Raw genomic sequence first — 144,179 nt, forward strand, 5'->3', positions numbered from 1 at the left:
TAATAAATAAAAAAATTAGGTATCCATAAATTTGAGAAAAATATTTTTTTCAATAATTAGAAGCATGTAATTACATATTTGATCTTAGTTTTTAATTCCAAACAACTTTTCATAATAAGAATTTTCGATATTGAGAGAAATAAAGGTACTTTACTCTTGAACGAAGTTTACATTTTTTGACATACCTCGTATAATATTGATAAAATTTGATATCTGATGATTGAATCGTAAGTTCTAGAGTATGCAGAACTTTTTATGAAGAATAACTTTTTTTCGTCAAATTAATAATAAAAAAGTTTCCCATATGTTTCCAACTTAAGTAGACACGCTGTATAAGGTAAGTAGATACTACTTATTGTAACCTTCCTCTAAATGACGGATTTTTCATTTCGGTAAAGTTATTTCACTGTTTTGAAATCAATATACGGCCTAGATTTTAGATATCTCTAGATTGTAGTTAACAGTAAAATTAATATCAGACACTTATGGCCAAACCGACCGCTGTAGTTGAACAACCCATATCCAATATTTCTATAGCAACCGGCCATTGAAAGTTATATACAAACATGTCATTCCTGCATTGCAGTTTTTGAAAGATACCATTTTTATATAATTTTTATATACAAAGGAACTTTTGTTATTTTAAATAGATCTGTTTCAATATTATGACCAGTTATAGCAGTTCGGTTTCAGTGACTGTTAACAAATCTCCTAATTCCGATGCATCTCGGTAAGTCTATTTATCTGTTATGTTTAGTTGAAAGAAATTCTTTACTATTACTTACCCTTTTCATAAAACAATAAAAGCTTAATTTAATTTGAGCTATTATTATTTAGTGGTCATAGATGAATCGGTTTTAAATATATTTTAAGCACGTTTATTGTTTGATATAATATATAAATATTATATTTTTCAGGGTTGTTTCTCATGGCATATTTTTCAGGGTTGTTTCTCTATCTTTATTTTGTTGTATATAGTTCAAATAGAGGTTATCGTTCCACATAACTGTTAAAATCTGAAATTCAGAAAAAGAGGACATAAACTATTCGTTAAATAAAAATTTGAAATTAAAAGTATATAAATATATTTTTCAAAAGAGGTATTTGATAAAGAAAGGACTCATGAGAAACTAGATAATAGTAAAACTGACAAACAAAATTACTAATAGGTACTACTTTTTTTTATTTAATTTGATGGCTTTGATGAAAACCAATTAGCCAGACAATCTTTTTATTTAACTATGATATTTTTTTTATTGAAAGCTTAGCTCTGTAAAATATCTGGGAATGCACTTGGACAGGGGATTAACCTGGAAAACCCATATATGGAACAAACGTAAACAACTGGGCATAAAATTTAGTAAGCATTATTGGCTTCTAGGGCGTAAGTCTAAGCTCACGACAAGAAATAAGGTAAACTGCTAGTCTACAACACAATATTCAAATCAGTCTGGGCATATGGTCTGCAGCTCTGGGGAACAGCATCCAAGTCGAATGTATCCATAAATGAGAGATTCCAGTCCAAGGTGTTACGTTCAATCATCGATGCTCCATGGTTTGTTACTAACAGGGATATTTACAATGATCTGGAAACGAAAACCGTCAGTGAAATGATAGTGGAGTTAGGTGTAAAATACATCGTACGTCTTGAAAGCCACGAGAATGTGCTTGCAATTAATTTGGTAGACAACAGTCAGGAAACAAAACGGTTAAAGAGACAGACACCATTAGATTTACCGCACAGACATTAATATTGTTACAGTAGCTAAGTTAATGTGTGTACATACAGTAATTTAATATTGTCTCTATAGATATGTGTGGAGCTGGTCACAATCTCTTCATGTCATTTTTTCCCAGATAAAATGTGCCTATTGTATGTTGTAACAGATTTCCTAAAAAACATAAAAAAATTAAAGCTCATCCTTCCTCACGATTACAAGGCTAATAGGCGAGCGGCAGCAACCCCTAAAATTACCTTATACCGACCACGAAAATCAACTTTAAGGTGAATGAGCAATTTTGGTGATTCTTTATGTTTTCGAGGTTGCTGAATCTGAATATGTATTAAGTTTATTTGTATCTAGAGTTGGAGGAATATGTTCAAAAATTAAATTTTATGCCAAAATGCGAAAAATAAATTTTGATGATTTTTCAATTTTACCTCGCTGTATCTTTGGTGGCTGTAAATATTTTCTTTTGAAAATGTTACTGTGTCATATTTGAAGCATTTAGATAACATTGAGCTTTGTCCCAAATGTTTAAATATATTATAAGAGGAGTTGTTAAATTTTGTCGTCAGATTACGTTAGTTTTTTAAAAAAGGTGAGTGTCAAACTTTTTAGTTTATAATTTTAACCAACACAGCAATAAAATATAATTCATGAAGAAGTTTTCTGGAAAATTTTAAGTTAAAATATGCAATAGGAAAGAAGTTATGTGACTTTATAGACGAGCGGCACACCCCAAAAACTGCTTTTTTCTCGACATAGTGTGTACTGTGATGACCACGGTGTGGTGAATGGCTAATTTTGGTCATACTGTATGTTTTTGATGGCACTGAAAACGAAAATTAGGTTTATTTTGAATTTTACGTGGGGGAACATTGGCAAAATCGCAATTTTCCCTAATAGTCCAGAAAGCCACTGCGCATCCGCTAGGAAAAATATTCTGATTCGAATTTTTGGAACAATCTTACTCAAAAAGGACCCCTTTTAACAAATTTGCATGTTGCCAGGTCCAAAAGTGGGTCAAAAATTTTTTAAACGTTCTTTTTTCCTAAAATTATTTTTTTGCATCGAACAAAGTTTTTTAGGTTTTTTGGATCATTCCAAACAGAAAATGTCTTTAGTGACTTTTCTCTAATGTTGATAGTTTTTGACATATAACCGATTAACAATTAAAAAATTGCAAAATCGGCCGTTTTTAACCCTCAAAAACTATGTGAAAAACTGAAAATTTCAATGTTGGCAAGGTAGGTAGATATTCTTTAAACATCGATTGATGAAATTACGAAGAGCTCTTTGCAATACCATATCGAGAACCCCTTTGTTTTTTAATTGCTAATAATGTTGCGACACTATTTTCAACCATTGCATGTATATTATAAATGTAATTTGCGTAAATATATGATGTGCAGAAAAATATTCTGATTCAATTTTTTTTCACCCTCTTTCTTAAAAAGGTCCCCTTTTAACAAATTTGCATGTTGCCAGAATCAAAAAGCAATCAAAAATTTTTTTAAACGTTTTTTTTGTTTTTTCCTAAAACTAATTTTTTTGTATCGGACAATTTTTTTTTACAAATAGACATTTGTAAAAATGTCTATTCTCACCGACGGCGGCACCGGCGCTGGGATTTCAACCCCGGCCTACCTGCATGGAAGTCAGACATACTACCGCCTGCGCTACTCCGGCCCCTTAGTTTTACAATATCACTAACTTCTTCTTCCTTTGGCAACATAACCCTGGATGGGTCTTTGCATGTCTGGCTATGTCCTTCCATTCAGATCTCTCGTGGGCCCTTCTCCTCCATTGTCTTATTTTCATGGTTTTCAGGTCGTCTTTCACGTCATCCAACCATCTCGTCCTGGGCCTTCCTTTTTTCCGCCTTCCTATTCCACTGTAACATATTCTTTGTCCTTTTAGTGTCTTCTTGTCGCTGAATATATCCCAGCCATGACAGTCTTTGACTTTTCACAAATCTTACAATGTCATACCCTTCATTCAGTTCATTAACCTCGTCGTTTCTCCTGATTCTCCATGTGCCGTCTTTCTCTTGCACCGGGACATATACTTTTCTCAGTATCTTTCTGTCGAATGTCCTGAGTTGGGTTTCATCTTTTTTCATCATTACCCAGGTTTCACAACCATAGGTTACTACGGGTCTAATCAAAGTTCTGTAGATAGTCATTTTGGTTCCCTTGTCTAATAATCTCGATGCCATCAATCTTTTATTAGCATATTGTAACTAACTTAATATTGTCCTTTTCATGAGCATTTTTCAGTGCGTAACAAATGATAGAAAAAAAGGTTAGTCCGTGATAATACACATTTATGACATTTATTCTAACATGACATTTTAGTTAAATCTGACAGTTGTCACATTTTATTTTCAATTTGGAATAAAAACAAATCAAATGTGTTTCTTGCATTTATAAAATGGTATTTTCTTTGATTTGTATAGTCTTATAAATTATACAGATTATATTTGTAATATTATTATCTAATTAAAAATTATTTTTTTTATTATGGCGCCATCTATCGACAACTAGAATAACTAGAATAAATGTTGTAAATGTCTGTAATCACGGACGTGCCTTTTTTCTGTCACATACAGTTTAATGCGTTAGAAAGAAATCGAAAAACTGTGACGCACTGAAAGATGACCATGAGAAAAGAATAGTAATAAATTATGAAAATTGCATAAATTCCATTATGAAAAACTGAAAACATTAATCGAAAATACGGTAATGAGACTAGCATAGATGATCAGAATCTGGGACCAGATAGTGGAAATCAGTATTAAATATACCAAACAATGATGCGTACCTACTATCTCCATTTGTGCAAAAACACAAATTGAATACTCTTCTTTTTTCTTCTTTTGTATAGACATGGCTCATGACTCTGTCTGTTCCTTCAATGAGCCTCTAGTAAGTTGTCGTTCCATCGTTTTCGTGGTCTTCCTACTGATCGTATTCCTATTGAGGAACCGTCTCTCGCCGTCCTTACTACTCTATTTGTGGTCATTCGGCTTATGTGGTCATTCCATTCTATTATGTTTCTTACTCAGTTATTAATGTTGTCCACCTTGCATCTCCGTCGTATATCTGTACGTCTAGCTCTGTCCCATCCCATAGAGTCTTACCATCGATTTCCTTACCTCCGCTGTTTCGAGCAATCATTCTGTCCTCTCTGTGTCGGGTCGTGTTCCTGCCCCGTATGTCATTACTGGTCTGATGACTGTTTTTGTACATTCTGCCTTTCATTTCTTTTCCGATATTTTTATTTCTTCATATTGTGTCATTCAGGCAACCTGCGGTTCTGTTTGCTCGATTCACTTGATCTTCCTCTTCTGTTTCGAGACTTCCTTAGCTAGATAGTGTGATGCCTAGATATTTAAACTCCATTACTTGTTTTATTATCTGACCCTCCAGCTCCAATTTACATCTTATTGGATTTGATTTTATTTATAACATAACAATGCATTTTGTCTTTTTTTGGGGAAATTAACAATTAACATATGGTATAACTAGACCCAAACCCAGACATCCAAAGTGAAAGTTATCCTCCAACACCAAATTGTTCTTGATGGTCCACATAATGTCCAGAAAAAAGTCACACCATTTTGAGCGTCATGTTTGAGCGGGAGAGGGGGGAGAAATCGGTAAATTAGTAGTTTTCTATGATTTTCGTTAATATTTCTAAAACTATGCGGTTTAGCATGAACAACCTTCTATACAAAAATGTTCTACATTAAATTTGAAATAAAAAAGGGTCTATGCATAATCCTTCTAAAATGAACAGTTCCAAAGTTACGGAGGTAGTATAGTATAATTGGTCCAAAAAATAGCCTAACCCAAACATCCAAAGTAAAAGTTTTCCTCCAACACCAAATTATTCTATATAGTCCACAAATTGTTCAGTAAAAAGTTACATCATTTTGAGCGTCCGGTTTGGAGGGGAGATGGGGAAGAAGTCGGTAAATTAGTAGTTTTATTATGTTTTTGGTAAATATTTCTAAAACTATGCTTTAGCGTAAACAATGTTCTATACAAAAATGTTCTACATAAAACAAAAAAGGTCCTATACATCATTGTTACAAAATCAACGGTTCCAGAGTTACGGAGGGTGAAAAGTCGAGGTTTTTAATGTAACCGGGGGTAGTAAATAAATATCAGTATGGCTCTGGATTTCTATTAAACACTTTATTTCATTTTAGTAAAAACAAAAGTTTACTTCTAACTAAAAAACTAAGGTTATGTCACTTTTTGCGGGAACCAGTGTGTCGACCGTTGTCACATGCGTTAAGCCAAGTCTACATTGTTTCTCACGATACTACAATACCTCCCCTCTAAAGATCCAAACGATCGGGAGCTTTAATCACCCTTCTGGACCGCACTGGCAAAACATTCGTCTTATCTATAATTTTTTCCTCTACGCTTTCACTCACTTTATCACTACTATCCGGTTCCTCGTTACGCGCACTGTTATCTCCTATACTCATCATTGATGAACTAATGCCACCAATACTATCTGATACAATTAATTCAGGTGTCTTATCATAAAGAGGCATCATAGGATCAGATCCTTCAAAATCATCTAAACTTAATTTAAACCTAACGTTTGCTAACGGCAAACTTTTAAACTCTCCAAATAATGTTATTAACGGTTTGTGGTCTGTTAAAATTTCAAAATGTCTTCCTGCTAAATATTCGTATAACTTGTGCGTAGCCCAATAAATGCATAATGCTTCCTTCTGTACCATACTATAACCTAACTCTGCTTTCGTTAGTAGCCTTGAAATATAATTAATTGGTCTTTCAGTACCATCGGGCATCACGTGCAAAAGCACTGCTCCTAATCCGTATTCACTACTATCACAAACTAGTCTTAATTTTTTTAATGGATCAAAATGAATCAGAATTCTATCAGACACTAAATGTCCCTTTGCAGCCTCGAATGCCTCATCGCATTCTTTTGTCCACTTAAAGTTTGTATCCTTTTTGGTTAACTCATATAAAGGTTTTAAAATTTGTGACAAATTTGGAATAAACCTTGAATAATAATTCGTCATTCCTGCAAAGGCTCTTACCTCTGTAATATTTTTAGGTACTGGAATATTTAATATTGCTTTCACCTTCTCTTCACTTTTCTTTAACCCTTCTGCTGATATGATATGCCCTAAATATTTGATACTACTTTGAAAAAAACTACACTTACTCCTATTTAATCTAAAACCTGCCTCATCCAATCTTTTTAAAACTTCATATAAATTTGCAACATGTTCAGCATCATCTCTCCCTGTTACCACTACATCATCCAAGTAATTCACCGTCCCTGCACAACCCTGTAACACCTTCTCTACTGTCCGCTGGAAAATTGCACAAGCTGGCTTGGTACCGTAAGGTAAACGGTTAACTTTAAATATACCATATGGTGTGCTCCATGCAAGAAGTTCTGCTGTCTCTGGTTCTACCTGCAATTGGTTGTATGCATTTAAAAAATCTAGTTTGCTGAACTGTTTTCCTCCTTGTAACGCTGCAAATAGATCCTCAATTCTGGGAATGGGGTGGTTAACATTTTGCAAATATTTATTTATTGTGACTTTGTAATTAGCACAAACTCTGACATCTATTCCATTAGCCTTGTACACTGGTACTAACGGTGTTCCCCAGTTTGCATTGGGTACTAGCTCTATCACTTTACTTTCTTTTAATTTCTTGATCTCTTCAACTACTTTTTCCCTAAATGCAAATGGTATCGGAACTGGTTTCCGAAAAATAGGTGTAACCCCTTCTTCAATTTCTAATTTAATATTTTCATATTTAAACGTCCCTAACTCATTCTTAAACAAATTTGCAAACTTACTTATAATATCTTCTGCAGTTGGTTTTTGACAAACCGTATACAATACTGAGCTAACTCTACTTACTTTACTGTCATCTAAATATACATCTGGACCCTTCAAACTTAAACCAAAATCATACCAAATATCACGGCCTAATAAACATTTTGTAGCCCCCTCAACAATCAAAAAAATGCATTCTTTTTCTCTATTGTTTATCCTAAAAAGTAATCTAATTTGCCCTTTTGGAGTAACCACCGAGCCATGATAAACTTTTAACATAATTGTAGGTAGTTGGTTCCAGATTTACATGAGAAAACTTTTCTTTATAAATGTTATATGGTAAACAAGACAGTCCTGCTCCCGTATCAACCTCAAACGTTATGGGTACATTATTAAGTAATACCTGCATTTTGATTGGCTCTAATAAGTCATTCTCTAAACTAAAAATATCAATATTAAAGAAATCCAATGTCTGGACCTCTGGCTCTTCGTCTGCCTGAATACTAAAATTTTTGTCAATTTTTGTTTTACAAGCCCTAAAAATGTGCCCCTTCTTTTTACAGTTTTTACAAGTGTAACTCTTAAATTTACAATTTTTAAAATCATGATTGGCTTTATTACAATGAAAACATAGTACATGATTAGCATTTACCTTAATATCTGTCTTTTGGTCATTTTCCGAACTTGCCTTAAAGTGTCCTTGCTTCACTTCAGTGTGCCTTTGTGCACTTGCCTTACTCTCACCATAGTTGATATCCACCTCTCTAGCTTCCCTCATCGAAGCTTCTTTTGACACAGCAATTTCTAGCAGCTCTTTCAACTCTTTCTTATTGGGGTCTTCTTCACACAACCTATCTAAAATTGGGCCTGGTCTCATCTCTACAACAAATTTTTCCTGGACTCTATATAGTAGATTCGTTTTAAAATCGCACTCTGCTGCCACATTTTTTACTTTAATAAACCAATCATTGATGGACTCCTGACCTTGTTTCAATGAATCAAACTTTATTCTTTGTCTATATAAAGAAACTCTAGGTTTAAATTGACTAGCCAACAATCTAATAATTTCCTCGTAGCTCTTATCTTTTGGCTTAGCCGGTGAACATAAATTTTTCAAAATTTTATAAATATCTTCACTTAATAGTGTCAACAATACAGCTACCTTTCGATCAGCTTCAATTAAATTCGCCAACAAATACTGCTCCAATCTTTCTTCGAACACTTCGAAGTCACCACCTTGCTGAAAACCTGCTAGGGCTGAAATATTCCCAGCATTTACTATCGTCAGATTCGCTGTGGTTTGATTTGGGGCCGTTCCCTCGTGGTCTACCATGTTGAGACTCAAAATACTTAAATAATAATTGGGAATCTACCTAGTTTATCTCGTCGCCAATTAATGTAACCAGGGGTAGTAAATAAATATCAGTATGGCTCTGGATTTCTATTAAACACTTTATTTCATTTTAGTAAAAACAAAAGTTTACTTCTAACTAAAAAACTAAGCTTATGTCACTTTTTGCGGGAACCAGTGTGTCGACCGCTGTCACATGCGTTAAGCCAAGTCTACATTGTTTCTCACGATACTACAGTTTTCGATACTTTTTATATTTTTTGGGCAATTTATAATATTATTACTGATGAAAGAAATTTTCTTTAACAGGATTGTGTTTTGTAAATAAAATTTGCTACTTCAGTGGCCGATGGTATGTTAGTGATAAGCCCTTGAAGAAACGTCAACCTCACCACCCAAAATCATCATCAATTGCCCAAAAAATATAAATGTATTGAAAACCTCCACTTTTCACCATCCTTAATTCTGGAACGGTTGATTTTATAAGAATTATGGATACCTAGGACCTTTTTTGTTTTAAATTTTATGTAGAACATTTTTGTATAGAACATTGTTTACGCTAAAGCATAGTTTTAGAAATATTGACGAAAAACGTAAAAAAATTACTAATTTACTGACTTCTCCCCTATCTTCCCCCCAAACCGGACGCTCAAAATGGTGTAACTTTTTACTGAACAATATGTGGACCATATAGAACAATTTGGTGTTGGAGGAAAAATTTTACTTTGGAAGTCTGGATTAGGCCTTTTTTTGGACCAATTATACTATACTACCTCCGTAACTTTGGAACCGCTCATTTTAGAAGGATTATGCATACGGCCTTTTTTATTTCAAATTTAATGTAGAACATTTTTGTATAGAATGTGACTGTAGAATGTGATATTTGTAGTGTGACTTTTCCTGAACATTATATAGTCCTGTCGCCAGGGGGGGTACAACGGCCTCCTTAATTCAGATGGACTTACCCAAGTTTTTTTTATATATTTTGACCCGCAGAATAAGAATTTTTTGGGTAACAGTTGATCCGGATGTCGATAAGATTGTTATAGACAAAGAACTTGATAAATTACATAACAGCGATTTCTCGCAAAACGAAATATCTTTTTGTATTTTTTGGGTCATTTTAAGCAAAAAATATTCCTACAAGTTTTTTCGTAGAATGCATAGTTTTCGAGATAACCGCGGTTGAACTTTCAAAAAATCGAAAAATTGTAATTTTTGAACCCGAATAACTTTTGATTAAAAAATAAAGTAGCAATCCTGCTTACCGCATTTGAAAGTTTAAGTCAAATTATATCGGTTTTGATTATTTGCATTGCTAAAAATTTATTATTTTATTGTTAAACAAAGTTATAAACACCTAGTATGTGAGTGATGTTTTCAATGATTTCTCATTTAAAATCGAACGAGTAGGTAGAGTAGCTACAAGTGCAAGCGAGGCAATTTCTACGTAGCATGCGTTAAAACGCATGTATTAGGTACGGGAAACACATGTGTTTATAGATTTCTTTAACAATAAAAAAATTAATTTTTAGCAATTCAACTAATCAAAACCGATATAATTTGACTTAAACTTTCAAATGCGGTAAGCAGAATTGCTACTTCATTTTTTAATCAAAAGTTTTTCGGGTTCAAAAATTGCAATTTTTCGATTTTTTGAAAGTTCAACCGCGGTTATCTCGAAAACTATACATTCTACGAAAAAACTTGTAGGAATATTTTTTGCTTAAAATGACCCAAAAAATACAAAAAAATGTTTTGTTTTGCGAGAAATCGCTGTTATGTAATTCCTCAAGTTCTTTGTCTATAACAATCTTATCGACATCCGGATCAACTGTTACCCAAAAAATTCGTATTCTACGGGTCAAAATATATAAAAAAAACTTGGGTAAGTCCATCTGAATTAAGGAGGCCGTTGTACCCCCCCTGGCGACAGGACTAATATGGACCATATAGAACAATTTGGTGTTGGAGGTAACTTTCACTTTGGATGTTTGGGTTATGCCATCTTTTGAATCAATTGTATCATACTAATTAATGTTAAATTTTCTGGCGGATATGTTAAATTGGTGCAGCATACGTTGTAAATCATCTTCACTTTTTTAACAAAAGAGATTTTAAAAAATTACTAAAATCGTTTATAAAAGGTTTATTTTATTCAAAATACCTCAAATTTATCTGTGCTTGCACTATTTAATGAACAACCAAGTACAACGTGTGTTAATTCCCCTAGTTCACCACATAAGCATGAGGAATTATCAATTAAACTAATTTTGCATTTGTAGCTCGGTGACATTGCATAATTTACACTTATTCTATTTATATTATATAATAATAAAGTTCCTGTTGTTTTGGTTGTGGAACCATCTTAGACTTGGGATTTGAACTTAACATGATTCAAAATTTAATAAGGTTTTTTAAGTATGGCATTCAAATCTGTATATACAGGGTGATTGATTAGTGGGGTAAAGCTCCGTATATCCGTTATAGTAATAGATAGCGATAAAAGTTAATACCAAAAATTGTAGCCAACTTTAAACATTACAAAATTAGTTAGAATGTTACAGGTTGTTCGATAAAATAGTGGCAGACCAAACTTTTGTTCTTTTAAAAGGAACACCCTGTAATTTATTTTATATTCGAAATCTCCTTAACTTTTCCATTACAAAAATATAAAGGGTTGGTATGTTATACAGGGTATTTACAAAGTTATACCAATTTTATATGAAAATCGTAACAAGTTCAACTCCCTGTATAAATAAAAATAAGCACAACGGCAATGGCTTATTGATGCCATATTTTTTTTATTTATTGTCAAAATTTTCATAAATGCTTGATATTGCTAATTTTCTTTATATTGAATACATGGTGAGTCAAAACACAAGTACATTATTTTCTCAGTAATTTTAAATGGAATACCCTGTATTTTGTATCACTATCGAAAAGTACCCTTACCGTACTTTAATTTGTATACAACATTTTCTATGTCTAAATTTATTAGTTTTCGAGATATTTTCATTTTTCCATGGGCCAGTAGCGTGGCCACCCAGATTACCAGAATTTAATAAACTGGACCGATTTTTTTTGGGTTACTTTAAGAATGAACGTTATAAAATGTATCCAACAACAAGATATGAGATGAAAAATAGAACACAAAGTGTATTTTGAAGTGTTAATTTACAAATGCTTCGTAGTGTAAGTAACTCATTCAATGACTGTTTTTAGGCATGCATAAATGTGCTAGGAGGTCATTTTTAACATCTTATGTAATTAAATATTTAAAATATTTTATTAAAAGTAGCTTTTAATTTTTTCAAAAATGTTGTAGGTATTTTGTGTTCATGTCTTTTTTGTAAAATTTTTTACTGATAAATTATTTTTCTTTCTTTATTTGTTACTTACATTGTTACATTTACATACAAAAGTAGTTTTTAATTGTTTTCACAAAATGCTGCATTTTGTGTTTGTGTTTTTTTTTTTGTAAAATTAATAACTAATAAATTATTTTTCTTTCTTTATTTATTACTATTACACTTACATACAATAGTTATTTATGAAACAATCCGTGAAGTATGCTTTTTGGGAATGCACGCGATGTTTAGAGCACGAGCGACAGCCGAGCGAGTGCTATACGTCGCGTAAGTTAGCAAAAAGTACTTCACGCACAGTTTCATACAATATTTTATCTACGATAAACAAATAAAAAAAACTGTAACACTTCGTCACTGGAATTCATTTCTATTCTACAATGTTTAGAACTTTGATATTTAAAAATTCTAACTTCTTTCAAACCACAAAACTGTCAAAACTTTTGTTGTAATTTATTGCTCATTATGTCATCACCATGACAACGCGAACGTTAAGGATATTTGATAATATGAAAGTGTGCCAAAAAACAGTGCGAACAAGTAAATCTCACTTAAAATACAGTGTTACTTCACGCACACTTTAAACCCTTCACGCACTGCTATCTATAATGACAGTTTTCACAAACTAAAAACTTAGGTGAGACCGGGGTTGGTTGTTACAGATTTGGCTAAAAGAATAATATAACAAAAACTATTTTTAAGAAATGTATTTTAAATAAATTAAACAAAAGTTTGACACTTCTTTTACTTATTAAAGAACTGAAATAAAACTTAAACACTATTGAGTTAGACAAAAAGTGTAAAATATATGCTGACGACAAACGTAACAACCAACCCCGTTATGGGGCTGGTTGTTACAACCAACCCCAAAAGCATGGTTTGTGAAAAATGCTGAATAACTTTAACAAAACTATATTTATTGAGCAACTATATAATAAAAAAAGAAACATAATATTCTGATGCATTTACACGTCACAAGAATATTTAATATCATTATGTATTAGGTACCAAGATATTAATACTTACTTTGGCACATTAAATTTTATTCGGAGGCATGAAAACACATAACCACACTCTACGGGATTATACGATGGACTGGCGCTGTGTCGTTTGGATATATTATAGGTAACAGACATGCGCGAAATTTATCAGACTTGTTATGGAGTCAACGACTAAGCGTCTGTAATAACTAATAACCTGCCCCTGTAACAACCAACCCCAGTCTGCCCTATACATAATATTATGACATAGAGTATATAAAAGTAGTTTTTAATTGTTTCAAAAATGTTGTATGTTGTGGTTGTGTTTTTGTTTGTAAAATTTATTACTAATAAATGATTTCTGTCTTTATTTGCTACATTATTACATTTATTATCAGATTGATAATCAGTAATCGTAAATTGTCAGTTTTAGACATTTCAGTCATGGCTTCCTTAAAATTTGGAAAGATTTAGACCCGTAATTAATAATTTGTTCTGAAAAATGAAAATATTCCGAAAACTAATAAATGTAGACATAGGGAATGTTAAAAAAAAATTAAAGTACGGTAATGGTACTTTTCGAAAGTGATATAAAATACAGGGTGTTGCATTTAAAATTATTGAGAAAATATTGTACTTGCGTTTTGACTCACCCTGTATTCAATATAAAGAAAATTAGCAATATCAATCATTTATGAGAAAATCTTGACAATAAATAAAAACATACGGCATCAATATAAACCATTGCCATTGTGCTTATTTTTATTTATACAGGGAGTTGAACTTGTTACGATTTTCATATAAAATTGGTTATAACTTTGTAAATACCCAGTATAACATACCAAACCTTTATATTTTTGTAATGGAAAAGTTAAGGAGATTTCGAATATCAAATAAAATACAGGGTGTGTTCCATTTATAAAAACAAAAGTTTGGTCTGCCACTATGTTATCGAACACCCCATAAAATTCCAATTCATTTTGAAATGTGAAGCTTAAAGTTGGCTACAATTTTTGTTATTAATTTTTATTGGTATCTATTACTATAACGGATATACGGAGCTTTACCCCACTAATCAATCACCCTGTACTCTTTAGAGTACACTGTTAAATAGAATCCATCTAACGCTTTGTCCACATGAGGGCGGTTTGCCAACGTCGACTGCGCGGTTTACCTGTTTTTTTTGAAAACTTCAAAGGCGGCATTAGGGTGGGATCAAGTAAAACAGGTAAACCGCGCAGTCGACGTTAGCAAACCGCCCTTATGTGGACAAAGCGTAAGCTTGTCCATATGTGGGCGGTTTAGCAGCGTTTGACGCCGTGGTCAGCCTACGTTTGTATCGTACACATGAGAGCGGTTGACTGAGGATTAGAGCAGCATTTTCAATCCAGCTGAATTTTTGCAAGATTGGCCTAAATCCAGCTGGATCCAGCAAAATGTGGAATCAAAATAAAAACATGATTTAAATGGTTTTTTTTTCTACAACCGTGTTAAAAATGCAATTTTTAGCACTCCATACGAGCGTTAAAAATTCTACTTTAAGGCACTAGTGCTTTAAAATTTTTAAGGCACTGCAGTTCGTATTGACCGTATAGACAATTTTGATGTAATGTCAAAAAAATATAAAAATGGAATGTCATTCAAGTTCAAGTAAAAGTTTTTGTAGATATTGTCCTGTAATTACGTTTGTAGAAAAAATATTGTATGATATGCGTGTTAAAAAGTACATTTTTAATGCACTCATGTGAAAACTTTCACATGCGTGCCTTAAACGTGTACTTTTAACACTTATATCATAAATAACTATTTTATCTGTATTATAATTTCCTAAATAGAAACATGAATTATTTAGTTTTTTGGAAGTGAGACCTTAAAAACATATTTTATCTATCACACTATTCGCACCTACTTCGCACAGAACTGTCACATATAGCCGGTTACGAAGAAAGCCCTTTCGGCCTGTATGCTGGTCGGTTTTAAGGTCATCAAATAGTCATAGACCGTGGACAAATAATCGCCTTTCACTCCTTCTATTTCATAAACGGCGATTTCCTTTTCCAAAATCTTTTCGTAATCTTTAAGAGAACCAGTTTTTTTTGGTTATAAAAGTTTTCTCTTTCTCGTTTCAATTCAATCTCAAGTTCTTGTTCCAAATTCACGGGCTCCGGATTAGTTGGGCCATCTTCTTCCATTATATCCTCTTGCACTGGTTTCACAATCACTTCTTTATTTATACGACTCAAAAAATTCTTCATCTCTTGTCGCATTGCGTTCTTTTTCGGCATGGGGAAATAACCAGGATTGTTTAGTATTGTTTAGTCCTTCGTCATACTTTTTTGGACTTTGTAAGTACACTAATGTACCTGTAACTTCACAAAGACGCCGTTCCACGATTCTGTTGCGTAATGCTTCATATGGATCGGCACTAAGGCTAGAGTTCTGGCTATTTAGTTTGTCTACGGCAAAATTCATGGTTTCGTCGGCCGTTATCAAAGTGGACTCTCTTCTGCAAAGAGCTTCTATAGCCAGTTTAACCGGCTAAAGAATGGCGATCAACTCATTGATTATTGACCACTAGCAGAGAATATTATCGCAGAATCAATGTCTATCAAAGCTTTATCAATGCAAACTTTTAGGCTGTAGAAATTTTTCCAGCCTACTGAGCTACTGCTAGCGCTATAGAATAGCAAGTTACCGACTCAAGGCTTTGAATAAAGAGGCTAATGAAGACATTAAGTAACTTATTTCGAATTTGACACGTTTGCAGATCCGCGATGCTGCATCCAGCAATTAAAATCTCTACTGGGGATCCCATTATTACCCTAGTAAACTTACAACCGCTGCGGTTTGACGACGGAGTGGTTGCATATGTACGATTCCATTTGTTCCTTGGCAACATGAACCGCGGCGGTTGGGTAGTTCAGGTAAACCGCAACGTCGACATTGGCAAACCGCCCTCATCTGGACAAGCTGTAAGTCTGAGGCAGATTTTGGAAAATTATCGGCAATTTCATTTCCTTAAATACTCTAATGACATTTGATCCAAACTATTATCATCTTTCGTTGCGAGCTAAGTATTTCGTAATTGGCCTGTGGTATTTTTACTTCTAGATGATTTAAGTTCTCGGCGCCACTTTTGCAATCTGTAAATATAATACTTTTGGGTCTTTGAGCCCCAAGTATATAGGGTGAGGCAGATAAAGGGCCTATTAGAAATATCTCGAGAACTAAAGACAATTGAATTATGAAAATTGGAATAAGAGGGTTTTGAAGACAGATCTATTTATTGAAAATATTTTCATCTATTACACCGGAAGTTGCTTATAACTTCGTTTTTTTAAATGAGACACCCTGTATATTTTTACATTTTTGGATTCTCTTCGATTTCTTCTTTCTTAAAATATAAGGTTTTGTAATAATATACAGGGTAGGTTAAAAGATAACTACGTTTTGTTATTAATTTCGTAGCAATATTCCCACCCTGTAGGATTGTAGTAGTTTGACATAATAAACTCTATTTATGTTTAAATGATTTTTAATATAGTCTACTATTGTTAACAGTTATTAGTGTAACTAAATTTTTAGTTTTAGTATACAGGGTGGGTCGAAACTCGGAATGAGTATTTTCTGAGTTTTCTTAAATGGAACATCCTGTATTTTAGTATTATAATGAAATGATATTTTATGGTACTTTTTTATTTCTTAAGCATTCCCTATACCTAACTGCTTTAGTTTGTGCTTAATTGTTAATCGCACCAACAATCTTAACTTCGATGGTATTTTGATACCTCAACCATTATTGGCAATTTTAAGTATCAGTATAGATTAATATGTATTTATTTCTAAAAAATTATTTGTGACTGAATATTTTCACGGCCAACCTAATACAATTTCACCTATTTTGTGTTGCAATTATCGTTTGGTTTAATCACCAATAACTCACAAATTAAAGAAGTTAGGTATAGGGAATGCTTAAGAAATTAAAAAGTACCATAAAATAGAATTTTGTTACAATACTAAAATACAGGCTGTTCCATTTAAGAAAACTCAGAAAATACTCATTCCGAGTTTCGACCAACCCTGTATACTAAAATGAAAAGTTTAACTATACCAATAACTCTTAACAATAGTAGACTATATTAAAAATCATTTGAACATTAATAGAGTTTATTATACCAATCTACTACAATCCTACAGGGTGTTAAATATTGCTACGAAATTAATAAGAAAACGTAATTATCTTTTAACCTACCCTGTATAATACTACAAAACCTTATATTTTAAGAAACAAGAAATCGAGGAGAATCAAAAAATGTAAAAATATACAGGGTGTCTCATTTAAAAAAACGAAGTTACAATCAACTTCCGGTATAACCGGAAGTAGCAAAGAGAAGAAAATATTTTCATTAAATAGTTCATACTTCAAAACCCCTGTATTCCAATTTTCAAGATTTTCTTAGCTTTAGTTCTCGAGATATTTCTAATAGGCCCTTTATCTGCCTCACCCTGTATATTTCAGAGCTTCACTTATTGCAAACATTTCTACTGTATATTTTACCGGCCAAACCCAATTTACGCGATAGCATACACTAGCTTGTCCCAAACGCTATAGGATAAACTAGTTTAGCCTAGACCAAACTACATAGTTTATCCTGATATTAATTCGGACACTGCCGAGCAAACTAGTACGGCCTAGTGTAAACAATATATAGTACACCTACAAAGCCAAAATAAATAGAAAACTTAATAAAATACTTTGTAATTCGAAATTAATCATTTTTAATAAAACTATAATGATTCGTTGTTAAATCTAATGGACAATTGGTAATACAATCATATTAAAAAAAAAGAATTAGTGTTTTTTTGTACAATCAATAATTATACCTCAATGGAGTGCTTGGGTGACATTAGAATTATGAAGCATCATTATCTTCTTGTACTTGCATCTGTGTATGAAACAGTTTTTGTTGCAGCTGCATTTGATAAAATCTTGTCCTAATCCAACTGAATCCCTCGTAGCTGCAACGTTTAACGATATAGTAGAGCCTCAGTTTACATCTGCTACCTCTAAAAAAGTTTGATGACAAATGTTGAATTCTGATCTGAAAAAATAATTAAAACATATTTGAGACCTAATACCCCAAAAAGTTAGATAAATTATTAAGTAAACAAATTAAAATCTAGAATATAGTTTGCTTCTGAAGTAGTACACCAAGTTTGGTGCCAATTTTTTTGTGTAGGTAGGTACCTCAGAAACTATACCTATTGTTGGTTTTATTTTGTCATACTTAATCATTTATCTAACTTTTTGGGTATTACTTAATGGTCCTAATGTATCTAAAAGGTTTTTAATATTTTTTTTTCAGATCAGAAATCGACATTTGCTATCAAATTTTTTTAGAGGTAGCAGATATATACCAAAGCTCTGAAATAGCGTTAAGGGTTGCAGCTACGAGAGATTCAGTTGGACCAGGACAACATTTTGTCAACAAAACTTCCACAAACAGATGCAAGTGCAAGAAGGTACCTAATGATACTCGGCAAGTGTCCCCAAAGAACTCCATGAAAAAATAAATAATAATTTTTATAATTGAGGTGTAATTATTGCTTTTATAAAAAAACACTGATTATGTTTTATAATATGATTGTTTGTAGGTACAGTAGGAAAAATGAAAGAATACCCATGAACGAACATATAAAACACGCTGTATTTTCCTGTCACCGTGTCACACAAAAAAATTGGCCAGCGCAAGTACATGTAATAATTATTGTTACATGTTTTGCACTGGACAATTTTCTTTGTGACACGGCGACAGGAAAATACAGGGTGTTTTATATGTTCGTTCATGGGTATTCTTTAATTTTTCCGACTGTATTACCAATTGTCCATTATTTTGAACGCCGAATTATTATCGTTTTAATAAAATGGTTATTTTCCAAATACAGAGTATGTATTTTATTCAGTCTATCTATTTATTTTGGCTTTGTAGGAAGGTATAATATAATGTTTATACTAGGCCGTGAAATGTCCGGATTAATATCAGGATAAACTAGTTTGGCCTAGGTTATCCTATCGCGCATAAAACAAACTAGTTTATCCTGAAATCGGGTTTGGCCGGTAACACGGTAACATATCTCTGAATCCTGTGAATAAGCACATAAGTCAACTTTAGTAAATTTTTCAGGAGAGCCGAAACAATGTTTACGGGTTCGTGCAAAATCGCATAATAACGTTGAAACATTTAAAAGCATTTTTTTGACGATAACAAGAGGCTATTATTGAATAAAAATATTATTACTTACATTAAATTAAATTTTAGAAGATATAGAATGACTTATCCGGATATTCACGGTTGTACTTTAGGTGCGAATTTGACATAACTCAAGATATCTTAAATAGTGATATGTATTACGCACATTTTGCGATGATTTATTTGCTTATATCTAAAATAATTCCACAAAATTTTAATCAAAATTGGAAAGAAATGCTTTTTAAAAGGTATAATTTTTTTTTATTAAAATCACTTAAAAGGCCTACATCACAACAAAACGTTTTCGATTTTTATAAAAAATCATCTTCAGTGTTCGATCTAAAAATAAGTATAGCCGATTTAATGAATATAAAATATTTTAATAAAAAATTTTTATACCTTTTACAAAGGATTTCTTTCCAATTTTGTGATTGACGGTATACAGCCAACTACAGGAAAAACATTTTCTTTTCCTTGTGGATTTTTTAATCAAAATATTTTATTATAAACCAAAGGAGCACAAAAAATATCTAAATATCATCAGGATCGACCTCCACTAAATCGGGATCGAGGTCAGGAACATCAGCTAGCAAAAACTATTGATAAAATGGCCAAAATTGTTTATCTATGAAAGGAAAAAGCTCCATAAGGTTTTTCTTCTTCTCTTTGCTTATCGGAACTGGCCCATCATACAGCTTTAGTAGTTGAAGCTGGGCTGATTGTTTTTCCCTTCTTCTGTAGTTGACAAACTTAAATTATTCTTCATTATTAAGTGACGACTTGAAATACAGAGTTGTAAAATTATCTGCAGAATAACGTGCCCCCTGCAGATCTTTCCAAAGAAACTTTTCGCCACTCTCTTTTCTTTTTAACTTTTTTTTGTATCAAATCAGTTTTCAATAATGCTGCAAAATTATGAAAATCGTTGGATTCCATTACTTTTACTATAAAAGAATTCTTTTGTTTACAGCTTCTTATAAGCTATACCCAATCATACGGATGGTTAATTTTCATCGTAGTTTTCTTCTTCTCCTTTTCAATAACAGAATGATCTGCATCACATTCCATATTTCCATATGTGTATGACCACTTACAAGAAACTTGTGATCAATATACTCTATTCTACTTTTGTTTTGCAAAACGCGCATAAACATTGCTGACACGTGACTATTTTTATTCTGACCCTGGCATGTATCCGAATATAAACATACTCTTTTTATGGTCGATAAAAGATCCATAAGATGTTGGTACAAACATGAGGCAATTTAATTTCCTCCTCTGGCTGAAACAGACTCATTTCAAATATAGCAAGTAGCAATACCAGTAACTAAATTGTGGACAGTTAGATTGTAGGTCCAGAGTTGCCGTTTGTAAAATGAAATGGATGTTTTCAAATAAGGGGTTGGCAAACATTGTTGCAAATCGAAAGCAAATACTGCAGTTGTCGCATCATTTATGGCTAAAGTTTTATCACTTGACTTTGCGTTATACGCTTCTTGAGCTGCTACGTGATGATTTTTCTGCTCTAAGCTTAAATTTTCCTTTTCAGTTTCTTCTGCATATAATATTTTAATTGCTAAACTATCGCATTTAGAACACGTATCTTTTGGGGCTTTTCAGTTCCATATTTTTCGCTGTAAGTTCCATATTTTTTATGGCTTATGGCGTCATAAACATCTAGTTGACGATGGCGTGAGAAAAGAATGACAAAGAATATCATTTAAGTATAACATGGGTAAAATGCCTACTATAGAAGTTTCAAGTGAACCCAGTCCGATAAATCACGTGGTGAATAAGCAAATAACTGTACTTATCGGTTTGTTTCCAATTCGCAAAAATTAATTGAAACCGTATAAGACTAGTTATTCCGTTATGTTTCATAATTTTCGAGATGTTTGAATATTCACATGCTCATTATTCTCTAAATTTAAAAATATTGGACTTATTTGTTTAGGCATAGGCCGGGGAATTACATTTTAACGTTAAGCACATAATATCTCAGTTTTGATAATTTGTTGACTTATGTACTTATTCACAGGAGCCAGAGATATATCATATCGTTGCATCATCAGCTAATCTGAACTCTTCATGATATTTTGTGGTAAATAATAATAATATCTACTAATACTACTTAATTGATTGTAAATAAATACAAGTAAAGTTGGTGTTTTTAGGAGCAAAAGTTGTGAATCAGTATGTACGACAAATTCTAGTTGTTATCTGCAAAGGAGGAAAGCAAAGAATCCGTTAATGTATCCACTTCGATCGAATTATACGAAGATGACAACAAACATTACAAATTCAGTGAGACAAAGGGTGCTTTCAGCAAAATTACTGAAACTTAGGTCGATCCAGAGTCAACTTAACGATGCCAATTATCATTTATCGGTGAGTTTCTATAAAAAAATTCTGTTTGTTTTAGATTATTAAGGATCATTTAAAGTAGAAGGAAAGACAAATTCAACGAACGCGCATTAAATACCATAAAGTAACGCATAAATTCAATATTAGCTAAATAAACAACAATATTAGAAAATAGGGGTCGTGTGCTAGCTCATTTGAAAGGTAGTTCAATTATCTATTTAGTAATATCAACATTAACATAATATTTATACAGGATGTCAAAAAAAATTTAATTAAATTAATTGACACAAAATGAAGAATGTGCGTAATTTATTTAATTCAAAATACATTTTACTGCTATCAGAAAATAGAAAAAAAAATGTTTATTTCACAAATAAACATTGCTTCTCGCTTAAATTAAATGTTAAAACGTCCAAGAGACAGGTGGGTGGCAGCTTTAACATTGGACTTAAGTGAAAAGTAATGTTTATTTGTCAAATAAACATTTCATTTCTGTTTTCTGACAGCAGTAAAATGTATTTTGAATTAAATAAATTTCGCAAATTCTTCTTTTTGTGTCAATTAATTTAATTTAAAAAAATTCTTTTTGGACACCCTGTATAAATAATTATGTTAATGTTTAGAATACTGGATAGAGAATTGAATTACCCTTCAAATATTGAGCTAGCACACGACCCCTATTCTCATTTAAAAAAAATTATCGATTACGTCATCACGTCCAGACGGATGATGTCACTAGTGTGATATCTATGACAGAAAATCAAATTAAAATCAAAAATCGACCGGTTTGGGGAATTTCTGATAAAGTTAATGGGTTACTTTATGGACGCACTGTATAAAATTAATGAATACCTATATTATTTTTTTTAGGAACTCAGTAAAGAAAATCAAATTCTGAAAAATCTCCAAAAACGACAAGATAAAGCACTTTCAAAGTAAGTTATTTCTCATGTTATTGTTTTATTAAAATTTGCAGTTTTGTATTTGTTAGTTCGATGCACATTTGCGTGTTTTCTAGGTGCGTGTCCTCTGCGGGCAAGCTGCGGGCGATCGCTGGCCTGGCGGTTCAGCAGTACATGAGTTTAATTTATTTACTGCACACTCGAGCTGATCCGCGGCGTGCACGGGAGGGTGCAGTGAATAACATCAACTCATGTACTGCTAAACCGCCAGCGATCGCCCGCAGCTTGTCCGCAGCGGGTACGCAGCTTGAAAACACACAAATGTGCATCGAGCCTAAGAGGCACTTTTTTGATGTCCTAAATAAGTAAAAGTATCTATAAATATATTGATATCTAAAGTCGACTTTACATTACATGATTTATCATGTGATTTGTCACCATGATTTGGTCATGGAGTGAAATTTACATGTTTACACTGTGTGATTTGTGTGTGAATGCTGATCTTCCCAGTCTAATTCGCTCTCACGAAGATTATAATAAATATTTGTACTTAGAGCTAAGCAGATTCATGACTTGGTTTATAATGTTCCTCCGTTTTCGTTTGTTCTTCGCTTTTTCTTTCTAATTGCTTACATTGGGATAGCTCAGGTTGTCATTAACTTAACGATTCCATCTGGTCCTTTTCTCTTTTTTTTCTATTGTAGAGTTTAACAAGATTTTTAACATTCTAACTTGTGTCATTCTCTGGACATGTCCTAATCATCTAAGTCTTTGTGACTCACTACTTATCATTTTCCCCCAAATATCTTTCGAAGTATTTTTCTTTTCCCTACGTGTAATCTCTCAGTTTTTGTCATAGTCCAGGTGTCTGAGGCATACGTAACTATTGGTATTAATAGAGCTCTATAAGTTCTTAATTTAGCTACTTTACATCAATTTTTGCTTCTAAGTATTCTATTAAGTGCATACATGCAACGATACCCCTTCATTCGTCTATTGTGTATTTTCTTCCAGATACTTGGTTTACTCAAGGTATTCAAATCTCTCTACCTGTTCAAATCTATACATTTTTCCTTCATCCGTTGTTATCATTAAATTTTGTCCTTGTTCAAATTCCTTGTCCGTCCATACCAACTACTTAGTTTTTGTTTCGTTTATATAGATTCCTTTTCCTCGAGCTACCTTTTCAAGTTGTTTCACTATCTTTTTTAATTCTTTCTTCCTTCTGCAAAGAATTACTAGGCAGATATTGATGTTTTTTATTATACAGTATAGTGCTAATGAAAGGAATTTTGTTATTTCTTAAATGCTGAAACAGGTCGATTTTTATTTTTAAATTATGATTTTTTAGCGTCTCATGCTAGGTCGTGTGCTAGCTCACTTGAAAGTTTATTCAGTTCTCTATTCAGTAATAAAGACATTAACACAATAATTTATTAAGAGATTCCGCCGCTGTACTTGCTTTTAAGGTTTGTTGTCGTACTTCCTCTTCAACATCTCCGTAACTGGTTGTATCTATTCCCAGATATCTAAACCTTGCTTCCTGCTTTATTATTTTCCCATCAATTTTGACTTTACTTACAGCTAAGTGGGTATTTAGATGTTGTCATACATTTGGTTTTTTCGCTGATATTATCATATTTTATTTCTTGGCTGTTGTATTGAAGATGTGTGTTAATATTTGGAGATGTTTTTTATTATACCGTATAGTGCTAATGAAAGGAATAAATTTGTTATTTCTTAAATTCTGAAACAGGTCGATTTTTATTTTTAAATTATGATTTTTTAGCATCGTGCTAGGTCGTGTGCTAGCTCACTTGAAAGTTTATTCAATTCTCTATTCAGTAATTTAAACATTAACACAATAATTTATACAGAATGTCCAAAAGAAATTTTTTTGAATTAAATTATTCGACACAAAAAGAAGAATGTATGTCTTCTTCTTCTTTTTCCTTTTTGTATGTAGGCTTTAAGCCTGTTTCTTCTTTATCATTAGCCTCCTAAATTGTTTAAGTTATCGCACCATCTTTTTCCTGATCTGCCAATACTTCTTCGTCCATTTGGTGACTTATCTCGTGCTATTCGTACTATCCTATCCTTTGCCATTCTACTAATGTGTTCGTTCCACTCCTGTTTACGTTTTGTCGCCCATCCATTTATGTCTTCTACATTGCATGATCTTCTTATGTTTTCGCTTCTCTCCCTATCCAACAGACTTTTCCCTGATATTCGTCGGAGTATTTTCATCTCTGTTGTTTCTAGTAGTCGTCTCGTTTTAGATGTGTCAGGTCTTGTCTCCGCCGTGTATGTCAATATAGGTCTAATTGCTGCTTTATAGATTCTTGCTTTTGTATCTTGTCTTAGGTGTTTGTTCTTCCAGATTGTGTCATTAACCCTTAAACGCCCAACCTTTTTTAGGTTCCATGTACGCCCAAGGGTGGGTAAAAAATGTCCACCTCGAAAATAGCTAATATATTTATTGAGAGTTGTTGGAAAGGGATTAAACTTAAGAATATTATGCTTAATAAACACAACATCTTCTAAAATATTAATATAAACAATTTACAAACCTTACAACAAAATTACAATGTACATCAAAATTAACATATCAGTAAAAGCCAGTAATTCAGATTTGTCGATTTTCTCCACATTCTTCCTTTCAGCCTCCGCATTGGCGGATAATTATGTCGATTATGTAATTATACGTCGATCATTATATGGATTATGTTCCTACCAACGAGAAATTATATAGAAACCTTTAGTAACAAGTTTTACCAAGGGTGTACTTTTTATGCCCACCCATATTTAACTCAAGATATTACTTTTATTTTCAAAAATATCGGTAGAACCAATTTAACATTCGATAAAAGACTGTCTTTTTAACAATAAATAATTTTTATAAAATTTTCAAACACGTAATAAATATGTTACAAGGGAACACGCATTAGGTGGACATTTTTTACCCACCCTTGGGCGTTCAAGGGTTAAGAGATACCTCTGCTTTACTTGCTTTTAAGGTTTGTTGTCGTACTTCTTCTTCAACATCTCCGTAACTGGTTGTCTGTATTCCCAGATATCTAAACCTTGCTTTCTGCTTTATTATTTTCCCATCAATCTCGATTTACATCATAGTGGGTATTTAGATGTCATACATTTGGTTTTTTCTGCTGATATTATTATATTTTATTTCTTGGCTGTTGTATTGAAGATGTGTATTAATCTTTGGAGATCGTCTTCTGTTTCGGCGATTAATGCGGCGTCGTCTGCATAAAATAATACCTGGATTTCTTTGTTCACCATACTGTAACAATGACCTTTTCGTACTGCTTCTATTATTTCGTCCATTACTATATTAAAGAGCAGTGGGCTTAACGAGTCACCTTGTCTGACTCCGCTTTGTACTGGTATAAACTGTGTTAGTTTTCCATTTATCTTTGCCTGTATTCGATTATTAAGAGAAGACCAAAAATCATATGCAATGGAAATGAAAAAGTTAAAAGAAGAGAACGAGGATTCAGAAAAGAAAATGAAGATATAAAAGCAGAATTAACACAAATAAAACAATATGGAATGGATAGATAAGAAAAAAGGAAAAATAATATTGTTGTAAGCGGCCTGAATATTGATACAAAAAATCAAACAGACCTCAAAATAGCCGTGGAGAACTTTTTAAAAACCAATCTACAGCTAGGAATAAACATTAGAACTGTAATAAAAATAGGAGAATCCCACTATCTTATCCAACTATATAATGTTGAAGACAAGCAAACAGTCATGGAAAACAAATATAAACTAAAAAACATAAGAAATCAAAAAATCTTCCTCAACAACGACATGACGAAACAAGAGAGGAAAATACAAAAACAGCTCCGAGAACTAGCTAAAGACGAAAAAGAAAAGGGAAAAGAAGTAAAAATAGGTTACAATAAATAGGGAGGAGTGGAGATGGAATAGAGTAAACGAAAAAATAGAGAAATCTGTTCCAAAAAACTAAGGAAACAACAAACGAGGGATAGTAAAGATGATGACGACAACGCAAAGACAACGGAATGGAATTTGGATAAAGAAAAACATATAAAAGGAAAGGAAAATCAACAAGAAAATGGACAAAAGAAAAAGGACATTGAAAAAAACAGCTAGCACGATTGACATGGAAATGAAACAAGGACAAGACGCAAAAACTAGAATAAACGAAAATAACTTGAAAATTGGTACATGGAATTTAACATCACTTTTAGAGGAAAAGAATGCGAATTAGTGCAAGAAATGGAAGAATTTAAAATGCAAATAATAGGTATAAGCGAAACAAAGAAATGTGGAAGAGGAAAAGAAAATATATCAGAAAATTGCACGATGTATTACTCCGGGGTAGACAAAGAACTTAGAGCAAAAGAAGGAGTAGGCATAGTAGTCACAGAGACAATAGAAAAAAGAATATCAGATTTCAAACCTATATCGTCGAGAATAATGTACATAAAAATATACAGGGTGTCCAGAAACTCTACCGACAAACGAAGACAGAAGATTCCTACGATAATTTTAAGACAATTTAACCCAATTCACCTAGTCCGAAAATGCTTCCTAAGGGAGCTAGAGCTCTTTGAAGATGGCGCCATGTAATTAGTTTTTCTTAAATACCTCCAGAACGCTTCTATTTAGAAAAACGAAAATTTGTAAACATGTTTACTTTCCAGTAATGAATCGATTCCATCCATTACGAATTTCTAGTACCGGTCATAGGCGTCCGTTTTGGGTAGGGCAACGGTTATTTTATCGCATAACTTTTTTTTCTTTAACTTTTAAGCATTTTTGATACAGGATTATTAAATTGTGATGTATTCTAGTACTAAAAGCTACTCTTACTTTAAGTCGGTAGGACACACCGTTTTCTAGAAAAATCGATTTGAAATGAAAGTTTTTAGTTTTGGGAATTTGAAAAAAAAATTGAAAAAAAAAATAAAAAAAACGATGTATTTTACCAACCTAAAGCAAGAGTAACTTTTAGTACTCGAATATCTCATAATTGAATAATCTAGTGTCAAATATACTTAAAAATTAATGACAATAAAATTATGCTATAAAATAACTGTTGACCTACCCAAAACGGACGCCTATGACCGGTACTAGAAATTCGCCATTAATTAAATCGATTAGTCTCTGGAAAATAAATAAATGTACCAGTTTTCATCTTTCTAAATAGTGTTTTTTTGAATAATTTCTTTTGACATTCAAAGAACGAAAAATTTTCAAATCGATTTTTCTAGAAAACGGTGTATCCTATCGACTTAAAGTAAGAGTACCTTTTAGTATTAGAATACCTTACAATTTAATAATCCAGTATCAAAAATGCTTAAAAATTAAAGACAAAAAAGTTAGGCGATAAAATAACCGTTGCCCTACCCAAAACGGACGCCTATGACTGGTACTAGAAATTCGCAATGGATGGAATCGATTCATTTCTGTAAAGTAAATTCGCATACCAATTTTCGTTTTTCTAAATAAAAGCGTTCTGGAGGTATTTAAGAAAAACTAATTACATGACGCCATCTTCAAAGAGCTCTAGCTCCCTTAGGAAGCATTTTCGGACTAGGTGAATTGGGTTAAATTATCTTAAAATTATCTGAGGAATCTCCTGTCTTCGTTTGTCGGTAGAGTTTCTGGACACCCTGTAAATGCAAGAGGAATGGTACATAGTGCAAATATATGCACCAACAGAAGGAACAGAAGAAGAAAAAATGGAAGATTTCTACAATGAACTACAGAATACCCTAGATTAGATAAGAGAAAAATGTGAAAGAATAGTAATAATGGGTGATTGGAACGCAAGGCTAGGGAAAGATGAAAACAAAGGACTTGGTTGCATGGGAAGACATGGTGAAGAGATGCTAAACAGAAATGGAATTAAAATAATCAGATTCTGCCAGACAAATGACCTATTAATAGGAAACTCGTTTACACAGCAAGTACTACAAGATAAGTATACATTTGTAGCAGAAGACAGAGATGCAAAAAAGCATAATAGATTACGTAGTCTACACGCAAGAAATGAAACAAAATATAAAACAAGTCTGGACAAAACAGAGAGCAGAGATCGGAACTCTTCACAGACTGGTAATGGCAGAGATGACATGTCAAAAAACCGGTACACCAAGAACAGATAGAATACAGCAGAATAGCAATAAAAAAGCTAAAAGATGAACAAAAGAAAAGGAGCTATCGAGAAGAAACTGATAAGGAGTTCAAAATGGAGGAGAGAAAGAAAATAGAAATGGATATGGAGGAAAAATAGGGAAAATTTGAAGAAGTAATAATGAAGAAGGCACAAGAGATATGCGGAAATCTAACAGTCAGAAAATTAAACAAAAAAACGTAATGGTAGAATGCAGATATGATATACAGGAAGAAGTGAGGAAAAAGAAAAAGACATGGAAAAAATACAATAGTACAAGAGAGGAACAAGATAAAAAAGAATAGCAAAAACACAGAAACATAGTGAAAGAACTAGCAAGAAAAGGAAAAACAGAGAGTTGGAAGAAGTTCGGTGAATCACTAAACCAAAATTACAGAGATAACAACAGATGCTTCTGGAATAAAGTAAGGGGTCTAAGAGGAAAGAAAAGAAAAGAACTCCGAGGAGTAAAAGACAAACACAACAAACTAAAGACAAATACAACAGAGATACTAGAGGTGTGGAGAAAGTATTATGAAGAGAAATATATGGGCGAGGAAAGTGAAGAAATAGAGACAGAGGGAACCATAGAACAGACAGCAGGAGACGAAAACCAAATGGAAGAAATAAGTACAGAAGAAATGGAAGAAGCGATAAGTAGAATAAAAATAGGAACGGCGAGCGGAGCAGATAAAACTGATCCCGAAATGATAAAATGGATAGGGAAAGAATGAAAGAAGTGGTTGCTGGAAATAATGAGAGAAGCATGGAGAACAAAAAAATGCCGAGAGAGTGGGAAGAAAACTTACTGATCCCAATTCACAAGAAAGGAGAAGAATTTACCTGTGAAAACTATAGAGATATATGCCTCTCATCAGTAGTGTTCAAGCTCTATACGAGACTAATAGAAAGAAGATTAAAAACAGAGGTAGAAGAAAAACTGGAAGACGAACAAACAGCATTCAGAGCCAGAAGGCAAACAGTTGACAACATAAGCATATTACGAAATATAATAGAAAAAATAATGATCGGGGAACAAACATACATATGACCTTCATAGACCTTAAAGCAGCGTTCGACTCAGTAGACCGGAAAGTATTGTGGAATACTGTAGAGGAGCTGGGAATACCGAGGAAACTATTAGAGATAATTAAAAGCACGTACAGCAGAATGGTGGAAAAAGTGCAAATGGGAGGTAGCAGATCACTAGAATTTAGGATGAACAAGAAGATAAAACAGGGAGATAGCCTAAGCCCACTCCTATTCGTCATAATTATGGACAAATTATTTAAAAATGTAAAAAGAAGAACAAACCACTTCAAAACAATAATAGGCTACACGCACCTAACACCAGTTATGAGAGAAGGATTACTGTATGCTGACGACGTCGTTCTCTTAGCAGACAACCCGAGAAAGATGCAGCGACTAATTGATGTATGGACTGAGGAAATAGAGAAAATGAAATTAGAAATAAACATCAGCACATGCAAGATGATGAAAATAGGTCAACAGGAGCAGGAAATTGAGGGCGAAACACGAGTGCTCTGTAAAGGACATGAATTGGAGAGGGTGACGGCTTACGAGTACCTGGGCACGATAATATCGAATGACGGAAAACTAGACCTAGAAATTGCAAATAGGACAAAGAAAGCTTCGAAAATATACTATGCGATTAATAATACGATACTGGGAAAAAGGAAATTCAGCCAGAAAACAAAAATACATGTATATAATACAATCACAGTACCCACTCTTCTATATGCAAGCGAGACATGGGTCACAAATAAAAGACATGAAAGTGCCATAAATGCAGCAGAAATGAAGCAGCTGAGAAAAATAGCTGGAAAGACGAAGATGGATAGGGAAAGGAACGAAAACATCAGAAACGAGCTAAGTCAGGAACCAATAGAGAAAAAAATTAAAAAAAGAAAACTGAATTGGTTTGGACATATAACTAGGATGAACGAGAACAGACTAGTAAAGAAGGTGGCAGATGCCAAAAGACAGGGGAAAAGAAGAAGGGGCAGACCTAGAAAGGGGTGGATGGAACAAATCGAGGAAATCGGGACAAATAGAGGGAAAACAGTGCAACAGATGAAGGAAATGGCAGGAGACCGGAAGGCGTGGAAGAAATGGGTAAAAGATGGATAGGTGATACCAAAGTCATTTAGGACATGATAGGACAACGAGAAGAAGAAGAAGAAGTATTCGATTATGAAAGTAGATGTTTTCGATAACTTGTATAATATTGATTGGTATGTTTCTTCTTTACAGTAAATGTAAGACGTCTTCGACTTGGATGCGATCGAAAGCCTTTGTCAGGTCTATAAAACATATATATGAGATATGCTGGTTTATTATACTCAATGGCCTTTTCTGTGATTTGTCTCAGTACAAATACGGCGTCTACGCAGCATCTTCCGAGAATGTATGTAACTAATTTAATTCAAAATAGATTTTACTGCCGTCAGAAAACAGAAAAAATGTTTATTTCATAAACAAACATTGCTTTTCGCCTAAATTCGAAGTTCAAGTGCCCACCTGCCTTTTGGTAGTTAGAACATTGAATTTAAGGGAAAAGCAATTCTTATTTGTCAAATAAACGTTTTTTCTGTTTTATGTCAGCAGCAAAGTGTATTTTGAATTAAATCAATTACATACATTCTTTTTTTTTGTTCAAATAATTTAATTCAATATTTCTTTGGCCACCCTGTATAAATAATTATGTTAATGTTATAATTGAATAGAGAATTGAATAGCCTTTCAAATGAGCTAACACACGACCCCTATTCTTATTTTAAAAAAATCATCGATTAGATCATCACGCCCAGATGGATAACGTCACTAGTAGGTATAATATATAATTATATATGACATATTATGTCAAAAAATAATAATTTAAAAATCAAAATCGACTTGTTTTAGGATTTATCGCCAGATTGAAAATTTTCTGTGAGTTTGTTATTTTTTTTTTCTGTTCTAAACAAGTAAAAATATGTATATACATATATATTGATATCTAACAATTTTGTTCTAGATACGAGAATACCAATGCTGATCTTCCCCGTCTAATTCGCTCTCACGAAGAACAACTCCGAATTATCACAGAAAAAAATAAAGCACAACGATTAAAAATCAAAGAACTAAGCGACCTCCTAAAAATACGCGACGAAGAGCTTCTGCGAACACAAGAAAAATTAATCCATTTGGAAAAACTCAACAAAGATAAACGGCTCATTGACAGGGAAAAAATGTTGGACCAAATCGAGGATTTGCAGGTTAAACTAAAAAACACAGATGACGTTAATAGTATACTCAATAGAAAATTAACATTGGAAACGAAAACAGCAAAACAGAGATTGAACAATGAGTCAATGAAATATCGACTAGCGCAGAAGGATCTGGCACAGGCTTTGGCAGAAATTGACCGTTTAACTTCACTTTTGGAGGTTACTTTTTTTATTAATCATTATAATCATTATACGAATATTTAGTCCAGAAAGCCACAGCGCATCCGCTAGGAAAAATATTCCGATTCGGATTTTTTGCGCACAATCTTACTCAAAAAGTACCCCTTTTAACAAATTTGCATGTTGCCAGGACCAAAAGTGGGTAAAAAATGTTTTAAACGTTTCTTTTTGTTTTTTTCCAAAAATTATTCTTTTCTACGAGCGTGCAAAATATCTACTTTCGCGCACGCATTTTAGTTTCGAAAGTTTCACTTTTCCGCACGCGTGATACTTTTCCGCACGCGGTTTTTACTTTTCCGCACGCGTGTTAATTTAGATATGTTAATATGGCCTTAAAGTAATTAAAATACATGCAATAAACTAATATTTAGATATTATTTACTAATTTATTTCAAATATATCTTATTGTGTTCCTGTTTTAATGAAATTAACGCGACAATTCGATGAAATAAAATAATTTTTTCTACAAGCACTATTCAAAGTGCACTTTTCTGCACGGTTTTATGTTAGCAAACTTGATATTTTCTCACAGTATGAGATATTTGACATTAGTGTGCAGAAAAGTGACGTTTCTGTGCCGCAAAGTGACGTTTCTGTGCCGCAAAGTTCTTTTCTGCACAGTTGACTACCTCATTCTGAGTAACGTTATATTCTGTTTACATCCGTGGACTACCGCATTCTGAGTAACGTTATATTCTGTTTACATCCGTGGTTAAACTTTAGACAAATATATAACCTATAAGACAATTATATTTAACTATAGCATAGAAACTAAATTATGGATGTTACAACTGTTTTATTTTACAATTTTATTCTTATTAAACATTTTATAATTATCAAATAACCAATAAGGATTTAGCAACCTGTGCAAGATACGTCGAATGAAGTAGGTTTTGTGTAAATCCGTGACTGCATAAATATAATGTCAAAAATGTGTAATAATTGTTTAAATTTAAACAAATTAAGGCAGTGCATTAATTTTTTAACTGATTTCTGTGCAATTTATTTAGGTATAAGGAATTTAAATTGATTAGTAGGTATTAATTAAATACAGTTTAAAATTTATCACATAGGTACCTATTATAATTAATCGTCGTTTGGAAATTGTGATTTTTATTTTTAGGAAAAACTGTGCTTATAGAAAAAGTATAGTGTGAAACACGTGCAGAAAGGTAATTTCTCACTCGTTTGAATTGCGGCACTCGCTTGCGCTCGTACCGCAACTTTTCAAACTCGTGAGAAATTAGTACCTTTCTGCACTTGTTGCACAATATACTATTAACATAATATTCGAAAGTCAAATCGGTAGACAATAACAGTCATTTTTAATCATCGTCATGGAAACCAAGATCGTCGTCATGCTAACTGATTATATTGAAAGTTTGGTTTTGACAACCTTGTCAAAGAATTAATTTGTGTATGTATTTTCATATTAATTAAATTAATTGATTAAGATTTGGTAATTTTTTAAAGACTCTTAGAAAAAATATTGTTCCTAACAACCCCCTAAATATTGTTCTGAACTCCCGCTTCGCGTCGTTCGGCAAACTGCAGTCGCGTGCGGAAAAGAATGACTTTCTGCACTTGTTAGGAAAATAACTATTTTTGCATGGAACAAAGTTTTTTTTAGGTTTTTTGGATCATTTCAAACAGAAAAGGTCTTTAGTGACATTTCTCTAAAATTGATAGTTTTTGACATATAAGCGATTAAAAATTGAAAAATTGCTAAATTGGCCATTTTTAACCCTCAAAAACTACGTGAAAAACTGAAAATTTGAATGTTACCAAGGTAGGTAGATATTCTTTAAACATCGATTGATGAAATCCCGAAGAGTTTTTTGCAATACAATATTCCAAACTCCTTTGTTTTTTAATTGCTAATCAAGCGTGCGCGACACTATTTTCCACCGACAGTGTAGTGCAAATGAAAGGAATAAATTCGTTATTTCGTAAACCGGCGACTTTAAGGAAAAATCCCGAAACAGGTCGATATTTATTTTTAGGTTATGATATTGTGGCAGATATGGTATACTAGTGACGTCATCCATCTGGGCGTGATGACGTAATCGATGATTTTTTTAATGAGAATATGGGTCGTGTGCTAGCTCATTTGAAAGGTTATTTAATTCTCTATTCAGCAATATAAACATTTATATAATTATTTACACAGGGTGTCCTTCTACTTCTTTTCTTGTCAAATAATTTAATTTAATAAAAATTTTTTGGACACCCTGTATAAATAATTATGTAAATGTTTACATTACTGAATAGAGAATTGAAGAATCTTTCAAATGAGCTACCACACGACCCCTATTCTTATTTAAAAAATCATCGATTACGTCATCACGCCCAGACGGATGACGTCACTAGTATACCATATATGCCACAATATCACAACTTAAAAATAAAAATCGACCTGTTTCGGGTTTTTTCCTTAAAGTCGCCGATTTACGAAATAACGAATTTATTCCTTTCATTTGCACTACTCTGTCAGTGGAAAATAGTGTCGCGCACGCTTGATTAGCAATTAAAAAACAAAGGAGTTTTGAATACTGTATTGCAAAAAACTCTTCGGGATTTCATCAGTCGATGTTTAAAGAATATCTACCTACCTTGGTAACATTCAAATTTTCAGTTTTTCACATAGTTTTTGAGGGTTAAAAATGGCCAATTTCGCAATTTTTCAATTTTTAATCGCTTATAAAATATTTCAAAAACTATCAACTTTAGAGAAATGTCACTAAAGACCTTTTCTGTTTGAAATATTGAAATGATCCAAAAAACCTAAAAAAAACTTTGTTCTATGCAAAAAAAAATAAGTTTAGGAAAAAACAAAAAAAAAAACGTTTAAAAAATTTTTGACCCACTTTTGGTCCTGGCAACATGCAAATTTGTTAAAAGGGGTCCTTTTTCAGTAAGATTGTGCACAAAATCCGAATCGGACTATTTTTCCTAGCGGATGCGCAGTGGCTTTCTGGACTAATTATCAATGATACATTTAGATATTATTAATTTTTGACATTTTTTCACATTTTCTTAATTTCTGTAAGTGCCTTGTTAGTCGAGGCATTGAAGGATTGAAGTGTCGATTTTTTTGCAGTAAGACGGATTTTAATGCGGATTGGTGCGTTGGATTCGTGAGAATGTCAGGAAATTTTGTGAACTAATGTAATGAATAAGAAATCTCAAATTGCATTTGTGCATAAGAAAAATGCATTTCAAAAAGGCATTTCGGTAAATAGTGGGAAAAATTGACTCAATTTTCTTACTCAGGAGATTTTGGGGTCGCTGAAAACGAATATGAGGTCGGCGAGAGTGTGCAATCTACCTGGTGCCTGCAGCGGGTGTAATAAACGTCTTCCTCTGGAGTATTGTGGTAATTTATCATATAATTGGCTTAAACTCATTACTCGGGGTTTTTTGCGGTCGCTGAAAATGAATATGAGGTCGGCGAGAGTGTGCAAAGTACCTGGTGCCTGCAGCGGGTGTAATAAACGTCTTCCTCTGGAGTATTATGGTAATTTATCATATAATTGGCTTAAACTCATTACTCGGGGGTTTTTGGGGTAATCTATTTTCTTCGATGTAACTATAGTGATCGAAAAGGGTGGTATTTTTATTATAAATAAACATAAATTTTTATTATTATAATATATTTATGATTAAAAAAGTTCATTATACAAGATTTATCGTAATTTATCTTTAAAATTCATTTTCTTCATCATTATCATCTTCTTCTTCATTATTGCCTCCTCTCTCGAGTCAAATGCAATATTTGTGCAATCAGAGCCTGCATAATTTTTGCAGGCTAAATTACAAACTAACCCATGCTTCCTGCACCCGCATATGTTGCCGCAGTCTGACTTACAACTACAAAATATTAAATTTAAAATGTATGGAGCACCAGGTGGCTGAGTCATTCTAACTGGCGTTAGTACATTATTTTGTATTTCCTATCCCCAATCGGTTGGGTTCATGTTACTGTCCTCTCCATGCAGCCAAATTTGTGTTTGTAAATATACCCTTTTTAAATGCTGACAATCCAAAAAAGAATTTTTTCAACTACAATCTTTTTATTTTTGGCAATAGCCATTAAGTACATTATGTATCTAGTAATTTTCTCTCAAGGCAAAACCACATCATTCACTTGCGCCTTAATTTAAACTGCTTTAAATGATATGAAATTAGAATTTAGTCGTTGCGATATTTAAAGACTCCCGAGTAACAAGTTTGGGCCAATTATTTAACAAATTACCATAATAGTCCAGAGGAAGACGTTTATTACACCTGCTGCAGGCACCAGGTAGTTTGCACACTCTCGCCGACCTCATATTCATTTTCAGTGACCCCAAGAACCCCCGAGTAATAAGTTTAAGCCAATTATAGGATAAATTACCACAATACTCCAGAAGAAGACGTTTATTACACCCGCTGCAGGCATCAGGTCGTTTGCACACTCTCGCCGACCTTATGTTCATTTTCAGCGACCCCAAAAACCACAGAGTAATGAGTTTAAGCCAATTATATGATAAATTACCACAATACTCCAGAGGAAGACGTTTATTACACCCGCTGTAGGCACCAGGTAGTTTGTACACTCTCGCCGACCTCATATTTGTTTTCAGCGACCCCAAAAACCCCCGAGTAAGAAAATTGAGTCAATTTTTCCCACTATTTACCGAAATGCATTTTTGAAATGCATTTTTCTTATGCACAAATGCAATTTGAGATTTCTTATTCATTACATTAGTTCACAAAGTTTCCTGACATTCTCAATTCTCACGAATCCAACGCACCAAACTGCATTAAAATCCGTCTTACTGCGCTAAAAATCGACAGTAAGGCCTATTTTTGTGCTTCAATGCCTCGACTATGTCCTCCCAGAACATTGGAGATCAGTGGCATGATTTTTACTTTGTCCACAGCTGACCTAAATAGTGTCATGGTGCTCACTCCATATAGGGGAGTGCATATAGATTTTAAATTCGGAAAAAATCAAACAAGATAGAACTTTTTGTAATTTTTTAATAAACAACATATCAACAAGTTCTACTCGAGAAGTGGGTGCTTCATTTCTTATTAAACAAATGAACTGCGAAATTAGATGTTCTTTTAAATAGGTAACTCCGAAAATATAAATTTTAGAAAAAACTTACTTAACCATTGAAAAATTCAGAAAATTTTACAACAAAAAAAACCTTATATAAAGATTTTTCTAAAATTAAATCTGTAGCTTCTATATTTTTTTATTTATAACGCTAAAGTCACCCTTCTCACAAACATTGGTGCACTGTAAACTAGCGTTCGGCGAAGTGAAAGGTTTTTTAATGTAATTATTTAACTAATGGATCAAATGAAATTTTAAAAATTGGTCGTGAAAGCAGAACTATTAAGCTATCTTACGGTTATAATAAAAAGAAATAAAATGTATAGGCGTAAGTACGATGTGGGCGGAAAGTGAGACTTACATGAATTTTATTTAAAAATCATTTAAAAATGTGTAACTAATATAATTTTACTTATAAAACTCTCAAATTTGCACAACTTACCATTAAAACATCTTGCTAAACGAGGTTTCATTCAAAAAAATCTCAAAAATTTAATTCAAATGATACGGCGTCTCAAAAAATGTAATTTTTGGAAACTTCGTAGTTTTACAGAATTACTACCATTTTAAGACGATATTACTCAAGTTTGAACAGATTTATTACAATTTTATAGGTGTTTTTTAAAGCTTCGGATGTAATATTTGAAATTCACTAAATTATTTTACTTTACAAAATGAAATAAATAATTTCTTTTGGAGAAAACTAAGAAAGATAAAAAAATGTAATAGACCACTCATCAGCGGTAAAAAACTGTAAAACCGTGGAATTGTGAAAACCAAGGTCGATTTCCTTGAAAATTTGGATTTAGGTAGTAATTATAACCTTTGTCAAAATCTACCCTATGCCGAACTGCCCTTTTGCCCCGGTTGTGAAAATAACCCCATCAAGGGGATGAAAATTTTTTAATTAAAATATTAACTATGGAAATCGATAGAGTGACCAATTCTGAGTAAATTTTGTTCCATAAAATTTTTTTGCAAAATTGACACTTTTCAAGTTATGTACGATTGAAAACTTAAGAAACATCTTTTAAAATCTCTTAAAAAATCTTTCTAGTAAGCTCTGACAAAAGTTTTTTTGCATAAGAACTGACTGAGTTATGACGAAAATAATGTCGCTCTCTGCTTTTTTCTTTTTGAAATGTAAAAAATTAAACCCTCGTCGTTGCAATCCTAATAGAAATGAATAGCTTCCCACTTGAAATTAACTTTATTTAGGTATAATTGATACGATTCATGTGATTCGACCGGTCTGGAATGCTTAGTTTGGAAAAAATAGTTAATTAAATCGAAAATGACATTGTTATAATTTAAAAAAAGTGTATTTTTCTTAAATAAGCCTAAAAGTATTCGTGATACAAAAACAAAAAAAATCAACATTTTCAGTAAAGAAATTTTACAATTAATACTTAAAACATTTTTTCATATTATGAATACTTCTAGATTTATTTAAGAAAAATGCACTTTTTTTTAATTTTAAAAATGTAATTTTCGATTTAATCAACTATTTTTTCTAAACTAAGCATTCCAAAGCGATCAAATCACATGGATCGTATCAATTATACCTAAATAAAGTTCATTTCAAGCGGGAAGCTATTCATTTCTATTAGTATTGCAACGACGAGGGTATAATTTTTACATTTTAAAAAGAAAAAAGCAGAGATATTTTCATCATGTCAGTCAGTTCTTATGTAAAAAACTTTTGTAAGAGCTTATTTGAAAGGTATTTTAATGAGCTTTAAAATATATCTTTTAAGTTTTCCCAAAAAATTGCACTAAATTCTAGTTATTTGAGATTAAATGTTCTCCATTTCGATGTTTTTCGAAAATAACCATCGTTTTAAGAGCAATAACTCAGTAGTTATTGAGATTACGTAGGTCTTTTAGACGCAAATCTCTTTGCTTTTAATTAGCTACAATTTTGTTCTTAATGATTTTTTTCTATAAAATTAAATTTTTTTAAGTTATTCATGAAAAACAGTTATAAAACGTGAGATTTTTCAATTAAAAATGGTTTCAATGGCAATCAACTTGGAAAGTGTCAATTTTGCAAAAAAAATTATAGAACAAAATTTACTCAGAATTGGTCACTATATCGATTTCCATAGTAATTTTGATTAAAAATTTTCATCTCCAAGATGGGGTTGTTTTCACCCCCCAGGGCAAAAGCGCAGTTCGACATAGGATAGATTTTGACAAAGGATATAATTATTACCTAAATCCAAATTTTCAAGGAAATCGACCTTGGTTCTCAAAATTCCACGAGAAAATGGCTTTTGATTGGACTATAATACAAAAATCCAAAATTACATACCTCCAAAAAAATGTTTATACAAAGTGATCAAAACTTTTTCCTGTAAAACTTACCTAAGTATAGAATCTAAGATGCAACCATGAGATATCAAATTTTCTTAATTTTATACGAGGTATGTCAAAAAATATGAATTTCACTCAAGAGTAAAGTACCTTTAAATTTCACAATATCGAAAATTGGTATTAAAAAAAAGTTGTTGGGAATTAAAAACTAAGTTTTAATGTTTAATTACATTCTTCTAATTAAAATATTGTGCACTATAAGGGAACTTAACAGTTAAGCGAAATTCATATTTTTTTACATACCTCGTATAAAATCGAAAAAGTTTAATATCTGATGGCTATATCTTAGATTTTACACCAGTTAGAGCATTTTATGAAGAATATCATAATAATAATAATAAAATGATGAGGGTATCGCGTAATTTGAGAAAAAATTGAAAAAATTTAGAATGATGAAAAATTAGAATGATGTAATTGTATATTAAAACAGAGTTTTTAATTCCAAATAACTTTTCATAGTAACAATTTTTAATATTCTGGAATATAAAGGTACTTTACTCTTTAACGAAATTCATATTTTTGACATAACTCGTATACAATGGATATAATTTCATATCTGTTGGTCGAGTTTTAGATTTTAGACTATTCAGAGCATTTTATGGAGAATAACTTTTTTTCGTTAAATTGATAATAAAAAAAATCCCATATGGTTCCTATCTACGCAGACTTACTGCATAAGAGCTTCTGTATAAGAATTTTCAAATTGTAATGCCATATTCGGGCTCAGCATAATCAAAAACAAAATAGAAACATATTCGATCAAAGTAAAATGATGAAGTCAACGATATTTTTAAAATTATTTATACAAAATAATTGTTATTGTTTAAACAATTAATAAACAATTAGCGGCAAAATCTGTGAGTAGAACTTTTTACTTTACCATGTATATAAACTAACAAAAAAAGTTTTAGAAAAATATAAGCTTGTTTGAGTTATTCCGAAACAATGCATGTTTTCGTTCTATCTTGACTCCCCTAATACCACTGGCGGAGGTTCGAAGCCAGGATGTTTTTATGCGTCCGCACTTTCCCTCTATCTTTCCATTATTAAGTACATGTAGCATTTCACATTTCGGATTTCTCATCTCGAGGACAAAGTACTCTAGTTTTCTTCTTTTTATTATATTCAGTACTTCACTTTCTTTGTTTAGCCGCTGCACTACCGCTTGATTTGTTACTCTTTTCATCCACGATATCCTCAATATTCTGCGGTAAGCCCATATTTTAAAAGCCTCAATCCTCTTGCACATTTTGTCCGTGAGGGTCCATGCTCCCATTCCATAGAACAACATTCTGAATACATAGCAGCGTAATAAGCGCATTTCACATTTTGACTTTGTTAATTGAATTTTTTAACAGTTTCAGGAGATACAGCGAACAATATCCTGAGATTTCTGGGTCGAAAGTTCTTTTCTTTCTTTTTATTTTTCTTGCATACCTCATAAGTCTGATATATACTAATATAATTCGTATTTCACATTAATCTGAACAGGGTATGACAGCCTAGTCTAAAGTTATTCTAATATATAATAAAGGTAATACACGTCTATAATTTTTAAGAAACGCAAATTCTTTATTAACTTTATTAACTGCATCATATCGCCGCCTACGAAAAGTATAACTCCGAAAATTACCGTTAAGAGTAGAACTTTCAATGAACGCCGCGAAAAATATTATTTTCGGTCATATGATTGTAAAAATTATAATCCCTAATAAAGTGTTAGCGAAAAAATTTATTTTTTCAGCAGTATCAGCAAAAAACATCATTTCTGTTTGTGGGTCCACGAAAATTATAATTACTAAAAAGTTCTCAGAAATAATTGTTTTCGTCGGCAGAAACATAAAGAGAAAGGGAAATAATTGTTTTCGTCGGCATTTATTATGAGCTAAATCTTTTCGTTATAAATATTTTGGGAGTTATAATCTTCGCGGACACGCATATAAAAAAAATTGTATTGCCAACACTTATCAAAGACTTATTATTTTCACTGTAAATGTATTAGGAATCACATTAATCATAGGTACCAGCGAAATAAATCTTGATACTTATGTTGTTTTGATTTCAACGCCATTTCTTTCATAAATAGGTATATAAATACAATGTTACCTACTAACTAAATAGAATAGAATATTTTATTTCTATTCATTCTTTTAAGAATTGTTTCACACAGAATATTCAGTAAATAAATGAACAACAGTTTAATATATCTTTTATTGCTGCCAGCCAGACGTTCGGTACAAAAGTGCTATATGGTAACATTATGACTGTGACTGATAAAAAGGAAATATGAAACGCAATGAAAAGTATGCGATAAAAGTAATATAAATTCTTGTTTATTCTAAAATAGGGTATAATTATATTCGTGAACCTTTTGTTTAAATTAAATTAAATTTAAATATACCAAACATAGTCCAAGTAATGAAGCTTGAAATAGAACAAAACCTCGCAATTTTTACAGAATGGATCGATTTGCTTGAAAATTTGAAAATAAGTAGTGGATAGTCCAAGGATCAAAATCTATATGATGCCGAAAGGCGCTTTTACCATGGGGGTGGTTCCCACCCCCTGTTGGGGGTGGAAATTTTTAATTATATTTTGACCGCAAAAGTTGATAAAAACGTTCATTCTAAGCAAAACATGTCCTATACATTTTTTTGATAAAATTAATAGTTTTCGATTTATTTGATATCGAAAGTGTTAGTATTATATCGAAAAATCAATGTTTTTAATAAGTTTTCTGCTAATAACTCCAAAAGTTTTCGTTTTATCAAAACAACCTTACTTAACAAAAATGTACTATTTGAAAAAATAAACAAAATCGTCTTTTTTAATTTTCTTTAAGACCAACAGTAATCAAGGTATACTTTATTATATGTAAGCTCTCCTTTGTCAAATGTTAAATATTGTAGTTTCAAAGTCAAAAGACGGGAAAAATATGCATTTTTCGAGAATAACTTATAAAAACTAATTTAAATAATTTAAAAATATCTATCTATAGAAATAAAAAAGAAGTCTCTAGCTCAAAAATTAAGTGACTTATAATGAAAAGAATGTCAGTCCCTATTTTTTTCAGCGCAAAAGTGGTCGGAAGCAACCCCGTAACCACCACCCTAATTAAAACTAGTCATTGACCTTATTTGGTCTTATTTATTTATGTATTATTAATAAGTTCGAGAAGTTTGACCGACTTAGAATGATTCGTTTTAAAAAAAATGAAGTTAACAGCGATTAACGAATTTTTGTAGTTTGGAAAAAATGGCCTTTTCTTCTGAATAGAAAGATTAGCATCAGAGATGTGAAAAAATATGCAAATATTAAATTGTAGCTAATTTAGTTCCCAAGAATTTGGTATGAAAAAATTTTTCTATGACAAAAATTAAGTGAGCTATTGACAATTAAAACTTGTAATAGCATGCAAAAGCCACCTTTACCAACCCTTTCAAAGTCACCTCTTTTTGTGACTAAGCATTTTAATAATATCTAATATTAATAGTCTTGTAGATCTTGTAAAAACCTACAAAATTCTTTTATACCAAACTTTTTAAGATACAAAATAAAAAAGTTACGGTTAAAAATCAACATATTTTTTTGAGAAAAAAAAGGAGAAATTCAATTGTAAGCATAATAATGCAAGTTAGCGGTGTTTTTAGGCGTTGGCCTTATTCACTCTTCTTTATTTGTGTATTATTAATAGATTCTGGAAGTTTGGCTGGCTTAGAATGATTAGTTTTAAAAAAACTGAAGTTTAAAGCGAATAACGAATGTTTGCAATTTGGTAAAAAATGCCATTTTCTTCAGAATAGAAAGATTAGCATCAAAGATAAGAAGAAATGTTTAAAATTAAATTGTAGGTTATTTAATTCTTAAGAACTTGGTGTAAAAATTTTTTTTCTACGACAAACATTGAGTGAATAGTAAATGAGTATACTATAGAAGAACATTGATTTTTTCTATACAAAACTAAACACTTTCGATAGCGAATAAATCGAAAACTATTAGTTTTATCAAAAAAATGTATACAACATTTTTTGCTTAGAATGAATGTTTTTATCAACTTTTCTATCAACTTAGAAGAACATTGATTTTTTCCACACAAAACTAACACTTTCGATAGCGAATAAATCGAAAACTATTAGTTTTATCAAAAAAATGTATACAACATTTTTTGCTTAGAATGAATGTTTTTATACCCTATTCCACGAACATACGCCTGTTTTGGATTACTTCGACAACGAATATTTTACTGTGCAAAATAAGAAGAACGAAAGTAAATTGCAAATTACATTTTTGTTTATTGGAATAATTATTAGCGCTATTTACTTTCGAACTTTTTATGTTGCACAGTAAAATATTCGTTGTCGAAGTAATCCAAAACAGGCGTATGTTCGTGGAATGGCCCATATCAACTTTTGCTGTCAAAATATAATAAAAAATTTCCACCCCCGAGATGGGGTGGCAACCACCCCCATAATAAAAGCGCCTTTCGGCATCATATAGATTTTGATCCTTGGACTATCCACTACTTATTCTCAAATTGTCAAGCAAATCGATCAATTCTGTAAAAATTGCGGGGTGAAAAGCTTCGGTTCCTGGACTAACAATACCACAAATAATAAAAATATACGACGTACACAGTCGTAATAACCAAAGTCCCCCTCACCCTTTTTCCAGTTTATGGATGTTCCCTTAGTACTAGATACATATTATATTTATCTATTATTAGTTCAAAGTTTGATTGATTAATTGAAAATGTGGCAATTTTATTGTACTTATACAGTGCGCTGGAATAAGTGTTACCCTCCATACTAACTTATTTATTTTCAGCACATAAACAAAACGCTCGGACAGGTCGGTTTTTAAAATAATCATAGAATATTTTAACATCAATGTTTCGAACTTTACGCGATTCTTCTTCAGGTGACAGTCATAACTTTGATTTTTTAAATAGGAAAGTACATTATGTGACACCTCGTTTAAAAGCTTTTGAAATACTGATTACAAAAATGTATAATAATATATTTGAAATTAAAAATTACATTAAATTTTCTCTTCGTTTTCATCTCTGTAACTTATTAAAATAAACGTTATAGAAGTTGTTAAGGACTTTCGGCCCTCGGTAATAATGCAATCTTTCATTCTGCGTTTAATTTTTTCATAAATTCTTATTAGTTTTCTCAGGATTCAAAAAAATGGATGCATTTAAAAAGCATTGGACCTAAATTTTGCCGAATTGGATTTCGTTTTTGTAATTCATTGCACGCTAAGGCAATCATAACATCTTCTTCAGAATCTGATGAACTATTAGAACTCATTTTTAAAATGACTGAAGTCTATATCACACTGTTGCTGACACGAAACTACAGTCGCGTCGCGGTGCGAAACTGCCGATGTGCTAATGTGCCGATGCCGAGGACGCCAACGTGACCGAGTCAGTGCGCGGGTACACTTTGCCGATCATACCGTTCCGAGCCGACCGGTCCGAGATGACCGCTCTATGCCGATTCTAAACCTGACCAAAACAATACCTAATCAGACTCTACTAAAGAACATAAAGATTTCAGCAAAATTAGCTACGCAGGAAATAGAAAATTTAATCACGAGGACAGTTTCTAAGCTTTTTGCTGAATACACTTCTCACAGCAGGCTACGATAGGATCCACGCATAACCAACATTTGCAAAGTGTGCAAAATATCTGTATTTGCAAAGTGTTTTCCTTTTCTGGGGATAAGAAATTATCCCCAACGAAAGGGACACCATCCTATGTATCGGCATTGTTTATCTACACTGGTCTAGTTATACAATGGTATCGGTCTGCTGTTATTTGCAATGCTTTTTTACCTGGTGGTGGATTAGGTCGGTTTTGTATAGGCATTCCAGAGTATTTCAGAACAGCTTATCTAATATGAGAAATTAATTCTGAGGATGCAGCCCTAATTTGCATATATAAAAAGTTATAACTTTTTACTAGGTCTATTCCAAATTATTTAATAAATTGTCTTCGTTGTTTAGTATATTCCCTATTAGGGTTATTATCTATGATTGGTAAGCGTTTACCTATACTGATGACATTTAGGACCTCATAAAAAAATTAGAAGTAGCCATCGTTTAATATTTCTAGACACATTGTAAGGTGACGCCATTTTATGTACACTATCTACTCCACATTTACCGGAGAGTATTAATTTACCTACTATTTTTAGGCAAGAGAAAATGTGGTGCATCCACGCAAAAACAGATTTAATAGGTTAACCAATCAATCCATATCTATGACCACATTGAGTTCAATTCCTCAACCATTAAAATCGAAAAACTCGGATAATAAAAGAGAGAGACTGTCAACGATAGCAGATAATGAGGATACAAAATTACCAGTTACAAATATAAAGTTAGAACCAATAAAGTATATTAAAACTGAAGAGTCGTCTAGAAAATCTAACGATATGCTTAGTATACCATCGGAAGTTATTAAAAACAGACTGTCAAGCGGGTCCAAATCAAGAGAAAGTGGTGAATCGGAAAATTGTTCAGAACTATCCTTCGGCTTTTTCGAATCTTACAGCGAAGAAAAAGGCAGTTTTGATGATGTTAGAACTAGCTCTACAGAGAAGAGTGAAAGAGATGTTAGAACAAGATCGGCAGACATGAGTTCGTCAGATAACAATAATAAATCTTCAGATGGAACTCAGTCGGATACAAGTGAAGAGAGACTGGAAAATATAAGTTCAAATGTGAATGATGCTATTAAAAACGCTGCACAAAATATTGAGTCTGAGTTTCAGAATAAACTAGGTAAGTATGATTTTTTTAATCGCTTTTTTATCATAAACTTAATATAGGTAATATATAATATAAACGAAAATAAAAAAAACCGCTAAACGCGGTAAAAAATGAGTGGCGCACACAATATTACAGCTACAAAAGAGCTAATATGAATATTGAGTGGCGCAAAATTATATTTTCATTTTGATGGAAAATAAAACGATAGTTTTATTTTGAAAGATTTTTCCATAATATTTGTTAAATTTGAACTAAAACGCGCCACAAAAGGGTCTCAAACTGCAAACTTGATCAAAGGTATTCTTTTTTGGCGCATTTTACTTCAAAGTTAGCAAATACTATGGAAAAATCTTTCAAAATAAAACGAGAATTTTATTTTCCATCAAAATGAAAATACATTTTTGCACTACGTAATATTCATATCAGCTTATTTGTAGCTAGAATTTTGTGTGCGCCACTCATTTTTACCGCCTTTAGTGGTTTTTTAATCTTGTATCAGTAGTTATCCCAAGTTTTTTATAAATTAAAATTTAATTTAATATATTTAATTTACATTTAATGTATGAACTTGCTTGTTTCTCGATCACACGTTAAGCGTTATAAATCGTCGCATTATCGCACAGTTGGTCTAGTGGTTACGACTTACGACCCTAGGGAATACGAGTTCATATCCCAGTCATCCCAATATTTTTTTTTCAATATAATTCTTTGTACTAGATTTTTTTTATTCGAAATAGCTTGAAAAAAATATGGCTATGGCTGGCAAATGAACTCGGATGGCCCGATCAAGTTAAGCGTCGTAACCACTAGACCATTTCGGCGATAATGTATGTGTGTGTGTGTGTGTGTGTGTGTGTGTGTGTGTGTGTGTGTGTGTGTGTGTGTGTGTGTGTGTGTGTGTGTGTGTGTGTGTGTGTGTGTGTGTGTGTGTGTGTGTGTGTGTGTGTGTGTGTGTGTGTGTGTGTGTGTGTGTGTGTGTGTGTGTGTGTGTGTGTGTGTGTGTGTGTGTGTGTGTGTGTGTGTGTGTGTGTGTGTGTGTGTGTGTGTGTGTGTGTGTGTGTGTGTGTGTGTGTGTGTGTGTGTGTGTGTGTGTGTGTGTGTGTGTGTGTGTGTGTGTGTGTGTGTGTGTGTGTGTGTGTGTGTGTGTGTGTGTGTGTGTGTGTGTGTGTGTGTGTGTGTGTGTGTGTGTGTGTGTGTGTGTGTGTGTGTGTGTGTGTGTGTGTGTGTGTGTGTGTGTGTGTGTGTGTGTGTGTGTGTGTGTGTGTGTGTGTGTGTGTGTGTGTGTGTGTGTGTGTGTGTGTGTGTGTGTGTGTGTGTGTGTGTGTGTGTGTGTGTGTGTGTGTGTGTGTGTGTGTGTGTGTGTGTGTGTGTGTGTGTGTGTGTGTGTGTGTGTGTGTGTGTGTGTGTGTGTGTGTGTGTGTGTGTGTGTGTGTGTGTGTGTGTGTGTGTGTGTGTGTGTGTGTGTGTGTGTGTGTGTGTGTGTGTGTGTGTGTGTGTGTGTGTGTGTGTGTGTGTGTGTGTGTGTGTGTGTGTGTGTGTGTGTGTGTGTGTGTGTGTGTGTGTGTGTGTGTGTGTGTGTGTGTGTGTGTGTGTGTGTGTGTGTGTGTGTGTGTGTGTGTGTGTGTGTGTGTGTGTGTGTGTGTGTGTGTGTGTGTGTGTGTGTGTGTGTGTGTGTGTGTGTGTGTGTGTGTGTGTGTGTGTGTGTGTGTGTGTGTGTGTGTGTGTGTGTGCGCGCGCGCGCGCGCAGGTCTGGGTGAGAATGAAAGAGAGCTTTCTACGACCAATTAGGAGACGTCCTGAGTGATATTCCTTCAGAGGAGAAAGTTATAATAAGAGGTCACTTCAATGCACATGTGGGCCAAGCCAAGGCAGGATACGAAGCAATACATGGGGGATTAGGCTTTGGAACTACAAATGAAGCTGGAGATGATATGCTTGAATTAGCAACAGCACTAGATATGGCGATTGTTAACACGTTCTTTAAAAAGAGAAAAACTCAACTTATTACCTACAAAAGTGGACAACATCAATCCCAAATAGACTACTTCATTATTCGCGGTGTGCAAGTACTTGGAAGGGAAACGAGAAACGACCGTGCGCGAGTCGCGGAGAAATATTGCAACTATCTTAAATAATTCATATTGTCAATTGAAATTGTCAAATTGACGTATATTTCATACATTCTGTCATTGAAGCAGAAAAATTATATATTGCTCGACAATATCGATATGATATGCAATTATTATATAAAGGTAAATTTAATTAATTGTATTTTGCTTGCATTACTGCATTTTAATAACTAATTTTATTTACTACATACAATTGTTTACGTTTGCATAACATAACCTGCATCTTATTTTTTCTTCTTATTATTTTTTTGGACTATGGCCTTGACAATTATCCAGTAACCAGGACTAATATAATTGGCCAATATAATTAAAAGTGCGAATAAAAGTACAGAGCGTAGAAATAGGGGTCGCTTTGCCGAACTTGCACGGTCCCAATAAGGAAAGAAGACATACGTGAATGCAAGGACTGCAAGGTAATAGTTATTGAGACAGTCAGCCAACAACATAAGCTGCTTGTTCTGGACATCGAAGTAAAAAGTGAAGCTAAACCAAAATATCGGAGAGGACCACAAAAAATCAAGTGGTGGATGCTTAAAGATGAGAAAGAAGGTCTATTCGTGGAAAGAATAGTAGACAAAATATGTTGGAACATGAAAGAAAGCCCTAATACAATTTTGAGAAAAATGGCCAGTATTATTAGAGAGACTGCTATTGAAATACTTTCGTCTGGAAAACGTCAGGAAAAAAGTTTGAGGATAAAAAGACTTGGTGGTGGTCAAACGAAGTACAAGGAAAAATAAAAGAGAAGGGAAAATTATATAAAGTGGCAAAAAACCAGATCCGACACAGATCTTCAAAACTATATGGTGGCGAAAAAGGAAACGAAAGTAGCAGTAGCAAAAGTTAAAGCAGACGCTTATTCAAACCTATACGATCAACTTGACACCAGGGAAGGTGAAACGAAAATATATAAAATAGCCACACAGAGAGCAAATAAAGCAAAAATTTAATGAGATTAGATGTATCCGAGATGAAAATAATAAAATATTAGTTCACGAAAAGGATGTCAAAAAGAGATAGAGAAAGTACTTTGACAGCTTACTAAATGAAGAATTTGACAGACAGCCTGTAGAGTTAACGGAGACAATAGCAGAAATGGTCACCAAAATAAAAAACGAGAAAGTGGCTCAAGCGCTTAAAAAAAATAAAGAAAAGAGAAGCGGTAGGACTAGATGATATTCCTGGGGAAGTATGGAGAGCATTGGGAGAGACAGGAACAAGGTGGCTAGCAGGTTTATTTAATAGAATTATGGAAGTTGGACAAATGCCAGACGAATGGAGAAGCAGTATACTAATACCTGTCTACAAAAACAAGGGAGATATACAACAATGTACAAAGTACAGGGCTATAAAACTGCTTAGCCACACCATGAAAATATGGGAAAGAGTAACTATTGATAGACGGATATGTGAAGAGACCAAAATATCCGAGAATCAATTTGGTTTTATGCAGGGCAGATCAACAACAGATGCAATTTTCATTATAAGTCAGTTGATGGAAAAATACAGGAATAAAGAAACAAACGCTTATATGGTATTCATTGATCTTGAGAAATCATATGAAAGAGTTCCTCGAGAGATTCTGTGGTGGCCACTCAATAAGAAAGGAGTCCCTGGTGAATATGTAAAGATTGTGAGGGATATGTATGAGGAAGTAACGATTAGTGTTAGGACAGGTGTGGGAGAGACTGAAAAATTTCATGTGAAAGTAGGATTTCACCAAGGCTCGGTGCTTAGTCCGTATTTATTCTCATTAGTTTTGGACCAGATAACAGCGAAACTACAGAGTAACATTCCATGGTGCTTAATGTATGCTGATGATGTCGTGTTAGTAGGAAATAGTGAAAGAGACTTATAACAAAAACTGGAACAGTGGAGACAAGCTCTGGAGGAAAAAGGTTTAAAACTTAGTAGGACAAAGACAGAGTATTTGCAATGTTCATTTAAAGATGGAGTTAATACAAATAAAATGGTATCTTTGGATGGTGAACTGATTGTAAAAAGCAATAGTTTTAAGTGCCTGGGATCGGTATTACAGAGTAATGGAGAAATAGATGGAAATGCATGCAATAGAATTACGGCTGGATAGGTGAAGTGGAAGGAAGCGAGTGGTATGCTGTGTGACAGGAAAATTTCAATGAAGTTAAAATTGAAAATGAGAATATTTGGGGAAGTCTAGGTGTGGCACCAATTGATGCCAAAATGAGAGAGCATAGGTTGAGATAGTTTGGTCATGTTCAACGTCGAGACGCTAATTACCCAATACGAAGAATTGCTGAAGTGCAGATTCCTGGAAGGAGTAGGAGACGAAGACCAAAGAAGACGTGGGGGGAAACGATTACGCAGGACATGTTGGTAAAGGGGACTAATATTGATATGACCCAAGATAGAATTGTATGGAGAAATGCAATAAGGGAAGCCGACCCCGCATAGGGATAAGGCAAAGAGAATGATGATGATGTTGTTTATATTTCCAAAGATTTTTCCCATTTTTCTACAGATGGGATTAAGTTAATGTTGCGATTTACTGAGTCAATTATATTGTTTACATTTTTTTATTGCAAGTTTGTCTATGTTTTACATTTCATTTAGTTCTTTTACGCACAACTTTAGTTAATTCATTGTAACTTTTAACTAACATAATAGCCCCGTTAAATTATGTCTTTCATCATCCAGCCTCAAAAGTCCACTGCTGAACATAGGCCTTATTTAGCCTTCTTAAATCGTCAGTCCATCTTGTAGATGGTCAACAGACGCTTCTCTTGTCTTCCCTTGGTCTATTCTCCAATAAATTCTTTCTCCATCGCCCATCTATCATTTGTCGTCTATCTGTCATTTTCTCTATGTGTTCTTCCCATCTCCATTTTAGTCTGGCTATCCTTTCGATAACGTCAGTCTCCTTGGTTCTCCTTCTGATCTCTTCACTTTATTATCTCTCAAAGAGTTGTTCGTAACATGAAACGCTCCATCCTTCTTTTTGTGACTCTCTGGTAGCCGAGGCTTTTGTTAAGACAAGTGTTTCTGCTCCGTATGCCAAGAATGGGAGGACGCACTGATCAAATACCTTTTTCTTCAGTCATGTGGGCAGTTCAGTTTTAAAAGATTCTCTTAGTTTTCCATATGCTGCCCACCAAAGACCGATTCTTCTCTTCAGTTTATGGGTCTGATTATCCATGCTAATAATAATTTCATGTCTCAGGTTTTTATATCTATCAACGTGTTTTATTTCTTTCCCACCAATACTGATGTTCTGGTTGGGTACCAAAATTTACAATACAATCAAACTACATTTTCTGTAGCCACGAGTTCCTGTACCATTTCTCTTACCATTCCTAGATCATCAGTTCATTCCCCTTGTCAGCCAATTCAAATCCTTAAAAGTATGTTCTAGCACCGTATTAAAAAGTTTAGGTGACATTGGTTCTCCTTGTCTAACCCCCTGTTCTATTTTTATGAGATTATTGCTAGTATGTAATTTGACAGTAGTTGTTGCCTTTAGGTATATTTTGTGTAATAATTTTGTATACCTATAATCTAGTCTGCATTTTTTAAGAGCCTTTAATATTTTGCTTAGCTCAATTGTGTCAAAGGCTTTGTGAAAATCAATAAATATTAGCACTATAGGTTTATTGTATTCCACTACTTTCTCCATTAATTAGGGTTTTTATACTTTGTATATGGTCATTAGTTCCCTAACTTTTTTGGAATCCTGCCTGTTCTCTTGGTTGATTTAGTTTCTAATATTCTTTACATTCTCTTAACTATTATTCACGTAAACAACTTACATATGGCTGAGTAGGCTAATCGGTCTGTAATTCTCTAAATTTGCTTTGTCTCCTGCTTTGTGTAGTAGAATCAAAGTAGCGTTGTTCCAGTCTGTTGGATATGGTCTTTGTGAAGGCAGATATTGAAAAGCAGTTTATTTTTTCAAGTAATATAAAAATTATGTCTTTATTCCTAATTAATATACTTTTTTTCAGGTACTTATTGTTCCGACGTAGTGGCCAATGTCAGAAAGTGCTCGGAACGACTGGAGTGCCAGAAGAAAAGTCTAAAGCTATACAAAAAGGATACAGACATTCTGTTAGACACTTTCGAAAAAACAACAAAATTTGAGGATAATCTCAAAGATTCTTTTAATTTCGATCCTCTTAACGACGATTTTCTAAAGGACATTCTTTCAGATAATTACATAATCAAAAGCAAAAAGGATAGAAACGGCAACGTGAAAAAGCAGGACAAATTTAGTGTTTGTGATAGAAAAAAGTTATTAAACACGTTGAAGGCAATAGATGCAGGTGATAGTATTGAAATTATTGACGAGATACCTACTCACAAGTTTAAGGAAATGGATCAGATAATCGGCTGATAAATGAGTTCAAATATATTTGGTTGTTTAAGACATTTACGTACAATAATCGGATAAATAAAGTATTTATTTATTTAATGTGAATATTTTAAAATAAATTTCCAATCAAACTTGATATTTGTTATTATTGTTGGTAGAAATAAAATGGAAGACTTGTTCAACAAAAATGAAGGAAGATGAACAATAAATTAGGATGGCAATCTTACTACCATTTAGAGCGTAAGAAGCAATGTAATAAATTACAATCCGAAGGACCACCCAATATCGTGGGAAATAAAGAATACAAGCATTAACAAATATGCAATTTAAATAATATTTAACTTTGTTACTATAATAGTGCAGTCACTGAAGGTTTTCACCTCCGATTTCGTTGAACCTCCCTCGATTTTCATGAAAAATGGTTAGTAGTTAGATACCTCAAGCAACAAAGGTGACATGATGCCAACTTGCGATTTTATCCTGGGGGTGGATGCACCCCTTCTCGGGGTGAAAATGATTTTATTAAAAATAATTTATTATAAATCGATAGTGGGACAAATTCTAAGCAAAATTTGTTATATAAAGTTATTAACATAAATCGATACTTTTTGAGTTTTTAAAGATCAAAGATTTTATTTTTTCGTAAAAATGCATGTTTTAAAACTGTTGCACGTATAACTCAATAACTATAAACTTTTACGAAAAACTTTCCAAAGTTAATATTACCAAAATTGAAGACAATAAAAAATTGAATACACTCCTCACTTAAAGAACTAAACTAATGTTAATTCAAAGTGAGTTATGGGTAATTGAATGTATATTTTTTTCGACGAGTATTCAAATCTAAGTATTCAAGCTTAAATAACGGGAAAACGATGCATTTTATAAAATATACCTGCTAAACACTTATCAAAGTACGAAAGTACTTCGGAATACCTATCAAATGAGCTCCAGAAGTTAATAGCATCAAAATAATTAAGCAAGTTATGGTGAAAATAAGAGAACCGTTTTGAATTTTTTTTTTTTGGAGAAAGTGAAAAATAAAACATACCCTATTTCCACAAAAATAAAAATTTATAGTAATCCTTACAAGAATTTCTTTATATCTGTTCCGACGTGTGTTCGGGAACGATTAACTTCAATTAAAATAAGTGTAAAAACAACAACTCGTCAATAATATATTTATTTGTGTCGGTAAAATAGCGTGAATATTGATCGAAAGAGGGTTTGTTATTCTTTGCGAGTGTGGTGGTGTGTCCGCGCCGGGTGGTTGCTGTGACTATACATACTGAAAAAAAATACATGTCTGTGGTTTTACGTTGAAGATTAATTTATCGACATAAAGAGGCTGGTCCTTTATCTGATGTTTTAAAAGCTGAAAACATTTCTGTCAAGAAGCGTCCTCGAATGCATTCAAAAAGTGATTCATTGACATAAGGTCTGATAAGGTTTACTATTTAATGGGGAATTTTTAAACTGAGACTGAACAGGCCATTACCATTTACCATCTGGTTTCGTATAGAAACAATTGTGAATTTTAAATGACCCATATTATTTTCGTTTAGAAAAGAAAGTTAATATTTAAAATTAGCAATAAAAAAAATAATAAATGAAGCGTGTCGCTATACACCCCCGTTCGAGACTATAAGACGATAGATAATACATAATATCTATGCTTCTTTTCATGAGCATTTTTCAGTGCGTCACAAATGATAGAAAAAAAGGTAAGTCCGTGATAATATACATTTTAGTGACATGACATTTTAGTTGAATCTGACAGTTGTCAAATTTTATTTGCAATTTGACATAAAAACAAATCAATTGTGTTTATTGCATTTATAAAATGGTATTTTTTATTTGTATATTCTTTTAAATTGTTCAGATTATATTCGTAGGTATGTTATATAATTCGCAAATTATTTTATGTTCTATTATAGCGCCATCTATTGACAACTAGAATAAATGTTATAAATGTCACCGACGAAATGTAATCACCGACGTGCGTTTTTTTCTGTCACATCCAATTTAATGCGTTAGAAAGAAATCGAAAAACTGTGACGCACTGAAAGATCCTCATGAGAAAAAGCATACCTATGATGAAAATTGAAAATAACAGAGAAAAAAAAAACAACGCAGTGTTTATACGAGGGGAAAAAATCACTGAATTCACTGAAAAATGTTTTAACCGACACTTGCTTGGTATCTTCCAGTGAATCTTGTTTTTCTCTTCTGGGGTCATTGTCTGGGTTCGTTTTGCTGGACACTGTCATTTTTCCTGGCTAGTAATGGATATTTTCGTGAAACTCGTACGCCAGTTTCAATCTGTCTCTGGAAATTGTTATTTCTTTTCCATTTACACGGACGACAAAAGTCTTGTCTCCCCGTTTGACTACAGGAAAAAGACCGTGATATTTGTTTTCTAGGCTGCTTTTGTTTGTATCACGGCGGACGAAAACGTGAGAGGTGGTTTTCATGTCTTTGAATATAAAGGTGCTTTTGGATCCATGTTGCGACGGTTGCTTAGGACGGAGATTTTCGAAATGGTTTTTAAGTATTTTTAATTAAATGTGAGCACTTTCGTCGGTGTTTCTTTGCGACGAAAACAATAGTTCCCTGGCAAACACAATGGTTCTCCATAAACGAGTTCGGCGGCTGAAGTACCTAAATCTTCTCTCCACGCTGCTCGTATGCCCAGTAAAACTGAAGGTATGCTTTCGGTCTATCGGATATTTTCATGACATCGAATTGCTGCTTTTAACTGTCGATGAATCCTTTCTACCATACCATTTGCTTGAGGATGATAGGCGGTTGTCATTAAATGGGTAGTTCCAGTTAATTTGCAGATTGATTTGAAGAGATGCGATTCGAATTGTCGGCCTTAATCTGTTATGATGCGTTTAGGAGTGCCAAAACGAGCTATCCAACCAGACAAAAATGTTCTGGCTACTAATGTGTCTGCTTCTTGATTAGGCATTGGGAAGGCTTCTGGCCAACGTGTGAAACAATCGACGCATGTTAGAAAGTATCTGTTTCCTTCTGAGCTCGGCATCACTATAATGTGGACGTGTTCGAATCGGCTGGAAGGTGGTAGAAAACTTCCTACCAATGTGGCGCGATATTTTTGATTTTTGGCACTGTAGACACGCTCGAGTCCATTTCCTCACATCTGATTTAATGGGAGGCCAAACATATCGCTTTGTGATCATCTTCACAGAACTGTTCATTCCGGGATGTGCTATGTTATGCATGGTGCGAAAAATTGCCATTCAGAGTGGTTTCGGTACAAATGGTCTGGCTGTAGATGTTGATATGTCACAGTAAAAACTTACGTTTTGTTCAGAAAAGCGTATTTTCTTTATTTGCAGTGATGTTATCTCTCTTAAGAAAGTTTGCAGTTCTGGATCTGTTTCTTGTGCGAGAGCTAAGTCCATGATGTCGATATCTTTCTTGATGCTATCGACTCGAGATAGTGCGTCTGCCACAATATTCGTTAATCCAGAAATGTGCTGATTAGTGCAAAACTGTCCTATACAAGGTGTTTCATTAATAATTGTCCATATAATAACTGAAGAAACCTTAGCACAAAATACGAAGATTTAACCTAAAATACTTAAATAAAATGTGGTTTCTTACTGAGTTACAGGGTGTTTTATCTAAAAAATTAAAAATAATTTTTGTTCAGCATTTTAAAACTAATAATAATTATTTTGTATTTTGACAACGACACCCGACTTGGGCTTCGAAACGTTAATAAATTCATTTTTTTTGGTAAAATTCTGGCTTATTTCCCATTTAAAATAGTTCATTTTAAAACTATTCGACGTATTCTTTTCATACTTGGCAGGTAGTATAGGTACTGTACAAACTACTAAATTATGTTAAACAAAAGTTTCTGGCTGTTACCAGAGGCGTACGACGGGGAAAAGTGAATGGTTGACCCTCTCCAAATTCTACGCCACTGGCGAAATTGCTATTTTAGTTCAATTTTTGGATTCTCCAATACGTTCTATGAAAATAATATATTCTTCATTAGTAACGATAAAGTCATTAGTTTTCGAGATCTTTGAAGTTAAAAATGAAACGACACGGTTATTTTGATTAATGTATTGTGTCGCTTCATTTTTAATTTTAAATATCTAGAAAACTAATCATTTTATCGTTACGAATGAAGAGTATAACGTTTACATAAAAAGTATTGCAAAATCAAAAAATTACACTAAAATAGCAATTTCGTAAGTGGCGTAGAATTTGGGAAGGGTCAATCATCCACTATCCCATGTCGTACGCCTCTGGTAGTAGCTAGAAACGTTAATTTATCTTAACTTAGTAGGGTGTACAGTACCTACACTTTCTGCCAAGTATGATAAGGATACGCCAAATAGTTTTAAAGTACTGGGTACAAAAATAATTTTTAAATTTTAATCATATTATGAATCATATAATAAATTAATCAAAATAACTGTGCCGTTTCATATTTAACTTCAAATATCTCGAAAACTAATGACTTCCTCGTTACCAATAAAGAGTATATTATTTACGTAGAAAGTATTGGAGAATCTAAAAATGGCACTAAAATAGTAATTCCTCCAGTGGCGTAGAATTTGTGAAGGGTCAACCATTCAGCATCGTACGCCTCTGGTAATAGCTAGAAACGTTTGTTTATCATAATTTAGTAGGGTGTCTAGTAGTCACACTTTCTGACAAGTATGAAAAGGATACGTCGAATAGTTTTAAAATGCGGAGCAAAAATAGTTTTTAAATTTTTAGATAAAACACCCTGTAGGCACCCAAGGAACCACATTTTATTTCAGTATAGAAAAACCCTCAGTATAGAAAAAACGGGTGGGCCTGGTGTTGTATCGATGTGGTGCTTGGTTTGATGCTGAATGTCTTTCACGATACCGGCGGGTCGCGTGATTTCCGGAAATCGTATCAACAGTTCATGGTAACGCGACACTTCCGCGATAGACTTTACGCTACTATCTAAGCAATCTTTAACGAGTCCCTTAGTTCGAAGGGCTGTCGTACTGTCTATTAAGCACTGGTTAGCAATGTCCACTAGGAGAGCGAAATGAGAAAGAAAATCAGCTCCGATAATAGGCTTTGAAATGTCCGCCACTACGAATCGCCACGTAAAATCACGCCGTAGTCCGATATTTAAGGTCAAGTTCACATAACCGTATGTCGCGATTTTAGTGTCATTGGCCGCGTATAGTTCGTATGTAGTCTTCTCGCGTGCACCCCGTACATATTTTCGCGGGAAAACGCACAGATCGTCACCGGTGTCGATTAAAAATTGTTTTTTGGTATCATAGTCTGTTACGAAAAGGCGGCGAGACTTTGGGCTTGGATCGGATGCCGCACCCACCGACTGCCCGCGATGTTTTCCTGATGCTTGCACGGAGGTGTACATTTTTGAGCCCGGTCACCAAAACGGTAGTGATACCAACAAATGTCACTATTACGTTCCCTGCTGTAGCTCCTGTCTCTAGGATAAGGTCTGCCTCTTGAGTTGCTGCGGTTACGACGGTATGTATTCGTTTGTGCTTGAGCATTTGACAAGCTAGCTAGCTGAATTTTCATTTCAGCTAATTCGGCTGTCAATTTCCCGATGGTACTTTCTAGCGCGTTAGAAGTTTCTGAGATTTGGGCCCTAGGAGCTATAGCTTCAGAGACTGTGTCAGCTAGCTCGGCAACTGCGTCCAAGTTAGCGGTTGATTGAGTAGCTGAAATAGCCTGTGTAGACGATGGCAGTCTACCTAACCACAGAGATCTTATTATATTGTTATGAATCACCTTAGCTGAAACTCTCTTTTCCAAGGTAATACAAACAAATTACATAGATTCAAACCTTCCAGGAAGTATTATCAACAAAATAATTAAAGACAGGTGGCCTATGTTTCAATATATTTTTACTGACGGCTCCAAAATTCAAAATAAAACGGGAAGTGCAATATATCACTGGAATTCTGAATACAAAGAATCATGCCGATTGCCTAATGAAGCTTCAATATATACTGCCGAATTATCAGCTTTATTACTTGCGTTAAAATATATAGCCTCTGTTGGTATGGACAATTATATCATTTTCACCGATTGTAGAAGTATTGTGGACAAACTCACTTCTATCCAATCGACAAAAAATCTAAACCACATTGAGATAGAAATTAAGAGTCTATATTATGATATTACTTCCTCGGGCAGTTCAATTATTATTTGTTGGGTTAGGGGACATTCTGGAATATTTGGAAATGAAGAAGTCGACAAATTAGCTAAATCTGCAGCTTTAACCAAACGAAACAAACAACATACTTCTACCAGTAACCGATATAGATAATATCAGTAAAACCAATGCAAACAAAATTGGCAACGTGTATATAACCAAAGTACAACGGGAATAAATTTTAGAAATTGCCAACCACTAATTCCCAATGAGAGATGGTTTAAACAAGAATCAAATAGGCTATTTATAAAAACAATAAACAGAATGAGGTCAAATCACGCACTAACCCCAGCATACAAACACAGCATAGGTATCAGTGATAACCCATATTGCGCCTGTGGTGGAATAGGAGATCTACAGCACCTCATATTGGAGTGTGGACAGCACAGACAAAATATTAAAGTAATGTATGAAAAAATAATTGATCTAAATTGTCCTTTACCTGTCAATTTAAACGAAATTCTTTTTCCAAAAAATAAACAGACGTTACAATGTCCTTACGAATATGTAACATCCTGTAAATTTAAATTTTAAATAGGCTTAGATAATAAAATTAAAAATTGTAAAAATATCACACAAAATTGAAAAATGTATCCATTAATTTATTATAACACCCTGTAAATTTAGATAATAAGTAGGCTTAGATATTAACTTAAAATTGTTATTGTAATACCATACAAAAAAAAACAAATAGTCTGGCTAATTGGCTATGTCAAAGCCATTAATAAAAAAAAATCACCTTAGCATAGGCGTAAGTTAGTAAGTCAGAATACTAATGGATCTGACAGTTAAGTATTTTTGTCAATTAGAAGTTTTGTCATTATTTTTGTCACGTTGGTTTTTAAGATTCAATTTAATATTGTCAAATAAACGTCAAATTGAAAGGCAGTTTATTTAGAAGTCCTCCTAAAAATTATTAATTTTTAAGGTTTTTTCTTAACTTTTTGAGTATTGCTAGTTGTATAAAGAAGTACTAAACTAGTGCTCTGTAAGAAAGTGTGAAATTTCGCGACTAGAAGTTAAATTTCAGAAAATAAGTAATATGGAAGGTATACCACCCGAACCTCCAGATAAAGAGAAATTTTATGTATTTATAGAAATGGAAGGAGATGGGATGATGGAATATGAGGAATTAAATAAAAATAGGCTAAATAATAAGGTAACAAACAAACAAAACCAAACAAGTAACACTATTGAGGTAAGTAACAAATTTAGTTCCAATGACGATGAAACTTTGACAAATTTAAATCAAACAGATAAGTCAGGTAAGCAAAATTTAAATAAAGTAATAAATTTAAGATTAAAACATAGATATCAATTTGGAGATAATGCACCTTATATAGTACATATAGAAAATAAAAACGGTAACATTGGTCGATTACACAGGATCAGCACGGCTAGATTGATTTTAAGTTCAGTACCTGAAATTGAAAATAATATCACACAAATTACAATAGTTGGTAGAAATAAAATCAAGGTAGAACTAAATAATTTTGCTAGTGCTAATAAATTAATTGATTCTGAAATTCTAAAAAGCAAACAGTACGAGGCATATATTCCAACGTTTTTTACTCAAAAGAAAGGTGTTATAAAATTGGTAGATAAAGAGATAGAAGATAATGATTTATTATCATTAATTAAACCTAGATTTGGAATTAAGTTCGAAGTATTACATGTAAAAAGAATTATGCGGAAAGTGATTCAAGATAATGGTAATACTATTTATGTAAAAACAGGAACCGTAATTGTCACTTTTAAAGGTCAGTCTATACCAAAAAATGTAATAATAGAAAAAATGATATACGAGGTGGAAAATTATACACCCAGAATAATCCAATGTTTAAAGTGTTTGAGATTTGGGCATATAAGTGCTCAATGTAGAGGAAAAGATAGGTGTGAAAGATGTGGCGAGGAACAAAACGAATCTAATTGTTCCAATCCGAATAATTTACTTTGTGTATTGTACAAAGGAAACCACAGCGCTACTGACAAGGGAGCAGATTGTACAGAAAGACAAAAACAGGAATATATTAAAAAAAGTTATGAATAATGAAAATATAACATATTATGAAGCTAATAATAAATATAAAAAATATTATTCAACAGTAAGCAAAGAACAAGAAAATACTTCAAATAGATATACAATATATAAACGAAAACGATCAAGTAGTATTGATTCTAGTAGTGTAGATAAAGAAACAATGGAAGCACGCAGAAAAATTTTGCAAACACCAAAAGTACAAAGTCAGCCTTGTTATATTCTTAATAATCCCATTTATTCTAACAAAACACAAACACAAAACGATAATCAAAATAATATAGGAGAAATAATAGTAAATTTTATTTCAGCAACATTAAATCAAATTAATCACAATTTAGATAAAAAAACGTTGGAATTATTAAAAAACAATATTTCACAATTATTATTACCTCGTGATGGCTAACGTTTCATTTCTTCAATGGAATGCGAGATTATTTAAAACAAATAAGGGTTATTTAGAAAAATTCTTGTATGACAATAAAATAGATATAGGATTAATATCAGAAACTTGGTTAAAAAAAAGTAATTTTATTAACTTTACTGGTTATAATGTCTTTAGGAATGATAGAGATGACGGATATGGTGGAGTAGCCATAATTTTAAAAAAATTAATTAAATTTTACAACAGTCCTACTTTTCACCAAATCAATGACATAATGTGCAATAGCATATCAATTAAAATTCAATCCGGCAAAAAGATAAACATTTATTCAATATACGTAAAACCCAATCTTAAAATCACAGTAAATGAATGGAAAAAGTTTTTTAATAGTCTAGAGAAGCCTTTTATCATTTGTGGTGATTTTAATAGCCACAATTATGTTTGGGGTTGTAGTACTGTAGACACTATAGGAAAAAATCTCTTAGAAGCTATTGAGGACTGTAATCTTGTAATTTTAAATAATGGTAAAGAAACTTTGATGCGTAGACCGAATAGCAATAATAAATCTGCAATAGATCTTACAATATTCTCAGCAAATATTAGTCATTTTTTCGATTGGGATGTTGTGGACGAGACATTAGGATCAAACCATTTTGCTATTGTTATTAAGTCAAATATTAATGTTAATAAAGCGGAATGTGTAAATACAAAATTCCAGTGGAACATAAATAAAGCGGATTGGTCTCTTTTCTCTTCTATCACTGATAATTTCATGGAAATTGATAATAATATAAGTTACCAACAATTTTTAAATAAATTAAACGAATATTGTAAGATATGTATACCGGAGAAGAGAACAGGGACTAATCCACGATTTAGAAGAACTTGGTGGAATGACAATTGTAAAAAGGTAATACAAGAACAAAAACTAGCTTTACGCAAGTTTAAACTACAGTCTAATATACAAAATTATATAAATTATAATAAATGTGTAGCAAAAACCAAAAAAGTTGTATTAGAGAGTAAGTGTAATGCATGGAGAAATTTTTGTAAAACTTTAAACAAAAATACACCAATTAAAGATATGTGGAATCAAGCCAAACGATTACAAAACATTTTTAAATCACAAGTAAATCCTGTGACGGAAGGAGAATGGGTTGAGGAGTTTTTAAGAAAATTATGTCCAGATAATATATTTTCAAAAATTAATGTAATGGAAAGGAAAAATTCTAACCATCCACTTTCAGTTCCATTTAGTTTCTGTGAATTAGAAATAAGCCTTAAGAATAAGAAAAATACTTCTCCAGGTATAGATAATGTACATTATATTATGTTGGCCAATTTACATCAAAAAGGAAAAGAAACACTATTAAAATTTTTTAATCAAATATGGCTATCAGAAGATATTCCAGATAACTGGAGAGAGTACCGGGTGATTCCTATTCTCAAAACAAATCGGAATCCTGATTCAGCAGAATCTTATAGAGGTATTTCATTGAGCTCCTGCATAACAAAAACACTGGAAAGAATGATAAAACTTAGGCTCGAAAGTTGGCTAGAAAAAAACAATAAATTATCACAAACACAATTTGGATTTCGAAAAAATCATTCTACTGTGGAAGCAGTGAGCCATTTGGTAACAGATGTCAATTTAGCGTTTACGAAAAATTCTTCAGTAATAGCTCTTTTATTAGATGTCGAAGCAGCATACGACAACGTTAATTTAAATATACTATATAACAAAATGATACAAATAGGTCTGCCAAAATGTTTCTGTCAAAAAATAATAAAATTGTATGACTGTAGACGAATTTATATATCGGTAAATAATAACACATTTGGTCCAAGAATAGCGATGGGTGGTTTACCTCAAGGAGGAATATTAAGCCCTTTGTTATATTTAATTTACACTTCTGATATAGAAAAAAATTTAAACTCAACAAAAATTTTACAATTTGCAGATGATATAGTTATTTATCAAGAAAACATTAAAATAGAAAATGCAGTCAAATCCATTGAAGAAGGAGACAAACATATTAAAATATGGAGTGAATTACATGGACTCAATATATCTGATTCCAAAACCAAATTATGTATTTTTACAAGAAAACGAAAAGAAATACCCAATCACATCTTAATAAACAATATATCCTATCCTGTACAAAGTTATGTTAAATATTTGGGTATTACTCTGAATAGACAGCTTCTCTGGAAAGAACATATAGACCATATAGTTAAAAAAACAGAAAAAGGAATAAACCTTCTTCGATTCGTATCACACTTACGTTGGGGAGCAGATCCAAATATTTCTTTGTTGTTATTTAAAAATAATATAAGAGCTATATTCGACTACGGATCAATATTATACAGTGACGCATCACAGTGTTATTTAAATAAAATAGACAAAATCAATAATAAATCCCTTAGATTGTGTATAGGAGCCCTAAGAAGTACACCGATAAATAATCCACAAGTTGAATGCTGTGAAATACCGATGGATATAAGACGAAAAAAACTTGGCATCAGCCTTTTAGTTAGATTGTATGAAAAAAGGCAAGTTTAATTTCCAAAATACATCAACTGTTTTTAGCAGACTTGACAGAAAAATATTGGATAAAAAAGAAAACTCTAAATATAGTAGATTTATATTCAAAAATAATATATGATAAACAACTTTATAAATATGACATACACCCAAATTATAATATCGACTTTAATACTATGGAACAAGTTCAGGTATGCTTTTTAAGGGACTATAGCAATTTGCCTCTATCTTTAAGAAAATTAGTGTTTATCTCCGACAGTTCATAAATGTTCAAAGATTATTGTATGCTATATACAGGGTGTAACAAAAATAGAGGTCATAAATTTAATCACATATTCTGGGACCAAAAATAGTTCGATTAAACCTAACTTACCTTAGTACAAATGTGCACATAAAAAAGTTAGAGCCCTTTAAAGTTACAAAATGAAAATCGATTTTTTCCAATATATCGAAAATTATTAGAGATCTTTTATTGAAAATAGACATGTGGCATTCTTATGGTAGTAGTATCTTAAGAAAAAATTATAGTGAAATTTGGACACCCCATAAAAATTTTATGGGGGTTGTGTTCCTTTAAACCCCCCACACTTTTGTGTACGTTCCAATTTAATTATTATTGTAGTACCATTAGTTAAACACAATATTTTAAAAATTTTTTGCCTCTTAGTACTTTTTCGAAAAGTCAGTTTTTATCGAGATATTTTGAATATTTTTCAAATCCACCATATTTTTGTATATGGCTAAGTACGATTATGGAGACTTTGTAATAATATGAAAATTTATTTATGATTTACATTTTTAAGTATATTTTGAACCATATTAAAAAAGAAGTAATATCTCGATAAAAAGTGCCTTCTCGAAAAAATACAAAGAGGCAAAAAAGTTTTAAAAACACTGTGTTTAACTAATGGTACCGCAGTAAAAGTTTAATTGGAACATACACAAATATTTGGGGGGTTTAAAGGAACAAAATCCCCATAAAATTTTTATGTAAACATATTAAAAAAGAAGCCGCAACTCGATAAAAACTGCCTTATCGAAAAAATACTAAGAGGCAAAAAAGTTTTAGAAATATTGAATTTAACTAATGGTACCACAATAATAATTTAATTGGAACGTACACAAAAGTTTGGGGGGGTTTAAGGGAACAAAACCCCCATAAAATTTTTATGGGGTGCACAAATTTTACTATAATTATTTTTTAAAATGTTCCTGCCGTAAGAATGCCACATGTCCATTTTCAATAAAAAATCTCTAACAGTTTTCGATATATTCGAAAAAATCGATTTTCATTTTGTAACTTCAAAGGGCTGTAACTTTTTTTATGTGCATATTTGTACTAAAGTAAATTAGGTTCATTCGAACTATTTTTGGTCTCAGAATATGTGATTTAATTTATGACCTGTATTTTCGTTACACCCTGTACAGATGCATAAAAAAATATTGAAGGTGTGGGGTGTGCCTATTGGGATAGCAGTAATAAAATTAGTAAAATGTTTAAACTAAATTCTATTATGAGTATATACACAGCTGAATTAATAGCGATAATGGAAGCACTAAAATATTTATCTAATATAAATCATTCAAAGTTTATAATTTTTAGTGACAGTAAAAGTTCTCTTAGTAAAATGAGTGCTATAAATCCTAAATCAAAAGTGAACTACATTGAATTATATATCATAAATAAAATTAAAGAACTTCAGCAACAAGGAAAGTGTGTTAAGTTGGCATAGGTTAAAAGCCACTGTGGAATAACTGGAAATGAAATGGTAGATGAATTGGCTAAAAACGCGGTGACACAAGGAGTATTAACCCATTATCTTTGTACGCCAAAAGATATTGAATCAAATTTATTCAAAGAGATTAAGAAAGAATGAAAAGAAAGGTATATAGATGAAAACGTAAATACAGGAAACCACTACAGATCAATCAGAAACTATATAACGGATAAACCTGGGTTTTCTAAAATGAAGTCGACAAAAGATATGACAAGAACCATATGCAGAATGAGATTTGACCACTGTCTTACTCCATCATATTTATTTAAAATTAATATAGCTGATAGTCCACAATGTATTTGTGGACAGTTGGGCAATCTACAACACAAAATTTTGACCTGTTCTCTTATCTCTAATAAAGTTAATATGTTTTTAAATCCACTGTATTCTTTGACTGATGTCCACCATCCCATTAATTTAAATTATTTATTAACATTAGAAAATAATGAGTTGGTATACCGACTATTGTATAAACATATTTTAGATGCAGCTTAAATTGTAATTGTAAAATATAGAGTAAGTATTTCTTGTAAATTGTTATATGTTAAAAGAAAAAGAAAAGAAAAGAAAAAAAATTTAAAAAAAATAATAAAAAAAAATAAAAAAAAAATATAATAATTAAAAAAATATAAAAAAAAATATGTAGATAAAAATGAATGACGAACTTGGACAGTCCATAGTAAAATAGCTTTCGAATTAAGTAGAGGGCTAAAGAAGAATGTTGCAGTTTTTGCTGTGGAACTCTGAGAACATCATTTAGAAAAAAATAAATAAAAAAAAATATATCAAAAATTATTAAAAAAAATTTATTAGTAGAATTGTTTATTATATTAGTATTAGTTTTAGGATAAGATACGAAAAAATGACTAATAAAATAAAAAATAGTAAAATTGGCGAATGGATTTAGTGTCCGCAGTCATATAAACCCAAACAAACAAACAACAACAAGATTCAATTTTGTACCTTAGTTTATTAAGAGTTTTAAATAAACTTGTTAAAACACCCTAATAATTCATTTACTCTCTGAACCCAGCTAGAATTACAACAATTGGTGTCAGGAGTAAAGTGGGATTAAGAGAATTTGTATGGTGAAAACAAGAAGTGAGACGATGGAAGAAATTAGAGACATGATTGGCGCCATGGAAAAACGTCGGCAGGAAGAAAAAGAAAATGAAGACAAACGTTGCCAAGAAGAAAAAGAAAATGAAAATTTACGTCGCCAGGAAGACCGAGAGTTGCTTGTGACACTTATCTCAAAAATAGAGACTTTAAAAGTGAGTAAAGAAGATATGAAAAGAGAAATCGAAGAGACAAAAGAAGATATGAAAAAAGAAATCAAAGAGACGAAAGAAGATATGAAAAAAGAAATCGAAGAGACAAAAGAATACATGATTAAAGGGATTTAAGTAACAAGAGGCCTAGTAGAAAAAAGGCACGATGAGGTAACGAGAATTCATGAAAATATCCGCGTAGAAATTGAAAAGTCCCAGAAACTGAAAGTTGAAGGTATACCAGAAGTGATTTGTTCCCCTGTCAACGGAATAATTAAGCCTCCTACATTTGACGGCGAGATCTCCCGGCCAGTGTATAGAAGACAATTCGAAGCTGCTGCACAAAATAATGGATGGACAAATGAACAGAAGGCAACTGCTCTCATATTAGCACTTCGAGGTAAGGCTGTAGAAATCCTTCAAAACATTCCAGAGGACGCACAAAAGAAATATGAGACTGTCGTATCGGCTCTAGAACTAAGATACGGCAGCCAATATTTGAAGCAAGTATACCAGAGCCAACTAAAAGTGTGTATCCAAGGCTCCAACGAATCTGTGCAAAAATACGGAGCAGAAGTAGAAAAGATGGCACGACTTGCTTGGCCCGAAGCCCCTGAAGAGTTTTTACACCAGTTTACCATCCAATGTTTCCTTGATGGCCTGCGCGATGTAGACCTCCAGCAGACATTACGACTAGGAAGAGGACGCTACCAAATATTGAAGGACGCTATTGTCGCAGCATTGGAGTACGAAGCCGTGAAGAATGTGTCCTGCCATCAACGCAAAGTCCATCAAATAAGAGGTGTTGCTGAAGTGGAAGAAGGCGATCTAAATACGTTGTCCCACGTGTTGGCCGCCCAATTCGAAAAATATCTTGGCCCTATAGCTGAATCTTTGAAGCAAAAACGTCAGGGGCGCCGAAGGTGTTATAATTGTGGAATGTTTAGCCACCTTCAACGTGATTGCAGACAACGTACAAGATCAGAGGACAGTAGGCAACCTCCACAATATCAACGCAATTCGGAAAACTGAAAGAAGTCAACGTCAAGGGGCGCACGTTGGCTGACCTGTCCCAAGCTCCCAGATTCTCAATATCCACAATAAGACGAAGGAGCGATAGCTTAGTTACCGATGGATATCTCAATGGCCACAGATGCAGTTTTACCATCGATACTGGGGCAACTAGGTCAGTTATGAGTAAACGTTTCCTGGTCCAGTCATCTATAAGACCAATATCGAAACCTCCCATACTAGAGACAGCGACAGGCGAAAACATAACTGTTTATGGGGAGAGATGCGTAAAAATAGAGCTGGGACACGTCGAGATAGAAGTAGTGGTCCTAATAGCCGACATCGTAGACGAGTTCATCCTAGGTGTCGACATTATTTCCGAACACGGGTTTATTGTAGATGTCAGACACAGGACCTTAGTAGTCAGCAATGAAGAAATTTTACTGTCCTCTAGAAAGCAGCAAAATGGGCTAAATATGTTAGTAGCAGAAGACACGAAGATCCCTCCTAACAGCGAAAAGATCGTGGTCGCACAAATTGGTGCATCTGGTGGCTGGGAGCCATGTTATTAGAACCAGATGAGCAGATTCATGAGGGCGTCATTGTGGCCAGATGTTTGGTAGATAGGAATAAGCAGACCGTTCCAGTAAGGGTTGTCAACCCAAATGGCAATAAAATTACCTTCAAAAAGGGCCAAGTGCTTGGAATATGCAAGCCAGTTGTAAGAGTGACCAGAATAGAAGAAAACGTGCCAACAGCTAGCAGTACACACCAACCCTCCACTGAAATTTTGGAAAATCTTAAGAAATCATGGGGACATCTCTCTGAAGATGAATACCAAAAAGCAGAAGAGTTCATCAAGAACGAAAGTGACATCTTCTTTAAAGGAGAAATAACTAGCCGCACTGACTTAGTCCAACATCGGATAAACACTGACAACTCCAACCCCATAAGACAGGCACCAAGACGTCTTCCATTTGCAAAATAAAAAGAAGCTTTTGCCATCCTTGAAGATATGCGGAAGGAGAATGTCATCGAAGAGTCGAGTAGCTCCTGGTCTTCTCCAGTGGTGTTTGTAACCAAGAAAGATGGCTCCACGCGGTTCTGTGTCGACTACAGGAGACTAATAGCGTTACCAAGAAGGACAGCTATCCACTGCCCCGTATTGATGATACACTTAGTGCCTTGGCTGAGTCGAAATGGTTTTCCACTGTGGACCTCAAAAGCGGTTATTGGCAAGTTGCAGTACACCCTGAAGACAGAGAGAAGACCGCATTTTCTACTGGAAATGGGCTCTACCAATTCAAAGTGATGCCATTCGGATTGTGTAATGCACCTGCCACGTTTGAATGTTTAATGGAGCTAGTACTTAGAGAACCTACATGGAAAATCTGTTTGGTATACTTCGACGACATTATGGTCATCGGAGAAGATTTCGACGAACATCTTGCCAATTTGAAAGAAGTTTTTACCAGACTAAGGAACGCTCACCTACAAGTAAATGCCAAGAAGTGCGAGCTCTTCCAAGAAAAAGTTAGTTTCCTTGGACATGTAATTTCATCCTCAGGAGTTGCATCAGATCAGGCGAAAATAAAAGCAGTACAGGAATGGCCCACACCAAGAAACAAACATGATATCCGAAGCTTCCTTGGCCTTTGCAGTTACTATCGTAGCTTCGTGAAAGATTTTGGTAAGATTGCCAAACCTCTCTGTAATCTGACTGAGAGAAAGCTGTCATTTGACTGGACACCAGAGTGCCAGCTTGCCTTCACCACACTTAAACATAAATTGACTACGGCTCCAATCTTGCCATATCCGATAGAACAGGGTCTTTTCGTGCTTGATACAGATGCTTCTCAAAATGGCATCGGGGCGGTGCTTTCCCAAGTACAAGAGGGCGATGAACGCTGGGAAAAGCAGAAAGAAACTACTGTGTCACAAGAAAGGAGTTATTGGCAGTCGTCAAAGCAGTAGAACACTACCATTCGTTCCTCTATGGCAGAAAATTCTTTATAAGAACCGACCATTCTGCCTTGCAATGGCTTCTCAATTTCAAGACACCTGAAGGCCAGATAGCTCGGTGGCTGGAGAAACTACAGACCTATGATTTTGAAATTCGTCACCGAGCGGGAAGAAGTCATGGAAATGCCGACGGTCTCTCGAGAAGACCATGCAAAGGGAGGAACTGTCGATTCTGCGAGCGCCAAGAAGAGCGAGAGAGCCAGATTCTACAGTTGAAAACCATAGAGGATAGAAGTGACGAAGAATCTCTAGAAAACCTTGAGGCTGAACAGAAGGAAGATACAGATCTAAAAATAGTTCGGGAGTGGCTGGACAACGGAGCTAAACCGCAGTGGCAGGAGATTGCAAAATATGGGCAAGCAGTGAAGGGCTATTGGCTTCAGTGGGACTCCTTGTGTCTAAGAGATGACATCATCACTCGTAAATGGGAGAGTCCAGATGGAACAAGAACAGTGCCCCAAGTTGTTCTTCCAAGGTCATGTGTTAAGGACGTGCTGGCAGAACTCCACGATAGTCGCTCCGGGGGGCATTTTGGAATCAATAGGAATCTGCCTAGAGTCCGTGAGAGGTATTATTGGGTTCATTGTCGGCAAGATGTAGAAGAATGATGCAAACGATGTGACCTGTGTGCATCCAAGAAGGGACCCAAAACAAGACTTAGGGGAAAACTCCAACAATATATTACTGGAACTCCATGGGAACGAGTTGCTGAAGACATTTTGGGACCATTTCCAGAGACAACATCAGGAAATAAATATTTGATGGTTGCTATGGATTATTTTTCCAAATGGCCTGAAGTAGTTGCACTACCCAACCAAGAAGCACTCACAGTTGGTGAAGCTCTGCTTGAGAATGTCGTTTCCCGACATGGTGTTCCACTTCTGCTTCATTCTGACCAGGGTCACAACTTCGAATCGGCAGTTTGGAAGACCATGATGGCTTTGTTAGGAATTAAGAAGACCAGAACAACACCGTTCCGTCCTCAATCCGACGGCATGGTAGAAAGACATAACCGGACCATCAACAACTACCTGTCCCTGTTTGTAGACGAAAACCAGAGAGACTGGGACAAACTGGTGCCTCTGTTTCTCCTAGCATACCGAAGTTCCCAACATGATGCAACTGGTTACACTCCAGCAATGCTGTTAGCTGGTCGAGAGATGAGGCTTCCCATCGATATCCTACATAGTAATCTACAGACGGAGAGGCGGTTCAAGAGACACTCCCCGAGTATGTCAGCTGCCTAAAGGATCGACTGGTTAAGGTCCACGATTTCGCCAGGAACAAGCTGCAACACCAGTGACCGGATGAAGGTTAGGTTCGATCAGAAATCCACACTTGTTAGATTCAAGGAAGGTGATGCAGTTTGGCTCTATCAACCAAAGAGAAGGAAAGGTCCAAGTTGCAGCGGCCCTGGGAGGGACCGTATCTGGTTATTAAGAAGATAAACGGCCTTGCGTATAGGGTGCAACTGACGCCACGAACTAAGCCGAAGGTCGTCCACCTAGAGAGACTGTGTCCTTATGAAGGGCAGAATCCACCGACCTGGTCCATTTAGGTACTGTTCGGGCCGAACAGCCTGAAAGAAGGGGGTGGTGTTATGAATCACCTTAGCATTAGGCGTAAGTTAGTAAGTCAGACTACTAATGGATCTGACAGTTAAGTATTTTTGTCAATTAGAAGTTTTGTCATTATTTTTGTCACGTTGGTTTTTAAGATTCAATTTTATACCTTAGTTTATTAAGAGTTTTAAATAAACTTGTTAAAACACCCTAATAATTCACTTAATCCCTGAACCCAGCTAGGATTACAACAATATTGTCTGGTACTGTTGTGCCTGCTAAAGACTGTAAATGCCTTAAGAATTGGGAAGGTCTTCGATCGCCCAGTTCTTCATGCTCAAGTAATCTCTTGATTTTTTGTTGCTGTGATGCACTAAGTCTCTTTATAAGCTCTGCTTTTAATTTTACATACTTCTCTGTAGCTGGTGGTGACACAATGATGTCCCTAACTTCTGAGATGTAAGCTGTTTCGAGATTGGCAACTATGTAGTTAAATTTTGTTGAGTTACTTGTTATGTTTGCCAGTGTAAATTGGCTTTCCACTTGCAGGAACCAAATTTCGGGATCGTTGGGCCAAAACGGTGGGATTTTAACTGAAATTCGGTCGACTCCTGAAGCACTGATATCCTGAAGCACTGAAGAACTGGCACCGTCCGTCATTTTCGATTTTTACTGTGTTTAAAACCGACAAGAGAATATTATCAACACTATTTAAAAAAATTCACGTCGTTTTATTTATTCGCGGGGTCACCAATATTCCGACGTGTGTTCGGCAACGATTAACTTAAATTAAAATAAATGTAAAAACAACAACTTGTCAATAATATATTTATTTGTGTTGGTAAAATAGCGTGAATATTGCTCGAAAGAGGGTTTGTTATTTTTTGCGAGTGTGGTGGTGTGTCGGCGCCGGGTGGTTGCTGTGATTATCCTGAAAAAAATACATGTCTGTGGTTTTACGTTGAAGACTAATTTATCGACATAAAGGGGCTGGTCCTTTATCTGATGTTTTAAAAGCTGATAACAATACTGGCAATAAGCGTCCTCGAATGCATTTAAAAAGTGATTCATTGACATAAGATCTGATAAGGTTTACTATTTAATGGGGAATTTTTAAACTGAGACTAAACAGGCCATTACCATCTGGTTTCGTATAGAAAGAATTGTGAATTTTAAATGACCCATAATATTTTCGTTTAGAAAAGAAAATTAATATTTAAAATTAGCAATTAAAAAGATAATAAATGAAGCGTGTCGCTATATATCTATTAGCATAGCTAATGTTTTCAACAATTTTGACCGGTTTAGAATGCATATTTTTGAAAAAAAGATGTATCTAATTTAAAAAAAATCAGACTTTTTAAAATTATCGTATTTTTCATTTTATTTTGATAATAACTTCAAAAATACTCAATATACGTAAAAATGATTTATAACCAAATTTTAGTTTTTTCTGTATCAAATATTTTACCTGTTCTACAATTTGTGTAGGGTATGAACTTTACTGCGCTGAGCAGATGGGACGTGAAGTATAAATTGTAAAATTCCCTCATCTTCTTTAGTCTCAGCATCCGTTATGGCTTGCAAATTGTAGAAGCCTCGGAGGTGTAACCAGAGAAGTTTCCCATTGCTTTCGATCTGGTAGGATGTAGAGGAACATTTTTAATGTTGTTTTATGTGCTATTAGATTGAAAACTTAGCCTTTTGCTAGCAGTTGCCGCTAGGGCATCCCTGCCATTTCGTTCGTTGCAATTCGTGACTGCACGCCGGGGTTTGTCCTGGTTGGGTCAGAGAGAGCAGCATATGTGCCTCCTGATGAGAGACTAATAAGTTTCGAAACCGGTAGAGGTGCTTGCAGCACTCTCTGATTGAACTAGAATATCATGCGGCTGTAGTTTCGTGTTGCAACGAAATTGAAAATGGATATTAATTTTTGATTTACATGTTTACTCTGATTGGAGTACGAAGGGAACCATTCTCGTTGGAACTTTACAGCGCTGAGCAGATGGAACGTGAATTATAAATTGTAAAATTCCCTCATCTTCTTTAGTCTCAGCATCCGTTACGGCGTGTAAATTGTAGAAGCATCGGAGATGTAACCAGAGAGAGATCCCATTGTTTTCAATCTGGTAGGATGTAGAGTAATATTTTTAATGTTGTTTTATGTGCTATTAGATTGAAAACTTAGTCTTTTTTTAATTTTTATCTTTAATAACTCAAAAAGTTTTGATTTATTTTAATAACTTTATATAACAAATGTCGCTTAGAATTTGTTCCTCTATCGAATTATGAGATTATTTTTAATAAAATAATTTTTTCTATGGATGCTAGACAATGTGCAACTTCTCTCACTACTTACAAACATTCAAAACGAACAATTTCTCACGCAGTGAGAAAAGTCGGTCATTGCAGTGAGAAATATTTTTCTCACGGGTTTTTCGCCGGTTTTCAACCAGAGATATGTTAACCGTAGACAAGGCATACTGAGCAAAAATGCGTAACGCGCGGCAGTCGATCGGTGGTCTATCTATCTCTTTTTACTAAGCGATACCGCTATTATGACGGACAAAGATGGCTAGACCACTCAAAATTAATATTGACCAATGGCGTCCTTGATATCGATATCGGCGTTACACCTCGATGCACAGAGCGGCCCACAGCTAGCCTAATAGCAAGCTTTGGATTGAGGTGGAACGCTCTTAGCAGACTAGCGAAGGTGTCCCTAGTACTGTTGGACTCGGACAGGAGAGGAGAACACGCTGGGCCCCACAGACCAGAGTATGGTTCATGCGCCCCGCGTGCCCCCCATAACCAGCCGCCTACCAACTAAAACCACCCCCTCTTCCGACCCGGAACATCCCTGGACGTGTTCATTAGTGAACGATACATAGGGATATTCCGCGCGGTCTGTAAGTAGGTCCCAAGAAGATTTGCATAAGCCCTGCTATGCTATCCTCACCTTCCTAAGAGCGGATAGGAGGATAGGGGGGATCTTTAAGTGACGTGTTGAATTGAAAATAAAGATAAAGTAGGGGTTGAGGTCATGTGTATCTATGTACGATATTACTAAATCTTATTCTTAACGTAAGATAAGGGAATAGGGGTATATCTCTGTATACGATGTTTGTAAATCTTACTGAGAAGAGTGTTGTTCTTTTTGTATTTTTTTTAATTTCTTTTATTTTTTTATTTATTTTTTTTTATTTTTTACTGTTATTTTTATTTTTTTCTAATTTTTTATTTTTTTTTCTGCTGACTTTAAGGGCCCACTTCACCCATTTTGTTGTTCTACCCGTTCTAGAGCCGCTTTACGTTTTACGATGGCCTTAACGATGTCAATTATAAATTCAAAATTTATTTTGTTCTCGATCGCGACGTTAATTATATTATCTGGGCCTACCTCACCAAATCTGTTCCTGAGCTCGGCCTGTTCGAGAGCGAAGACGCTACACCGGAAGACACAGTGCTCTACGTCTTCCCTCACGTGACATGTCCGGCACACGTCGTCATCAGTCTTGCCGATTCTGTGAGTGAACGCCCGGAAGGACCCGTGTCCAGTTAAAAATTGAGTAAAATAAAAATTAACCCTCTTAAACTTGCAAGCGTACCACGTCCCTACATTCGGGATGAGTTTTTTGGTCCATTGGGCTTTGTTATGTTCCGCCTCCCATTCTGCCTGCCAGTCCGTGAGAAGCTGCTCTCTGGCAGCCGCTCTTACCTCCGGAAGGTGGCCGTTTTGTTGTTCGTATAATGTTTTTCTTTCCCTGGCTAGCAGGTAGATAGGAGGGGCGCCTGCTATCACCTGTAAGGCCGTGGTAGACGTAGTCTTGTATGCGCTGACTACGTTCAACAGAGGTTTCCTCTGCGCCTTGTTTAGCACGTCTCTATATTTCTTATAGCGTAGAACCTCGACCCAGACTGGAGCTCCGTAGAGAAGGGTGGACTGTATAGTGTGGAGGTACAGTCTCCTTTTAGCACTACCTGGCCCTCCGATATTTGGTGTTATTCTTCGGAGGGCCCCGGTTTGTGCCTCCGCCTTCCCTATCACCCTCGTAAGGTGCTTGGTGAACCTCAGTCCACGCTCGAGGTCTACGCCCAGATATTTGGCGCAAGAGGAAGGTTTGACTATGTTATTTCCAAAACGGAATACCAGGTCTGGTCCGCCTCTGGGTGCCTTAAGAACCACCACCTCTGTTTTTGCGCTTGCAAGTTCAAGATCAGTCTCATTCATCCAGGCGTTCACCCGCCCGAAACAGCTTTCCGCTATATTCACTAGCTCCAAGTAGTGATCGTGGGTAACTAGGATAGCTAGATCGTCGGCGTAGGCTACAGCTTCGCAATTCTCTCCGTAGCGGAGATTTAATACACCGTCATAAATAATGTTCCACAGCGTGGGCCCAAGGACCGACCCCTGTGGAACGCCGACCGTGAGTTTACTTGTTCCGTTTTTGTTCACGATAATAACCCTGTTGGATAGATAACTCTTGACAATATTTATCAAATAAACGGATATGTTGAGAGCTTCCATCTTACTAATGATGTGCCCCCAATTTGCCGAATTGAACGCATTTTTTACGTCAAACATGATCAGTACAGCCCAACTTTTCCTAGTGCTCCCGACGTTTTCCGTGATGCGCCTGACAGTCCACCGCCGATCTCGCCTTCCTGAAACCATATTGCCTGTCAGAAATGGCATTTGAGGCATCTAGTTCCGCTTGTAGGCGGTTTTTAACTATATTCTCGAACAATTTGCCTAGGCAGTCAAGAAGGCAGATCGGTCGATAGGCGCTGGCCTCTTCCGGGTTTATCATTGCCTTTATCATTTCCACGGCCCTGGAGAGCTCCATGGTGGTGACAGCTTCTGGGTGCTCACATAAAGCCGGCAAGAACAGCAGTTCGGGCCTCCTGGGGAAAAGGATGTTCGCAATGTCTCGTTTCTTTACATCAGTAAGTCTGTAAGCGGTTTCGACCTTAAGGGTTTTTGTGAATAACCTGTAGGCCTCACCCCAAATATCATTCTCAAGCGCATCACACAGGTTCGTCCAGCAGGCGCGTAGACCTCCTGATGATCTTCTTCAGGTCATTTTTTGCGTTCTTATACGCGTCTTTGGCCTGCTGGGTTCTGTTGATCTGAGTGCTGCTCGTGCTGGCCTTATGCGCGCGTATTATGGCACTTCTAAGACTGGAGAAGTCCGTGACCTCCCCGCGTAAGTCACTAACTCTCTCGGTGAAGATTGTCCTATTGAATGCCACAACCTTTCGGCCGCCACCGATGTTCCCCTTGGTGCCGACCTCGTAGGAGATATACTTGTGGAATGTGAATAGATTGTCATCTAGCACATCCCACTTCGTGACCCTACTGGCATACTTGTCTGTCACCAGCGTAACGTCGATATGGGTGCGTGAGTCCCCTCTCTCGAAAGCATGCTTGCCGTTGTTCACGGCTAACAGATCGACAGAGGAGATCCACTCATTCCATACCTCTCCTCTACTATCGTTCCTTGGGGATCCCCACAGGACAGATTTCGCATTAATGTCTCCAGTGATAATATAGTCTTTCTCTACCAAAGCCGTTTCCATGATGCCATCCACCTTATCCCGATAGGTCGCCATGTTGATATTGGGAGAGATGTAGCAGGCTATAATAGCCACATCAACCAGGTTGAGTTTTACTACTCCCTCCCTTCTTGTGACTTTATCTACACATATGTTCTTGTTGATAAGGTGGATAGCGACATCGCAGAGCGTATCCGATATCCATCCGAAATTCCTGACAATATTCTTATTCGGCTCTGGAATAATTATCAGATCCGCCCCGATGTCCAGGGCTTTCGCATGGACCAGGTCGTGCGCCACCTTGGCTCTCCCGACATTTACCTGTAGGATCCTGAGTGGTTTGTTGACTGTTCCCGCCATTTCAGTAATCGAGAATCATCTATCCCGGGTTAATCCAGGGGTGGGGTAATAGTGGGACTTTAGTCATCATCACCAGACATGGTGACATTGATGATATCGCCGTCTGGGTAGGACGCTGTGTGCTGTGCTGATTTGTCGCTCGTCTCTTTTTCCGCTCTGTGTTGGGGCGGAGACGTGTGATGCATGGGCATCAGCGACCCTTTGTCCATCGTATCATCTAGCTTATCCTGCGAGGCTGGTGTGTCATTGCTTCTAAATACTCCTCCATGGAAAACTTCGTCGTCCATCTTCTCTCCCACATCAGTAATTAAAATAGGGGGTAGATTAGGTGTCACACTAGTAGAAGCCTGTAGCTCATCCGTTATTGTCTCTGTATTTGTATGTGTCGTATCAGAAGAATCCACTTGTTCACTTGTTGTGGCCAATTTATCGGGCTGGGGGGTATATAATTGAGTGGATTCGGGTGTTCTTTGTGTCTCCGCTGTTCTTGCTCTCTGGAGGGCTTCCCGGAAAGCTGGGCATTTAGCGCTTCCATGCCTATGAGCCTGGCTGCATACCACGCAGTACTCATCGCCTCCGCATGCGTCCATCGCGTGTCCCGGCTTACCGCACTTAAGGCACGACCCTGTGCGATCGGGTCCGTTACATTTGGTAACGTCATGGAAATAACTCCAGCACTTCTGGCACCTTCTCACATTGTATCGCTTTTCGACTTCACACCGAGCCAGGCCCACCTTAAGGAAACCGATGTCTAGGAGTTTCTTCGCAGCCTGCGCGCTTAGAACTAAGGTGGCCGCCTTGGTATTGTTCCTCATGAGCCGAATTTGCTTTATTACAAATGTCGGATCCCATGCACCCAGATATTGTTGTATGGCGGCCTTTATATGCGTCTCTTCGGTCCAATCATCCCCCTAAGGTGGACGACAGCTTGCCTTTCAGAGCCCACAAGTTTGGCTGTGAGCCCGTTTTCCTTATTTGAGATGGCGTTTTTTATGGCCGTAACTGCCTCTTGGTCCTTGTCCAGAGTTATTAATAACCCCCGTCCCTAGTGCTACGCAGGCTCTGGATAGCCCCCTTTGCCTGCGTGTCGCCAACGGCCTTCTCCACCCCCTCCAGGAGCTGAGAGTATGTAGCATCTTTTTTCGTTACTATAAATCCATATGTGTGTCTATCCTTCCGTGTGACCGTGGTGTGTACCGCCACCTGAGCCACCTCAGTCTTGTGGAAAATGGCCTCAGCCATCTTCCTTAATTCCACAACCGGCATGTAGCTGACGTGGTGGAGAGCTACCGAATGCCCCGCTTTAATCTCCTTTCTGGCACGTCCCAGGGCATTCCAGAGTTGCTCCGGTGTTTGACACTTCAGTTTTATAATTTTTTTTTCCGTGGTGTGTCTTTCCCCTCTCTCAGCACCGTATAGGTGTGTTCCATAACTTCGTATTCTCCTTTCAGGGCCGTTAGGGTTGGGTATCGGTCCCTGTACAATCTCTGAACCGAAAACACCATGTTTGGGTCTTTGGGTTCAAGGGCCACCACTTTAGTGTTACATTTAGATTCTAGGGGGTTTCCAATTTCTATTTTCGTTTTCCGAAAGATCTTCTCGGGCCAGTCGAAACGGGTGTGCCTCATGAAGTCCTCGTATGTCTCCACCCCTTCTAGGCTTGCCATCTTGACCGCCCCAGGGGGGCCATGCCAAGCATCTGTCTGCGTGCTCGTTTCAGCCGTTTTCGGTTTCTGTGTTGACATAGACGGGGTCCTAGACTCAGCGGTACATTGGCATTCCTCGCCAAGGTCCGCTTGAGTTTCGCTGTCTATAGTTAGGGGTTCTACAGGTAGAACGGAGTGTCTATTTAGCCAGTCCCTCCACTGTTCAGACTTTTGCAAGGAATGCTTCCTTTTCAAGTTGCTCACAGTGTCCTTAATAGTCTTAGCCGTGTTTGGTGTATCTTGTATTTGTTTTGTTAGCTTGCCTAACTGTGTAGTGAGATAGTCTAGATATTCTAGTAATTCCATTGCTTCGTTGCAGGTCCTTTTTTGTATATCCCCTCTTTTTCGTAAGTCTGTTTGCGTTTTAGATTGTTTGTCTGTAATAATTCGATTCTTGTGTCAGGAAGAGAATTTAGTCTCTTCCTGACAGGGTCTGATATTTCTTCCCGGTTTTCCGCCCGGGTCGCCCGCGGTTTATAGTTTGATGCTGTAGCCATTTAGGTCCCACGAGTTGGGACGTACTGTACGTCCGGCGCGGCAGGGCGCCCTTACCACGCTAAGGCTTAATTCTTCGGGAGTTCGCCAGGTGTCCCGAAGGGATTGTTTGTGATGCTCTAACCCTCGCATCTTTCATATCTTTGGCACGATGCCTTCCACCGTGATACTGGGGATTATTTTATCGAGGTTTACTCCTCTAGGCTTTTTATCACGGTTGCCTCCGGACGCAGTGGCAGTCTGTATTCGCAGGCTACCTGGAATTTCCGCGTAACTGCTGCCTCCCCTGTTACGCGGGATTAGGGTGGAGAGTTGTATATATGGGATAAAGGTACTTGGGTGGGGTGAAAACATTTCGACTACTCTTTATAAAGGGGTTGGGATCATTCTAAGAATGAAGTGTTTTTGTCGGGAACCGACAAAACGTTTGTTGGAAGTGGCGATTAGAATTAGGGATTAGAGTAGCCGCAGGGAGGTTGGAAGGTATTACTCAAATTGCTGAAGGCGAAGGCGCCGCAACTGTCCGCCTCAGTTGTCACGCCTTTTAGCGTCCAGCGGCGGTGTCCGGCGACCACCCGGTGCACAGACGCTGGACGCTGGGACTGTGTTTGGTTTCACGGGTCGTGCTCCCCTCACACAATTTAGGGACCAAGACCAATTACTCGGCCCTCCCACCAGCGTCGAGGAAAAATTTCAATCCCACGGGAGGGTACAGCTAGCCTAATCTACAGGTTAATATATCTATGTTTTCAACACATTTATGATCGCAAAATCAATGGGAAAATACCCAGTAGCTGGCTGTATACAATAATTAAAAAATCATACAGAAGTAAAAACTTCGTTTGTACAATGGTATAAAAATGTTTATTAAAAACTATTAAAAGTCATCCAAAAAGGATTTGCAAATCCTTTTGGATGACTTTTAGTAGTTTTTAATAAACTTTTTTATACCATTGTACAAACGAAGTTTTTACTTCTGTATGATTTATGATCGCCGTTTCCATGGTAGCATGCACAATACGAACACATTTAATGTCGTCAAATAAAATGTGTTGAAGCAAAACTTACCTGGAATTACCTTTCAAAACTGTTCAAAAATAACTATTAACTACATGCATGTATATGTATTTTATTTCAATTTATGCATATAATATACCTAAAAGCACCTAAAGTATTTAATTTTGAAGTTTGAACTCTTGACAAAACCGCATTCATAGAAAAAGTACAGTGTACAACACATGAGAAAATGATCAAGCGAGGAAGAAATATGTCTTTTTTCTCACTTGTTGTACAATATACTATTCACCCCCGGGAAGGGGTGGCATCCACCCCCAGGGTAAAAGCGCAAGTTGGCACCATGTCACCTTTGTTCCTTGAAATATCCGCTAACCACTCATCAATTTTCATGCAAATCGATGGAGGTTCAAAGGAATCGTAGGAAATAACTTATATCCACCTTCAGTGAATGCACTATAACTAAATTTAGGTCTGGTCAAAGTTTTAGTGTAAAGTTCTTATATTTAAACCGCCAATTTAATGTCCAATTTACACTAGTCCGCGACATACAACACGAGATCACTGATACAGTTTAAAATGTCACTAGTTATAACATGAATAAAGGAGTTTATCTTTAGTATTACATAATAAACTTAATAATAAGGATTTGCGAAACATGTAGCTGGTTATACTATAAGCTAGACACACAATAAGTATATAAAATACGCGAGAGTTTAAAACTCTGAACAATAAATGCGTCGACAAGACTGGTTGAACACTAACAAGTTATTTTTTCACTACAAATAGGCGAGAGTTTTCCATCCAAAACTCTATACTAACCAAGGAGGTGATAGCTACGCTGGCTTGCAATTCTATACTGACTACTTAAAATTATAATAAATTGTAATGCCTAGCCAATGCCAAGGGGTTGGCGGGGGACAACTTCGAAATTTCTATAAGTAAGTAGGTAAAACCACACCTTTTGAATACCCGGGCTTTCTTGGGAGTTTGATGGGAAAATTTACTCCGTAGGTTTTATGAAAGTAGAAATAATTTTTGCTACCAGTGGCGTAGCAACAGTTCTATTTCATAAAATAAAAATGTATACCATTTTTATTCAGTTGCAATGCGAAGGCAAAACAATCTTACTTTTCAATTAGAATACGGAGTGCAGTCCAGTCCCTTGAATCGCGATTTTCGGCTCTTATTGGAGCCTTCATCGGAAGGAACGTAGGCACTGTTCTCCATATTTTAACTGATTCGCTTCGAGATGTTTTCCCACCCATTGCAACTGAAGTGATGATAGTAGGTGGCTAGCGCCATCTGGCATTGAAAGACGAAGTAGTTTTTAATCCTAATAGTAAATTATTAATATTGAAAATATTAAAAATATTACTAAAAGATTTTTAAATTGAAAACTTATTGATACACTTTCCTGGTGACACCTCCATGGTAAAGTTCCTGGTGGAACTTTACCAGCTGCAGACGGGGGTTGTGAATTGCATAGTGTAGAATTCCTTTCCTCTCGTCTTCACTGCAGCATCCATTTGACTTGCAAATTGTAGAAGTCTTGGAAATGTCACCAGGAAAGTGTACCAATAAGTTTTCAATTTAAAAATCTTTTAGTAATATTTTTAATATTTTCATAATTAATAATTTACTATTAGGATTAAAAACTACTTCGTAGTTCTATTTCAATTTATCCAATTTATTCTATCTTTTACGAATCCAGCACTAGTCCAAGACAGGACTAACGTACTACCGATTAGAAAAAGAGAATACGTAGAGGAGTTAGGTCTCAGGGAATAAATTTTAAAAATGTGTGTATGCGTTTATTTAAAAATATACATTTTTGTGCGGATATACAATGCAGATTAATTCACTATCATCGTCTTTTCTGTCCTTTTCTATTTTATTCCGTCATCCTTTTTTCTATATATGCGTCTATATATATATCCTCCACTTTTCAATATATATCCTCCACATATTACAGAGTTCATAAACCTACAGTGTGATTATCAATAACAAATCTATAAAAAATACCATTCAAGAAAAAGTGTTTTTCTCAAGCGTGTATCTCTTTTTTTTTTTTTTGAGGAGGTGGTAAATATTCTAAATACCGTACCTAGCCGTGTCCACTTAAGGATGGCTAAGCGTGTGTTGGATTCAGAGAGGAAGAGTTTACCCCCATGCATTTCCCCCTAAGAAGTCCTGCCTACGGGCACCCTCTGGCTAACTGCCTACCAACTAAAGTCCACCCCCTTCTCCCCCGGTGCACACGGTACAAATTCCTTGGCAGATGTAACTTCGAGTGCAGCGGGGCAGTCTGTCAAGCCTAATACGGCTCAGATAACTTTCCAAAAAGATAAAAGAAAAAAGAAAAGAAAACAATGTATACAACAGGCAAATAATTATCTATATGATGTCATGCTTAAAATATACACATATTTACACATACAGACATTCAAACATACATAGTACACACAAACACATATACACATATATACTTCGTCCGTAGTTTAGTCCCATCAATCCAGTACAAGTCTATCCACCTTGATCCTCTCTCGCTCTCTCAAGCGTCTCCTTTTTCTTCATAATTCCGGTTATCAGATCGACCACCAAATTAAAGTTATCTTTGCTTTGCAAAGATTTTTCCATAACGTTATCAATGAAGATTTCTCCTAACCTTGTTTCTAGAATCAATCTCTCTCTTTCAAAGAGCCTGCAGACAAATATGCAGTGTTGAGCGTCGTCTCTGATGTTGCATTCTGAACATTGGTCATCTACTGTCTTCTTGATAACATACGTATACGATCTAAAGGAACCATGGCCGGTGAGGAACTGTGTAAAATAATAATTTAATCTTATACACTTACATGCAGACCAGGCCACCACATCTGGAATGAGCCTTTTGGTCCATTGAGCCTTTTCGATTTGTGCCTCCCATTCACCTTGCCATTCTTGGTACATCTGTCTTCTTACCTCAGACTTTATGTGGGGCAAGTGGCCGTAATCATTTGCATATAATAGCATTCTTTCTTTGGCTAGGAGGTGAATGGGGAGCGTACCTGATATTGCCTGGAGGGCAATTGTCGAGGTAGTCCGGTACGCACTTGTTAGTCTCAAGAGGGATTTTCTTTGTGATTTTTCCAGCATGTTTTTATACTTTGTCATTCTCAAAACTTCGTACCATATGGGGGCACCATACAGAAGAGTAGAATGCACTACCTGAAGGTACATTCTTCTTTTATGACTGCTTGGTCCGCCGATATTTGGCATGATCTTTGATAATGGAGTGGTCCTTCCTTCTGCTTTCTGGACTATTTTACTAAGATGTTTGGTATATCTAAGACCTGTATCCAGGTGTATGCCCAAGTATTTCGTACAATTTGTCGGCTCTATTCTTGTACTACCTACCATGAAAGTTAGATTGGGTCGTTTTCTTGGGCCTTTTAAAATGACAATTTCTGTTTTATGTGTAGCCAATTCGAGATCTTGTTCCTTCATCCAGTCATATACTTTCCTACAACTTTTATTCACTATATCTTCTAAGTCCCAGTTCGTTTCAGTCTGAATCAGTAGCGCTAGATCATCTGCATACGCAATAGCTTTGACTTTACTTCCATAGGTAATTTCCAGAACCCCGTTATACAGAACATTCCATAATGTTGGTCCCAGTACGGATCCTTGCGGTACTCCTGCTGTGGTTTGCAGGTCTTTAGGCTTCGCCACCTGGACATACCTTTCATTAAGGTAGTTCCTGATTATATTTACTAAATATTCTGACACTCTTGACTTTTCCAGAGCTTTGACGATGTGACCCCAATTGGCAGAATTAAATGCATTTTTCACATCTAACATCACGAGAATGGCCCATCTTTTCCTCGTCTCTTTGACCGTGTCAGTTATTGCCTTTACCGCATCTATTGTGAATCTGGATCTTCTAAATCCGTACTGTCTATCCGAGATACTTCTGTTTCTTTGCAGATCCTCCTCCAGACGATTCTTTATTAGATATTCATAGAATTTTCCCAAGCAATCCAACAGGCAGATTGGCCTGTATGAGTTGGCTATATCGGGGTCTTTCCCCGGTTTCAAAATAAGCGTTAATCTGGCCTGTTTAATCTGGTCGGGGAACTCTTGCCTATGGAGGAGATTATTGAAAATCCTCCTGATTATTTCAGGATATTTTTCTATGATGATCTTAATCGCTTCTGGAGGTACACCATCTGGACCAGCTGCTTTACCTGCTTTTATATTACTTGCTGCTACTGCTATTTCCTCCGCCGAGAAGTCGTCGGGTTGAACAGTAATGTTGACTTGGGCGAATGTTTGACGGGGCTTTGTGGGAAAAAGTATGTTCGCTATTTCATTCCTTTTTTGTGAGCAGAGGCTGTACGGGGTTTCTGACCTCAAAGTTTTTATTGTGATTCTGTATGCTTCTCCCCATACATCATTTTCTAGCGCTGTGCATAGATTTTGCCAACAATTTCGCTTAGCCCTTTTGATTTCTCTGCCCAGTTCTTTCTTAGAACGCTTGTAATCGTCGCTATTTTGCTGGGTCCTATACCTCTGTGCTGTTCGTCTACACTTAAAACATTCGGCTCTTTTAGACTGAATCTCGTCGTTCCACCAGTATGGGACTGTGTACGTAATATTTTCACACGTTCTACTAAGAGTATGTGCGTTGACAATGGTCCGTCGGAGACTTTGAAAGTCAGTAATATCATCTTCTTGTAGATTGCTTATTTCGGTCTTAAAGCGTTCTATGTTGAAGGTAATTCTTTTCCTTCCTATCTTCATGACCTTAGTTCCAGTTTCGAAGACGATGTATCTATGATGCGTGTAGAGCTTGTCCTCCAACACATCCCAACCTATCAACTTCCTGGCATAATTTCTACTTGCAAGGGTAACATCAATATGACTTCGTGTTTCGCCTCTAACAAACATCGGTTTGCCATTATTAAGCACTACTAGGTCTTCTGAAAGTATCCAATCGTTCCACATCTCCCCTCTGTTGTCGTTTTTAGGAGACCCCCATATGATCGATTTGGCGTTTATATCCCCAGCCACAATAAAGTCTCTGTATTGTTGAGACGTTTGTATGATGCTTTCGACATGTTGTTGGTAGCGCTCCCTAGTTATGTTAGGGGAGATATAGCAGGCGATGATTGCCAAGTTATCTATTTTGATCATTACATGACCCTCCTTTTTTATGATTTTGCTGATGCACACGTTCTTGTTTACGGGGTATATGGCCACATCAACTTTCAGGTCGGCAATCCAGCCTTGGTTCTTAGTCATGTTTTTATTTGGTTCGGGGACAACCAGTAAATCAGCTCCAATTTCGAGGGCTTTAGTATAAATCATATGGTGTGCCATTTTGGCCCTCCCGATGTTCACCTGGAGTATTTTAAGTCTTTTTTTTCCTAGCGAAGCCATTGCAGATAATTACCCTTGTCTTAGTTTAAGGTTAAAGTTGAAGTTGTCGGTAGAGAGTATTGTCTTATACTAGACCGGCTATATCTGACAAGGGCGGTGCTACTTCCGCAGCATCACCCAGTTCTTGATTCTGGGTCGCGGTGTTTGTGGGGCTGGACGACAATGTGGAAGGTTCCATTCCCACGTCTACTCCGACATTGGGCATATCAACGAGGGAGACGGTTTTCATATAATCAGTTACGGATATTTCAGATTTATTGCCCGGCATCGGGATATCTTGTTTTTTAAGTTTTGGCTTTTCGGCCTGTCTGGCCATCCTCAGGGCATCTCTGAATTTAAGACAGGCCATACTGCCACATCTGTGCGCCTCATCGCACAAGACGCATCTTGCCGCAGCCTGAAAGGACTCTGTATCGTGCCCGGTTGCCCCGCAGCCATAGCAAGTACCGGTCCTATCGGGGCCGGCACACGCATCCCGAGCGTGGTCGAAGGCCCAGCATCTATTGCACTTGGGGACTCGGATACGTTTCTCAACCTGGCATCGGACGATGCCCACCTTTACTGTCTCTCTCTGGAGAATAGAATCGGCCGCCTGTTTGGTGAGGATGACTGTAGCCGCTAGGGTGTTACCCCTAAATGGCCTCATATCTTTGATTCTATTCGGTTCTTGCCATCGACCAGTGTAAACCTCGAGTGCTTCTTTAAGCTCCTCTTTACTAGTGTCCTCCGACATGCCTTTTACGTGGACGGTTACCGTCTTATTTTCTTCACCAAGCTGAAGGGTGCGTAACCCACTACCTTTGTTGGTCAGGGCGTCTCTAATCTGTTTTAGGGCGGCCTGGTCCTTATCCATTGTGATAAGGAGCTTACCGTCCTTGGTGCTACGCAGCGTCCTGATTGACTCTGTGGCTCCCGTGGTCTTCACTGCCGTTTTGACCGAGCTTAATAAATCTTTGTATGATGTGTCTTGTTTGGACACAACCATACCATATGTGGGGCGGTCCTTCCTCGTTGCAGTGGTATAGATGTTTATTGTGACCTTGGTATTTCGGAATATCACCTCACACATTTTCTGGAGCCCGATCACCGTAATAAAACTAAGGTGGTGCAGCGCAACTACCGCTTCCGGGCCAACTTCCTCTCGGATCTGTTCCAGGCGCTCCCAGAGAACCCGCTCGTCCAATGTAAGATTAACCACTATAACCTTGCGTACCAATCCCGCCGATGCCTTAGACCTTACTGATGTTCTGCTCTCTAGGACATCAAAGTCGTTTTCGATATCTACCAGCTCTGGGAATCTATCCCTATAGAGTCTTTGAATGCTCCCCTCCATTGTTGTATCCGTCGGTCCGACGAAGACAACCTTGTTATATTCATCAGTCGTAGTTATCGGATTTCCGACTACTATCTTGGTTCTCTGATATACGCTGTTTGCCCAATCTTGCTCTGTTACCCTCTTCCAATCATCAAAAGTGATGATTTCGTCAAGGGAACTTACAAACTGTTTGACGCCGAAACCGTGCCAAGGTTCTGTTTGAGTGCTAAACTCCCGAGTTGCAGGTCTGTCACTACAGGAGCAAACCGTCCTCTCGGGGGTAGTTTGTGTTACTGCGCACTTCATAAGCTGCGCGGTAGAGTCAGAATGTGGATCGGTTTGAACGTCCGCGTCTATCAGCATTATATCGGTTTCCTCAAACCGCCTTTTGTCTATCCATGTTTTTAGTGACTCATTTTAACCTTGCGTACCACTATAACCACTTTTCAACCACTATAACCTTGCGTACCAATCCCGCCGATGCCTTAGACCTTACTGATGTTCTGCTCTCTAGGACATCAAAGTCGTTTTCGATATCTACCAGCTCTGGGAATCTATCCCTATAGAGTCTTTGAATGCTCCCCTCCATTGTTGTATCCGTCGGTCCGACGAAGACAACCTTGTTATATTCATCAGTCGTAGTTATCGGATTTCCGACTACTATCTTGGTTCTCTGATATACGCTGTTTGCCCAATCTTGCTCTGTTACCCTCTTCCAATCATCAAAAGTGATGATTTCGTCAAGGGAACTTACAAACTGTTTGACGCCGAAACCGTGCCAAGGTTCTGTTTGAGTGCTAAACTCCCGAGTTGCAGGTCTGTCACTACAGGAGCAAACCGTCCTCTCGGGGGTAGTTTGTGTTACTGCGCACTTCATAAGCTGCGCGGTAGAGTCAGAATGTGGATCGGTTTGAACGTCCGCGTCTATCAGCATTATATCGGTTTCCTCAAACCGCCTTTTGTCTATCCATGTTTTTAGTGACTCATTTTTCATATTATTTGTGTTCTTCTGTAACGCGAGTACGGCTTCTTTAATTGCTTTATGAGTGTTTGGCACCTCTGTAACTAACCTACAGAGGCCCCGAGTCAATTTTTCCTGCATCATCAGGCATTCCGTAAATATAAAATATTCCGGACACTTCCTCTTCTTATATACCTTATCCTCAATATCCGAGGTACTAAACTTGCGTTTAGCCCCCATCAATTGCGAAGGCTCAAGTCTGTAACAAAAATCAGTGAGTGAGTTCAGTCTCGCTCTACCTATTTTGCCTTGGTCTGCTCTTCCCGCTTTTCCGGGCGGGTCGCCCCCGATTCTTTTACTTGTAGTAGATTTAGACATATCATTCCCACGAGTAGCTAGGGAAGTAGAAGTCGGCTACCGCAGGGCCTCGCATGCGGCAGTAAGGCTACGTACAATGGGGTGTCGCCAGCTCCCCAAGGGAACCGTTCAGGACCGCGTTTCGTGCGGCCATCCAGTCATCGGCACGGTGTCCCACACTTTGACTTCCGGATTTTTTACTGCTGGTTTACTCCATCAGATCTAGGACCAGGTTGTCTCCTGTGGGAGTAGGTGTCTAGGGACATACTGTGGGAGTGGAGGTTGGGGTGAGCAATATGGGAAGGGGTAGGGGGAATGGGTCTGCTGATTGTACTCGGAGTTTTTTGGGTAGAAAATGTCCTTTGATTTTTGTAGTAGACCAGTTGTGACTATGATTTGTGCCGTGGACACAGAAAATGGCAGTGAGGGCACGGAAGCCTTCAAATTTGTCAGGTTATGGTACAATCAGATGAAAAATAGAAGGCGTCGCAATTGGGGATGATTGCGGCGCCTTTTAGCGTCCGGTGGCGGATTTCGGCGACCACCCGGTGCACCGTCCCCGGACGCTGTTTGGACTGTTCTTGGTTTCAGTGGTCGTGTTCCCGTCACATTATTAGCAGGAGCGTCATTTGAAATTTTGCTAGGGGGGGGGCAAACATTATATATACAATACATTATATATGAAAACAATACAAATATGATCTATTTTTTTGTAAATTTCAGTCATATTCAGGGTCAGGGGAGGGCAAATGCCCCCCCCTGACCCTATCAAATGACGCCCCTGATTATTAGGGACCAAGACCACTTACTCGGCCCTCCCACCAACGTCGAGGTAAATTACAGTCCAGGGAGGGAAGCGTGTATCTCTAGATTTATGTAATTTACTGATTAATGGAAAATATCTATATACAGGGTGAATCAGATAAGGGCCAATTATAAATATCTAGAGATCTAAAGGTAACTGAATCATGAAAATTGGAATTAAGGGGGTTTGAAGAGTGATCTATTTCATGAAAATATTTTCATATATTTGCTGTTATTACCGAAAATATTTCCGGCTTCCGGTTATACCGGAACTTGCTTATAAGTTCTTTTTTAATGGGACACCCTGTATATTTTTATATTTTTGGATTCCCCTCGATGTTTTCACTCTTAAAATATTAGATTTTGTAATATTATACAGGGAACTTTAAAAGATAATTACGTTTTTTTTTAATAAATTTCGTAGCAACATTTACACTCTGTACGATTGTACTAATTTTGCATCAAAAACTCTATTTATGTTCAAATGATTTTTAATATAGTTTACTACTGTTAACAATAATTATTAATATAGCGAAATGTTTAATTTTATTATACGAGGTTGGTTGAAACTCGGAATAAGTATTTTCTTAGTATTCTTAACTGGAACATGTTACAGTTACAAAGCCTCTATAAAAATATATCCGTTCCCACCTCTATACATCGTTAATTTTTGTAAAAAGTGGCAAGTTCGTTATTCTGAAAGACCGCTATAATATCTAATTTGTCTTTGTCTTCATTTTGCTGTGGTGGCAAGCAGTTGTTTGTGGGAAGATCCATTGTACAAGTTAATAATTCTTGATTTCTTTTTCTATCCCGGTAAAAACATTGTCACTTTAGTTTTCTAAATCCTAAACAATATTCTGTTGTTAGTTCTGTTTGTCAGTACAAACAAATGCACTGTCTACAACGTTGCCCGAGAGCATTTTCAGTTGTTTCGGCCAACGTCCCCTACCCCGACTGACATTACGATGTTACAACCTGTAGTTATACCACAGTTATACGGGCAACTAATTTATTACCATTGTAACAACTACATATCACAGTTCAGTTTTTTCAACAATCGCAACGACTTAAAAATGTTATAATGCTAAACTAATTTTTACGCCCTGGCCGACTCTGTAGTTGAGTAGTTGTCTGTGTCTGTCACGTCACGACCCTGTGTTGTTCTAGAGGTGTGACACGTTTGCGGCAACTTCCAGAGGAGAAAAAGAATTTACTTTATAACCTTATTTTTCTCTTATTACTATATATTTTATTTTGATGAAAATTTTCGATTTACAACCTGTTTATTTGTTTTTTTTTAATAGCTGGTTTCCATTCCATTGTTTTATCAGTAGATTTGAGATTTGATAACCTTAATCTTTGTATCTGCTTTGGTAGACAGGGTTGCCAGGTCAGTTTTTACTCTTTCAGTAGTGTTGTTTTCACAAAATCAGTAGATTCTTTTTAGGCCATGTAAATACAGTAATACAGTGATATGCACATCCGTCCTAAATGTCCCAAGAGGAATTCCACAAAATTGGAAACCTAATTATTCCAAACCACCAACTGGTAATTACCTACAATTTTTTAGCTAAAATCTACTAAATCAAAAACTAAAATATACTTAAGGATTTTTGGGATATATTTGGGATTTTTTATAATAAAAACAACAGCTAACTTAAGGGGATAGGCGCAAAATGTCGTCTGTTAAAATGTTCAATGTATTTTAAATGTTTTCATTTTTTGCGAATCCTTAGAAAACTAATAAGTATTTTTGAAAAATTTAAACGCACAAAGAAAGATTACGTTATTACCGAGCACTGAAAGTCCCTGAAAACTTCTATAATGTTTATTTTAATACGTTACAGGGGTGAAAATAAGAAAAAAATTAGTGTGACTTTTAATTCCAAATATCTCGTTCAAAAGAAACGTTTTGGTTTTTCTAAATAATGCAATCTTTCATTCTGCGTTCAAATTTTTCAAAAATACTTATTATAGTTTCCTCATGATTCGAAAAAAATGGTACAAATTCTGTTGAAATATACCAAAAATCTTCTAAGAAATATTGCCTACTAGAATTTTTTAAGAAATATCAAAAATCTACAAAAAAAGTAGAAATCTACTAAATGTGGCAACGCTGTTAATGAGAATGATACACTTTTGACACTGGTCACATGACCTCTGTCACCCAATAAGAGGGTGCGTTCTAAAATGGTTTTGATAGTCGGCCGGGTTTGGTTGGCGATTGGACTTCTAAGTTGTCTTATCCGTCTAAGGTTGGTAATAAGGTATTTTTTTAGTAATATTGGTAATATTATTTAATGCGCCATTTTGATTTTACTTGAGATTTTTGGGATGTAAAGAAAATGAAAACACAGAATATAAAAAATGCAGGCATTTTCTGATACCTTTAAAAGCACCATCAATACATTAAATTTATACAGAACATCTTTAACATAAATTTTGACTTTTATATTAAAATTTGATTTTTTAAATTTGCATATTTTTTATCAAAAATGTCATAAAAAAAGGAGCGCGTGTGTTTTTTAAAGGTGAAATATCCATATTTGACGGTAATCTGAGATGCGTTTATAAATTTTACATCAGGTAAAAGGTCCTTTATGTATTTATATAAATTTAAATACCCAATACGATGTCAAAACAGTTTACTTTTTGGTTTTCGCATTCACCATACAGGTGTTAAAAATATAGGTAAAAAAACATAACTAGTCTGACTCCTTGAGCAACCATTGCACGCGCAGGTGCTTTTTATAGTCGCTTCAGTTGTCGTATGCAACGCTTATGAAACGATGTTTCTTAAACAGAAGGTTGCCTAGGCAACGTCAAGAGAACTCAAAAATCGTCCACCAAATCAGTGCAGAATAGGGTCGTCTTCTAGGCAATAACAACGTTGTAAGAAAACGTTGCCACGCGGTAGACAACGTTGTCGCGTCGACAAATTGCTACTTGGGTTCCGTTTGGAGTTTTGGTTTCCGTTTGGAGTTTGGTTTTCGTCTGGATTTTGGTTTTGGAGTTTTGGAGTTTGGTCGTATGGTTTTTGGTTTTTTTTTTGTTGGCGTTTCTGCATATTTTCCATACCTGGAAACTTTCCGTTTCTGCAAAGTAAATAGGCTTACTTTCTGATTGGAGGCTGTCTGGAATGGTCTATGGTTAGACGTCTCCGAAAATCGAATGGTTTCTTTCTATCGGACCGGACGTAAATTTATGGGTCACGTTCCATTAAACTTCTCTCTACCACGGTATGTTGATCGCTGATGTGGAGTTCAGCCAACTAAAGTCTTCAGGGAGACTTTATCCAGGATTTACTATCACTACTGGTCAAAAAGCGGTAAAATATAAGTATATCTCAACTATTCCGGTATGTTATTTTTTGGGTTTATTTAAATTTTCAATGAACAGTACAAACATAAAAGCTGATAGGTTATTCTATTTTTAAACCATCAAATCTCACTAGGACTTTTTATTTTCAACTTTTTACCAACTATATGTATCACATTGTAACATTCTATATTTTCTTTTGTAAATTGTACTATATTTGTGAAAATTGTAATAAATAATTTAGTAGAATTCGTTTTTTGCTTATTACCTACATATCTCTTTCCAGTTTCACTTCAAAAGGGAAGTTGGTTTAGGATGAAACAACATAAATTTTACATTAGGAAAGTTTAGTTAATCTATATATTTGTTAATTTGCCAAAGAGTAAGACTGGCGCCCTCCATTTTAGTTTGTTCAGGATCTCTGTCTGGTTTTATTTATCTAATTTCTGTTTTATTCTTCCAGCTCTCCTTCTTTCACGCCCAAATTATTTCAGATAGAAATCTGTTTTAATTTTATTCCTTTTTCTGGCCCTCGAATCCCACCTTCTTTTTAGCCTCTTGTTTCGCGAGCTTACTTAGCCGGTGCTCTATTCTATTCTTATTCCTTCCTTCTTCTCTATTTTATACTTTCTTCACTTTCTTTCAAATTGCATACTAACTTCGACTATCTTTCCTTTCCAAAGCCGAGTTTAGCGTTGCAAGATTGGCTTTAACCAACGTGTAGCCAAAATTAAGGAATTTACTCTGTGAAAGTTGTGTATTTTTTCTAATTTGGTTTTTGTAAGTTGAAGCTATCAACCTTTTCGAATGTTGTGTTGTTTTTGCTCTTTTTTGGTAATTTTTGGTAATAAGATTGCACCGTGAAGCAACTTGAAAGAGAAATGCGAATAATGTACATGTTTTGAGTAAACGTTATTTGAAAGACGTTAGGAATATTTTAAATAAAATTTAAATTGTAATTCTGTTTGGACTTTAAAATTTTATTAAAATTATTATGTTAGGCTTTGACTAATTTACAGGTATTGTATATTTTTACCTACTTTGAAATTTATTTTATTGTTTTTGATATTTAATATTTTCTTTGAATTTTACCGATGATATTATATATGAAGGTTTTTCATATTTTATGATGAATATGTTATTGCATTTTAACTTTTTATAAATTGCTTTCACATTTTTTTATGTTACATGCATTGAGGTCTTGTTTAAAATTTATTAATAACTATTTTCTTTTTCTTATATTAAGGTAAGTTTGTACTGATTATTTACGTAATTATTTTGGTATTGATTTTAGTGATTTATCTTTGATATTTTTTATATTTTCTCTTGAAATTACATGTGGTTTATTTTTGGATCATGGCAAATAGCTGTATGGTTGACATTTTCCAAAATCTTGTTGCTTGGCTTGATATTTGGAGTTTGGGAATAGTTGATTGGTTGTGAGAATTACTAAATTTATTGAAATAGTGTGTTGACTTTTGCTTTTGGAAATGTTTGTTTGACATATTAGGTAAATGCAATATTAGGTTGGTTGGATCCTATATGTGATTATTTGCAGAGCGCATGTTTGAGTTGTTTGGCTCTGATTTGGTTTTGAGTTATCTGGTGTTTTAGGTTTTGTTTTTAGGTTTATTGTTGCAACCCTAATTTGTGCCAACAGTTTTGCTTGGCTTCGTATATTGGTTAAGATTGTCTAAGTTACTATTGATCAAGATACCTGCTCCTAGGTTTAACGTAGAACATTTATTGATGGATGCATTGAGTTATGAACTTAAGGTGCGAGGTCTTCAGGTTCAGTCTACTGTTGAGTTAAAACGAGATGCCTTACGTGGTGCATTAAATCAAGAAGTCACCGAACGAAGTATTTCAATCCCAAATGTGTCTTTCAATTTTGTTGATGAATTTCCTTTGATTCGGGCTACTATTGAGGATCTTAAGAGTAAAATTTCTAGTTTCTCTGGAATATAAACGACTCTTATCTAGGTTAGCTCATGTCATAGGTCGAATACGAAATCTTTCAGACAACGAAAGTTTACAGAAAGATCAACTTTTAGTTGAAGTGTTAGGTTTGGAGGGTAATTAGGTTCAGAAAGTCTACACTGAAGAACCTTTAGCACAATCGTCACCGATTCCGACCACTGGTCAAGTATTTTCGACAGGGAAGTCTTTTCCAGTTTATAAACTAGGAATAACCTTTTCTGGTACTGATTAACGTGAATCTGTTATTAGCTTTCTTGAGAAACGTGAATGTTTGTGTATTTCACGTCAAATTTCAAACCGAGATTTGTTCTTATGTTCTGGTGATCTCTTTGTAGATTCTGCTTTTACGTGGTATCGAAACAATCGTCCGGCATTTCAATCTTGGTCAGATCTTGTCAAGAAATTAAAGGCTGATTTTCTACCCTATAATTATCAGGATTATCTTTTAGAGGAAGTCAAAAGTCGCAAACAGTCTTATGACGAGTCAGTTACTGTATTTATTAATACAATGCAGGATGCAGGGGTTGTGTAATCGTTTGGAGACTCCACTTGAGGAAAAGGTCGTTGTTCGTTATATCAGACGAAATCTTTTACCAGAATATATTCAGTCTCTCTCTCTTATCGATATTTTTACCGTTAGTGACTTAACTTAAAAGTGCATTTAAGCGCTTGGAAGAAGATAGGTTATGGATAAAACCGCAATTGCTTTCACGCCAAGATTTAGTATGTCCGAGGGATAAGCAGAACTTTTCTCGTTTTAATAAAAACTCTTACTCAAAGCATAGTCAGAATGTGTCTGCAGTAGCAAGTAGTAGAAACCTCTATAATATGTTGGAATTGTGGACAACAATTTCGTTTCGTTTCTCGAAAAATCTTTTGTTTTGGATGTGGAGCATCTGGAATTACAAAGTTTCAATGTGCTAGATTGTTCATAAAACTTCATGCGAGAGGTCGCAGGAAGTTCAGTCAGTCTTCCTCTGTCCTCTTCTACAACGAGTCCAGTCGCCACAGTTTCAAACAAGGGAAAGACAATGAAAAAGTCATTTCAAAAGGTCACATTTGACGGATCCCAACAGTAAAGTCTGATATAATATCTTCAACCTCTCGTTTCGTTTTTGGTCATGATTCGTCGGATTGGAAAAATTGGCTGCAGGTTGTTAAGTTTAATGTTATGTCGCATCAGCCCAGCATTGATTCTTTGTTCTTAAAAAGGCCAAATGATAATAGGTTATACTTACATGTCGTTATCGTTCCTTGAAAAAAATTCAACTGGATTGATTGATACCGGGTCATAACATTTCTGTCATAGGTAAAAATTTGGTTGATCTAGGACCATTCTCTCTGACCATTCTCTCTAAACCATTCTCTCTGACTTACGAATACCGATCCATTCTGTCGAACATTTAGCAATTACCACTGCCGATGGACAAATTCAAAAAGTACTTGGTTATTTAGATCTTCCGGTGTCAGTTTCAAATACTATTCGCACTGTCAAATTTTTCCTCCTTCCATCTATTACCCATGATATTATCTTAGGAATGAATTTCTTAAATATATTTAATATACAGTTAAATTTTTCTACCAGTTCTTTTGAAGTGTCTCCGTTGTCTTTGTGTGTTATCAATACTGTTTAAGATGTGAGTAAGCTGGCAGAGTTACAACAGGAACAGCTGAATAAAATTCTGGAACGATTCAAGTCAATAGGTTCCGATGATAAACTAGGAAGAACTCATCTTTTGACTCATTTTATCAACATACTGGAGATTCTCCTCCTTTCAAATAAAGACAAAATCCGTTATCGTTTTTCATACAGGAACATCTTGTTAAGGAAATTGATCATATGTTTGATCTCGGAATTATTGAAGAAAGTCACTCTAGTGACTTATTCATCTCCAGTTTGGTTAGTTACAAAAGCAGATTTTTCCTACAGTATTTGTTTTGATGGCCGTAAGTTAAATTCTTTAACTGTGAATAAAGATGCTTTTCCGTTACCTTTAATTGATACTATTTTATCTAAGCTTCGGAATGCTAGATTTATCTCTTTCATAGATTTAAAACATGCCTTCTATCAGATCATGGAAATCATGGAAAAGGGTTATTTCAATTTTATGCCTTTTGGTCTCGTTTCTGCACCTCAAACAATGTGTAGACTTATGGATCTTGTTTTGGGACCTACATTTGATGAATATGTGTTTTGGTATCTTGATGATATAGTTATTTTTACCCCAACTTTCGAGAAACATAATATAGAGATTTTAAGTAAGGTCGCTGATCGTTTAGAATACGCAAATCTCACGGTTAATTTTGCTAAATGTAAATTTTGTCGTCCCTCATTGAAATATATTGGGTATGTTGTTGACGGATATGGACTTCGTACTGATCCCCTGAAGGTTTCCGTAATTTGTGATTTCCCGGTACCGAAAACTACGACTCAAGTTCGTAGGTTTATTGGATTGGTAGGTTATTACCGCAGGTTTATTAAAGATTATTCATCTTTAGCCGCTCCTACTCTTCTTAAGGATCGTATCCATCTTCTTAAGGATCGTAAAAAGGGTCAAGGTATTGTTTGGAATTCTGATGCCCAGGATGCTTTTGATCGTATTAAAGTAGCTTTAACTACTTCTGTCGTGCTTAGTAGTCCTGATTTTTCAAAACCATTCTCTCTGATGTGTGATGCTAGTGATGTAGGAACAGGTTGTGTCCTATTTCAAGCAGAATATGGTTTGGAACACCCTATCGCATATACTAGTAAGGAGTTTAACAAATGCGAGTGAAAATATACGACAACGGAAAAGGAATTACTTGCAGTACTTTATGGTGTTGAGCATTTCCGTTATTATCTAGAAGGAAGATATTTCACTGTCATTACTGATCACTCTTCTCTTACCTGGTTACATAATATGAAGAATCCGTCAGCTAGATTATCTTGATGGATTGTTCGTTTAAGTCCCTTTGATTTTACTATTGTACATCGTAAGGCTACGGGTACCGTAGTCGCTGATGCTCTTTCTAGGATACATGATTTGAATCTGTTAGACTTATCGCTAATAAAACCTGATTCTTGGTACCGTAAGATGGTTGAGAATATTACGACAAACCCCGATAAATATCCCACTTTTAAGGTAGAAGATGGTCTTCTTTATAAACATCTCATTAACAAATTTGATCCTCTCTCTGCGTCTTCTAATTGGAAAATTGTTGTTCCGTCTCCAAATCGTCAAGAAATTTTATGTCAGTTCCACGACGAACCTACTTCTGGTCATTTTGGAGTTATAAGACGTTAGCTAGAATTAGTGAACTCTATTACTGGCCCAAGATGAGGAAAACTATATACAATTATGTTAGGAAGTGTAAGGTGTGTGCCGCTTCTAAGCCGAGTAACACAGTCCAGGCAGGTTTGATGGGTTCATATCGTAATATTAATCATGCATTTCAAATGCTTTCGTGTGATTTACTAGGTCCTTATCCTCGTTTTCCGAAAGGAAATTCATATCTCTTTGTTGTAGTGGATTGGTTTACGAAATTTACTTTGGTCCAACCCTTATCCAAGGCTACCACTCAATCCAATGTTAAGTTTTTAGAAAATCATGTTTTCTAATCTTTGGTGTGCCGCAGATTATGTTCTGTGATAATGGAAAACAGTTCACTTCTAAGATTTTTAAGGATTTGATGTCTAAATATTAAATATTCTGTACAGAAAATCTTCTATAATGCTAATTTCTATCTATCTATCAGCGAGGTTCCTACAGCCTCTGCCGCTTCTCGCATTTCGACCGCCATCGTTTTCTGTCCATCCATTCGTCTTCTTTGATGGCTCTATCTTTCATGATGTGCCGTACATTTTCTTCCCAGGCAACTGAAGGTCTTCCCCTTCTTCTTCTTTGGTGTGGTATGTAATTTAAAGCTTTCTTTGGCCATCTATCTTCATTCATTCGTTTCACGTGACCATACCACACTAGTTGTCTAGTTTCAATTTTTAATGCTAATTTCCTTCCCCAAATAAACCATACTGAACGCGTAAACAAGTCTATTGTTACCGCTATTCGTTTCTTACTGTCATGAAAATCATCGTACGTGGGATGAAACCGTCTAACAGATTGCCCAAGCAATTCGCTTATCGAAACATGAGGTTACAGGATATACCCCTGCGTTTTTAGCATTTGGAAGACAAATCCCTGTCAGTGGTGATTTTTATGGAAACATTGGCGAAAATACAAATAATATGTTTTCTATAGGAGATAAAATACATCGTCTAGATGATATTCAGGTGTTGCCAAAAGTTTTTGAGGATGTTAGAAAACGCTTGCGTAACTCTTCCGTAAAGTCTAAGGGTAGATATGATCTCAGAAGGAGATCTCTTCAATTTCATGTTGGAGATTCCGTTTGGAAAAAGAATTATGTGAAGTCTGATAAAGCAAATTATCTTTCAGCTAAGTTGTCTCCGAAATTCATTCCTTGTGTCGTTACGAAAGTTATTTCGCCATTGGTCTATGAATTGAAGTCTCGTGATGGACAAAAATTAGGACAATGGCATATATCAGATTTAAAGGGAGATGACACAATTTCCGATGATGAAAAAGAAGCGAGTCCTTCGTCAGGCGACTGCTTATAAACATCTGCTTACAATCCTTGGATTTCGGATGATCCACCTACTGAAGTGAATTCTGAGTATTTCATTTCCTGGTAAGTATCAATTTATGTACTTCCTGTATATGGTAAGGATGGAGATTATTCTTTTTAAGTCTGCGCCAGACAGTAGCATGCGGAATTTGTAGAGCGTTACTAATTCGTCGGGTACTCACTTTTGGATTATTCTAAACTACATTAAGAATATTATTTTCCATATTAAAGTTTTGTCTTTCATTACGTTCGTGTAGTCTTACGGTTGGAAATTGACCATGTCTTCTGGAAGAATCATATACCTTTCCAAAAGTTCGATAATTTGGTATTCTTTGTTGGGGAAACCGAGTTTCATACTCTCTTTTAGTCGCTCTGCCGTTACCATCACAAAAACCGTACAGATTATAACATATCCGCATATATTTTTCATTGCTGAATTGATAAGGCATATTATTAGTTTACAGAAATAATGTTTGAAAACACAACGAAATGATTTAATACGTTAAAAATCAAATAACAGTTAGTATTTTTGAGAGTAATGTAGACTATTTAAAACAAATGACAATCACCGTCAACAAAGAGATCCTGTCATTTTCACCGCACACTTAATAAAATTTGAAAATATTAAGGCATATTCATTTTACTCTTGGTATTGTAGCTTATTTAGACATAACTAGCTGACCCGGCAGACTTCGTACTGCCTCAATAGATAAGAACAAACATTTGTAAACAATAAACTTAAAATAAACAAAAGGAATTCGTAATTAATAAACAAAAAATGCTCGATGTGAATGAGTTTTTATTATTATTTTTAATGAATTACACATAATGTTTGAAGTAATAAAATTTAGTTAGAAAAAGTTTGCAGTGCAATAGTTGCAATCTTAAATTTGTTTTTCTTATAAAGAATATAACAGCTTTATTTTATTTACATTCAAAACAACCCTGTATTTATAATTGGGTTCGGGGTTGTCCAACTATATAGGTGTTGAAAAATAAAATAAAATTAAAATTAAATATCATTAAATAAAATGAAACAAAATTTCATAAAATTGAATAAAAGTTAATAAAAATAAATAAAACTGAATAAACTTAAATAAAAATAATAAATAAATTTAAAAAAATAATAAAATTAAAAAAAAATAATAGAATCTAATAAAAATAATTAAAATTTAATAAAATGAAACAAAATTAATTAAAATTAAATAAAATTTTATAATTTGCTGCTTGCTCTTTTCGTGTGCTCAGAACTTTTCTTCTGCTTGCCGTTCGTCAAAAAAGTTCGGTAGAGATATTTTTTGAAAGTTTCGAAAAATTAAGAAATTCATATTTTGCCCAAATTAAGTCGAAAAGTTAAACAGTTGCACTTTTCTTCGATGAAATTTGTTGCTCGTTCTTCTTCTGTCCTCAGAATATTTCTAAGGCTTAAGATATTGTGTTTTGGACACCGATTGAGCTAGAAAAAAAATTTAGTAAGGTTCTGTTCGAAATTAGCAAGGAGTACACAGAATTAATTTCGTATTTTTCACGTCCTTATTGCGAGAGTTATGACGTCACACGCAACCCTCTTATGACGTAGAGGTATAAAATATAGACATAAACCTACTCCCGGTCCGGTCGAGTACACTTGCAAACTTTCATAAAAATCGGTCAAGTCGTTTCGGAGGAGTATGGCAACAAACACTGTAAAAAGAGCATTTTATACATATAGCTGTAAAAATTTTGGTGGCTAATAAAATGACAATATAAAACCGTATAAACCTTCCATGAACTTCCACAAATAATTCAACATCAAAATTAGCCAAATCGGTCCACATATTCTCGAGTTTTAGCGAGACTAACGCACAGCAATAGATTTTTATATATAAGATGCAAAATTTTAGATGGCTATTAAAAAATAACGGTCGAAGATAGAAAAGTGAAAATTTAAGGTTGTATTTACCTTTGCCTTCCACATCACATAAAATTAAGAAAAAACAGTTTGATCAAAAAAATAAAAAAATATTCTAGGGGGGCAGCCCCCGTTACGACGTACGGATATGAAAAATACATAACAACCTATTCTCGGTCCGGTCAAATACACGGGGAAAATTTCATAAAAATCTATTCAGTCCTTCTCGAGTTATGTGTTGGTAACTGTCACGACCTTCTTTTGTTTATATAGATGTAAAATATTTAAATGGCCATTAAAAAATAACGGTTAGTGATAGAAAAGTGAAAATATAGGGTTTTATGTATCTTTACGTTCCACATCATATGCAATTAAAAAAAAAGAGTTTGACTGAAAAAATAGAAATAAATATAAGGGTGGCAAGCCCCCTTAAGACGCACGGGTATGAAATATAGACAACGACCTACTCACGGTCCGGTCGAGTACACTTGCAAAGTTTCATAAAAATCGGTCAAGTCGTTTCGGAGGAGTATGGCAACAAACACTGTAAAAAGAGCATTTTATATATATAGCTGTAAAAATATTGGTGGCTACTAAAATGACAATATAAAACCGTATAAACCTTCCCTGAACTACCACAAATAATTCAACATCAAAATTAGCCAAATCGGTCCACACATTCTCGAGTTTTAGCGAGACAAACGCACAGCAATAGATTTTTATATATAAGATGCAAAATTTTAGATGGCTATTAAAAATAACGGTCGAAGATAGAAAAGTGAAAATTTAGGGTTGTATTTACCTTTGCCTTCCACATCACATAAAATTAAGAAAAAACAGTTTGATCAAAAAAATAAAAAAATATTTTAGGGGGGCAGCCCCCGTTACGACGTACGGATATGAAAAATACATAACAACCTATTCTCGGTCCGGTCAAATACACGTGGAAAATTTCATAAAAATCTATTCAGTCGTTCTCGAGTTATGTGTTGGTAACTGTCACGACTTTCTTTTGTTTATATAGATGAAAAATATTTAAATGGCCATTAAAAAATAACGGTTAGTGATAGAAAAGTGAAAATTTAGGGTTGTATGTATCTTTACTTTCCACATCATATGCAATTAAAAAAAAAGAGTTTGTCTGAAAAAATAGAAATAAATATAAGGGTGGCAAGCCCCCTTAAGACGCACGGGTATGAAATATAGACAACGACCTACTCACGGTCCGGTCGAGTACATTTGCAAACTTTCATAAAAATCGGTCAAGTCGTTTCGGAGGAGTATGGCAACAAACACTGTAAAACGAGCATTTTATACATATAGCTGTAAAAATTTTGGTGGCTACTAAAATGACAATATAAAACCGTATAAACCTTCCCTGAACTTCCACAAATAATTCAACATCAAAATTAGCCAAATCGGTCCACACATTCTCGAGTTTTAGCGAGACAAACGCACAGCAATAGATTTTTATATATAAGATGCAAAACTTTAGATGGCTATTAAAAAATAACGGTCGAAGATAGAAAAGTGAAAATTTAGGGTTGTATTTACCTTTGCCTTCCACATCACATAAAATTAAGAAAAAACAGTTTGATCAAAAAAATAAAAAAATATTTTAGGGGGGCAGCCCCCGTTATGACGTACGGATATGAAAAATACCTAACAGCCTATTCTCGGTCCGGTCAAATACACGTGGAAAATTTCATAAAAATCTATTCAGTCGTTCTCGAGTTATGTGTTGGTAACTGTCACGACTTTCTTTTCTTTATATAGATGAAAAATATTTAAATGGCCATTAAAAAATAACGGTTAGTGATAGAAAAGTGAAAATTTAGGGTTGTATTTATCTTTATTTTCCACATCATATGCAATTAAAAAAAAGAGTTTGTCTGAAAAAATAGAAATAAATATAAGGGTGGCAAGCCCCCTTAAGACGCACGGGTATGAAATATAGACAACGACCTACTCACGGTCCGGTCGAGTACACTTGCAAACTTTCATAAAAATCGGTCAAGTCGTTTCGGAGGAGTATGTCAACAAACACTGTAAAAAGAGCATTTTATACATATAGCTGTAAAAATTTTGGTGGCTAATAAAATGACAATATAAAACCGTATAAAACTTCCCTTAACTTCCACAAATAATTCAACATCAAAATTAGCCAAATCGGTCCACACATTCTCGAGTTTTAGCGGGACAAACGCACAGCAATAGATTTTTATATATAAGATGCAAAACTTTAGATGGCTATTAAAAAATAACGGTCGAAGATAGAAAAGTGAAAATTTAGGGTTGTATATACCTTTGCCTTCCACATCACATAAAATTAAGAAAAAATAGTTTGATCAAAAAAATAAAAAAATATTTTAGGGGGGCAGCCCCCGTTACGACGTACGGATATGAAAAATACATAACAACCTATTCTCGGTCCGGTCAAATACACGTGGAAAATGTCATAAAAATCTATTCAGTCGTTCTCGAGTTATGTGTTGGTAACTGTCGCGACTTTCTTTTGTTTATATAGATGAAAAATATTTAAATGGCCATTAAAAAATAACGGTTAGTGATAGAAAAGTGAAAATTTAGGGTTGTATGTATCTTTACTTTCCACATCATATGCAATTAAAAAAAAGAGTTTGTCTGAAAAAATAGAAATAAATATAAGGGTGGCAAGCCTCCTTAAGACGCACGGGTATGAAATATAGACAACGACCTACTCACGGTCCGGTCGAGTACACTTGCAAACTTTCATAAAAATCGGTCAAGTCGTTTCGGAGGAGTATGGCAACAAACACTGTAAAAAGAGCATTTTATACATATAGCTGTAAAAATTTTGGTCGCTAATAAAATGACAATATAAAACCGTATAAAACTTCCCTTAACTTCCACAAATAATTCAACATCAAAATTAGCCAAATCGGTCCACATATTCTCGAGTTTTAGCGAGACTAACGCACAGCAATAGATTTTTATATATAAGATGCAAAATTTTAGATGGCTATTAAAAAATAACGGTCGAAGATAGAAAAGTGAAAATTTAGGGTTGTATTTACCTTTGCCTTTCACATCACATAAAATTAAGAAAAAACAGTTTGATCAAAAAAATAAAAAAATATTCTAGTGGGGCAGCCCCTGTTACGACGTACGGATATGAAAAATACACAACAACCTATTCTCGGTCCGGTCAAATACACGCGGAAAATTTCATAAAAATCTATTCAGTCCTTCTCGAGTTATGTGTTGGTAACTGTCACGACCTTCTTTTGTTTATATAGATGTAAAATATTTAAATGGCCATTAAAAAATAACGGTTAGTGATAGAAAAGTGAAAATTTAGTGTTTTATGTATCTTTACGTTCCACATCATATGCAATTAAAAAAAAAGAGTTTGTCTGAAAAAATAGAAATAAATATAAGGGTGGCAAGCCCCCTTAAGACGCACGGGTATGAAATATAGACAACGACCTACTCACGGTCCGGTCGAGTACACTTGCAAACTTTCATAAAAATCGGTCAAGTCGTTTCGGAGGAGTATGGCAACAAACACTGTAAAACGAGCATTTTATACATATAGCTGTAAAAATTTTGGTGGCTACTAAAATGACAATATAAAACCGTATAAACCTTCCCTGAACTTCCACAAATAATTCAACATCAAAATTAGCCAAATCGGTCCACACATTCTCGAGTTTTAGCGAGACAAACGCACAGCAATAGATTTTTATATATAAGATGCAAAACTTTAGATGGCTATTAAAAAATAACGGTCGAAGATAGAAAAGTGAAAATTTAGGGTTGTATTTACCTTTGCCTTCCACATCACATAAAATTAAGAAAAAACAGTTTGATCAAAAAAATAAAAAAATATTTTAGGGGGGCAGCCCCCGTTATGACGTACGGATATGAAAAATACCTAACAGCCTATTCTCGGTCCGGTCAAATACACGTGGAAAATTTCATAAAAATCTATTCAGTCGTTCTCGAGTTATGTGTTGGTAACTGTCACGACTTTCTTTTCTTTATATAGATGAAAAATATTTAAATGGCCATTAAAAAATAACGGTTAGTGATAGAAAAGTGAAAATTTAGGGTTGTATTTATCTTTACTTTCCACATCATATGCAATTAAAAAAAAGAGTTTGTCTGAAAAAATAGAAATAAATATAAGGGTGGCAAGCCCCCTTAAGACGCACGGGTATGAAATATAGACAACGACCTACTCACGGTCCGGTCGAGTACACTTGCAAACTTTCATAAAAATCGGTCAAGTCGTTTCGGAGGAGTATGTCAACAAACACTGTAAAAAGAGCATTTTATACATATAGCTGTAAAAATTTTGGTGGCTAATAAAATGACAATATAAAACCGTATAAAACTTCCCTTAACTTCCACAAATAATTCAACATCAAAATTAGCCAAATCGGTCCACACATTCTCGAGTTTTAGCGGGACAAACGCACAGCAATAGATTTTTATATATAAGATGCAAAACTTTAGATGGCTATTAAAAAATAACGGTCGAAGATAGAAAAGTGAAAATTTAGGGTTGTATATACCTTTGCCTTCCACATCACATAAAATTAAGAAAAAATAGTTTGATCAAAAAAATAAAAAAATATTTTAGGGGGGCAGCCCCCGTTACGACGTACGGATATGAAAAATACATAACAACCTATTCTCGGTCCGGTCAAATACACGTGGAAAATGTCATAAAAATCTATTCAGTCGTTCTCGAGTTATGTGTTGGTAACTGTCGCGACTTTCTTTTGTTTATATAGATGAAAAATATTTAAATGGCCATTAAAAAATAACGGTTAGTGATAGAAAAGTGAAAATTTAGGGTTGTATGTATCTTTACTTTCCACATCATATGCAATTAAAAAAAAGAGTTTGTCTGAAAAAATAGAAATAAATATAAGGGTGGCAAGCCTCCTTAAGACGCACGGGTATGAAATATAGACAACGACCTACTCACGGTCCGGTCGAGTACACTTGCAAACTTTCATAAAAATCGGTCAAGTCGTTTCGGAGGAGTATGGCAACAAACACTGTAAAAAGAGCATTTTATACATATAGCTGTAAAAATTTTGGTCGCTAATAAAATGACAATATAAAACCGTATAAAACTTCCCTTAACTTCCACAAATAATTCAACATCAAAATTAGCCAAATCGGTCCACATATTCTCGAGTTTTAGCGAGACTAACGCACAGCAATAGATTTTTATATATAAGATGCAAAATTTTAGATGGCTATTAAAAAATAACGGTCGAAGATAGAAAAGTGAAAATTTAGGGTTGTATTTACCTTTGCCTTTCACATCACATAAAATTAAGAAAAAACAGTTTGATCAAAAAAATAAAAAAATATTCTAGTGGGGCAGCCCCTGTTACGACGTACGGATATGAAAAATACACAACAACCTATTCTCGGTCCGGTCAAATACACGCGGAAAATTTCATAAAAATCTATTCAGTCCTTCTCGAGTTATGTGTTGGTAACTGTCACGACCTTCTTTTGTTTATATAGATGTAAAATATTTAAATGGCCATTAAAAAATAACGGTTAGTGATAGAAAAGTGAAAATTTAGTGTTTTATGTATCTTTACGTTCCACATCATATGCAATTAAAAAAAAAGAGTTTGTCTGAAAAAATAGAAATAAATATAAGGGTGGCAAGCCCCCTTAAGACGCACGGGTATGAAATATAGACAACGACCTACTCACGGTCCGGTCGAGTACACTTGCAAACTTTCATAAAAATCGGTCAAGTCGTTTCGGAGGAGTATGGCAACAAACACTGTAAAAAGAGCATTTTATACATATAGCTGTAAAAATTTTGGTGGCTACTAAAATGACAATATAAAACCGTATAAACCTTCCATGAACTTCCACAAATAATTCAACATCAAAATTAGCCAAATCGGTCCACATATTCTCGAGTTTTAGCGAGACTAACGCACAGCAATAGATTTTTATATATAAGATGCAAAATTTTAGATGGCTATTAAAAAATAACGGTCGAAGATAGAAAAGTGAAAATTTAAGGTTGTATTTACCTTTGCCTTCCACATCACATAAAATTAAGAAAAAACAGTTTGATCAAAAAAATAAAAAAATATTCTAGGGGGGCAGCCCCCGTTACGACGTACGGATATGAAAAATACATAACAACCTATTCTCGGTCCGGTCAAATACACGGGGAAAATTTCATAAAAATCTATTCAGTCCTTCTCGAGTTATGTGTTGGTAACTGTCACGACCTTCTTTTGTTTATATAGATGTAAAATATTTAAATGGCCATTAAAAAATAACGGTTAGTGATAGAAAAGTGAAAATATAGGGTTTTATGTATCTTTACGTTCCACATCATATGCAATTAAAAAAAAAGAGTTTGACTGAAAAAATAGAAATAAATATAAGGGTGGCAAGCCCCCTTAAGACGCACGGGTATGAAATATAGACAACGACCTACTCACGGTCCGGTCGAGTACACTTGCAAAGTTTCATAAAAATCGGTCAAGTCGTTTCGGAGGAGTATGGCAACAAACACTGTAAAAAGAGCATTTTATATATATAGCTGTAAAAATTTTGGTGGCTACTAAAATGACAATATAAAACCGTATAAACCTTCCCTGAACTACCACAAATAAGTCAACATCAAAATTAGCCAAATCGGTCCACACATTCTCGAGTTTTAGCGAGACAAACGCACAGCAATAGATTTTTATATATAAGATGCAAAATTTTAGATGGCTATTAAAAATAACGGTCGAAGATAGAAAAGTGAAAATTTAGGGTTGTATTTACCTTTGCCTTCCACATCACATAAAATTAAGAAAAAACAGTTTGATCAAAAAAATAAAAAAATATTTTAGGGGGGCAGCCCCCGTTACGACGTACGGATATGAAAAATACATAACAACCTATTCTCGGTCCGGTCAAATACACGTGGAAAATTTCATAAAAATCTATTCAGTCGTTCTCGAGTTATGTGTTGGTAACTGTCACGACTTTCTTTTGTTTATATAGATGAAAAATATTTAAATGGCCATTAAAAAATAACGGTTAGTGATAGAAAAGTGAAAATTTAGGGTTGTATGTATCTTTACTTTCCACATCATATGCAATTAAAAAAAAAGAGTTTGTCTGAAAAAATAGAAATAAATATAAGGGTGGCAAGCCCCCTTAAGACGCACGGGTATGAAATATAGACAACGACCTACTCACGGTCCGGTCGAGTACATTTGCAAACTTTCATAAAAATCGGTCAAGTCGTTTCGGAGGAGTATGGCAACAAACACTGTAAAACGAGCATTTTATACATATAGCTGTAAAAATTTTGGTGGCTACTAAAATGACAATATAAAACCGTATAAACCTTCCCTGAACTTCCACAAATAATTCAGCATCAAAATTAGCCAAATCGGTCCACACATTCTCGAGTTTTAGCGAGACAAACGCACAGCAATAGATTTTTATATATAAGATGCAAAACTTTAGATGGCTATTAAAAAATAACGGTCGAAGATAGAAAAGTGAAAATTTAGGGTTGTATTTACCTTTGCCTTCCACATCACATAAAATTAAGAAAAAACAGTTTGATCAAAAAAATAAAAAAATATTTTAGGGGGGCAGCCCCCGTTACGACGTACGGATATGAAAAATACATAACAACCTATTCTCGGTCCGGTCAAATACACGTGGAAAATGTCATAAAAATCTATTCAGTCGTTCTCGAGTTATGTGTTGGTAACTGTCGCGACTTTCTTTTGTTTATATAGATGAAAAATATTTAAATGGCCATTAAAAAATAACGGTTAGTGATAGAAAAGTGAAAATTTAGGGTTGTATGTATCTTTACTTTCCACATCATATGCAATTAAAAAAAAGAGTTTGTCTGAAAAAATAGAAATAAATATAAGGGTGGCAAGCCTCCTTAAGACGCACGGGTATGAAATATAGACAACGACCTACTCACGGTCCGGTCGAGTACACTTGCAAACTTTCATAAAAATCGGTCAAGTCGTTTCGGAGGAGTATGGCAACAAACACTGTAAAAAGAGCATTTTATACATATAGCTGTAAAAATTTTGGTCGCTAATAAAATGACAATATAAAACCGTATAAAACTTCCCTTAACTTCCACAAATAATTCAACATCAAAATTAGCCAAATCGGTCCACATATTCTCGAGTTTTAGCGAGACTAACGCACAGCAATAGATTTTTATATATAAGATGCAAAATTTTAGATGGCTATTAAAAAATAACGGTCGAAGATAGAAAAGTGAAAATTTAGGGTTGTATTTACCTTTGCCTTTCACATCACATAAAATTAAGAAAAAACAGTTTGATCAAAAAAATAAAAAAATATTCTAGTGGGGCAGCCCCTGTTACGACGTACGGATATGAAAAATACACAACAACCTATTCTCGGTCCGGTCAAATACACGCGGAAAATTTCATAAAAATCTATTCAGTCCTTCTCGAGTTATGTGTTGGTAACTGTCACGACCTTCTTTTGTTTATATAGATGTAAAATATTTAAATGGCCATTAAAAAATAACGGTTAGTGATAGAAAAGTGAAAATTTAGTGTTTTATGTATCTTTACGTTCCACATCATATGCAATTAAAAAAAAAGAGTTTGTCTGAAAAAATAGAAATAAATATAAGGGTGGCAAGCCCCCTTAAGACGCACGGGTATGAAATATAGACAACGACCTACTCACGGTCCGGTCGAGTACACTTGCAAACTTTCATAAAAATCGGTCAAGTCGTTTCGGAGGAGTATGGCAACAAACACTGTAAAAAGAGCATTTTATACATATAGCTGTAAAAATTTTGGTGGCTACTAAAATGACAATATAAAACCGTATAAACCTTCCATGAACTTCCACAAATAATTCAACATCAAAATTAGCCAAATCGGTCCACATATTCTCGAGTTTTAGCGAGACTAACGCACAGCACTAGATTTTTATATATAAGATGCAAAATTTTAGATGGCTATTAAAAAATAACGGTCGAAGATAGAAAAGTGAAAATTTAAGGTTGTATTTACCTTTGCCTTCCACATCACATAAAATTAAGAAAAAACAGTTTGATCAAAAAAATAAAAAAATATTCTAGGGGGGCAGCCCCCGTTACGACGTACGGATATGAAAAATACATAACAACCTATTCTCGGTCCGGTCAAATACACGGGGAAAATTTCATAAAAATCTATTCAGTCCTTCTCGAGTTATGTGTTGGTAACTGTCACGACCTTCTTTTGTTTATATAGATGTAAAATATTTAAATGGCCATTAAAAAATAACGGTTAGTGATAGAAAAGTGAAAATATAGGGTTTTATGTATCTTTACGTTCCACATCATATGCAATTAAAAAAAAAGAGTTTGACTGAAAAAATAGAAATAAATATAAGGGTGGCAAGCCCCCTTAAGACGCACGGGTATGAAATATAGACAACGACCTACTCACGGTCCGGTCGAGTACACTTGCAAAGTTTCATAAAAATCGGTCAAGTCGTTTCGGAGGAGTATGGCAACAAACACTGTAAAAAGAGCATTTTATATATATAGCTGTAAAAATTTTGGTGGCTACTAAAATGACAATATAAAACCGTATAAACCTTCCCTGAACTACCACAAATAATTCAACATCAAAATTAGCCAAATCGGTCCACACATTCTCGAGTTTTAGCGAGACAAACGCACAGCAATAGATTTTTATATATAAGATGCAAAATTTTAGATGGCTATTAAAAATAACGGTCGAAGATAGAAAAGTGAAAATTTAGGGTTGTATTTACCTTTGCCTTCCACATCACATAAAATTAAGAAAAAACAGTTTGATCAAAAAATAAAAAAATATTTTAGGGGGGCAGCCCCCGTTACGACGTACGGATATGAAAAATACATAACAACCTATTCTCGGTCCGGTCAAATACACGTGGAAAATTTCATAAAAATCTATTCAGTCGTTCTCGAGTTATGTGTTGGTAACTGTCACGACTTTCTTTTGTTTATATAGATGAAAAATATTTAAATGGCCATTAAAAAATAACGGTTAGTGATAGAAAAGTGAAAATTTAGGGTTGTATGTATCTTTACTTTCCACATCATATGCAATTAAAAAAAAAGAGTTTGTCTGAAAAAATAGAAATAAATATAAGGGTGGCAAGCCCCCTTAAGACGCACGGGTATGAAATATAGACAACGACCTACTCACGGTCCGGTCGAGTACATTTGCAAACTTTCATAAAAATCGGTCAAGTCGTTTCGGAGGAGTATGGCAACAAACACTGTAAAACGAGCATTTTATACATATAGCTGTAAAAATTTTGGTGGCTACTAAAATGACAATATAAAACCGTATAAACCTTCCCTGAACTTCCACAAATAATTCAACATCAAAATTAGCCAAATCGGTCCACACATTCTCGAGTTTTAGCGAGACAAACGCACAGCAATAGATTTTTATATATAAGATGCAAAACTTTAGATGGCTATTAAAAAATAACGGTCGAAGATAGAAAAGTGAAAATTTAGGGTTGTATTTACCTTTGCCTTCCACATCACATAAAATTAAGAAAAAACAGTTTGATCAAAAAAATAAAAAAATATTTTAGGGGGGCAGCCCCCGTTATGACGTACGGATATGAAAAATACCTAACAGCCTATTCTCGGTCCGGTCAAATACACGTGGAAAATTTCATAAAAATCTATTCAGTCGTTCTCGAGTTATGTGTTGGTAACTGTCACGACTTTCTTTTCTTTATATAGATGAAAAATATTTAAATGGCCATTAAAAAATAACGGTTAGTGATAGAAAAGTGAAAATTTAGGGTTGTATTTATCTTTACTTTCCACATCATATGCAATTAAAAAAAAGAGTTTGTCTGAAAAAATAGAAATAAATATAAGGGTGGCAAGCCCCCTTAAGATGCACGGGTATGAAATATAGACAACGACCTACTCACGGTCCGGTCGAGTACACTTGCAAACTTTCATAAAAATCGGTCAAGTCGTTTCGGAGGAGTATGTCAACAAACACTGTAAAAAGAGCATTTTATACATATAGCTGTAAAAATTTTGGTGGCTAATAAAATGACAATATAAAACCGTATAAAACTTCCCTTAACTTCCACAAATAATTCAACATCAAAATTAGCCAAATCGGTCCACACATTCTCGAGTTTTAGCGGGACAAACGCACAGCAATAGATTTTTATATATAAGATGCAAAACTTTAGATGGCTATTAAAAAATAACGGTCGAAGATAGAAAAGTGAAAATTTAGGGTTGTATATACCTTTGCCTTCCACATCACATAAAATTAAGAAAAAACAGTTTGATCAAAAAAATAAAAAAATATTTTAGGGGGGCAGCCCCCGTTACGACGTACGGATATGAAAAATACATAACAACCTATTCTCGGTCCGGTCAAATACACGTGGAAAATGTCATAAAAATCTATTCAGTCGTTCTCGAGTTATGTGTTGGTAACTGTCGCGACTTTCTTTTGTTTATATAGATGAAAAATATTTAAATGGCCATTAAAAAATAACGGTTAGTGATAGAAAAGTGAAAATTTAGGGTTGTATGTATCTTTACTTTCCACATCATATGCAATTAAAAAAAAGAGTTTGTCTGAAAAAATAGAAATAAATATAAGGGTGGCAAGCCTCCTTAAGACGCACGGGTATGAAATATAGACAACGACCTACTCACGGTCCGGTCGAGTACACTTGCAAACTTTCATAAAAATCGGTCAAGTCGTTTCGGAGGAGTATGGCAACAAACACTGTAAAAAGAGCATTTTATACATATAGCTGTAAAAATTTTGGTCGCTAATAAAATGACAATATAAAACCGTATAAAACTTTCCTTAACTTCCACAAATAATTCAACATCAAAATTAGCCAAATCGGTCCACATATTCTCGAGTTTTAGCGAGACTAACGCACAGCAATAGATTTTTATATATAAGATGCAAAATTTTAGATGGCTATTAAAAAATAACGGTCGAAGATAGAAAAGTGAAAATTTAGGGTTGTATTTACCTTTGCCTTTCACATCACATAAAATTAAGAAAAAACAGTTTGATCAAAAAAATAAAAAAATATTCTAGTGGGGCAGCCCCTGTTACGACGTACGGATATGAAAAATACACAACAACCTATTCTCGGTCCGGTCAAATACACGCGGAAAATTTCATAAAAATCTATTCAGTCCTTCTCGAGTTATGTGTTGGTAACTGTCACGACCTTCTTTTGTTTATATAGATGTAAAATATTTAAATGGCCATTAAAAAATAACGGTTAGTGATAGAAAAGTGAAAATTTAGTGTTTTATGTATCTTTACGTTCCACATCATATGCAATTAAAAAAAAAGAGTTTGTCTGAAAAAATAGAAATAAATATAAGGGTGGCAAGCCCCCTTAAGACGCACGGGTATGAAATATAGACAACGACCTACTCACGGTCCGGTCGAGTACAGTTGCAAACTTTCATAAAAATCGGTCAAGTCGTTTCGGAGGAGTATGGCAACAAACACTGTAAAAAGAGCATTTTATACATATAGCTGCAAAAATTTGGTGGCTAATAAAATGACAATATAAAACCGTATAAACCTTCCATGAACTTCCACAAATAATTCAACATCAAAATTAGCCAAATCGGTCCACATATTCTCGAGTTTTAGCGAGACTAACGCACAGCAATAGATTTTTATATATAAGATGCAAAACTTTAGATGGCTATTAAAAAATAACGGTCGAAGATAGAAAAATGAAAATTTAGGGTTGTATTTACCTTTGCCTTCCACATCACATAAAATTAAGAAAAAACAGTTTGATCAAAAAAATAAAAAAATATTCTAGGGGGGCAGCCCCCGTTACGACGTACGGATATGAAAAATACATAACAGCCTATTCTCGGTCCGGTCAAATACACGCGGAAAATTTCATAAAAATCTATTCAGTCCTTCTCGAGTTATGTGTTGGTAACTGTCACGACCTTCTTTTGTTTATATAGATGTAAAATATTTAAATGGCCATTAAAAAATAACGGTTAGTAATAGAAAAGTGAAAATATAGGGTTTTATGTATCTTTACGTTCCACATCATATGCAATTAAAAAAAAAGAGTTTGTCTGAAAAAATAGAAATAAATATAAGGGTGGCAAGCCCCCTTAAGACGCACGGGTATGAAATATAGACAACGACCTACTCACGGTCCGGTCGAGTACACTTGCAAACTTTCATAAAAATCGGTCAAGTCGTTTCGGAGGAGTATGGCAACAAACACTGTAAAAAGAGCATTTTATACATATAGCTGAAAAAATTTTGGTGGCTACTAAAATGACAATATAATACCGTATAAACCTTCCCTGAACTTCCACAAATAATTCAACATCAAAATTAGCCAAATCGGTTCACACATTCTCGAGTTTTAGCGAGACAAACGCACAGCAATAGATTTTTATATATAAGATGCAAAAATTTAGATGGCTATTAAAAAATAACGGTCGAAGATAGAAAAGTGAAAATTTAGGGTTGTATTTACCTTTGCCTTCCACATCACATAAAATTAAGAAAAAACAGTTTGATCAAAAAAATAAAAAAATATTTTAGGGGGGCAGCCCCCGTTACGACGTACGGATATGATAAATACATAACAACCTATTCTCGGTCCGGTCAAATACACGTGGAAAATTTCATAAAAATCTATTCAGTCGTTCTCGAGTTATGTGTTGGTAACTGTCACGACTTTCTTTTGTTTATATAGATGAAAAATATTTAAATGGCCATTAAAAAATAACGGTTAGTGATAGAAAAGTGAAAATTTAGGGTTGTATGTATCTTTACTTTCCACATCATATGCAATTAAAAAAAAAGTTTGTCTGAAAAAATAGAAATAAATATAAGGGTGGCAAGCCCCCTTAAGACGCACGGGTATGAAATATAGACAACGACCTACTCACGGTCCGGTCGAGTACACTTGCAAACTTTCATAAAAATCGGTCAAGTCGTTTCGGAGGAGTATGTCAACAAACACTGTAAAAAGAGCATTTTATACATATAGCTGTAAAAATTTTGGTGGCTAATAAAATGACAATATAAAACCGTATAAACCTTCCCTGAACTTCCACAAATAATTCAACATCAAAATTAGCCAAATCGGCCCACACATTCTCGAGTTTTAGCGGGACAAACGCACAGCAATAGATTTTTATATATAAGATGCAAAACTTTATATGGCTATTAAAAAATAACGGTCGAAGATAGAAAAGTGAAAATTTAGGGTTGTATTTACCTTTGCCTTCCACATCACATAAAATTAAGAAAAAACAGTTTGATCAAAAAAATAAAAAAATATTTTAGGGGGGCAGCCCCCGTTACGACGTACGGATATGAAAAATACATAACAACCTATTCTCGGTCCGGTCAAATACACGTGGAAAATGTCATAAAAATCTATTCAGTCGTTCTCGAGTTATGTGTTGGTAACTGTCACGACTTTCTTTTGTTTATATAGATGAAAAATATTTAAATGGCCATTAAAAAATAACGGTTAGTGATAGAAAAGTGAAAATTTAGGGTTGTATGTATCTTTACTTTCCACATCATATGCAATTAAGAAAAAGAGTTTGTCTGAAAAAATAGAAATAAATATAAGGGTGGCAAGCCTCCTTAAGACGCACGGGTATGAAATATAGACAACGACCTACTCACGGTCCGGTCGAGTACACTTGCAAACTTTCATAAAAATCGGTCAAGTCGTTTCGGAGGAGTATGGCAACAAACACTGTAAAAAGAGCATTTTATACATATAGCTGTAAAAATTTTGGTCGCTAATAAAATGACAATATAAAACCGTATAAACCTTCCCTGAACTTCCACAAATAATTCAACATCAAAATTAGCCAAATCGGTCCACATATCCTCGAGTTTTAGCGAGACTAACGCACAGCAATAGATTTTTATATATAAGATGCAAAACTTTAGATGGCTATTAAAAAATAACGGTCGAAGATAGAAAATGAAAATTTAGGGTTGTATTTACCTTTGCCTTCCACATCACATAAAATTAAGAAAAAACAGTTTGATCAAAAAAATAAAAAAATATTCTAGGGGGGCAGCCCCCGTTACGACGTACGGATATGAAAAATACAAAACAACCTTTTCTCGGTCCGGTCAAATACACGCGGAAAATTTCATAAAAATCTATTCAGTCCTTCTCGAGTTATGTGTTGGTAACTGTCACGACCTTCTTTTGTTTATATAGATGTAAAATATTTAAATGGCCATTAAAAAATAACGGTTAGTGATAGAAAAGTGAAAATATAGGGTTTTATGTATCTTTACGTTCCACATCATATGCAATTAAAAAAAAAGAGTTTGTCTGAAAAAATAGAAATAAATATAAGGGTGGCAAGCCCCCTTAAGACGCACGGGTATGAAATATAGACAACGACCTACTCACGGTCCGGTCGAGTACACTTGCAAACTTTCATAAAAATCGGTCAAGTCGTTTCGGAGGAGTATGGCAACAAACACTGTAAAAAGAGCATTTTATACATATAGCTGAAAAAATTTTGGTGGCTACTAAAATGACAATATAATACCGTATAAACCTTCCCTGAACTTCCACAAATAATTCAACATCAAAATTAGCCAAATCGGTTCACACATTCTCGAGTTTTAGCGAGACAAACGCACAGCAATAGATTTTTATATATAAGATGCAAAAATTTAGATGGCTATTAAAAAATAACGGTCGAAGATAGAAAAGTGAAAATTTAGGGTTGTATTTACCTTTGCCTTCCACATCACATAAAATTAAGAAAAAACAGTTTGATCAAAAAAATAAAAAAATATTTTAGGGGGGCAGCCCCCGTTACGACGTACGGATATGATAAATACATAACAACCTATTCTCGGTCCGGTCAAATACACGTGGAAAATTTCATAAAAATTTATTCAGTCGTTCTCGAGTTATGTGTTGGTAACTGTCACGACTTTCTTTTGTTTATATAGATGAAAAATATTTAAATGGCCATTAAAAAATAACGGTTAGTGATAGAAAAGTGAAAATTTAGGGTTGTATGTATCTTTACTTTCCACATCATATGCAATTAAAAAAAAAGTTTGTCTGAAAAAATAGAAATAAATATAAGGGTGGCAAGCCCCCTTAAGACGCACGGGTATGAAATATAGACAACGACCTACTCACGGTCCGGTCGAGTACACTTGCAAACTTTCATAAAAATCGGTCAAGTCGTTTCGGAGGAGTATGTCAACAAACACTGTAAAAAGAGCATTTTATACATATAGCTGTAAAAATTTTGGTGGCTAATAAAATGACAATATAAAACCGTATAAACCTTCCCTGAACTTCCACAAATAATTCAACATCAAAATTAGCCAAATCGGTCCACACATTCTCGAGTTTTAGCGGGACAAACGCACAGCAATAGATTTTTATATATAAGATGCAAAACTTTAGATGGCTATTAAAAAATAACGGTCGAAGATAGAAAAGTGAAAATTTAGGGTTGTATTTACCTTTGCCTTCCACATCACATAAAATTAAGAAAAAACAGTTTGATCAAAAAAATAAAAAAATATTTTAGGGGGGCAGCCCCCGTTACGACGTACGGATATGAAAAATACATAACAACCTATTCTCGGTCCGGTCAAATACACGTAGAAAATGTCATAAAAATCTATTCAGTCGTTCTCGAGTTATGTGTTGGTAACTGTCACGACTTTCTTTTGTTTATATAGATGAAAAATATTTAAATGGCCATTAAAAAATAACGGTTAGTGATAGAAAAGTGAAAATTTAGGGTTGTATGTATCTTTACTTTCCACATCATATGCAATTAAAAAAAAGAGTTTGTCTGAAAAAATAGAAATAAATATAAGGGTGGCAAGCCTCCTTAAGACGCACGGGTATGAAATATAGACAACGACCTACTCACGGTCCGGTCGAGTACACTTGCAAACTTTCATAAAAATCGGTCAAGTCGTTTCGGAGGAGTATGGCAACAAACACTGTAAAAAGAGCATTTTATACATATAGCTGTAAAAATTTTGGTCGCTAATAAAATGACAATATAAAACCGTATAAACCTTCCCTGAACTTCCACAAATAATTCAACATCAAAATTAGCCAAATCGGTCCACATATCCTCGAGTTTTAGCGAGACTAACGCACAGCAATAGATTTTTATATATAAGATGCAAAACTTTAGATGGCTATTAAAAAATAACGGTCGAAGATAGAAAATGAAAATTTAGGGTTGTATTTACCTTTGCCTTCCACATCACATAAAATTAAGAAAAAACAGTTTGATCAAAAAAATAAAAAAATATTCTAGGGGGGCAGCCCCCGTTACGACGTACGGATATGAAAAATACACAACAACCTTTTCTCGGTCCGGTCAAATACACGCGGAAAATTTCATAAAAATCTATTCAGTCCTTCTCGAGTTATGTGTTGGTAACTGTCACGACCTTCTTTTGTTTATATAGATGTAAAATATTTAAATGGCCATTAAAAAATAACGGTTAGTGATAGAAAAGTGAAAATTTAGGGTTTTATGTATCTTTACGTTCCACATCATATGCAATTAAAAAAAAAGAGTTTGTCTGAAAAAATAGAAATAAATATAAGGGTGGCAAGCCCCCTTAAGACGCACGGGTATGAAATATAGACAACGACATACTCACGGTCCGGTCAAGTACACTTGCAGACTTTCATAAAAATCGGTCAAGTCGTTTCGGAGGAGTATGGCAACAAACACTGTAAAAAGAGCATTTTATACATATAGCTGTAAAAATTTTGGTGGCTACTAAAATGACAATATAAAACCGTATAAACCTTCCCTGAACTTCCACAAATAATTCAACATCAAAATTAGCCAAATCGGTCCACACATTCCCGAGTTTTAGCGAGACAAACGCACAGCAATAGATTTTTATATATAAGATGCAAAATTTTAGATGGCTATTAAAAAATAACGGTCGAAGATAGAAAAGTGAAAATTTAGGGTTGTATTTACCTTTGCCTTCCACATCACATAAAATTAAGAAAAAACAGTTTGATCAAAAAAATAAAAAAATATTTTAGGGGGGCAGCCCCCGTTACGACGTACGGATATGAAAAATACATAACAACCTATTCTCGGTCCGGTCAAATACACGTGGAAAATTTCATAAAAATCTATTCAGTCGTTCTCGAGTTATGTGTTGGTAACTGTCACGACTTTCTTTTGTTTATATAGATGAAAAATATTTAAATGGCCATTAAAAAATAACGGTTAGTGATAGAAAAGTGAAAATTTAGGGTTGTATGTATCTTTACTTTCCACATCATAGGTATGCAATTAAAAAAAAAAGAGTTTGTCTGAAAAAATAGAAATAAATATAAGGGTGGCAAGCCCCCTTAAGACGCACGGGTATGAAATATAGACAACGACCTACTCACGGTCCGGTCGAGTACACTTGCAAACTTTCATAAAAATCGGTCAAGTCGTTTCGGAGGAGTATGGCAACAAACACTGTAAAAAGAGCATTTTATACATATAGCTGTAAAAATTTTGGTGGCTAATAAAATGACAATATAAAACCTTATAAACCTTCCATGAACTTCCACAAATAATTCAACATCAAAATTAGCCAAATCGGTCCACATATTCTCGAGTTTTAGCGAGACTAACGCACAGCAATAGATTTTTATATATAAGATGCAAAACTTTAGATGGCTATTAAAAAATAACGGTCGAAGATAGAAAAGTGAAAATTTAGGGTTGTATTTACCTTTGCCTTCCACATCACATAAAATTAAGAAAAAACAGTTTGATCAAAAAAATAAAAAAATATTCTAGGGGGCAGCCCCCGTTACGACGTACGGATATGAAAAATACATAACAACCTATTCTCGGTCCGGTCAAATACACGCGGAAAATTTCATAAAAATCTATTCAGTCCTTCTCGAGTTATGTGTTGGTAACTGTCACGACTTTCTTTTGTTTATATAGATGAAAAATATTTAAATGGCCATTAAAAAATAACGGTTAGTGATAGAAAAGTGAAAATTTAGGGTTGTATGTATCTTTACTTTCCACATCATATGCAATTAAAAAAAAAGAGTTTGTCTGAAAAAATAGAAATAAATATAAGGGTGGCAAGCCCCCTTAAGACGCACGGGTATGAAATATAGACAACGACCTACTCACGGTCCGGTCGAGTACACTTGCAAACTTTCATAAAAATCGGTCAATTCGTTTCGGAGGAGTATGGCAACAAACACTGTAAAAAGAGCATTTTATACATATAGCTGTAAAAATTTTGGTGGCTAATAAAATGACAATATAAAACCGTATAAACCTTCCATGAACTTCCACAAATAATTCAACATCAAAATTAGCCAAATCGGTCCACATATTCTCGAGTTTTAGCGAGACTAACGCACAGCAATAGATTTTTATATATAAGATGCAAAATTTTAGATGGCTATTAAAAAATAACGGTCGAAGATAGAAAAGTGAAAATTTAGGGTTGTATTTACTTTGCCTTCCACATCACATAAAATTAAGAAAAAACAGTTTGATCAAAAAAATAAAAAAATATTCTAGGGGGGCAGCCCCCGTTACGACGTACGGATATGAAAAATATATAACAACCTATTCTCGGTCCGGTCAAATACACGTGGAAAATTTCATAAAAATCTATTCAGTCGTTCTCGAGTTATGTGTTGGTAACTGTCACGACTTTCTTTTCTTTATATAGATGAAAAATATTTAAATGGCCATTAAAAAATAACGGTTAGTGATAGAAAAGTGAAAATTTAGGGTTGTATTTATCTTTACTTTCCACATCATATGCAATTAAAAAAAAGAGTTTGTCTGAAAAAATAGAAATAAATATAAGGGTGGCAAGCCCCCTTAAGACGCACGGGTATGAAATATAGACAACGACCTACTCACGGTCCGGTCGAGTACACTTGCAAACTTTCATAAAAATCGGTCAAGTCGTTTCGGAGGAGTATGTCAACAAACACTGTAAAAAGAGCATTTTATACATATAGCTGTAAAAATTTTGGTGGCTAATAAAATGACAATATAAAACCGTATAAAACTTCCCTTAACTTCCACAAATAATTCAACATCAAAATTAGCCAAATCGGTCCACACATTCTCGAGTTTTAGCGGGACAAACGCACAGCAATAGATTTTTATATATAAGATGCAAAACTTTAGATGGCTATTAAAAAATAACGGTCGAAGATAGAAAAGTGAAAATTTAGGGTTGTATATACCTTTGCCTTCCACATCACATAAAATTAAGAAAAAACAGTTTGATCAAAAAAATAAAAAAATATTTTAGGGGGGCAGCCCCCGTTACGACGTACGGATATGAAAAATACATAACAACCTATTCTCGGTCCGGTCAAATACACGTGGAAAATGTCATAAAAATCTATTCAGTCGTTCTCGAGTTATGTGTTGGTAACTGTCGCGACTTTCTTTTGTTTATATAGATGAAAAATATTTAAATGGCCATTAAAAAATAACGGTTAGTGATAGAAAAGTGAAAATTTAGGGTTGTATGTATCTTTACTTTCCACATCATATGCAATTAAAAAAAAGAGTTTGTCTGAAAAAATAGAAATAAATATAAGGGTGGCAAGCCTCCTTAAGACGCACGGGTATGAAATATAGACAACGACCTACTCACGGTCCGGTCGAGTACACTTGCAAACTTTCATAAAAATCGGTCAAGTCGTTTCGGAGGAGTATGGCAACAAACACTGTAAAAAGAGCATTTTATACATATAGCTGTAAAAATTTTGGTCGCTAATAAAATGACAATATAAAACCGTATAAAACTTCCCTTAACTTCCACAAATAATTCAACATCAAAATTAGCCAAATCGGTCCACATATTCTCGAGTTTTAGCGAGACTAACGCACAGCAATAGATTTTTATATATAAGATGCAAAATTTTAGATGGCTATTAAAAAATAACGGTCGAAGATAGAAAAGTGAAAATTTAGGGTTGTATTTACCTTTGCCTTTCACATCACATAAAATTAAGAAAAAACAGTTTGATCAAAAAAATAAAAAAATATTCTAGTGGGGCAGCCCCTGTTACGACGTACGGATATGAAAAATACACAACAACCTATTCTCGGTCCGGTCAAATACACGCGGAAAATTTCATAAAAATCTATTCAGTCCTTCTCGAGTTATGTGTTGGTAACTGTCACGACCTTCTTTTGTTTATATAGATGTAAAATATTTAAATGGCCATTAAAAAATAACGGTTAGTGATAGAAAAGTGAAAATTTAGTGTTTTATGTATCTTTACGTTCCACATCATATGCAATTAAAAAAAAAGAGTTTGTCTGAAAAAATAGAAATAAATATAAGGGTGGCAAGCCCCCTTAAGACGCACGGGTATGAAATATAGACAACGACCTACTCACGGTCCGGTCGAGTACACTTGCAAACTTTCATAAAAATCGGTCAAGTCGTTTCGGAGGAGTATGGCAACAAACACTGTAAAAAGAGCATTTTATACATATAGCTGTAAAAATTTTGGTGGCTACTAAAATGACAATATAAAACCGTATAAACCTTCCCTGAACTTCCACAAATAATTCAACATCAAAATTAGCCAAATCGGTCCACACATTCCCGAGTTTTAGCGAGACAAACGCACAGCAATAGATTTTTATATATAAGATGCAAAATTTTAGATGGCTATTAAAAAATAACGGTCGAAGATAGAAAAGTGAAAATTTAGGGTTGTATTTACCTTTGCCTTCCACATCACATAAAATTAAGAAAAAACAGTTTGATCAAAAAAATAAAAAAATATTTTAGGGGGGCAGCCCCCGTTACGACGTACGGATATGAAAAATACATAACAACCTATTCTCGGTCCGGTCAAATACACGTGGAAAATTTCATAAAAATCTATTCAGTCGTTCTCGAGTTATGTGTTGGTAACTGTCACGACTTTCTTTTGTTTATATAGATGAAAAATATTTAAATGGCCATTAAAAAATAACGGTTAGTGATAGAAAAGTGAAAATTTAGGGTTGTATGTATCTTTACTTTCCACATCATAGGTATGCAATTAAAAAAAAAAGAGTTTGTCTGAAAAAATAGAAATAAATATAAGGGTGGCAAGCCCCCTTAAGACGCACGGGTATGAAATATAGACAATGACCTACTCACGGTCCGGTCGAGTACACTTGCAAACTTTCATAAAAATCGGTCAAGTCGTTTCGGAGGAGTATGGCAACAAACACTGTAAAAAGAGCATTTTATACATATAGCTGCAAAAATTTGGTGGCTAATAAAATGACAATATAAAACCGTATAAACCTTCCATGAACTTCCACAAATAATTCAACATCAAAATTAGCCAAATCGGTCCACATATTCTCGAGTTTTAGCGAGACTAACGCACAGCAATAGATTTTTATATATAAGATGCAAAACTTTAGATGGCTATTAAAAAATAACGGTCGAAGATAGAAAAGTGAAAATTTAGGGTTGTATTTACCTTTGCCTTCCACATCACATAAAATTAAGAAAAAACAGTTTGATCAAAAAAATAAAAAAATATTCTAGGGGGCAGCCCCCGTTACGACGTACGGATATGAAAAATACATAACAACCTATTCTCGGTCCGGTCAAATACACGTGGAAAATTTCATAAAAATCTATTCAGTCGTTCTCGAGTTATGTGTTGGTAACTGTCACGACTTTCTTTTCTTTATATAGATAAAAAATATTTAAATGGCCATTAAAAAATAACGGTTAGTGATAGAAAAGTGAAAATTTAGGGTTGTATTTATCTTTACTTTCCACATCATATGCAATTAAAAAAAAGAGTTTGTCTGAAAAAATAGAAATAAATATAAGGGTGGCAAGCCCCCTTAAGACGCACGGGTATGAAATATAGACAACGACCTACTCACGGTCCGGTCGAGTACACTTGCAAACTTTCATAAAAATCGGTCAAGTCGTTTCGGAGGAGTATGTCAACAAACACTGTAAAAAGAGCATTTTATACATATAGCTGTAAAAATTTTGGTGGCTAATAAAATGACAATATAAAACCGTATAAAACTTCCCTTAACTTCCACAAATAATTCAACATCAAAATTAGCCAAATCGGTCCACACATTCTCGAGTTTTAGCGGGACAAACGCACAGCAATAGATTTTTATATATAAGATGCAAAACTTTAGATGGCTATTAAAAAATAACGGTCGAAGATAGAAAAGTGAAAATTTAGGGTTGTATATACCTTTGCCTTCCACATCACATAAAATTAAGAAAAAACAGTTTGATCAAAAAAATAAAAAAATATTTTAGGGGGGCAGCCCCCGTTACGACGTACGGATATGAAAAATACATAACAACCTATTCTCGGTCCGGTCAAATACACGTGGAAAATGTCATAAAAATCTATTCAGTCGTTCTCGAGTTATGTGTTGGTAACTGTCGCGACTTTCTTTTGTTTATATAGATGAAAAATATTTAAATGGCCATTAAAAAATAACGGTTAGTGATAGAAAAGTGAAAATTTAGGGTTGTATGTATCTTTACTTTCCACATCATATGCAATTAAAAAAAAGAGTTTGTCTGAAAAAATAGAAATAAATATAAGGGTGGCAAGCCTCCTTAAGACGCACGGGTATGAAATATAGACAACGACCTACTCACGGTCCGGTCGAGTACACTTGCAAACTTTCATAAAAATCGGTCAAGTCGTTTCGGAGGAGTATGGCAACAAACACTGTAAAAAGAGCATTTTATACATATAGCTGTAAAAATTTTGGTCGTTAATAAAATGACAATATAAAACCGTATAAAACTTCCCTTAACTTCCACAAATAATTCAACATCAAAATTAGCCAAATCGGTCCACATATTCTCGAGTTTTAGCGAGACTAACGCACAGCAATAGATTTTTATATATAAGATGCAAAACTTTAGATGGCTATTAAAAAATAACGGTCGAAGATAGAAAAATGAAAATTTAGGGTTGTATTTACCTTTGCCTTCCACATCACATAAAATTAAGAAAAAACAGTTTGATCAAAAAAATAAAAAAATATTCTAGGGGGGCAGCCCCCGTTACGACGTACGGATATGAAAAATACATAACAACCTATTCTCGGTCCGGTCAAATACACGCGGAAAATTTCATAAAAATCTATTCAGTCCTTCTCGAGTTATGTGTTGGTAACTGTCACGACCTTCTTTTGTTTATATAGATGTAAAATATTTAAATGGCCATTAAAAAATAACGGTTAGCGATAGAAAAGTGAAAATATAGGGTTTTATGTATCTTTACGTTCCACATCATATGCAATTAAAAAAAAAGAGTTTGTCTGAAAAAATAGAAATAAATATAAGGGTGGCAAGCCCCCTTAAGACGCACGGGTATGAAATATAGACAACGACCTACACACGGTCCGGTCGAGTACACTTGCAAACTTTCATAAAAATCGGTCAAGTCGTTTCGGAGGAGTATGGCAACAAACACTGGAAAAAGAGCATTTTATACATATAGCTGAAAAAATTTTGGTGGCTACTAAAATGACAATATAATACCGTATAAACCTTCCCTGAACTTCCACAAATAATTCAACATCAAAATTAGCCAAATCGGTTCACACATTCTCGAGTTTTAGCGAGACAAACGCACAGCAATAGATTTTTATATATAAGATGCAAAAATTTAGATGGCTATTAAAAAATAACGGTCGAAGATAGAAAAGTGAAAATTTAGGGTTGTATTTACCTTTGCCTTCCACATCACATAAAATTAAGAAAAAACAGTTTGATCAAAAAAATAAAAAAATATTTTAGGGGGGCAGCCCCCGTTACGACGTACGGATATGATAAATACATAACAACCTATTCTCGGTCCGGTCAAATACACGTGGAAAATTTCATAAAAATCTATTCAGTCGTTCTCGAGTTATGTGTTGGTAACTGTCACGACTTTCTTTTGTTTATATAGATGAAAAATATTTAAATGGCCATTAAAAAATAACGGTTAGTGATAGAAAAGTGAAAATTTAGGGTTGTATGTATCTTTACTTTCCACATCATATGCAATTAAAAAAAAAGTTTGTCTGAAAAAATAGAAATAAATATAAGGGTGGCAAGCCCCCTTAAGACGCACGGGTATGAAATATAGACAACGACCTACTCACGGTCCGGTCGAGTACACTTGCAAACTTTCATAAAAATCGGTCAAGTCGTTTCGGAGGAGTATGTCAACAAACACTGTAAAAAGAGCATTTTATACATATAGCTGTAAAAATTTTGGTGGCTAATAAAATGACAATATAAAACCGTATAAACCTTCCCTGAACTTCCACAAATAATTCAACATCAAAATTAGCCAAATCGGCCCACACATTCTCGAGTTTTAGCGGGACAAACGCACAGCAATAGATTTTTATATATAAGATGCAAAACTTTAGATGGCTATTAAAAAATAACGGTCGAAGATAGAAAAGTGAAAATTTAGGGTTGTATTTACCTTTGCCTTCCACATCACATAAAATTAAGAAAAAACAGTTTGATCAAAAAAATAAAAAAATATTTTAGGGGGGCAGCCCCCGTTACGACGTACGGATATGAAAAATACATAACAACCTATTCTCGGTCCGGTCAAATACACGTGGAAAATGTCATAAAAATCTATTCAGTCGTTCTCGAGTTATGTGTTGGTAACTGTCACGACTTTCTTTTGTTTATATAGATGAAAAATATTTAAATGGCCATTAAAAAATAACGGTTAGTGATAGAAAAGTGAAAATTTAGGGTTGTATGTATCTTTACTTTCCACATCATATACAATTAAGAAAAAGAGTTTGTCTGAAAAAATAGAAATAAATATAAGGGTGGCAAGCCTCCTTAAGACGCACGGGTATGAAATATAGACAACGACCTACTCACGGTCCGGTCGAGTACACTTGCAAACTTTCATAAAAATCGGTCAAGTCGTTTCGGAGGAGTATGGCAACAAACACTGTAAAAAGAGCATTTTATACAATATACATTATTGTATATATATACATAACCTTCCCTGAACTTCCACAAATAATTCAACATCAAAATTAGCCAAATCGGTCCACATATCCTCGAGTTTTAGCGAGACTAACGCACAGCAATAGATTTTTATATATAAGATGCAAAACTTTAGATGGCTATTAAAAAATAACGGTCGAAGATAGAAAATGAAAATTTAGGGTTGTATTTACCTTTGCTTTCCACATCACATAAAATTAAGAAAAAACAGTTTGATCAAAAAGATAAAAAAATATTCTAGGGGGGCAGCCCCCGTTACGACGTACGGATATGAAAAATACACAACAACCTTTTCTCGGTCCGGTCAAATACACGCGGAAAATTTCATAAAAATCTATTCAGTCCTTCTCGAGTTATGTGTTGGTAACTGTCACGACCTTCTTTTGTTTATATAGATGTAAAATATTTAAATGGCCATTAAAAAATAACGGTTAGTGATAGAAAAGTGAAAATATAGGGTTTTATGTATCTTTACGTTCCACATCATATGCAATTAAAAAAAAAGAGTTTGTCTGAAAAAATAGAAATAAATATAAGGGTGGCAAGCTCCCTTAAGACGCACGGGTATGAAATATAGACAACGACCTACTCACGGTCCGGTCGAGTACACTTGCAAACTTTCATAAAAATCGGTCAAGTCGTTTCGGAGGAGTATGGCAACAAACACTGTAAAAAGAGCATTTTATACATATAGCTGAAAAAATTTTGGTGGCTACTAAAATGACAATATAATACCGTATAAACCTTCCCTGAACTTCCACAAATAATTCAACATCAAAATTAGCCAAATCGGTTCACACATTCTCGAGTTTTAGCGAGACAAACGCACAGCAATAGATTTTTATATATAAGATGCAAAAATTTAGATGGCTATTAAAAAATAACGGTCGAAGATAGAAAAGTGAAAATTTAGGGTTGTATTTACCTTTGCCTTCCACATCACATAAAATTAAGAAAAAACAGTTTGATCAAAAAAATAAAAAAATATTTTAGGGGGGCAGCCCCCGTTACGACGTACGGATATGATAAATACATAACAACCTATTCTCGGTCCGGTCAAATACACGTGGAAAATTTCATAAAAATCTATTCAGTCGTTCTCGAGTTATGTGTTGGTAACTGTCACGACTTTCTTTTGTTTATATAGATGAAAAATATTTAAATGGCCATTAAAAAATAACGGTTAGTGATAGAAAAGTGAAAATTTAGGGTTGTATGTATCTTTACTTTCCACATCGTATGCAATTAAAAAAAAAGTTTGTCTGAAAAAATAGAAATAAATATAAGGGTGGCAAGCCTCCTTAAGACGCACGGGTATGAAATATAGACAACGACCTACTCACGGTCCGGTCGAGTACACTTGCAAACTTTCATAAAAATCGGTCAAGTCGTTTCGGAGGAGTATGGCAACAAACACTGTAAAAAGAGCATTTTATACATATAGCTGTAAAAATTTTGGTCGCTAATAAAATGACAATATAAAACCGTATAAACCTTCCCTGAACTTCCACAAATAATTCAACATCAAAATTAGCCAAATCGGTCCACATATCCTCGAGTTTTAGCGAGACTAACGCACAGCAATAGATTTTTATATATAAGATGCAAAACTTTAGATGGCTATTAAAAAATAACGGTCGAAGATAGAAAATGAAAATTTAGGGTTGTATTTACCTTTGCCTTCCACATCACATAAAATTAAGAAAAAACAGTTTGATCGAAAAAATAAAAAAATATTCTAGGGGGGCAGCCCCCGTTACGACGTACGGATATGAAAAATACACAACAACCTTTTCTCGGTCCGGTCAAATACACGCGGAAAATTTCATAAAAATCTATTCAGTCCTTCTCGAGTTATGTGTTGGTAACTGTCACGACCTTCTTTTGTTTATATAGATGTAAAATATTTAAATGGCCATTAAAAAATAACGGTTAGTGATAGAAAAGTGAAAATTTAGGGTTTTATGTATCTTTACGTTCCACATCATATGCAATTAAAAAAAAAAGAGTTTGTCTGAAAAAATAGAAATAAATATAAGGGTGGCAAGCCCCCTTAAGACGCACGGGTATGAAATATAGACAACGACCTACTCACGGTCCGGTCAAGTACACTTGCAAACTTTCATAAAAATCGGTCAAGTCGTTTCGGAGGAGTATGGCAACAAACACTGTAAAAAGAGCATTTTATACATATAGCTGTAAAAATTTTGGTGGCTACTAAAATGACAATATAAAACCGTATAAACCTTCCCTGAACTTCCACAAATAATTCAACATCAAAATTAGCCAAATCGGTCCACACATTCCCGAGTTTTAGCGAGACAAACGCACAGCAATAGATTTTTATATATAAGATGCAAAATTTTAGATGGCTATTAAAAAATAACGGTCGAAGATAGAAAAGTGAAAATTTAGGGTTGTATTTACCTTTGCCTTCCACATCACATAAAATTAAGAAAAAACAGTTTGATTAAAAAAATAAAAAAATATTTTAGGGGGGCAGCCCCCGTTACGACGTACGGATATGAAAAATACATAACAACCTATTCTCGGTCCGGTCAAATACACGTGGAAAATTTCATAAAAATCTATTCAGTCGTTCTCGAGTTATGTGTTGGTAACTGTCACGACTTTCTTTTGTTTATATAGATGAAAAATATTTAAATGGCCATTAAAAAATAACGGTTAGTGATAGAAAAGTGAAAATTTAGGGTTGTATGTATCTTTACTTTCCACATCATAGGTATGCAATTAAAAAAAAAAGAGTTTGTCTGAAAAAATAGAAATAAATATAAGGGTGGCAAGCCCCCTTAAGACGCACGGGTATGAAATATAGACAACGACCTACTCACGGTCCGGTCGAGTACACTTGCAAACTTTCATAAAAATCGGTCAAGTCGTTTCGGAGGAGTATGGCAACAAACACTGTAAAAAGAGCATTTTATACATATAGCTGTAAAAATTTTGGTGGCTAATAAAATGACAATATAAAACCTTATAAACCTTCCATGAACTTCCACAAATAATTCAACATCAAAATTAGCCAAATCGGTCCACATATTCTCGAGTTTTAGCGAGACTAACGCACAGCAATAGATTTTTATATATAAGATGCAAAATTTTAGATGGCTATTAAAAAATAACGGTCGAAGATAGAAAAGTGAAAATTTAGGGTTGTATTTACCTTTGCCTTCCACATCACATAAAATTAAGAAAAAACAGTTTGATCAAAAAAATAAAAAAATATTCTAGGGGGCAGCCCCCGTTACGACGTACGGATATGAAAAATACATAACAACCTATTCTCGGTCCGGTCAAATACACGCGGAAAATTTCATAAAAATCTATTCAGTCCTTCTCGAGTTATGTGTTGGTAACTGTCACGACCTTCTTTTGTTTAATAGATGTAAAATATTTAAATGGCCATTAAAAAATAACGGTTAGTGATAGAAAAGTGAAAATATAGGGTTTTATGTATCTTTACGTTCCACATCATATGCAATTAGAAAAAAAGAGTTTGTCTGAAAAAATAGAAATAAATATAAGGGTGGCAAGCCCCCTTAAGACGCACGGGTATGAAATATAGACAACGACCTACTCACGGTCCGGTCGAGTACACTTGCAAACTTTCATAAAAATCGGTCAAGTCGTTTCGGAGGAGTATGGCAACAAACACTGTAAAAAGAGCATTTTATATATATAGCTGTAAAAATTTTGGTGGCTACTAAAATGACAATATAAAACCGTATAAACCTTCCCTGAACTTCCACAAATAATTCAACATCAAAATTAGCCAAATCGGTCCACACATTCTCGAGTTTTAGCGAGACAAACGCACAGCAATAGATTTTTATATATAAGATGCAAAATTTTAGATGGCTATTAAAAAATAACGGTCGAAGATAGAAAAGTGAAAATTTAGGGTTGTATTTACCTTTGCCTTCCACATCACATAAAATTAAGAAAAAACAGTTTGATCAAAAAAATAAAAAAATATTTTAGGGGGGCAGCCCCCGTTACAACGTACGGATATGAAAAATACATAACAACCTATTCTCGGTCCGGTCAAATACACGTGGAAAATTTCATAAAAATCAATTCAGTCGTTCTCGAGTTATGTGTTGGTAACTGTCACGACTTTCTTTTGTTTATATAGATGAAAAATATTTAAATGGCCATTAAAAAATAACGGTTAGTGATAGAAAAGTGAAAATTTAGGGTTGTATGTATCTTTACTTTCCACATCATATGCAATTAAAAAAAAAGAGTTTGTCTGAAAAAATAGAAATAAATATAAGGGTGGCAAGCCCCCTTAAGACGCACGGGTATGAAATATAGACAACGACCTACTCACGGTCCGGTCGAGTACACTTGCAAACTTTCATAAAAATCGGTCAATTAGTTTCGGAGGAGCATGGCAACAAATACTGTAAAAAGAGCATTTTATACATATAGCTGTAAAAATTTTGGTGGCTAATAAAATGACAATATAAAACCGTATAAACCTTCCATGAACTTCCACAAATAATTCAACATCAAAATTAGCCAAATCGGTCCACATATTCTCGAGTTTTAGCGAGACTAACGCACAGCAATAGATTTTTATATATAAGATGCAAAATTTTAGATGGCTATTAAAAAATAACGGTCGAAGATAGAAAAGTGAAAATTTAGGGTTGTATTTACTTTGCCTTCCACATCACATAAAATTAAGAAAAAACAGTTTGATCAAAAAAATAAAAAAATATTCTAGGGGGGCAGCCCCCGTTACGACGTACGGATATGAAAAATACATAACAACCTATTCTCGGTCCGGTCAAATACACGCGGAAAATTTCATAAAAATCTATTCAGTCCTTCTCGAGTTATGTGTTGGTAACTCTCACGACCTTCTTTTGTTTATATAGATGTAAAATATTTAAATGGCCATTAAAAAATAACGGTTAGTGATAGAAAAGAGAAAATATAGGGTTTTATGTATCTTTACGTTCCACATCATATGCAATTAAAAAAAAAAGAGTTTGTCTGAAAAAATAGAAATAAATATAAGGGTGGCAAGCCCCCTTAAGACGCACGGGTATGAAATATAGACAACGACCTACTCACGGTCCGGTCAAGTACACTTGCAAACTTTCATAAAAATCGGTCAAGTCGTTTCGGAGGAGTATGGCAACAAACACTGTAAAAAGAGCATTTTATACATATAGCTGTAAAAATTTTGGTGGCTACTAAAATGACAATATAAAACCGTATAAACCTTCCCTGAACTTCCACAAATAATTCAACATCAAAATTAGCCAAATCGGTCCACACATTCCCGAGTTTTAGCGAGACAAACGCACAGCAATAGATTTTTATATATAAGATGCAAAATTTTAGATGGCTATTAAAAAATAACGGTCGAAGATAGAAAAGTGAAAATTTAGGGTTGTATTTACCTTTGCCTTCCACATCACATAAAATTAAGAAAAAACAGTTTGATTAAAAAAATAAAAAAATATTTTAGGGGGGCAGCCCCCGTTACGACGTACGGATATGAAAAATACATAACAACCTATTCTCGGTCCGGTCAAATACACGTGGAAAATTTCATAAAAATCTATTCAGTCGTTCTCGAGTTATGTGTTGGTAACTGTCACGACTTTCTTTTGTTTATATAGATGAAAAATATTTAAATGGCCATTAAAAAATAACGGTTAGTGATAGAAAAGTGAAAATTTAGGGTTGTATGTATCTTTACTTTCCACATCATAGGTATGCAATTAAAAAAAAAAGAGTTTGTCTGAAAAAATAGAAATAAATATAAGGGTGGCAAGCCCCCTTAAGACGCACGGGTATGAAATATAGACAACGACCTACTCACGGTCCGGTCGAGTACACTTGCAAACTTTCATAAAAATCGGTCAAGTCGTTTCGGAGGAGTATGGCAACAAACACTGTAAAAAGAGCATTTTATACATATAGCTGTAAAAATTTTGGTGGCTAATAAAATGACAATATAAAACCTTATAAACCTTCCATGAACTTCCACAAATAATTCAACATCAAAATTAGCCAAATCGGTCCACATATTCTCGAGTTTTAGCGAGACTAACGCACAGCAATAGATTTTTATATATAAGATGCAAAATTTTAGATGGCTATTAAAAAATAACGGTCGAAGATAGAAAAGTGAAAATTTAGGGTTGTATTTACCTTTGCCTTCCACATCACATAAAATTAAGAAAAAACAGTTTGATCAAAAAAATAAAAAAATATTCTAGGGGGCAGCCCCCGTTACGACGTACGGATATGAAAAATACATAACAACCTATTCTCGGTCCGGTCAAATACACGCGGAAAATTTCATAAAAATCTATTCAGTCCTTCTCGAGTTATGTGTTGGTAACTGTCACGACCTTCTTTTGTTTAATAGATGTAAAATATTTAAATGGCCATTAAAAAATAACGGTTAGTGATAGAAAAGTGAAAATATAGGGTTTTATGTATCTTTACGTTCCACATCATATGCAATTAGAAAAAAAGAGTTTGTCTGAAAAAATAGAAATAAATATAAGGGTGGCAAGCCCCCTTAAGACGCACGGGTATGAAATATAGACAACGACCTACTCACGGTCCGGTCGAGTACACTTGCAAACTTTCATAAAAATCGGTCAAGTCGTTTCGGAGGAGTATGGCAACAAACACTGTAAAAAGAGCATTTTATATATATAGCTGTAAAAATTTTGGTGGCTACTAAAATGACAATATAAAACCGTATAAACCTTCCCTGAACTTCCACAAATAATTCAACATCAAAATTAGCCAAATCGGTCCACACATTCTCGAGTTTTAGCGAGACAAACGCACAGCAATAGATTTTTATATATAAGATGCAAAATTTTAGATGGCTATTAAAAAATAACGGTCGAAGATAGAAAAGTGAAAATTTAGGGTTGTATTTACCTTTGCCTTCCACATCACATAAAATTAAGAAAAAACAGTTTGATCAAAAAAATAAAAAAATATTTTAGGGGGGCAGCCCCCGTTACAACGTACGGATATGAAAAATACATAACAACCTATTCTCGGTCCGGTCAAATACACGTGGAAAATTTCATAAAAATCAATTCAGTCGTTCTCGAGTTATGTGTTGGTAACTGTCACGACTTTCTTTTGTTTATATAGATGAAAAATATTTAAATGGCCATTAAAAAATAACGGTTAGTGATAGAAAAGTGAAAATTTAGGGTTGTATGTATCTTTACTTTCCACATCATATGCAATTAAAAAAAAAGAGTTTGTCTGAAAAAATAGAAATAAATATAAGGGTGGCAAGCCCCCTTAAGACGCACGGGTATGAAATATAGACAACGACCTACTCACGGTCCGGTCGAGTACACTTGCAAACTTTCATAAAAATCGGTCAATTAGTTTCGGAGGAGCATGGCAACAAATACTGTAAAAAGAGCATTTTATACATATAGCTGTAAAAATTTTGGTGGCTAATAAAATGACAATATAAAACCGTATAAACCTTCCATGAACTTCCACAAATAATTCAACATCAAAATTAGCCAAATCGGTCCACATATTCTCGAGTTTTAGCGAGACTAACGCACAGCAATAGATTTTTATATATAAGATGCAAAATTTTAGATGGCTATTAAAAAATAACGGTCGAAGATAGAAAAGTGAAAATTTAGGGTTGTATTTACTTTGCCTTCCACATCACATAAAATTAAGAAAAAACAGTTTGATCAAAAAAATAAAAAAATATTCTAGGGGGGCAGCCCCCGTTACGACGTACGGATATGAAAAATACATAACAACCTATTCTCGGTCCGGTCAAATACACGCGGAAAATTTCATAAAAATCTATTCAGTCCTTCTCGAGTTATGTGTTGGTAACTCTCACGACCTTCTTTTGTTTATATAGATGTAAAATATTTAAATGGCCATTAAAAAATAACGGTTAGTGATAGAAAAGAGAAAATATAGGGTTTTATGTATCTTTACGTTCCACATCATATGCAATTAAAAAAAAAAGAGTTTGTCTGAAAAAATAGAAATAAATATAAGGGTGGCAAGCCCCCTTAAGACGCACGGGTATGAAATATAGACAACGACCTACTCACGGTCCGGTCGAGTACACTTGCAAGCTTTCATAAAAATCGGTCAAGTCGTTTCGGAGGAGTATGGCAACAAACACTGTAAAAAGAGCATTTTATACATATAGCTGTAAAAATTTTGGTGGCTACTAGAATGACAATATAAAACCGTATAAACCTTCCCTGAACTTCCACAAATAAGTCAACATCAAAATTAGCCAAATCGGTCCACACATTCTCGAGTTTTAGCGAGACAAACGCACAGCAATAGATTTTTATATATAAGATGCAAAACTTTAGATGGCTATTAAAAAAGTAATGGTCGAAGATAGAAAAGTGAAAATTTAGGGTTGTATTTACCTTTGCCTTCCACATCACATAAAATTAAGAAAAAACAGTTTGATCAAAAAAATAAAAAAATATTTTAGGGGTGCAGCCCCCGTTACGACGTACGGATATGAAAAATACATAACAACCTATTCTCGGTCCGGTCAAATACACGTGGAAAATTTCATAAAAATCTATTCAGTCATTCTCGAGTTATGTGTTGGTAACTGTCACGACTTTCTTTTGTTTATATAGATGAAAAATATTTAAATGGCCATTAAAAAATAACGGTTAGTGATAGAAAAGTGAAAATTTAGGGTTGTATGTATCTTTACTTTCCACATCATATGCAATTAAAAAAAAAGAGTTTGTCTGAAAAAATAGAAATAAATATAAGGGTGGCAAGCCCCCTTAAGACGCACGGGTATGAAATATAGACAACGACCTACTCACGGTCCGGTCGAGTACACTTGCAAACTTTCATAAAAATCGGTCAAGTCGTTTCGGAGGAGTATGGCAACAAACACTGTAAAACGAGCATTTTATACATATAGCTGTAAAAATTTTGGTGGCTACTAAAATGACAATATAAAACCGTATAAACCTTCCCTGAACTTCCACAAATAATTCAACATCAAAATTAGCCAAATCGGTCCACATATTCTCGAGTTTTAGCGAGACTAACGCACAGCAATAGATTTTTATATATAAGATGCAAAATTTTAGATGGCTATTAAAAAATAACGGTCGAAGATAGAAAAGTGAAAATTTAGGGTTGTATTTACCTTTGCCTTTCACATCACATAAAATTAAGAAAAAACAGTTTGATCAAAAAAATAAAAAAATATTCTAGTGGGGCAGCCCCCGTTACGACGTACGGATATGAAAAATACACAACAACCTATTCTCGGTCCGGTCAAATACACGCGGAAAATTTCATAAAAATCTATTCAGTCCTTCTCGAGTTATGTGTTGGTAACTGTCACGACCTTCTTTTGTTTATATAGATGTAAAATATTTAAATGGCCATTAAAAAATAACGGTTAGTGATAGAAAAGTGAAAATTTAGTGTTTTATGTATCTTTACGTTCCACATCATATGCAATTAAAAAAAAAGAGTTTGTCTGAAAAAATAGAAATAAATATAAGGGTGGCAAGCCCCCTTAAGACGCACGGGTATGAAATATAGACAACGACCTACTCACGGTCCGGTCGAGTACACTTGCAAACTTTCATAAAAATCGGTCAAGTCGTTTCGGAGGAGTATGGCAACAAACACTGTAAAAAGAGCATTTTATACATATAGCTGTAAAAATTTTGGTGGCTACTAAAATGACAATATAAAACCGTATAAACCTTCCCTGAACTTCCACAAATAATTCAACATCAAAATTAGCCAAATCGGTCCACACATTCCCGAGTTTTAGCGAGACAAACGCACAGCAATAGATTTTTATATATAAGATGCAAAATTTTAGATGGCTATTAAAAAATAACGGTCGAAGATAGAAAAGTGAAAATTTAGGGTTGTATTTACCTTTGCCTTCCACATCACATAAAATTAAGAAAAAACAGTTTGATCAAAAAAATAAAAAAATATTTTAGGGGGGCAGCCCCCGTTACGACGTACGGATATGAAAAATACATAACAACCTATTCTCGGTCCGGTCAAATACACGTGGAAAATTTCATAAAAATCTATTCAGTCGTTCTCGAGTTATGTGTTGGTAACTGTCACGACTTTCTTTTGTTTATATAGATGAAAAATATTTAAATGGCCATTAAAAAATAACGGTTAGTGATAGAAAAGTGAAAATTTAGGGTTGTATGTATCTTTACTTTCCACATCATAGGTATGCAATTAAAAAAAAAAAGAGTTTGTCTGAAAAAATAGAAATAAATATAAGGGTGGCAAGCCCCCTTAAGACGTACGGGTATGAAATATAGACAATGACCTACTCACGGTCCGGTCGAGTACACTTGCAAACTTTCATAAAAATCGGTCAAGTCGTTTCGGAGGAGTATGGCAACAAACACTGTAAAAAGAGCATTTTATACATATAGCTGCAAAAATTTGGTGGCTAATAAAATGACAATATAAAACCGTATAAACCTCCCATGAACTTCCACAAATAATTCAACATCAAAATTAGCCAAATCGGTCCACATATTCTCGAGTTTTAGCGAGACTAACGCACAGCAATAGATTTTTATATATAAGATGCCAAATTTAGATGGCTATTAAAAAATAACGGTCGAAGATAGAAAAATGAAAAGTTAGGGTTGTATTTACCTTTGCCTTCCACATCACATAAAATTAAGAAAAAACAGTTTGATCAAAAAAATAAAAAAATATTCTAGGGGGGCAGCCCCCGTTACGACGTACGGATATGAAAAATACATAACAACCTATTCTCGGTCCGGTCAAATACACGCGGAAAATTTCATAAAAATCTATTCAGTCCTTCTCGAGTTATGTGTTGGTAACTGTCACTACCTTCTTTTGTTTATATAGATGTAAAATATTTAAATGGCCATTAAAAAATAACGGTTAGTGAGAGAAAAGTGAAAATATAGGGTTTTATGTATCTTTACGTTCCACATCATATGCAATTAAAAAAAAAGAGTTTGTCTGAAAAAATAGAAATAAATATAAGGGTGGCAAGCCCCCTTAAGACGCACGGGTATGCAATATAGACAACGACCTACTCACGGTCCGGTCGAGTACACTTGCAAACTTTCATAAAAATCGGTCAAGTCGTTTCGGAGGAGTATGGCAACAAACACTGTAAAAAGAGCATTTTATACATATAGCTGAAAAAATTTTGGTGGCTACTAAAATGACAATATAATACCGTATAAACCTTCCCTGAACTTCCACAAATAATTCAACATCAAAATTAGCCAAATCGGTTCACACATTCTCGAGTTTTAGCGAGACAAACGCACAGCAATAGATTTTTAAATATAAGATGCAAAAATTTAGATGGCTATTAAAAAATAACGGTCGAAGATAGAAAAGTGAAAATTTAGGGTTGTATTTACCTTTGCCTTCCACATCACATAAAATTAAGAAAAAACAGTTTGATCAAAAAAATAAAAAAATATTTTAGGGGGGCAGCCCCCGTTACGACGTACGGATATGATAAATACATAACAACCTATTCTCGGTCCGGTCAAATACACGTGGAAAATTTCATAAAAATCTATTCAGTCGTTCTCGAGTTATGTGTTGGTAACTGTCACGACTTTCTTTTGTTTATATAGATGAAAAATATTTAAATGGCCATTAAAAAATAACGGTTAGTGATAGAAAAGTGAAAATTTAGGGTTGTATGTATCTTTACTTTCCACATCATATGCAATTAAAAAAAAAAGTTTGTCTGAAAAAATAGAAATAAATATAAGGGTGGCAAGCCCCCTTAAGACGCACGGGTATGAAATATAGACAACGACCTACTCACGGTCCGGTCGAGTACACTTGCAAACTTTCATAAAAATCGGTCAAGTCGTTTCGGAGGAGTATGTCAACAAACACTGTAAAAAGAGCATTTTATACATATAGCTGTAAAAATTTTGGTGGCTAATAAAATGACAATATAAAACCGTATAAACCTTCCCTGAACTTCCACAAATAATTCAACATCAAAATTAGCCAAATCGGCCCACACATTCTCGAGTTTTAGCGGGACAAACGCACAGCAATAGATTTTTATATATAAGATGCAAAACTTTAGATGGCTATTAAAAAATAACGGTCGAAGATAGAAAAGTGAAAATTTAGGGTTGTATTTACCTTTGCTTTCCACATCACATAAAATTAAGAAAAAACAGTTTGATCAAAAAAATAAAAAAATATTTTAGGGGGGCAGCCCCCGTTACGACGTACGGATATGAAAAATACATAACAGCCTATTCTCGGTCCGGTCAAATACACGTGGAAAATGTCATAAAAATCTATTCAGTCGTTCTCGAGTTATGTGTTGGTAACTGTCACGACTTTCTTTTGTTTATATAGATGAAAAATATTTAAATGGCCATTAAAAAATAACGGTTAGTGATAGAAAAGTGAAAATTTAGGGTTGTATGTATCTTTACTTTCCACATCATATGCAATTAAAAAAAAGAGTTTGTCTGAAAAAATAGAAATAAATATAAGGGTGGCAAGCCTCCTTAAGACGCACGGGTATGAAATATAGACAACGACCTACTCACGGTCCGGTCGAGTACACTTGCAAACTTTCATAAAAATCGGTCAAGTCGTTTCGGAGGAGTATGGCAACAAACACTGTAAAAAGAGCATTTTATACATATAGCTGTAAAAATTTTGGTCGCTAATAAAATGACAATATAAAACCGTATAAACCTTCCCTGAACTTCCACAAATAATTCAACATCAAAATTAGCCAAATCGGTCCACATATCCTCGAGTTTTAGCGAGACTAACGCACAGCAATAGATTTTTATATATAAGATGCAAAACTTTAGATGGCTATTAAAAAATAACGGTCGAAGATAGAAAATGAAAATTTAGGGTTGTATTTACCTTTGCCTTCCACATCACATAAAATTAAGAAAAAACAGTTTGATCAAAAAAATAAAAAAATATTCTAGGGGGGCAGCCCCCGTTACGACGTACGGATATGAAAAATACACAACAACCTTTTCTCGGTCCGGTCAAATACACGCGGAAAATTTCATAAAAATCTATTCAGTCCTTCTCGAGTTATTTGTTGGTAACTGTCACGACCTTCTTTTGTTTATATAGATGTAAAATATTTAAATGGCCATTAAAAAATAACGGTTAGTGATAGAAAAGTGAAAATTTAGGGTTTTATGTATCTTTACGTTCCACATCATATGCAATTAAAAAAAAAAGAGTTTGTCTGAAAAAATAGAAAGAAATATAAGGGTGGCAAGCCCCCTTAAGACGCACGGGTATGAAATATAGACAACGACCTACTCACGGTCCGGTCAAGTACACTTGCAAACTTTCATAAAAATCGGTCAAGTCGTTTCGGAGGAGTATGGCAACAAACACTGTAAAAAGAGCATTTTATACATATAGCTTTAAAAATTTTGGTGGCTACTAAAATGACAATATAAAACCGTATAAACCTTCCCTGAACTTCCACAAATAATTCAACATCAAAATTAGCCAAATCGGTCCACACATTCCCGAGTTTTAGCGAGACAAACGCACAGCAATAGATTTTTATATATAAGATGCAAAATTTTAGATGGCTATTAAAAAATAACGGTCGAAGATAGAAAAGTGAAAATTTAGGGTTGTATTTACCTTTGCCTTCCACATCACATAAAATTAAGAAAAAACAGTTTGATCAAAAAAATAAAAAAATATTTTAGGGGGGCAGCCCCCGTTACGACGTACGGATATGAAAAATACATAACAGCCTATTCTCGGTCCGGTCAAATACACGTGGAAAATGTCATAAAAATCTATTCAGTTGTTCTCGAGTTATGTGTTGGTAACTGTCACGACTTTCTTTTGTTTATATAGATGAAAAATATTTAAATGGCCATTAAAAAATAACGGTTAGTGATAGAAAAGTGAAAATTTAGGGTTGTATGTATCTTTACTTTCCACATCATATGCAATTAAAAAAAAGAGTTTGTCTGAAAAAATAGAAATAAATATAAGGGTGGCAAGCCTCCTTAAGACGCACGGGTATGAAATATAGACAACGACCTACTCACGGTCCGGTCGAGTACACTTGCAAACTTTCATAAAAATCGGTCAAGTCGTTTCGGAGGAGTATGGCAACAAACACTGTAAAAAGATCATTTTATACATATAGCTGTAAAAATTTTGGTCGCTAATAAAATGACAATATAAAACCGTATAAACCTTCCCTGAACTTCCACAAATAATTCAACATCAAAATTAGCCAAATCGGTCCACATATCCTCGAGTTTTAGCGAGACTAACGCACAGCAATAGATTTTTATATATAAGATGCAAAACTTTAGATGGCTATTAAAAAATAACGGTCGAAGATAGAAAATGAAAATTTAGGGTTGTATTTACCTTTGCCTTCCACATCACATAAAATTAAGAAAAAACAGTTTGATCAAAAAAATAAAAAAATATTCTAGGGGGGCAGCCCCCGTTACGACGTACGGATATGAAAAATACACAACAACCTTTTCTCGGTCCGGTCAAATACACGCGGAAAATTTCATAAAAATCTATTCAGTCCTTCTCGAGTTATGTGTTGGTAACTGTCACGACCTTCTTTTGTTTATATAGATGTAAAATATTTAAATGGCCATTAAAAAATAACGGTTAGCGATAGAAAAGTGAAAATATAGGGTTTTATGTATCTTTACGTTCCACATCATATGCAATTAAAAAAAAAAGAGTTTGTCTGAAAAAATAGAAATAAATATAAGGGTGGCAAGCCCCCTTAAGACGCACGGGTATGAAATATAGACAACGACCTACTCACGGTCCGGTCAAGTACACTTGCAAACTTTCATAAAAATCGGTCAAGTCGTTTCGGAGGAGTATGGCAACAAACACTGTAAAAAGAGCATTTTATACATATAGCTGTAAAAATTTTGGTGGCTACTAAAATGACAATATAAAACCGTATAAACCTTCCCTGAACTTCCACAAATAATTCAACATCAAAATTAGCCAAATCGGTCCACACATTCCCGAGTTTTAGCGAGACAAACGCACAGCAATAGATTTTTATATATAAGATGCAAAATTTTAGATGGCTATTAAAAAATAACGGTCGAAGATAGAAAAGTGAAAATTTAGGGTTGTACTTACCTTTGCCTTCCACATCACATAAAATTAAGAAAAAACAGTTTGATCAAAAAAATAAAAAAATATTTAAGGGGGCAGCCCCCGTTACGACGTACGGATATGAAAAATACATAACAACCTATTCTCGGTCCGGTCAAATACACGTGGAAAATTTCATAAAAATCTATTCAGTCGTTCTCGAGTTATGTGTTGGTAACTGTCACGACTTTCTTTTGTTTATATAGATGAAAAATATTTAAATGGCCATTAAAAAATAACGGTTAGTGATAGAAAAGTGAAAATTTAGGGTTGTATGTATCTTTACTTTCCACATCATAGGTATGCAATTAAAAAAAAGAGTTTGTCTGAAAAAATAGAAATAAATATAAGGGTGGCAAGCCCCCTTAAGACGCACGGGTATGAAATATAGACAACGACCTACTCACGGTCCGGTCGAGTACACTTGCAAACTTTCATAAAAATCGGTCAAGTCGTTTCGGAGGAGTATGGCAACAAACACTGTAAAAAGAGCATTTTATACATATAGCTGTAAAAATTTTGGTGGCTACTAAAATGACAATATAAAACCGTATAAACCTTCCCTGAACTTCCACAAATAATTCAACATCAAAATTAGCCAAATCGGTCCACATATTCTCGAGTTTTAGCGAGACTAACGCACAGCAATAGATTTTTATATATAAGATGCAAAACTTTAGATGGCTATTAAAAAATAACGGTCGAAGATAGAAAAGTGAAAATTTAGGGTTGTATTTACCTTTGCCTTCCACATCACATAAAATTAAGAAAAAACAGTTTGATCAAAAAAATAAAAAAATATTCCAGGGGGGCAGCCCCCATTACGACGTACCGATATGAAAAATACATAACAACCTATTCTCGGTCCGGTCAAATACACGCGGAAAATTTCATAAAAATCTATTCAGTCCTTCTCGAGTTATGTGTTGGTAACTGTCACGACCTTCTTTTGTTTAATAGATGTAAAATATTTAAATGGCCATTAAAAAATAAC

General features: G+C 34.6%; 2 protein-coding genes across 2 annotated transcripts; one reads left to right on the top strand and one right to left on the bottom strand.

The window, feature by feature from the left end:
• The first annotated feature begins 555 nt into the window (after window positions 1–555).
• LOC114336494 (lebercilin-like protein) lies at window positions 556–53,298 on the top strand. Its single transcript, XM_028286868.2, has 6 exons — window positions 556–730; window positions 21,694–21,907; window positions 22,754–22,818; window positions 31,992–32,403; window positions 46,109–46,697; window positions 52,795–53,298. The coding sequence occupies exons 1-6, from the start codon at window positions 666–668 to the stop codon at window positions 53,181–53,183; spliced, it is 1,734 nt and encodes a 577-aa protein (XP_028142669.1). The 5' UTR covers window positions 556–665; the 3' UTR covers window positions 53,184–53,298.
• An 18,921-nt stretch (window positions 53,299–72,219) lies between these two features.
• On the bottom strand, window positions 72,220–72,657 carry LOC114336493 (uncharacterized). Its single transcript, XM_028286867.1, has one exon. The coding sequence runs from the start codon at window positions 72,655–72,657 to the stop codon at window positions 72,220–72,222; it is 438 nt and encodes a 145-aa protein (XP_028142668.1).
• Between the last annotated feature and the right edge of the window lie 71,522 nt (window positions 72,658–144,179).

Source organism: Diabrotica virgifera, chromosome 8 (genome assembly GCF_917563875.1).
Source record: "Diabrotica virgifera virgifera chromosome 8, PGI_DIABVI_V3a".
Lineage (NCBI taxonomy): Eukaryota > Metazoa > Arthropoda > Insecta > Coleoptera > Chrysomelidae > Diabrotica > Diabrotica virgifera.

Bases quoted from the DNA above. Each gene is read 5' to 3' on its own strand.
- LOC114336494 (XM_028286868.2), top strand. From the start codon at position 666: ATGACCAGTTATAGCAGTTCGGTTTCAGTGACTGTTAACAAATCTCCT. The intron at 731-21,693 runs GTAAGTCTATTT...TGGTGTTTTTAG, and splicing joins CCTAATTCCGATGCATCTCG to GAGCAAAAGTTGTGAATCAG. The intron at 21,908-22,753 runs GTGAGTTTCTAT...TATTTTTTTTAG, and splicing joins ATGCCAATTATCATTTATCG to GAACTCAGTAAAGAAAATCA.
- LOC114336493 (XM_028286867.1), bottom strand. From the start codon at position 72,657: ATGACGGACGGTGCCAGTTCTTCAGTGCTTCAGGATATCAGTGCTTCA.